This window comes from Scaptodrosophila lebanonensis, unplaced genomic scaffold, assembly GCF_003285725.1.
Source record: "Scaptodrosophila lebanonensis strain 11010-0011.00,11010-0021.00 unplaced genomic scaffold, SlebRS2 tig00000053-arrow-pilon, whole genome shotgun sequence".
NCBI classification, from domain to species: domain Eukaryota; kingdom Metazoa; phylum Arthropoda; class Insecta; order Diptera; family Drosophilidae; genus Scaptodrosophila; species Scaptodrosophila lebanonensis.
This window is the reverse complement of record NW_022060548.1, coordinates 6,917,374-7,061,552: the sequence shown is the minus strand read 5'-3', so window position 1 is coordinate 7,061,552 and position 144,179 is coordinate 6,917,374. Positions and strand designations below refer to the sequence as shown.

Below are 144,179 nucleotides of genomic sequence, written 5' to 3'. Positions count from 1 at the left end.
TGACTTCCTGCCTACAACTGATTTATTAATGTTTATAATAATAAAAAGTAATTTTCTCTTAGCGCAAATGCAACCCTTATGAATGGATGCCCATTAAAAGAAAATTAAACAACCCAGTTGTACTTATTTATTTATTTATTTATTTTATTTTATCGACAAACAGTGCTGTCAAGCGAAAAGGAAAATAATATAGATAAAACTAAAGAAAAGCAAAGAATATAGAAATAACAAAAATATCTAAAAATACCTTAAAATATTTAAATAACACTCTAAGTGTTAAAGGGTACTTATATTAATTCTGAGTTATTTTAACGAAATTTTGACAATAAAGCTTGTTTTTGAAAATCCATTAAGTGCATCAACGTTGTGTCGCAAATGAAACTCAATTGAAATATGCACTTTTGAATCACGTTTCTAAAAACTTTCCCATTAACGCACAACTCTCCCAAAAGCTTTGAATAGTTTATCAACTGTTGGCCATTTCTTGTTCATACATATGTATAATTAATTTTTCGAACAAAACACAACTATGAATTGTATGTTGAATGCTGTTTTTGAAATATTTTGTACAAATTATTCGCCCCAACGTTTTATTAAAAGAAAACTGTGTAAAGTCGGAATGAGGTCAAATTTTATGAACGTGCCATGAAGAGAGAAGAGCGCGTACTAATTATTTCGCACAATAGTTATAAACTTCATTTTAATTTGCATTATCTGCCGCACTTCCAGTTGCCAAATAAAAATATTATTGCAGTCCTTTGGTGCGCCGCTCGTGAAATGAATTGCCAAAATGGCGCTATGGCTTGAAAAAATGTCGGAAAGATAAAATGAGTGAGAGCATGAAGTGAAATGAAAAATGTAAAAGTGAGAATATGAAGCAAAAAATGGAAAACAAACTCGAAGAAACGAAAGATGAAAAAATAACCAAGGGCAGAAAAAGTGAAGCACAGTATGGGAGTGGGTGTAGGTGTGGGTGTGGGTGAGGAGCAGAGTTCATGAAATTGTTAAAATGTTAAATAAATAAAGTGACGCCAGCAAATGAGCGAACAAAGCGGCATAATAAAGATGGGAAACTATTAAAGCATTTCCATCAACAAAAGCAAAAGAGAGCAACTGGAGTCAAAGGACACGCAGAAGGAATCGGCATGGAACGGATGCAGACAGTGCGAATAAATTACCAGGCAAAGGAGGCACGTTCCTGTAATAATGGCTGGTCAATTTTAATGAGAATACGTAAAATTACGCATACACCCATTTACACAGTCGACATCTTCAAGCAGAGTCCTTTACGCCCTGCCACGTCCTGCCACTCAACTGTCCCTACCCGCCAATTTCGACCCCAACCCTTGCGTTGGCTCCATCGCCCTCTCGTTCACGGCTGATAAGTCTATTGCGAAGAGTAACGGAGTCTGAGGTCAGAGTCTGTCAGTAACTGCTTGTCGTCCTGCTTGCGTGTATCCTTCGCATGTGCGTGAGAGCCCGACTGCCTGCCTGCCTGCCTGCCTGCCAGCCAGTCTCTGTGTTGCAGAAGAAAAATGTTGCGGTAATTACATTAACTGCACACAGTAAGGAAATGTTGTTTATTGAAGCAGGCAAAAATGAAACTATTTTCATTAAGATTGAAATATGTTTATTATGGTTAAGGGAGTCCTCCCCTTTCCCCCTTTCCGCTCTGCGCTCTGCGTGCGAATTCCAGGACCCAACAACATCCGACTGCTGTGTGCGTTTGATAAAGAAGCACATCAATAAAATACGTTTTTATCAAAATAAGTTAATGCATTGTATATCATAGCCACATTATCGATAGCCAAGCGCAAATGGACCAGCAATGGTTTATATAAATGGCTGGGAAACAATTTTGTCGGTATATAATTAATATATATATACAAATTTGTTTGCTTAACTTAATAGAATCCATATTATGTAGATAATGAGTATAGTACTTTAAAATAAAGTGTTAATTTACATTTTTGTAAACTTTTCGCTACAAGTAAAATTTATATTTTACAAATGAAATATAAAAGATTAAAATTGTGTTCAATCAAATAATTTCTAATGAGAAGACAGTAATGTGTCTAATATGAAAACCGGCTTGGAAGAAAAAAATCTTGATTATTTCTCATCTTTATTTTAAAACAAAAGTGAAAGTAGTATTTGTAAGCATTTTCTTTAGGTTAACAGATTTTGAAGCAAGTAACCATATTTAAGAATAAAAAATTTGTTTTTGGCAACAATAAAATTAACCAAGAGATTTATAATTTATAGTTGAATAAGAAATATTAACAAGAAACCGAAATATAATTTAAGATAATTTTTTAACAAATATCTGAACAATTTTCTTCATTTAATTTCAATGCTATAATAAGTATATTATAAATGGGATCTTTTAATAGTTTTTTTATTATTTTATTAAAATGAGCAACATTAAATGCACTCCCTAAAATGTATCCAACTTTTTGAAGGAAGTTCTCTTAAACAAGTCCTTCCAGTGTCCCACCATCACACTGCTGAAAAGGATACTTACTAGCATATGCAAATGTAGGCGTGTTTGTTTCTCCATTTATCCTCACATAACCTCTTCTTTGGATGGTCTGTGATAATGGTGTGGGTAGGGGTTGGAAGGAAGGGAAATAGAGATGGGGACGGGGATGGGGATGGGGCCAGCAACATCAACGGATATCGACGCACAAGTGTGTTTAATGTTTCAAACGAAAAGGCTAGTCAGCTTGCTGACCGGCTGGCAATAAACTACAGCCCCGGGAAATGTTTTATGGCTTCAAGACAAGCTATAGCTGTAGCTGGTATGTGCGTGCTTTATCCCATGCTGCCTATTTGACCAGCGACTTTTTAAACTTGGCTTTACGGTCTGCGTCCATAAACAGAAACAGAGAAAGTCATAAACGACTTTTGTCGGATGCATGATAGCTGGCTCTTAAAATTTCTGTTTAACGGCTTTTAATTAAATTTTATTGAATTATTGTCAAATTTTTCCCGTACTTTAATTGCGTTGCGTGCTCGCAATTAGGAATGTACTTGAGGCTTGTACGATGTCCTAGCCATGCGATGTCCCGAGGCCCCCACCTCAACTGGCTCCAATGGTGCAGCGAGCAGGAAAAAATGTTATCAGAAAATCATTAAAGCGACAATTACGACATTTTTAATTGCTTTCAAGCTGTACGAGTATATTGTTGTATTGCTTCGAGTAAGTATACGAGTATTGCTGACATGTCGCGTCGTGTCGCGTCCCATTGTCCTTGCGCGCACACGCCAGCAATTCAAAGCTCGAAAAGGGGTAATTAAAAACGCTCTATGATACCGAATGGGGATACTCGTAGCTGTGAATTCCAGGAGTGGGACGACAGCCACTCACTAACGGTAATGTTGTAATGAAGAGGCGTTGAGACTCGTTCGTGGTGCACAATGAGGAAACATTTACACAGACGAGGACTATAGTAGCGTGTCCTCTTCAACTACTTAAATTCTACTCTGAGTTGAATATACGCTCACAAGAAATATTAATAACCCATTACTCATAAGTTTATAAAACTAGAGCAATTAACAGCCACTTTTGATAAGAAATACATTAAGTAGGGATATATTAATAATTGTGTGTCAGTTTAGTTTAAAATAAATGCGATTCAATGAAAATTATTCTTTTTATTAAACGCAGAGCACGATGGATGTTTATAAGCCTGCCATTAAAAGTGAAGTGCAGTGTTGACAAATGTGAAAATATCGTGTGTTCAAAGGGATGGGATCATTATTTAAAGCACTTTTTTCCGTCTTAGTTCTTTTCATTAAGCACTACGTAATTCCACATTTACTTACAACTGATGGATTATTTTCATGTGAAACTCCAACTTTTTTAATGGAGCTCTCTCTCTCCCTTGCTCCTTCTCTCTCTAGACTTAATGTAAATGTCAGTTGAAAACGTCAATATCATTGGACAGTCATGTGAAAGGAGAAGAATGGCCAAGTTTTGCGCAGAGCTTCATTGAGCAAGCGCTGCATAGCTGGGGAGCCATCATGAGATACTTAGTTTGTAATTGCCTGACAACTTAGTAGCAACGAAAAGAACGTGAAGCAAAAAAGTGCGAAAACATAAGCAAATGTTGTTGCTGAAAGTTGGTGGAAATTTCATTAAATTTTCATTTCTAATTTTCCAAATGGATTAACGCTAAAAGATGCAGAAATCTTTCATCATAATTAGCACGCGGCGCTGAGCTGGACTAACACGCACACACACACTAGCTGACCATGAGGACAGCCTAAGTGGAATGAGTGTAGAGAGTCGTCCTTGCCCACGCATCTCACACACACACACCCACACACACACCCACACACACATAGCCGCACACATACATATTTATGAGCTCGGTAGGATATTGGGTGGCAGGCGGGGTGGCACGGAGTGGCGATGCCTTCGCTGGCATTTCTGAAACGCGCGCGTTTCTCCCGCTTCCATGGCTCTTTCCTCTTCATTTTATATATATATCTCTTCTTTTTTTGTCCATTTTGCTTACTCTGTGCTATCGTTTTTACTTTAGCTGCCTTGTGCCCGAACGCTTGGCCTTGGGCCTGTTTGACTAACTCATTTTCCACAATTTGTGCGCCTTCGTTGGACGCTAGTTCTTTAATTATGCTCGCAGATAAAATACTGTTAAAGATGCTTCAATCTTTTAAAAGGACAGCATAATGTAATCACACAAGTAAGAACGAAAGGACGAGAAGGCCGGTCAGGGCAGGACCAGGCATTTACTGTCAAGTGCATGGGTGTCAATTGAATTAGAAGGAACCATTTTAGTGCCTTTGCTAATTTAAATACTTCTTGAATGTGCAAGCAGGCTAAGGAAGGTCCTTTATGAGTATTATTCTAGCAAAATACTGTACCAAAAAGTTGAACTTTAATTGTCTAGCATTTGCACTCCCTACTTGACATCTCAGATATTTTTACAATTTTATTTTACAAATATATAAAAAACAAGTAAAAAAGCTAAAGTCGGGTGTCCCGACTTTGAAATACTCTGTACATATGTTTACAATAATTATAGAAAATAAAAAAATTAAGAAAATAAAAAAAAAAAATTGATCGATTTTACCTCTCTCTCACGTAAAGGGTGTATAATTGCACATTTACATAGCAATTGCGTCTGTGTGAGTGTATGTATGCCTATGCGCATCTATTCGTGTCTGTGTAAGCATTTTCGCAGTCAACCAAACAGCAACATCAACAACAGCCGCGGGCAGCGCTTGAGCAGCGCTGCATCAGCAAATATATTTATGGCTATAACTTCTTGTTAAATCGGTCTATCATAATGAAATTTGGTATACGGACACATAATAACCAACTGGGGGTATTTCCAATTTTAGTTCGAAATTCCAAGAATTACGGGAGTTACGATTTGCGGGGTAGAGGGGGGAGGGAGGGGAATTCCAAAATACACATTTTCTGCGTATTCACATAAGGCACCTGGGACTAAAATTTGGTGTTCCTAGGTCTTATAGTCTCCGAGATATAGGCGATTATACGAATGGAAAATCGGGAAAACCCCCATAGGGGGGAAGTGGGGGGGAAAATCAAAAAAATAAAACAAACTCGTATAGAATACACACATAACGCATCTTTGTGCAAAATTTGGTGTCTCTATCTCTTATAGTCTCTGAGATCCAGGTGTTCATACGGACGGACAGACGGACAGACGGACAGACAGACAGACAGGGCTAGATCGACTCGTATCGTCATGCTGATCAAGAATATATATACTTTGTGGGGTCTGCCACGCCTCCTTCTGCCTGTTACATTTTCAGCTCCCGCAAACCTAATATACTCTTGTACATTTCATGTACAGAGTATAAAAAGTGCAAATAAGTCGTCAGTAAAATGTCTTTCTTTGTAAGTGTATACCAAATATTGTTTTTTTGCTTCAAATTCATATTCTAATGCTCTACTTATTTAATTGTCCCTATTGTAGAACACAAGCTTTTAATAAGCAAACACTTTTTACGAAATAATTGCATAGACTGATTAAGATGCATAATCTTTAGTTGTATTCGCCTGAATATGAAAGCAGTTTAATTTTAAAAGTAATGTAAATATGAATTTGCTTTGCAAAAGTTCAAAAATCTGAATCAATTATTTATCAAAATATACAAACATTGTTGACTTCTGAGACCACTATTTCCAATAAAAAGTAATAATATTTCTACAAAATAAAAAGCATTTAAAATATAAATGAACTGCATAAAATTATGCTTAAGCTTGATATTCACGCAAAGCCATTTCGTCTCTCCTTAAATTCAAGAATATCCCGCAAGGCTTTTACTGTCTGGTACAATTATATTTAATTTGAACAGGCGATTAATGCAGGGTTTTGCAAACACATCACATTTGACATCATCGGAAATGCTGTTTCAGCAAAATCATTAAAAATTGATTGATGAAAGTTCTTCCATTCGTAATAATCGAATATTATATTTATCTCTTATATAATTATAAATTAAATGTATTTTTTTCACGCTTGAATAAAGTATTTACTTTTGTTTGTTTAAATTTTCTCAATACGCTGAATGTTAAGAACTTACAAGAAGTTGATATACTTGTATAATATTTAAGAAACCTTTAGGGCATCGTTTACATAAATTTAATTGCAATCGCATACTTCAAGATAATCTTAAATATAATTTGTTTCTAAGCTTCAATAACAAAAACATTTCATTCCGCATCCGAATCCAATTTAATTGAAAAGAGCTCTTACCACGGTCACAGAGTGCAGCCAGGACCCGCACTCGCACTCGTACTTTACTTTGAAAATCCATTTGTGTTGCTGTCGGAAACTAGAAAATACAAAGAGCTTTTTCTTAAGTCCCAAGATGTGCGAGCAAAAAGTGCATTTCCTCAGACGAAACTCGAAATGAACTCATTTCGTTCTTCGTGTTGACACCGTCGTCAGATTCAACTTGGACGCCGGAGATGGAGCGACGAGGAGGCGGAGGGGCAAGCATGAAGTCAGTCGCTGTGGCACGCAAAATTACAAAATATTGTCACGTATGCTGCTTTTTGGAATATTGCGCCAAACTAAGCGCCAAGACAAGCGCCAAGTATGCTAAAGAAAACATCAACAGCCAACATCCAACATTCAACAAACCGACAAACCAACACCAACAGCAGCAACAGCAGCAACAACAGCAACAACAACAGCAGCCAACATAAATTTAGGTCAAAAACTTTAATTTAAACGAGTGGGTCGCTTTTTGCTTTTCTTTGCAGGCAGTCGGCAAAAACACGTATACGCACTGTAACACAAAATACAAATAAATTAGATGCACTTATGTACAACCACACTGTACATGCGCAGACATACATATATAGCAAGTCTATATACCGACATGCAAAGTAGTGAGGCCGAGAAGCGAACGAATGCAGGAAATTTACTAATTTCAAAGTTTTGTACGCATTAACCTCGAAAATCTGCACACATATGTATGTTTGTATGTGTATGTGCGAGCGAATATCTAGAAGACGAAGAGGCACTCGCCTTGGAGACACTTGCAGATACAAATACAGATACAGATACAGATACAGTTGCAACTTGCAGCTGCTAAATGGAGGAGAGGAAAAAAGTATAAGGAGGACGAGAAGGCAGACAAACATCCAAAAGACACACACACACACATGCTCACTTGACTCTTCATGTTGTATTTGTGTAAATAATTTGGGTCACGAACTGTGCCGACTGGCGGCTCTGTGCTCTAGGGATATATGCGAGTATTGGTTGGCCAGGCGACGCGCCGCCAACATATCCAGCCATGATGATGACGATGACGATGGCGATGGCGATGAGGCTGGGCTAACACGGCGTATGCGTAACCCCTCAATGTCGCACACGGGCATGGGGTTAAAAACGTCTAAAGACAATAAAGACGTGGGAGTGCAGCAAGTTGAGTTGAACTATTGTCAAGTTTTAACCTCGATATGCAACGATGTAGGATTAGGCGAGGCACACCAACACACACACACACTGCAATTGCAGGCAGACAAGCAAGCAAACGCCAAGCTGCTCCTTTTTGTTGGTGGCGGGCACTTGGAATCCAGCGCCGTTGGGCAAAAACACAAAAATAAGTAGCAAATGCCACACGAGCTGAGCTGAGCTGAGCAGCACGGAACAGCGCGGAGCAACGCGTGCTGTCATGGCAACGTGAAGGCGGCATGTAATCATACAACGGCAACAACAACAACAATAACAGCGACAACAACAACTGCGAAGTCGACCCTTGGGTGCATTACAACAATTGAAATTGCGAGGCTGGGGACACAGCGTACTTCGGAGGCACACAAACGGTGGGCAATAAATCTACCAGCACCATCCAAAACTATGCATAAATATAAAATGAAATATGTAACGTTTTCTCTTTTTTTTTTCACTTTTCAATGAAATAAATTTCCTAGTGGGTGCATAAATTCGAAAGTTAAATAAAGAGCAAAATAAAAGGAGAGCTTCAGAATGCTAGTTAGAAATTTGCCTAGTCTTGGCAGAATATCAAGAGATTATTATTTCCATTTAATTGTTTTTATTTACATATTTGTTTAGCTATGTTAAAATGAAATAAAATAAAAGTATCATAAATTCTTTCCACTTAAACAACTTAGGCAATAATTTTAGTAACTAAAAAGTACTTTTTTTATTTCAATAAAAATGATTAGACAAAAACTAAAAAGGAATTGTCAAAGTATTCAGAACCACACAAAAAATTCTTCCTCAGAAATTTTAAATATTTTTGTATTTTTTTATTATTATTATTTGTATTATTAGTTTAATTGAAATTTTAATTCAAAATGCAATAAATTACACAACAACAATTCAAATAATTGTAACCAAAAGCATCAATAATTAGTTCCACTTATGTTCAAATTTAATTATTATTTTTCAAAGTTATCTTTTAATGCTATTAGGGAGTCTCCATTCAATTTCACTTCGATCACAATTTACTAAGAGGCTAGTCCATACTAATCTCACTTAAATACAGCCTCAATTGGAGAGCTCTGAATCCCTTTGAATGCCATCGTATCTGCCTGCAACAAATGAGGTTGAGGCTGTTGCAACTTGGGTAGCCGGGCGGACTGTGAGGCAAGGCCCTTCTGCTCAGGCAGCCAGGCAGGCTTTGTGAGGGCATGCATGTTCGTACGTTTGCTAAAGATATAGTCGGTTAGGTATTTGGATGTCAGGTCCAACCGGCGTCGCCCCATCTGCCACACAAGTTCAAAATCAAGTCTTGTTGGTTGCCTTTTTGGGCCAAGTTGGTCCAGGACATTACAGGACAAGACAGGAAAGGGCGCTCGCACTTGCATTCTCGGATAAGCAAAATAGTTTTCTTAACATGTATGTTAAGAAATTGTATGCATTATTCTCCCTGCTCGCTGGCTGGCTGGCTGGCTGACTCACATGGCCAAAGAAAAGCAGCGATGTGTGTGCATTTCCAGCCACAATCTCAACGTCCTCTCTCCCCTTTTTAGTGATGCCAAGCACCGATGTATCATGTGCCCAGGGAACATCCTCGCCAGCCCACATCCTTCTCCAACGCCTCGTCCTCCTGCTGCTGCCGTCGAAAGCGAATTTTCGTTGGCGGTACACAGAAATTCATAAGATATTTTTAGACTTTCGAGTGAATGCATTTGAATGGCAGCTGCACGAAGCAAACATGATAAATGTAAGCAAAAATTCAAAATGCAAGCACAATAAATTCGCACAACAATGCGCACTAAAAATATTAAAGACGCACACAGACATTAGAAAGTCTTTGCCAAAATATTCACCGACTGCAACTTAAAAAGCTACTCGTACATGTGAATTATTTCGAAGCTAATATGCATACTTTATACAAAGACTACATTCAGTAATTTAATGTATTGTGAGCACATTTTAGCCTGCTGTGGCCTAAATAATTCCTAGAAGAAAAGAAATATAGTCTTTAAAATGGCATTCTTATTATGAGCAATTGTTTCATATGCCATTAAATATGTAGATTCTGCCAGAGACTTAAAGCAGTGCATTCATTCTACAGTTTAAGATTTGCTCACTAATTTCATTTATTTGTTAATATCTAGAACTCTGTTTTAATTCGCAAGCCTGAATCAAAACTGACTAAAGAGATCTAAAAGTATAGCAGATCTGCAAAGATTTATGAAAAAATGCTCAAAAAGAACTTCATTTTGTAACAATTGTAGTTGAAATTCTTAATCTCATAATGGATAATGCTAATAAATTTGCTCGTTTCCCATTTATTATACTCTGTACATGAAATGTACAAGAGTATATTAGGTTTGCGGGAGCTGAAAAATGTAACAGGCAGAAGGAGGCGTGGCAGACCCCACAAAGTATATATATTCTTGATCAGCATGACGAGACGAGTCGATCTAGCCCTGTCTGTCTGTCTGTCCGTCTGTCAGTCTGTCCGTCTGTCCGTCCGTATGAACCCCTGGATCTCAGAGACTATAAGAGATAGAGACACCAAATTTTGCACAAAGATGCGTTATGTGTGTATTCTATACGAGTTTGTTTTATTTTTTTGATTTTCCCCCCCACTTCCCCCCTATGGGGGTTTTCCCGATTTTCCATTCGTATAATCGCCTATATCTCGGAGACTATATGACCTAGGAACACCAAACTTTAGTCCCAGATGCCTTATGTGAATACGCAGAAAATGTATATTTTGGAATTCCCCTCCCTCCCCCCTCTACCCCGCAAATCGTAACTCCCGTAATTCTTGGAATTTCGAACTAAAATTGGAAATACCCCCAGTTGGTTATTATGTGTCCGTATGCCAAATTTCATTATGGTAGACCGATTTAACAAGAAGTTATAGCCATAAATATATTTGCTGATGCAGCGCTGCTGCAGCGCTGCTCAAGCGCTGCCCGCGGCTGTTGTTGATGTTGCTGTTTGGTTGACTGCGAAAATGCTTACACAGACACGAATAGATGCGCATACGCATACATACACTCACACAGACGCAATTGCTATGTAAATGTGCAATTATAAACCCTTTACGTGAGTTCAAATACCGATCAAATTTTTTTTTTATTTTCTTAATTTTTTTATTTTCTATAATTATTGTAAACATATGTACAGAGTATTTCAAAGTCGGGACACCCGACTTTAGCTTTTTTACTTGTTTCATGTAAAAGCTGTGAAGTAATTCTAGTTCTGAGCCATGAATTGCCCGTCGACTCGGGGACACTTATTAGATATTATTTTAATTAGAATCAGTAATTCCTATGGACGCTTGTCACCAGCGGAATACAATGGCGATTGATAGTCACTTGGAATATCGACAAAATACTTGCCCTCCGAGTGTGTAAGTTATAGCGCCTCCTATCAGTCCTCATATAGTAACGAAAGTAACGATTTCTGTCGCCATGCTGATTAAGAATGTATGCACTTTATAAAGTCAAAGATATTTCTTTCTCCCTGTTATATACTTTCCACAGTCTTTTCACCCTTTGCGTAAAGGATATGAAAAGATAATGAAGGAATCTTGAGCAATTGAATCTTTTCTTATTACTATTATCAGTTATTAGACACTCGGCTCAACTATGATGTACTCATGAATACACAAAATTATAATTGCTGCTCTTCAATTCGGAAATACAAAGCCATTTACCGAAAATGTTTTAAAAATTTCTTTAAAAATATCAATTCCTTCGACTTTAATGTCCACTTTGTTTAAAGCGGAAGAAATAAAGTTTCGGCAAACAAACCCACTAGCTTCAAATTTTCTCTTCCAATAAAAATTTAAATAGAATTTCAGTGAGCGAAAACGTTGTTAAACCCAGCAGTTAACTGTAAATAAACTAATGACCTCATTTGCTGCTCAAAAATAAAAATAAATAAACACGAAAATATAGACGAACTAACTTTGCCGTTCCGGCCGAATACGATACACAAAAAAAGTTGAAATAAACTCTGCCGAACAACACTCTACTCGTAATGAAGTTTCAATATACAAATCAATAAGGCCCTCTAACTACAGTATAGTTGAAAAATAAAAAGGAGGAAGAAAATTGCGTTTTCTGTGTAGTGCGGTGAGTGGCTGGGTGGGGCAGGGCAGGGCAGGGCGGGGGGTGGTGTACGGTTGGAGGTTGGAGGTTGGAAGAGCCACAGACTACATGCATGGCCGACTGCCTACGGTTAGTGGCGGTGCGAAAACTTTTTAGACACTTTATTTTTACTGATTTGTGCAGCAACCCGCCAGGGCTTCGTTGTGGTTGGCACGACGAAGAAAGTGGAAAACCATAAAATATCCAAACTGAACCACATTGCCAAGGAAAAGTTAATGATGTCACTTCCACTACTACTTGCCCCAGGACAAGCTGTTCCTGCAGCCACCACAATACAGAACCGCATGTGGAGGGCATGGCCAGAGCCCAAGGAGTGCTATCTGCATTGGAATCAGAATCAGAATCGGCATCGACATCGACAGAGATAGGGATGAAGAATAGCAACAGCAACAGCAACAACAACAACTATCAACCAATCCAGCCACTTTCGCTTCCGAGCAAGCTCCGGGCTGAGCAACCCACAGGGGCGTGGCACGAGGGCGAGATAGAAATACAAAAGTATTAAATTATTGCACACAAATGACCGCAACCGAGCACATGATTTTGCTCAGCCAGAGAGTATCGGCCAGGAATGGCTCGATATCGGTCCTTAGTCATGGCACTCCCCATCCCCCTCCCCCGTCCGTATTGTGGTCATCAATTTGTTGAACTTTCATTTAGAGTTGTTTGACTTTTTGTAGCTCTGCGGTCTGAGGGAGTGGCGGCGAATTGAAAATTTCAATTTACCATTTAAATTGGCACGTAGTCCAATGAAGTGCTAAGACCTCCAACCGCCGAACACACATTTATGTATGTATTAGTTCTGCCAACATAGTGCATATCTAATATGGTTTGTCCTAGATTACAGATTTATTGGTACATTTATCAGCGCGCAAGAAAACTACGGAAGCAAAAGACTGGAAGTTTGTCCATAAACAGTTTTTTTATGATGCAACGAATAATTTCAATAGTGATCTGATATTCATTGCCAAAATGCAAAAGAACATCATTACAAATGGATGACCCATTACCAAAACCGTTGGTCAGCATGAGTTCTATGCTTATAGTACTACATTTTATTCTATTTTAATTTATTAATAAGTTTATTTATTTTTTAAAAGCTCCTATGCGATCTAAAATCGACATGCGAACAGTGAGAAAGCTCTAGCTCGTTGGCTTTCAGTTATTAATAATTAATAAATTAAAATAACCAAATGAAATATTAAACTCTAGTTGAATAAAATTGTTGTTGTTTTCGTATGGAAAACAAAAAGAGAAAAACTAATAATTTAAGAGTATTTTCACGTCACAGAGAGTTCGTTAAAAAGAACAAAAACTTTCTATGCAAGACCAGTAACCTTAAAAGCTCGTTACCTGCTCTCTCCAATGCTCTTCCGATGCGACGGCAAATAAGCAAAAATGCCGTTATTTAATATTTTTCCTATGTTCGTTAATATTTGTTTGCTAGACGCAGAAGCTTTGGGACCATCAGCAATAAATTAAATGCACATGCACATGTTTAGATGTAGTTGTATGTATGAATGAATTTCAAAACTCACCCACTTTTAGACTGCGATAAAAGTGCTTCCACTAGCGGCTGGGCTGAAAAATTTGGCATTTACTTAATTACATAACTATTAAAAACACTTGAAAAAAATTAGACTGCGATGAAAGCGCTTTCACTAGATGCAGGGCTGAACAATTTTGCATTTATTTAATCACACAACTATTAAAAACACTTTAAAAAAATTTAAAAAAAAAAACTCGCACACTTCACTATGAAGAGGAAAGGAAAAAAAATTAAATATATAGTTGCGGACCGACATGCATTTAGGCGATTCGCCGGCACGATCGCTGCATTAGAACTAATTTGTGTTTCAAGTGACGCTGCGCTTAAAGCTCTCCTTGAGGGTGCAATGTCCACCACTGTTATGTACAAAGCAAAAAAGCAAAAAGCAAGCAATTGTTAGTGTCTTACTCTTCGCCAATTTGCCGTTGAATTTCTTTCATAAACATACATACATATGTATGTACGTACATAGCAACAGGCAATTGTGCGTTGGCTTTGTGTATTTTTCAAGCGATTCTCGAGCTTGCCCTTTCTCTTTGTTAGCTCAGTGGCTTGTTAGCGACTCTCTTGCACTTATCGGCGCTGCGCTTTCTCTGCTGCGTTAACCATTGTTTTGCATTGTTTGTCGAACTGTGTTCTGCTAGCGCTGGCGTCGCTGTAAAGCACTCGACGTAATTAGACTGCGCTGTCGGCGTTTTATGGCCACTAACACACGCACCTTTGTGGTGTTCGCTGCCAATTGATCGAAGCTTGGATATGCGCTTGCTAAATGAACAGTGCCGGTGAACTATATTAGGCACACATGTGGAGTTGAGCGCGAATTTGTATGCAACCGACTTAAACACGATCACAACTGTTATATGTGTAATTGAACTATATTTGACATTTGTTTACCATTACTAAAGATTTGAAAAAATATATATGTATGTATAAGTCATCTAAGCAAGACAATAGCAAAGAATTACAAGTATATTGTTATTATTAGATGTTCATAGATCTAAATAATATTGAATTAGAAAAAGCCTGTGCGTCAAAACAAAGGCGTTGCTAATGAGCAGAGGTAGACGGGCAAAGGTTCACACCATTTATTCAGAGTTCGATTTTTAACCGACTTAAAAAAAAGGAGGAGTAGGGCCTCAATTCGACTGTATTTTGTTTGTGTTTGTTAGAAAATTATCTTCAACATACCTCTTTTAGTCGAAATAGCTGAAAATTCGATTCCTGAACAAGATGCTGTTACTTTAAAAACATACTCGAAACGTTATGTCACTTTAAATGACAACAAAGCAATATTACTTGGATCAGTTAATCAAGGTGATTTACGATTAAATTTAGCTCGAGGTAAGCAATGCACTGGAAAAGCAGAATTCCCTGTATTAGATCCGAAGTCGATTTTATTTTTGTTACTTGTTATATGTTGTTGTATTGTAATGTATTTAGCTCAGAAATATCTGCAAACTACAGCAGGTTTCCCAGTACTTCTTTCTGATTTAATTTTCTTAAGGCAGAGTTATAAAATCGCTTAAAAGTCGTAAAAAATCTTCCCACTCCATTTTTAATGACCTATAATGATAAGAGAAGTGTTTACCGCGGGATTACATTTCCCTAAGCCTTTGTGGCTTTTAAAATGGCAGTCACTAATCAATTTGTGGCAACCACAGAATTGACAACCGACATTAGACTAAGGAGACTAATCCGAAAACAATTACATTACTCAAACAAGCAGCTTGCGAGCCTGATAAGCGAAAAGGGAAAAGAAATCTTAAGCAATTAAATCTTTAAGTCGCGTTAAAAAGCCAATCTTTTTCAGCTCTTTTTGCGGGCCAGCGGACTAATTATAAAACGGATGCGGCGAGCCTCGTTGTCCAGCCAAGTATGGGACACTTTTTCAAAAGCTGGTGCGCCAGTCTGCGCCAAGAACAACAGTATTTTGCATAATTGTTGACCCAGAAAGACGCGGGAAAGCAGAGGGAAAAACAAAAACAACAACAGCAGCTGCAATAATCAGAAGGGCCGAAGAAGAAGATCCAAACAAAGAGTAGCAAAGAATTTAATTTCTTTTTTTTCACTCGCCTTCGTTGTTTTATTTCATTTTTTGTTGTTGTTTTTTGTTGTTGTTGTTGTTGCTCGACACGGAAATTTTGCTCATTTTTTTGCGCGTTGCCACTGATTTGTAATTAGGAAGCGACCGCCAACTGTCGCCGTCGCTTTAGCCCGTTCGGGTCGCAGGGCGGCCGGCAGATGCGGCCACGCCCCATTTGCACCGCCACGGCCGGACATTAGCGAGCGTTAAATACCCAAGTGCCATCTGGTGGCTCCGAGTGGCGCCAGCGCTGCTTTGAGTGGCTGCGGACTCCAAAAAAGGAAAAAAAAAAGGGAAAGGAAGTTGGGCCAAATTAAATGAATGAAAAGTGCTAGAAGAAAAGTGCAAAGCAATGACGCCTCATTCCCAGCGGGTATTTAAGCCTGGCAGTGAAATGCGAGCGAGCAAGCCCAGCTTGTGGTTTCAGCTCCTTTTTTCGTCCTGTTTCTACTGGCCAGTGGCCGCTCTTAGCTGACTGGCCCATTGTAACTTTCCCGCAACAACGTGGCCAAGAACTGTAGTTGGAGAAAGTTGAGGCGAGCTGGCGAGGTGGCTTGCAAAAGTTTATTAAAAATTTAAATTCAGTTTTAATATTTCTTTGCATCGCTCTGCTTCTTGGCCCAATCTGTGCGCAAGGAAATGCGCAAAATTGAAATTATTTCATGTCCGGTGTCACCATTTTGTGCTTCCGGTCGGCACCCTTTTTATAGGCCAAAACTTTAATCCCTTACCCATTGATGCACAACTTTTCGGCTCGTTGCCAGCCTCTCCACGGATATTTATCATTCGGCTCCTGCCCTGTTTATTCTTCGTTATGGTCGGGGCGGACTTGCATGTTTCCGTCATTTGACATTTTTGTTTTTGCTGTTGTTGTTATTGTTGTTGCGTGTTTTATTTCACACAAGGCCAAGGAGAGGGACCAGAAACACTTTTGGCCTTATTCCTGAATTCTAACTTCGTTTAGGATTCGTTGTTTTATAAATGGGAAAAATATTTAAATTATTTTCTTTGGGGAATCGACAAAAGTTTTGCGGCGCTTTCATTAACTCGCATACATATGTCAAATGCTATAAGAATGGGTTATTTTTAATACCGACAGATGCCAACAAAAAATCAATATTAGAAACTTTGCGAAAAATATTTCTACTACAGACATGTGAAAAAGGTTTTTAATAAATTTTATTAAGAAATAGAGCAGCCTTTTTGCAGTCAAACTAAGGTCAATATAATGGCTTCTTTAGACTGCTTCAGGGAGCCATATTGCCCCTAGTAGTTATAAGAAATGTATGCAAAAAGTTCTCGTTTTACAATTAGCTCGATGGCCAATTTTTCAAAACAAATATGATGCATAGGTTGGCCTTAAAATGTTGAAAAGTTGTAAAATTTGAAAAGTTGCTTTTGAATAAATTTTATTAAGAAATAGGGGTTCCTTTTTGCAGTCAAACTAAGGCTTCTTTAGACTGCTTTATTGCCTCGTAATTCCAAAAAATGCCTGCAGAAAGGATGCACCATAAAGCTTCCCTTTCAGAACATAGATACATATAGCATATGATGCATAGGTTAACCTTAAAGAGTCAAGACAATTTCTAAAATTGGAAAAGTTGGTTTTAAATAAATTTTTAATTAAGAAAGAGGGCTTCCTTTTTGCTGTCAAACTAAGGTCAATATAATGGCTTCTTTAGACTGCTTTAAGGAGTCGTATTCCCTCTAGTAGTTGAAAAAAAATGTATGCAGAATTATGCTGTACAAAGTTCCCTTTTCACAATTAGCTTGATAACGAATTTTACGGGACAGATACATATAGTATATACCTTATACAGAAACCTTAGAAGTTGACCATTTCTAAAATTGTTGCTCATTTTATTCGCAAGTTATTCTCTTCTTGAGCAATTCTCCCTTTGTCAATGCTTCAGTAGTCATATATTATTACGACTTCTTTTGACTTCTTTACTTGTAAAAACACCGCTCGGGCATATATTATTTTTGATATCGTTAAGCTAAAAAAGGTTGTTTGTTGGCTTATTGCATTTGGGTGCAGTAATAAGACACATGCCAACACGATTTGTAAGAAAGCCTATTAGAATTAATTTGTTGCTTTGGCGCAGACTCTGAGCAAACAAGGGAGACGCGAAAAGTGACCAACAAGTGAACTGAAACTGAAAAGAAATCCTTGTCGGTCATAGAATCGCTTTTGGCAGAGTTTACACTAAATCCTTTGGAAACGCAAATCTCTTTCAACCGCACGGCTTTGATTCAAAAGCCCAACTAACACTAGTGCCAAAAACTTTTGCGCAGCCACACAAAAACACTCGCACACACACACGAATCGTTTTTGTTGTGTGGCACAAACCTCTGTGCCTCTCTGCCGCAGGGTCGCATTTCGGACTTGGCCTGCCCCGCACACCACACACACACACACACACACACTCCACATTTGAATGCACCTCACCTTGCAGAAAGGGGACGGAGCAGAGCGGCTATAATAGGCGTCATAGAATGCAAACACTCACTCACACATTCACACACACACTTATGTTTGCACTTACCAGTTAGCCAGGACGAGGGCCAAAGTGTATGCGAGACGCTCGAGGCGGGCACGTTGCACTCGGAAGTCAGACTTTTTTTGAACGCGGCGCACAGAAAATGGCAATAATGAAATCAAAAATGTGAATGCGAATGCACTTTGCGTTTCCTTGTTAGTTTGACCCTGTTACGAGCACAAATCCTTCGCTCAGTCCCACCTTTGCTCTCACATTCATGCACCAAGCTCACAGAAACGTCAGACGTCTGTCCGTCAGACAGTCAGTCAGAGGCAGTCAGAGTGAGTTGGTCAGAGCCAGCGCCAGCGCGTAATATTCTTTGGCATTCTTGCTGGCTTCCTTCCTTCCTTCCTCCTTGCCTTTGAATGTGCACTCATTAGTTCGCATTTAGAAAATTATGCGGCTTCTGTGGCCACATTTTTGCATCTAAATGCAGCAGAGTTGAGCACAATTCGTCAGCGTGTGGCTCGTGTTAGCTGTAAACAAGTCCGTCGTCTCAGGCCAAATTGCTGGGACTTCTGGGATTGCTTACAAATGCAATGTCCACACAAGACTTTCAACTTTCATGAGAAGTGTAGATTAATTTTCCCTTTTCAATCGCTTGTGTATGTTCGTCTCTTGAATGTTGGCAGAATTTTATGCAATCTACAGTGTATGGCTCTTTCAAAATCATGTCAAATAAATCGAAAACTTCCTCAAGCTGACAAATTTTTTTGTGTGCAAATAAAAAGTTTTAGCAAAAGTCCAAACAAATAGAGCTATAACAATATGCAATGGAGAATCTTAAACTACAAGTATTTTATTCATTACTTCATTATTTTTCGATATATTATCCAATACACCTCTCCGAATGAATCATTAGAATCATGTCGAAAATCAAATACTCTCTTCTTCTTGAGCTTACGAATCGATTCGATTGACACTTATCGAACGATTCAAGGCCCTGCCAACCCGCTATTAATTATCGATTATTATCAGTAGGAAAGAGGCAAAGGGCTTTTCGTTTTGTATTTGATTACACAACTAAGTATATGCTCGTTGATCTCAAAATTATTGTCAATTTCAAACTAACACGAAAATATAAAAATACAACCCTCATTCGTCCTAAATGTTTTCTTTTCCACCGTAATGTACCTGTTTTTCGACGCAACGAATGATTTCAATGAAGTTGGCATCTCATCCGCATTATCCCAATAGATAACTTCGAGTGGAGATTTTCGATGGAGGATTTCACTCCAATCAGCGATTTCATAGATAATGTTCTCATTGAGCTCCGCATAATGGAGGTAAATGGTTTTCAAGCGTTGACATTGTCGTAATATATTCAAGAGGAATGGACTCGGCATTATGTCGCACGACTGCACCTGCAATACTTCAACCGTATGTGGTAAGAATATAACTGGTTCCTGGGCACTGTAAGTAAATCCGAAATATGTTAGATTGTAACACTCCGAGAGGTCGATATGGCTGTCTTTAAGTATGGATAAAAACATCCATGTAATGGCATTGGACTTCCTCGATACAATCGTCGCGATATTGCCTTTAACCATAGAGGCACGATTTCCGCTTAGATATAGAAGGTCCAGCCTGATTAACTTTAAAATGTATTTGGCAGCGTTTTGAAATAGCTCGCATCCAAGTAATATTTTTCTAAGCTTGTGACAATGTAAAACGTCTACCCATGGACATGTAAACCCGCCCATTTTTTTCACCGTCAAGACTTCAAGCTCGGTGCATTCCTGAAAGATTTTCTGCAACTCTCTACTGTGGATATCGTCGAGCTGTAGATCTCTGAGATATCTAAAGCTAGAGATGCCACATAAGCGTTTCGGTTGCGGGCATTTATGATAATACGCAAAAGTGTTTATGTTCGGAAACAATTGAGGAAACTGAGCCAACGCCTCGTTATATTTGTCTGTGACTTCTCCCCGATCCGCTACTATAATCACAGTTGTTATATTTTTCATTTCACGTAATCCTGCGTCCTGAAACAGCTTCACCTCCTGCTCAAGTTGAAAGAACTCAATGCTACTGAAGCATTCCTTTACTTGCTTCAGATAATATATCTGGTTTTCAAGGGATTTGAAAGATGTCAGCATGCTGGGACAGTACGTTGGTAAATTGGCAGCGATGAGGGTTTTACCAAAAGGAACGGTTTTATGCCATATATCGTGACAGAATTTACGAACTTCAATATGTGATGTATTTCTGGCTATTTCGACCTGCCCTTCCAATTCCATTTCCAATAAAACGAGCTGAAGATATGCACTCAAATGCATATGGCTGTGCTCCTTGCTCTGCGCCATGTGTTCTAATCAAATAATAATAACGAAATGATATTCCAAGTGTTGCAAGCCACATACCTATACTCTGCGCACTATCCATAATACCGGTTCTCAAACAAGAATTTCTCTACGCTTAAAATCAAAATTTTGCTGCTTAAATTTAGATCGAAAGGCCAACTGAAATGAGAAAAAAATTATTTCAACTGAGTGGAATGGATTAAGATTTTTGCTTACACACTACTATATGCCTGGTTAATAATGTTGGACAATTTTTAATCCAACTTGAACGAATTCAGTAGTTGTTAAAGGTTTTATAATTCAGCTAAGCATTAAATGGCTGATAAACTTTTAAAAGCTCAGAATATTGGTATGTAAAAATTCGAGAAAAATGATTAATAAAGCATTTTGGATACCATATCCACTTATTAGAATTTAGATATCTGTTATCTTCTTTAAAAAATAGAGTTGTTGAAAATTGCTGAGTATCCGTTTTTTTCGAATCAAGTACAAGTACAAGAATTCGATATTTTCAAGGAAACAGTTGATTTGTTTTACTAAATTAATCGCTTTCAGATATCAAGAAAGTTACAACAATAATGTCATGTTCCAAAAAATTAATAATTGCCCGGATTAACTTAATGATTATTTTTGAAAATACCGATAGCCCCACAACAACAGTAGCGTTGTGGCAGTCAGTGGAAACAACAACAGCTGATGCGTCTCAGCATATCGATAACAGAGAGCCAGCGATAAATCGTATTGTAAACCATTACTAGTTTTTGCAATCGCTCTGAAGTTCCGCACCAGTATTTTCCTTTCTTTAGCGGAAAACGACGTTGCTTGTGAAAATGAATAATAACGATGTTGTGAAGACCACAGAAAATCAGCAGGGATTCACATTTACTGAACTACTTAACCTCGATTCTAAAACGCAGGAGGTCATTTATAACTCGGCTGTAGCCGCAAAAACAGTAAGAGAGAAGAGCTGTGCCTCCACTTAACGTCGACGACATTACGCGGAAATTGCTGCAAGCTGCTTCGGATAACACTCAGACTCAAAGAGTCAGACATTGAGGAGACTATGCGGATCAGATCAGATCTGTATCAGATCTTCGTACAACAATTTGCCGGTGATATGGCAGGGGCATAGGTCGCTTAGTACCTGCATTGACAATTAACACATACACTGGCCAGGTGCAGGCCTACGCCGTCGGCCAATACGAAACCCAATCCCTGCTCCCCTCGCAGCAGCCGACAAACAAGACTCTACGCCAAGTGATCAAAGGATTCGCCACGAACGATAGCACCCGTGACGCTTTATGCAAATGCATTACGAAGTCGCTGAAAACTGTGAATTTGGTTGAGGAATAAATGGGATCTACGTGATGGGAACCGCAACAGGACACAGAACTTTTGGCATAAACATAAGAAACGATTTCAACTAAGCATTTATTAAATCAAGTTAATAATTGATAATACAAATTACATATTTTTTGTTTTTTGCTAGCTTTTTCCAAAGAGCAAATGAATCTATTGGCTGCTTGTCTGCAATCGATGCCGCCGATTTGTTCATATATGAAGTAGTTGCTAAATGTTGTTACAGTTAATAATTGAAAAAGGTATATGATTATGTCTCTGGATGAATTTTTCAATTAATTCCAATTACTTGTGACCAGCTATCAGTTATTAATCGCAGTCAATACTTACTAATCGTACTTCTTAATCAAGAAATGCAGCTCATTGTAAACTATTTTCAGCAAAAGTTTTGTTTTGTTTTGCAACTACAACAAAATAAATAAAATAAGTTATTTAATAATAATAAATCATGTATGAGAAAAAACTGGCACTCAACAGCAGTTCTTCCAACGCAGCACAACCATTTGCTTGTAGTCCAACTTGTTTTTTTTTTTTTTTTTTGCATTTCAAAGGAGCTATCCATGAAAATGTTTTGACAATTTGGAAATAAGAAACCACTTGAACCGCACTTTTGATTAAAACACTCCAGAGAGATAAATAGTTATTTAATTCATTATTTATTTAATGCAATAAATTTCTCAGTTAAAGTTTCACATAGTTTGGTTTTGTCGTTTATAAGTATTTTGTTTTTAGATGGTACTTAACATAATTTCGCTATATGTTTACACCGTAATTGTTTTTAAAAATGTATTTTTTTTTTTCGTCTTGTGGTTTGATTTTAATCTGCATATAATATATGTACGTATGTATTTACAAGTAGTTGTGCATTAACAAAATGCACGATTCAACTTTTCTATGCATTCCATGTTTTAATTACATTACATTTTAAATGTCTAGCTTCATGTTTTGCGACACATCTAATTATTCGTATGTATTCCCTTCGGTATGTAAACACTTAGAGCTTAGAAATGTATTTTGATTTCGTTTTGTTTGAAGTACAATATTTTAATTGCCATACTGGCATGAGACTTATACCTAAGACTTTATTGTTTAACATTTTGTTTCTGCTGGGTAACTACATACAAGTATGTAGGTAGTATGTAGGAGTAGTTGGTTATTTCAACGGTACGGGAAATTTGTTTAATATCCGACTAATTATAGGTGTTCAGCTTGGGGGGAAGCAGAGAATGAAAAGTGGTTCGCATACGGGCTCTTAACCGCAATGTATTTAAACCGCAAGCGCTTCATACGTGTTAATTTCCACACCGACTACTGGCCAACAAACATTTCCTGCACCGTCCTCCTCCCCATCAGGCTCTTTTACATTCATCCTGTCAGCCTTCGGAGCATTTGTGTTGTTTAAAGCAGAGAAGGAAAAAAAAAAAACTGCGACCGCACTTTTCCACCCATTTGAGTAGTGTTTGCTCGCACGTTGCGGTTAATTTTATTAATCACTCAAACGTCGGGGCAGGGCAAATGTTGCGCATACGCACAGTGTGGCATCCGGTGAACTGCTCGAACAGAGCAACAACCACTGCCCAGTTGCGTTTTAATGCAAACTTAATTACAATTTCATCTTTGCAGGAAACGAAAGCCAATTACACTTATAGGCATTAACTCTTTTATTTTTGCACTTTTTTTAAATTTTAATTTGAAGGCAAAGTGTGTTTGGGCTGAAGAATTGAAGACCAATTTAAAGCCTTGTTGTGAAAAATAACTTTTCATTGACATCTCTAATTATTACATTCATGAAGTGTTTAAATCTTTCTTAGTTTCAAAACGAAAGAGCAGTTTTAGCTGGAACTTCATTTCACTTTCAGCCTTAAATATACATTTTTTGCAGAGTTGTGAAATATTTCCAAACTAAAGAAAATAAGCCTTGTATCCTGCTTTAGCTTTGAACAAGGACTCACATCGTTTTAAATCTCTTTCGACAGACGATCAATTTATTATAACAGCTTGTTTTTAAACTCTCTGCAAGGCTTTGTAATTCAAATTTTCCCGATTGCTAAAAAACTGTGTGAGATTGTGTCTGTAAGTTGTGTAATGTTTAATTTCCATTTGCAATTAAGCTGCTGGCTTTAAGCACGGCAGGTGCAAGGGCAACTCACGCTGACTGCATTTTTAATTAATTTGCACAATTTTTATTTAAAATCATTATGAATCGTTTGCATTAAGTAAAAAGGCAGCGCTTGTACAAATATTTCATCTTTTTCTGCCCAAATCAGTTGTATAATTAAAATGAGGTTCGCCGAGTAAATAAATAAAAGCATGTGCCTTACATATAACGGTTGCTGTTGCTTTGCTTTCTGCATTAATTGTATAAATACATAGCCACATACACACATACATAAGTATTTGGATCGGGGAGTGTATACATGTATATGAATGTGTTTTGCATATATATATATATATTTTCTTTTTTCCAGTTTAAATGCAATTTATTTGTATTGGTATCTGTATAGTTTTTATATTTACTGGCTGTTGTTTGCAATTTTTTTATTTTGGAAATTATTTTCTTGCTTCACTATTTATTTACCTTCATATGAAATTAATTTACATATATGATTAACATTTTATAATAGAATTATGTACAGTTGCAAGTTACATATACATACAAGTACATGTTAGTCTCTCAATCAATATATCTTCTACGACTATCAAATTTATGTGTGTTCGTGTTATGGTTGTTGTTGTTGTTCTCGTATGACAATATTCTTTTGCATTTATGCGGACATCTGATTTAATAAATGGAAATGGGTTGCAATTCTCTCTACTCGCATGCTGCGTTTTGTGACTGTTTGAAATTTTTTTGTTGAACGCATCTGATTGGATGCAATTCAATTAAGTTTTGAAAATACGGACACAAGAATTGTCTTTTATATTGGGTTTTCATTTTGTCAGCAATGTTTTTAATTCCATTGCTTGTTTTCACTTTTCACATTCAAGTCACCCCACCCGCATAGATGTGACATTGGCAAGTGGAAAAATGGCTTTAATGTTGTTCTCCTTTAATTGAATTCCGCTTCTACCTCAATTCGCAGGTGCCACAGAAATCTCAAATAGTTGCTTGGAAGGCTCACCATTTTATTTTTTTTTTTATACCCTGTACCCGTAGGGTAAAAAGGGTATATTAGGTTTGTGCAAAGTATGTAACATGCAGAAGGAAGCATCTCCGACCCCATAAAGTATATATATTCTGAATCAGCATGACGAGAGAAATCGATCTAGACATGTCCGTCCGTCTGTCTGTCCGTCCGTCTGGCTGAACGCAAGGATCTCAGAAACTATAAAAGCTAGAATAACCAAAGTTGGTATCCAGATTCTCCTAGGTCCGAGAAAGGACGAGTTTATTTTACTTTTTTTTGCTCGACTGTAGCGTTCTCTCTTGTCTTTTTTTGAAAAGACCAAGTGATGGAAATGAGAAATTCTAATGCAATTTTACTATAATTCAAATATTATTAATGGAAGCATAAAAATCTCTGTTTAAACTCTATTTTAAAATACTTTCTTTTGAAAGACTCGCATGCAAACGCTGTAGAGATTTCCGGACACATGTAACATTTTTATTTTCCAGATGAACAAATACTTTTAAATGACTCTTCTACTCGTTTTGTTGATTGCTTAAGACCTCTCGGAAATACTTTGAATTTACACAATTCGAGCTATTTTTCCAACCAAAGACTACTGTTCAATTTTTGAGCAAAAAAATGTTTAAAAGTGTGAGATTTTCAGAGTTTTAAAGAATAAACAGGCATTTGAAAGAAAACTGCCAAAAAAACTTCATTTTTTCTGGCAAAGGAATCAAAAGAGAAAGCTTCGTTTGGTCAAGAGCAAAATGAAATGGAAAGTGATTTATGCTGGGCTTGAATATGCAAATGAGCATTCGATGGCATTTCATTTGAGGGTATTGTTATATAGTGATTCAGTTAAGAATATGAGAACTTTTCAGCTTAGATATTACGTTTTATTACTAGTTGCTTAGAGCTGGTTTAACTTAAGATTACTTGAATGTAGTTCGTTTGAATATTTTTTTGAATGGAAAACAGCAGTTTGTTCCATTTATATCATATTTTGAATGGCAGAAATGCATATTTGTTCCTGTATCTATGCAGAGCTTTTTGAATTCCCATTTAATAGATAAAATCACGCAGCTTACAACATGCATTGGATTATTCTGTCTGTGGTATTTATCTTATAATTGTTGCTATGAATTTATTTATATAATTTTTACTTTTGTTGGCAGAGTATTCGCTTACCGATGCCAATTATCTGGCTTCCATATCCTTCCAGTGCAGCTGCTTACAAATTCCGAACAAGCGGCTTGCCAGTCACATGTCATGTTCGATGTCCACCTCCGATTATTAGAACGCTCAACAGCAGCGCTACGATGCACACAGTATATGCCCGGGTGATGGGTGCCGATGAGGTTACCGCCGATGCCGATGATTCACCTAAAATTAGCAACTTCGTTATAAATAATGTAAGCCGAGTGAGATTTTCTGAGACCGATTTTCTAAAAGGGTTTTCAATAAACATTTCAAAGAAAAAGCTGTTTAAATCTGCTAGTTATTGAGAACTCTCTTAAAAATAGATAATAAGTACCCGATGATTCACCTAAAATTAGCAAATTCATTATAAATAATGTAAGCCAAGTGAGATTTTCTCGGTATTTGAGAGACCGAAATTCTTAAAGGATGTTTTCAATTAACATTTCAAAGGAAAAGCCTTTTAAATCTACTAGTATTTTAGATCTCTCTTAAAAGTAGATAATAAGTACCCGATAATTCACATAAAATTACCAAATTCATTTTAAATAATGTAAACCGAGTGAGATTTTCTGGGTATTTAAGCGACCGATTTTAAATTTACTAGTTTTTATATCCCTCTTAAAAATAGATAATTAGGGACCTCTGTATTTAAACCTGCATAATAGGCTATCTATCTTTTTATTATCTTTTTTTTCCACATACTTAAATTGATTTTATTCTTGAATGTAGCTTGGATTTTATTGCACGCCTCAGCCAGCTTATCAACTTAATTAATTCAATTCAATTCAAATTTTTATAAAATAATATTTGAGAATATCTTTAATACTACTATTGTATTGTAAACGAGCTTCTCGTTATTTTTGTATACCAAAAATTATAAGAATGTTGTCTTTTTCGTATATGAATTGTTTCATAAATGACAAGTGCATATAAAAAGAAGGATTTGGGAACCTCGGTTCATTTTAGTTAAATTGTGGGGCCTAACTAATATTCTTTAATAAATAAAAAACAAACTAATAAAATGCTAAAGAAAACTAATTAACAAATTGGACAAAATATTTATAATCCAAATATTTATTGAATATTGTATTTAATTATTTATTAACTCAACAAATGTGAAAATATATTATAATATTATAAATTAAACTAAAGATATGTAATAATATTATTATTAAGATTTGAACTTAAAAGGGAAGGGAGCCTAAGAAAAAACTGTAAAAAAATTAATTAATTATCTAATTAATTTTATTTGCCATATGGCCTGCCATGTGTGTTAAAAGATATTATAGATTGCAAAAGACCTTTGCCTTTGCGAATACAAAGCTTTATATTATGAATATCTAATAACTGGTCCTAATCTTTTGTTCTTTTTTATGGTTAGTCTAAAATCGAAAATTATAAAAGTTACTGTTACTAAACTAGGAAAACACATTTCATTTATATTTATGTTCAACTTCTGCTTATTTTAAATATTTATTTTATTTATTTTAAAGTTAACTTCGATATCAAATAGTTCTCATACCATAGAAAAAAATCTGGCAAAACTACCGTAAAATCTAAACAAAAAACTTATAGTATGAAATAAACAAAGATTAAGAGACTGTTACATTTGTTGAGGTCAAAAGTAAAAGCTCCCCAAATGTTAAAGCTTGTATAATAATAATAATGAGAGATATCGCTTTCAGACAATATTTTTAAAACATGAATATTTGAAAAATGATTTAAAGCCTGTGCACCATATACGAGTGCATGGTGGAGAATAAATCAAATTTGGAAGCACACAATGGCTTGTAAAATCTGTTCCTTTCGTAGGCTACACTTACCATTTATAATGTTGAGCGTTACGGTCGCACTGGGGCTGTTCGACGGGCTGCATGTGTAATTGCCAGTATCACGTTTCTTGGCCGACTCGATGATTAATGAGCCGATCTGCAGTTGTCGGCATTTACCGAGTCAACAAAATCAGCGTAGAACGAGAAAACGAAGAAGAAACTTTTAAAATGTCATTCGTGTGTGTGTGTGTGTGTGTGCAAGTTTTATGCAAATTGCCAGAAGCACAAGTTTCGTGTACAAACTAATGAGCAACAAGACGAAAACGAAAAGTTGAAACATAAAGAGCCCCTTGCAGGGAAAGAGAAGTGAGGAGTGCGGAAGGGGGGATGGGGGGAGGGGCGTTTAGATTTGTCAGAGACAGAAATTAGCACACGTGTGTGTGTGTGTGTGTGTGTGTGTGATAATGTCACGTTGCATGTGCCACAGAGCTAATTTAGAGATAGTCTGAAATTGTGGGGCATGGCAGCACGTGTGGCGGCACATAAAGAGAGATATGAAACCTACTTATATTGTGAGCCAATTATGAACGCAGGAATATAAAAATAAAAACGAAACTTTTACCATGCACATATTTTAATTTCGTCTCCGAAAACGGGACAGACAGACAGGCACGGTCACGTGGCAGTGTCAAGAAGCCATTTGCAATTGAGTGAAATTAAATTAAAATCAACAAGGGAGCCATTGTGCAAAGAAGCTGCCGAGCATTGGGGCTGATTATGAGGCTGAGTAAGAGTGCGGGGGATGAGAGGAATGTGCTTCTTACCGTGCTCTGGCCATCGCCATTGGCCTCGGGTAGATTTGGATCTAGTTGCGTGCGATGGCGTCGCGAGTCGGCGGCCAGTTGCTCAGCGCCATGATACCACATTATAAATGTGGGTGGCTCCAGAGCGCCCCGAACTATGCAACGCAGAACGACATTGCTGCCAGCCTTGACGTAGCGATCCGGCTCACCAAGTATTTCGGTGCGAGGAACTGCAAAGATAGATAGAGAGAGAGAGAGAGATGGGGAAGGGAAGTCTTAGTAAGCGAAAGCAAATATGATGAAAACTAAATGGAAATTGCCCTCCCGAGCACTGTCTGTGTCTGTGTCTGTGAAATTGTGACATTCGCGCTAATCTATTAAATTAACAGCTCGGAGTCACGTCGCACACGTAAATCTACACACCTTTTGGGGTCGACACAGGCACGGCAGACACTAAAGAAAATCCACTTTTCAATTTTTCACTTACATGATTCCACCAACGCTTGGGTGCTTCTATTTGCACCCACAGACACGACCCTACTGGCGCCGCAGACACGCACAAGCCCACCTGTACCTGTATCTGCACCTGCTCGGCTAAAACTATGCCTTAGCAAGTTCAGTTAGAAGTTGTGCCAAAATAATATATACTATATATATGTATGTACAGACAGAAAAAATTAGATATTACTTCCGACAATCGACTGCAATCGATGCACTAAGAAAAAAAGTTATCACGGTTATGGTGAAAATGAAATAATATTTACAAATATTGTGAACAAATTTTCTAGCGCGAATAAAAGTTTGTTATTTCTCAAATCAAATGGTTAATTATTATTTAATACTTTAATCACTTTTAAAATAATAAATTAACTGCTGCTGCAACTGCTTTATTTCATAAAAATAATTTGTTATGTTGCCAAAATAATAAATATAAATTAGAATTTAAGGAAATAATAAGTAAGCAAAAGAGCGTTAATTTCAAAAGAACAAAATAATGCGATTCATATTGCATTTAAAAAGGAGTTCTTAGTTTATTTCTGAACTTTGCGAAATTAATGAGCTTTGAAGAAAACCTCATTCAGATTGATACTTATCAAAAAAAAAACCTTAAATATTATAAAAGTATTCAAGCATTTAATAAAAATTGCTTTTAGAATGTGAATTATTTCCAATATTTTTCTAAATAATCCCTAAACTTAAATAGCCTGAAGTGAAGAACTTAATGTTTTCAAAACAAGCAAGTATAATAAAATCTTAAAACTTTTGATAAAAAGAATTTTTCAAAATATGAAACAATGAAAATTTGAACTCTTTCGAGATCTATTTATTATTTTTGAACATTCTTTCAGTTCGTTCGAAACTTTTCCTAAGTGTATGTACTACTCGTGTATGTTTTAAAAATAAACGAAAGAAGTTAGAAATGCTCGCGCATACTATATATATATGTATATGTGTGCATATGTATATATTTTAGTTTTCCATGGCATTTCAACCCCAACCCCAACCCCACTGCCACTTCATTTCCTTTGGCTACGTGCGCTTTGAATTTCGACAAAATCACGTATACGCCATGTTTTCACTGCTTCCACTGCTCGTACACAAAAATGTGCAAAATAAGTGTGTGCTACGAATTTGCACAAAATGGCGGGCAACTACTACGTGTATCTGTGTGTGTATGTGTGTGGGTATGTGTGTGGACGGATGAGTGCGCAGCAGTTGCTTCGGCTTGACACCGAACTGTGTCAGCTTGTCAAAATCGTCATGTTGCGCGTGTTAGTTTTTCAGCTGCTTGACTAGAGATGTGCACGACAGCATAAAACGGCACGGCGGCAATGGTATTAGCACACACACAAACACACCCACCGACACCCATACACATACTTACACTCACGTCCGCTATGTGTGCGTCAACAAAATATTTTACTAAACTACCAAATGAAAGTTGTTGCAAATACTAGTTTTGAGCTTTTCATGCAGAAGGCACCTAATTTGGAATCTGTTGGATAAGTGCCTCAAATGTTGTCATGCATAAGGAATGCAACAAATTGAGAAGTTTTGAAAAATATATTTACATATAAAAACATATATACATATATTTTCATATATTTAAATAGTTCATAAAAGCAGCAAGTAGTTTTTCCTCAACATTTAATGCAACTCCATTTGTGCCCGTTTATGCATTGATGGAATTATTTCTGTGCGGTTATAGATCGTATACATCGTTGTATATTGAATTGAATAGCTTCGATTTGGATTTTGTGCAAGGTTGGAAAATCGTTAAGACAAATGCTTTACTCCAAATGTAAAGTTTTTTTTTACATAGCATTTGCGAAATTGAAACGTTTCAGACTCAACGGTGCATCTAAATTGTGGAAATTTATTTGCCTATCTTGAAAATATTTGAACTCTCGCAATTTTTTCACAACGAAAATTGAAATCAAAATTTAAATGACAGCTAAGAATGGTCTACAACTTTTAAATATAATAATAATAAGTTATAAGTAACAATAATAAGTAAGCCCTTGTAAGAATAGTTAAAATGTGATCAGCATTCATTCTACTTTTAACCACACTTGCCGAGAAAAACGCTCGACTGTTTTCGAAGCTTCAGAAGTAGTTGAAAAGACATATTAAGAAATGAATCATTTAGAGCTTTAATCTTGTGAAATGTTGCCTTGAATTAATCCCCTAACATGGACTTAGCATAGAAACAGCAAGAGATACATTAGGAAAGAGAGACTTGATACGCATAAGCAGTTCATTCTTTTACAACAACTACTTTCATTAAAATGTGTGAAACTCTTATCTTTATCTCAATCTATATCAACCTCACCAGAACAAATTCCGCATCCACAAGCGACAATAATTTGCACTGTCAATCGAAGCTATGCTTTTGTCGCTTCTACGTTCAAAGGACTCTGTCTCCCTTTACAGTTGACAGCCGTTAAATTGAAATTCGGACACAAATTTTCTGGTGGAAAATCAAACTATATGTAGAACAGAAAAGAGGGACGAAACTTTCAACAAAAGCCACAGTTCTAGTCGAAAATGCTTTGACAAGCAAAGGGCGGTCGAGGGCCGAAACTAAAACCGAACCGAAAGCGTGTGCGGTGAGAAACAAATTGCAGCAACTTATTCAATTAATTGAGTTTATGGCGAAATGCTTTTAGGGAAATTAGTTCAATTTCAAATGGGCAGACAGAACGCAGAAGCTTATAAATGGTAGCATAAAAACTGTCACTTCTGATAGCGGGATACTTTTGAAATCGCCCGCAGGCTGCAGGCTATAGCTCCTGCTACTCCTGCTGCTGCTGCTGCTGGTGCCGAAAAATTGGCTTCACCATACGAGATTAGCAGCAAATTAACTAAGCAGAAGAAAGCAACGAAATCCTGTAAATGAATGAATATAAAAAGCCAAACAAAACGAGACGAACAGAAAGGAAATCTCATAAAAACAAATCTAGTTTGTCGTTCAATGATGCAGAAAGAAAATTTATTCATTCGTTCCTTCATTTTGTGCAGTGCCAGTGTGTGTGTGTGTGTGTGTGCGTGTGTGTGTGTGTGTGTGTGTGTGTGTGTGTGTGAAGCCTGTGCCTGTGAGTTTCAATTCCATGCGTCGCACAGTGAGGCAATTTTTGACTCAGTTATTACGAACGAAAATAATGTAACTCCTTTTTATGTTCAGAATTTTCTAAAACTTCCACTGAAGTATCCGAAAAATTCCAAAAATCACTTCAACTGTTTTGAACCGATATGTACAATTAAAATTAGTTGTGTTTTTTAACAACCAGACGAAACGAATTGTCAACTTTTAAAAATTCGCTTGTCAGAAACTTTAACATTATTTTAAATATATTTTTTCAAGATATTTCGTTCTTCGAAAGAATTTCTTTCTTTTATTTGAAAAGATTTTTAATATAATAAGAGACAATGAAAATTACTGAAACTCTATTCAAATGTGGAATTAATAAACATACCGGTAATTATTAATTATTAATTTTAATTTTTGATTATTGGCATCTCTGAAGAAAACTGTTCTCCAAAAAAGCTAGCGGCTATTAAATGTTAAAGTGAAAGAAAGAAAACTTTCCCATCTACCACGGTGCATTGTCCTTCAGTTGTTTGTGCTTTCTGTGCTAAGTGTGAAAATGTGGCTGAACGCTTTTGCCATTGCTTTTGCAGCTCTGTTGCCAAACTCCTGAGTAAATGAGCCAAAACCAAACAAACTGACATTTTAGGCAGCAACAAGGATCACAAATACCAGCAAAAAGACCCACCAAAGACCAAAGCAATACACTAACACCAAACACATACATATAAAATCGTAGGCAGTGGCATGACAAATTGACCGAAAACTACGAGCCTATTACCATTACCCCAAAGAGAGATTTTTGGCCATGGATGGTCGTGTAACAGAAATCAAAAAGCAGGAAGGACGTATCAAATGAAATACGGTGGCAAGAAGCGAGCCAAAAGGATACACATGCACATCCCTTTACGCACACATACACGTACATGCGTAAACACATACACTTAAAGAAATAACGTATTCGAAACATTGAAACTGAGCGTTATTCTAAATGGGCCGCATTCAAAAATTTATTGCAATTTTCGAAGACTTTTTGTTTCAATTATTTAATTTGAAAGCGTTTCTAATTGGAATTTATGTTCTATTATTATTATTATTATTATTATTGGTTATATATTATTATATTATTTCTATTTATTATTATTTACATTATTAATAATAGATTAAAAAAAAGAAAATAACATTCCGTCTGATATTTAGAATACAAAATATGTTCAGATGCAAGCAAAATTTTCTTGCATTGAATGCTCAAAGAGGTTTACAAAAAGTTAAGTAATTTGTCATTTATAAGAGTAGATTTAAAGGATAACTTATATATATTTATTTATATTTATATATATATATATATTTATTTGTTATTAATTTCAAACTTAATAAATACAACAAATGGTTATTTTATTTCCAACATTTTCGAAAATAATTTGACTCGATGTTTATAAGTAAATTTAGAATTATTGAAAAAATAAATTTAATGTTAAGTTGCTAAGATCGTTAACGATTATTTTTCTGTGTGTAAATATGTACATATGTATATGTGAGCCACATGCAAAGAGAATTTTAGCCGTTTGCACAGACAAAACGATGCAATAAATACAAATTACATCATGGCTGGGCACATGATTCGCAGTTGATGAGGAGAGCGCGAGAAAAAGTGAAAAGCAAATCAAATAGACCAAGAGGCGACAACAACAACAACACGACAAGAGCAGCAACATTAGCTGCTTCTAGCAAAAGAAGGAGAGAAGGTGCTGCCGATAATGGTTATAGCCATGAGCCAACCAACGACCAAACACATTCATCCACAAGCGAACAAAAGGCAGATTGGACAACGAGGTGGCGGCGCATTGCCAAATGACTGCAAATAATGGTTGTGCTGTTCATAGCAAAAATGGCTGACACACACACACACACACATACACACAAGCACGCAAGCACTCCCAACACACACACACACACATGAATGCAGAGACTCTGAAGAGAAGAAGATAGCCATGAGAGAAAAAATCCAAATCTATTGTAGGTCTCGCACAAAGCCCAAACATCCATGTCAATGTTGGCCATGAGTGTGTGTGTGTGTGTGTGTGTGCGTCTGAATCGCATGAATAGAAATCCTTTATGCTTTAACTTGTCGTTAGATTAACGCAAATGTGGCCGCGCATACATAATTCCTTGCCTGTCTTGCCGTCTTCGAGGCAGTCAAGAGTTTGGCACGAGTTCCGCATTTGGTTTGTGGAACTCCGGATACCTGTTGGGTGCCTTAGCGATCCCAACGCGACAATGGTGTCCCGTTGAGTGTGTTGTCGTATGGCTCTTTAAAAAAAGAAGAAGAAGAAAAAAACAGACACACACACACACACCCATTCTTCTGTGTATGTTTAGCATACAAATTAGCTCAACCGGAAATGCGAAAATCACTTTTGGCAGCGCATTATGTCTTCCCTTTCTCCTTTCGCAGCAACGACAGCTTTTACCACATGCTGTGTTTTTTTTGCTCGTTCCCTTTGCATAAGTACACAAATACTACATACATACATGCACACTTATACATATAAAAGCAAAGTGTTAGTTGCTCTCGGCTTGGATAAAAGAAAATTCAATTTGTTACCGAAAATGTAAATGACTTCTAGTTTTCCTTTTCCTTTTACTGCCTCTACCCAATCGCCTCTGCCAACCCAAAAGTGCTACCAAATTGGAGGCTATGCTTAAGATGTTGTAATATGAGGTCATTTAAGGCGAGATTCAGAGTGAAAATCGTCGGGTAAACGCAAATGAAATTTACAACTTGCCAAATTAACTGCACATCAACACTCATGCGCCCACGCCTGCCTCTCTCACCAACAGACAATAAACGAGATTGGAAAGCTGATTACGTTCGGTAGATGGTAACTAAATTGTCGATTATTTCTTGGCCCAACGGCCGAATTTTTAAGTCACACATGCAAATAAAATCAAACCTGCAAAGGCAATAAGGTTTAATGGCAAATGAATTTATTTTAAGATATCTCAGAGCTCGTTTCTTTGTTTCAATAAATTGAATTGGTTGCCGTCTAAATTTAACTTGCCGTATTTAATACTATCGTATAGAGTATAAATTATAGAAAAGTGTATTAAATATTTATAAAAGTACGTGGAACACCGTAGTTGCTTGTTTGAGGACAACTGTGTTTGCGAGTGATTATGTGGAAAAAGCTAACTACTCCAGTTTGTAAAAAGATTTGCAGCATTTAATTGGATTTTTGGAGCAATTGACATTAGTGTTGAGAGTTTAGGGATCCGTTTAACTATAAGCAGATCCTTTAACAGATACACTTCCCATCAGATGTCGCAACTTTTCAATTATTCCTTCGAGCTAAAATTTATTTCAAAATTGAAATGAAAGTATTCATAAACATTTTCTTGTCAGCTAAGGCTACTTTTATTGAAATTACATCTGTTTGGAGGATAACCAAAAACAGAGCAGAATATGCTCCTGCAAAACTATAGAGTATTTGTAAATTTCTTTAACAAAAAGGTATATTGTTTGTAGCAAATGGAATCATAGAAAACGAATTAAAGCTCGTATTCAAAGCAATAAAATTAATTCAAGAGCCCACCAACTACGTTCTATTCTCTTCAGCTCAAGTATATTTCTGCTCACTATTTATGAGACAAAAGCAAATTTGTGATAAGAAAGTAGAGCTAGAGTTGATTTAATAAAAGCACGAATTATCAAAACAAAACAAAAAAAAAAACAAAAAAAAAACCATTTGACAAAATTTAAGAAAAAACACAACTAAAGGACCTTTTTTAGATTTAAGATTAAAATTAATATAAAACATAGTACAAATGTAGAAAAAGAGAGGAACTTAATATTATTTGAAACATCATTTTGGTAACTACATTTTGTTCATTATAGTAATTGTATTTGTTAACAGATTTTTGACCGTAATAGAGTAGATTGAAATAAAAATACTAAAACCCTCAGAAAGACTGGCTGCTTGGCTTATAAATTAAAATGTATAAATTAGCTAGATGAAGGCTTTATAGTTTGCTGTTATAAATCAAAAAACGGTTGTTGCTAGAATTCTGTTGTTCATGGCCTTTTTGTCAAGTCCTGTGACCCAAATAGATGGCTCCACCACTTCTATGTGGCTTTAAACATTTAATATTTTACTTTCCTGAGCTCATATACATTGCACACACACAAACACACACACACACAAACACACATATTCAAGTACTGCAATATATAGTAGGTAGATCAATGTCATGTCGTTCGGCCTGCAAGCGAATTTTCTTCTAAATCACAAATAGGAATATTCATGGGTCGTTCGTTCGGCCGTTGCAGTGGCATGCTCTGGGTTTTTTTTTTATTCATATCAATTAAGAGGGGGACTCCCCTGCCCCACCACCCACCACTCACCCCTGTGGCAGTTATCTTGGCCATTGCGCCCAATGCCGTGCAAGTTTCATGTGCACTTTTTTTTGCCTCCTGCAATTGTGCTTATACAAACACACACATGTGCATGTGCATGTGTGTGGGTGGGTGTGTGTGTGTGTATGTGTGTGTGGATGTGTGTGTGGATGTGTGCTGCTGTACGCAAACACGAAATTTAATTAACTTTTTTCCCTTTCGCTTGGCGTTGAAGCAAGTAGCGAGCGAGAGTGATTTAACAAGCCGCACGCTAAAGTTTTCTCGTTAAAAAACTTGCGAATGCAGTAAAAATTTCTTTGTCGTGGTCAAAGAGAGTTTTCAGTTTTTCAATGGAAATGCAGTGCCCACAATCTGAATGCAATTTAGTGAGTAATTTCAAATGCAGCAACCGCATGTAAGATGCAAAGATCTCTTTCGGCATACAACTGTTTGTTAAGCTTCTCCCCCCCACCCCCTAACTCAACGGACACAAAGGTCCAGATCCATGCATGGCATGGCCATGGCATTTAAATTCACGAGAGTAGCCCCCAACAACTTTTTTCATTTGCCGCTTGACCTTTGGCTTTGCGCCTTCATTTTAATTGCATTCGCACTACGCCCAGGGTCTGGGTCTTGGTCCGAGTCTTATGTAAGTACTATATATATACGAGTATATGACACTCACCAACAACTTGGAGCTGCACACGGGCGCTCACTTTCGGCTCTGTGGAGACCTGGCACTCGTAGGCGCCAGCATCGCGCGCCTGCACATATTTGATTTGCAGGGTCCAGTATTTGTCTGGCTGCTTGAGCGCCAGAAATCGCTGGTCGGCTATGAAGACAGCTCTGCAAAAGAAACAGAGAACATTTGGTAAAAGGTTAATAAAATAGAAAGCAATAATTGTTAATGGAAAATGGGATAGGCTGGTAATTGGTTCACACTATTTCTAAACTGCATCTTTAACATTAGTCATAAAATGTTTTTTTCATGTATATATTCGTATTGGTTATTTGTAATTTTAAATCGTATATATTTAATATATACGTGCTTGAAAAATTGATTCAAATGGTGTAGAGAATACTTCGTAATGCCTGTAACATGGTCAGCAGACCATTTGTCCCTGGGCTCCATTTTATAGCAAACAAAATATACAATTTTTGTATTAAAATATGTCAAAACAAACTAATATTTTAGAATAAAAAGGACTACAGAGCCTAAGATCAGAATAAGTCATCATTTCCTTCGTATTATGTTTCGTCAGAAATAAAATAAATAAATACCTAAACTGTTTCAATTCGGCACATATAGTAGAACCCATCACACGTCTACCCTAACTCTAACTATATATCTTTTTGCTTTGAACACAAACTTTGAAGAATTTTGCAAGCTTAAATAACTTTTAAGAATAAAATATTTGTTTCGTTTTGCTTCAGCGCCGACGCTTTGTAGTATGCATCGATCGCCGAAGGGCGGTGGGGTGGAGGAGAGATCTAGGATGAACAAAACAGTCAGCCCACTTAAGCCGCTGCTAATGGCCACTCAAAAGACACTCAAAGTTATTTAGTTGCGGCATTTAAACTGTTCCCTAACGTCACTAAGTCGGCAACAAAGTTGTGCATGATGACTGCAACAACAAGTTGTACAACGAAAACAACAACAACAGCAACGCTTGGGCCGACATGCAAATGTCGCACGGGGCGTATGAGCACTAAAATAAGTTGCATTTAATGTCATTGTTGCAATATTTTTGCTGCGTCCCCCCCCCCCCCCCCCCCGCCCCCTTCCGCCAAGCCCCCAACACCCCGGCGACAACAAATATGCCCCAGCACTTTGCCTAAAGTGCAAAAATGTTTCCGTCTCCATGTTTGAAAATGTTGAGAATGCGCCTTCCACTCACATGTGCACTGCTGCTTAAGCACACTGCGCCGACTTTTGACTTTTCCAGCACTATTTTCCCACCCCTACTCCCACGCCCTCATGCCCCCCTTACACCGCCGTGCAAGGACATTGCTGCACTAACAAGTTTTGATACTAAACCCAGATTAGACCCTTGCGTTTTGCACTCATAAAACTCGACATTTTATGACTTTTGCCATTTCCTATGTGCCCCTCTTTTTGCTCGCTTGCTGGAGAAAAAAGAAGGGAGGGAGAGGCAGAGGGACGGAAGTATAGAAGTATAGCACAGCTCGTAGGGTAACTCCAACCTGATTGTCCGTGTTTTTCTTATCAAGATTTTGTAGTTACTTTATAATTTTCGTTTCGTTTAAAAGTTTCCACTTTCTACTTTTTCTCCCACATTATTTGCCATATTTTTAGATCATTTTCCCAACGCTTTGTTGGCTTTGCTGTTTGCCCGGTTTTCTTCGCATTTTCTTACTCAAGTGCTACGAAGTGACCCGTTACGGCATAAGTTTCCGCCTGCAATTTATTGCCGGCCAACAACAACAACAACAACCACAACAAAAATGTGTGCGGGCCACATAAAAAGTTTCGTCATGTATGGCCAATGCACATGTAAAAATATGTTTGATATCCGTAGAAGAAGAGGCATAAAAACTTGTTAATAAAACAGTCAAATACACATACATTCATACAAGTATATATGTACGAATATTATGGCAGCAGATTTGAAAAGTTTGGCGTAGGTTAAGTGACATTTGTAAACTTTAATTTTGTGGCATTGCCCCGATGGGAATGCAAGCACAGCATGTCGCTGGAAAATGCCGCTTTCTGTGGCAGAGGCGTGTAGTGAAAAGGCACTTGGCCAACATTTGAAGCCAGAAAAACAGCCAAGCAGTTCCTCTTTTGCCCCAAAAAATTTCTTGCACTTCACTCCATAGAATTATAATCTCTTGTCGGCACAATATAGCTCCTTTATTGCAATCTGTTCGCTTTTATAAGTATATTTGAGGCTACAATTTCAATATATACTATATTTCGAAAAAGGTTAAAGATAATTCTTCAAGACTTGCGGAAGATGAAGGTACACGTGATCAACCGATTTGAGAAATCAAAAATTTCAAACTATAGTAAATCTTGAAATAAATAAACTAGTAGATTAATTAGTTTACTTTTTCGGAATACAAATAGTTTACGTATAAATTGTGTCATTTATATGTAGATTGCATCGAAAGTTAAAGATTTATCAAACTCGCAGTAGGTGTAAAAATAATAATATAACATCGACATGTAAAGTAAATAATCTGAAAAAAAATAAATATAAATCATATCTCAAACGTCCTGAAAAAAGTGGAAAATCTTCAAAATTAAAGTTTCATTTTATTTTACAGCTAAATATTGGTTTCTGAGTAAGAAATCTATAATAAACAAATGAAAATCTAAGTCGGACGCCTTCACTTTGAAATAGCATTTGCATACTTATATACCAAAAATGGCATGGACCTTGACGGACAAAGCAACAACCGGTCACATGACAGGCGTCCTGATGATTAGCTTGCAAACAGGATAATTGAGTGGTCAATGGCATGCATGTCAGCAAGCAACACACGCCAGCAGTCTTAAGCATGTGCAGGACTTGCACTCTTTTCTCAAAGGAGTGTCCTGCGCTACAATGGCGACATCGGCAAAATATTCAATCTAAATTTGTAGGCACGTCCATGAATATCCCTCACTGATGACATGCAACAAACCCATGCAGCTAATGACAAGAACAAAGGACATGTTAGGAAGTGGCAGCGGCCATAGGAGCAACAATATTGCAGGCGAAAAGGGCAGCAGCTGCTATTCCTGCTGCCAACTACAAGATAAGGACATTTGTGTGAAAGCTGAAAACAGAGGCAATCGACTCTGGCTAATCCTAAATTCGAGTACATAACGAGTTTCTAATTAAAACAGCAATTTAGGTTCTGCAAGAATTTAAACATGCAATTTCATTTAAAGTCTTATTGTCACTTGTTTAGATGTGAGTTTTAAAATTGGAGAATTTAATTTATTTTTAATTCTAATAAGTACAACCTTGATGTAATGAACGAATAAAGATTTGCAGAGATATTATTTGAAACACTAATTACACTCATAATCGCATAAAACATATTCTTTAATCTATTCCCATTGCAATGTATACCGTATTCCATTCCCCAATCTGTCTCTCTAGGAGTTCTTTATCTTATTTATTCATACTGACTGACAGATGGACAACAATCTCTTCGGCTTTTCATGGTGATCAAGAATATACTATATATACTTTGTATTACATTTTTCACTTTGCTCAAGCCTCTTCTACACTTCAGATACGGAATATAAGTATGAGCCTCATTGCCACACAGCAAGGAGTTGCCCACATAAGTATGCAACGTTTTAATCTGTTGGCCCATTAGGTAGATCTTGTAAAATTCTTGTAAAATTGCAGTAAGCCCTCAAGCTACACAACACATCACTCGAAAGGCACACTTGAACTCTGGCTTATCGGACTACATACTACGAGTACTTCCGTGAGAGTGTCAAAATAAATATTTGCTTATGCAGGAGACGTGAGTCGCTCCGTAGTGTCATTACCAGTACGGCTGTCAGGCTTGCAATAAATTACGCCAGTAGAAAGGAGGTTCAGGTAACAGCTGCCGTAATTACCCACGGATAGCAGAGGAGAGCTGCACACAGACCGGCGGTCGACAGAGACCGGCGCTTCAAACCAAGTGCAAACAGAAATAATCTATTGCTGGTCTGTAAGTTCTAAAGCATGCGTCCATCGGTGCAACAAAAGCGAAATGCACATGACATTTATATGATAGTGTAAACACATCATTTGCGCTATTATATAAACATACACACACACACACACACATTTATCTCACATGGAATGGGGCAGAGCGAGCTAAAAGTTTTTGAAACCTATTCCCATTATGTTTGATATGCCGAGGAGCAGATACAACCAGGCAGCCAGATGGTTTTCTTTGAAACGCACAAAAACGAAGAAAACTTTCTAGATAAATGTGACATAAGACATTGGAGCAGGAAGCACATAAAGTACTCACAAACACACACACACACACACACAGATACAGACACTACTTCATAGCCATGCACAGAACCAACTGACAGCGGAAGTAGGAATGCAGGAAGGCTGTCTGGTTGACTGGTCGGCAAACAGAGAGCAATGGACACTAAAAAAAAACACCATTATTTTCTTAATTCGAAAACTATATAAATTCTCTCATCAATTATAATTATGTCTTCATTTAAAAATTAACTCAATCAGTCATTAAATTCAATTTATTAACAAAATACTTTCATTTCAAATGGCATCGACGTTCGTGAAAACTTTTTATAACTATCTTACTGTTATAAATTGTAAAAAAAATATATATATATATTTTGATTGGCAAATAAAAGTAATGATAATAATTCGTTGCTCCTTTAAAGTACTTTATTTTTATGGCAGAGGTGAGGAACAATTACATCGTAACCTATAGCTAATGGATAATTGTTTACATTTTTATGGTGAAAATAAAATAATTTGATTTCATTCATTTCACAATAAAAAAAAAAAAATAATAAAAAAATAAAATGGCATCATAAATTGGTGTGTATCTATAATTAGTTAATAATAACTTATCAACTTAAATATATACTATAAAGTGTGTTTCAGAGTGAACGGACAGTTTCTAATATATAAAAAAAAGGCGGGGGAAAAATTCATAAATTCAAAAATTAATCAAAAACCCATGAGTAGTTTACTTATATCGAAGACTGTTTTAATTAAATTTTTTGAGACAACTAAGACATAAATGTCTTTTCATCATGTAATAGAAAAAAAATTACCAAAAAAAAGCAACTGCCCAGCGAAATCAAATTTAAATGGATTTTTGGAAGAATAGTTTATATTTATGCAAAATTAATTTTATTGAAATCTTTACTTATTAAATTTATTAATTCATATATTATTTTTCTGAGTGTGCTGCCCTGCACTCGACTGCTGTAGGAAGCAATCAGTAGGAACAGTGTCTCGGTTAAATTTCTATGGCCATGTGCTTGCTGGTAGAAGACCAGTTGCAAGTCATTCATTCCTGCCAGCCAGCCATTCAACTGTTTGCCACTCTTCGCAGACAAACACATGTGAAGGAGAGGAAGAAGGACAAGAAGAGGAGCAAGAGGAAGAAGAAAAACAAAAACAAATATAAGTGCAAACATGCTGCTGCCACCTTATCTAATGTGAAAGCTTCATTGGTTTTACTTTTCTATCAAAGTAATAAGCTGGAGATGTTTGTTGGCCCACACCCAAAAGGCAAACGTTGCTAAAACAGGAAAACATAGAAGAAAAAAGAAAGAAAACCAAATGGTGGACAACCCAAGGGAAATGCTAGTACCATGGAGACACAATTTCAAGTGAAGTTTAGCTGGATTTAGAAAAATGCAATGCAATTGCACACTTTCGTTTCCGCTTCGTCTGTCATACGTTCAGATACATATATGCGTATATATGTAAGTAAGTCGAGACAAGGATTTCGAATGTAAGCACACACACTCACATATGTATGTGCTTAGAAGCCCTCATCGTTCTGCAATATCATTGATGGGACACCAAAGTGGGTTGCTTGTTATTTGAAACGCAGACTGCCGCACAGTGTGTTGCAACTTCCACTGCAACTTATTTAGTGCATCAAGCTGTGCTTTTAATTCATCTTGTTGTTGCAAATCGTTTTCAATTTACTCGGATTCACAAAGTGCCCCAGCATGGACGTAAACTTTTCGGGCAGGAATAAATTATGATTCTGTGCATTTTATGGAATGTTTTTGAATTTTGCCAACAATATTATGCAGTAGTTGGGACTAAACGAAGGCCACATTTTACATATTTAAGTCGGGGGACCAACAGAAAATGAAATTCCATTTTCAATTTAATGTTGTTTAGAATGCGAAACTGACTTTTCTGTGATTTCTTCGACAAAGTTGGGAAGTTGGTTGCAGCTGGAAAATAGGCAACTAATTCAATGTGTATATATCCTTATTTAAAGAATATGAATATAGGAGAGAAGAAAGCCAAATAAATTCAATGAAATATCATTTCTAGCTACTTAAATATTTTATAGACAATTCAATTAATTTAAACGTATAACTGTCATTCACTGATTTTGGTTTTTTTATATTCTCATTTAAAGAATATAAATATAGCAGAGAAGAAAGCCAAATAATTTTAATGAAATATAATTGTCTCATTTTTCATTTCTACATATCATTCACTTATTTTGGTTTTGTTAGTTACAAAAGTTGATTAAATATATTAAGAAATAAAACTAACTTATTGCAATGGATGACTTTAATAGCTCGTTAATGTCACATTAATAAATTTTATTTAAATTGAACCAATAGTATAAACAAATTTCTATCGAAAAATGAATATTCACATGGAAACTGTCCATAGACTATGTACTTCAAATAAAATTCAATTGCTTACAATAAATTCGAACTCGAATTTGTAAACAATTATTTAATAATTAATTGTGCATGAAAAATACAATTAATTTGCGTATTTTTCGGGTAAAAAAAAAACATGTATTTCTGTGTTGTAAACCAGTTCATTATTATGGAAACTTAAAACTATAAGCGCATTATTAAATATCCCTCCACTTTAACATCAAAATTTATTTGAAAATATTTTCAACAATGAAGGAAATTAATGAATATGTTTTCAAAACAGCAATTCTAATTGAATTGGAAACTTAAGCCGAATGGCATAATAATTATTTAAACTTCACTTCGCATACATTTTATTTTAAACTCTCACAAAAAGGAATGCTGGCAGCGTGTTAACTAACAGCAATGCCATTCATACAACGGTCGACTAAAATTAACACCATTTATTATTTAGCCTTAAGATGATTGTAAAATTGCTTTCGGCCTAAGCTGAATTCACTCTGCGAAGAGCTTTAAGTGGCTTCTGTTTTGCACTTGTATAATAATTACATATATGAGCATACCTAGAGTTTGGTCAGTTCGCATTGCAAAGGGCAAAAGGGATAATAAATACTGAGAAGCCTGCCATGCTGAAATGCGCTTACCAAAATTGTCAGCACAGATTTCGAGGCATTAATTATCAATTGCAATTTGGAAGATATTCGTATTCGTGTACGAGTATAAAATATATATTTGCTCACACTTGCGAACTCGACAAATGCAGTTCAGCTGGCCAATACATAAACTGGCTGCAGGAGAAAATTGAATATATACGTACATGATTCTAAATAAATAGTGTATTAAATCGGATTGTATGTGTGCTTGTGTGTTATTTCTTGAATAACACATTCAGCATCAATTAAAGCAAATAATAATACACATGTGGACTGCCAGGCTGTGTGTCCTTGTTGTGTCATATCAACTGGCACTCAAAACACGTACAAATAAACAGCAGCCTTGATTTAATTTTAGTTCGCATGTCTAACTGAATTATTTGCAATTTTCACCTTATCGCACTCTGAACAGAAAAATGGAGACGCATTCAATAATTCTTAGATAATTCCTCAAACTAATCAACTTAAAAATAATTGAGGAGACAGGAGGATGAGTTCATTAATTACCTGTCAACAGTTAATATGTGACCATCGCGCAGTCGGATCCAGGACACAGATTTGTTGCCAAGTTGTTTCACCTGCAAGAGAGACACAAACAATGATAGCAAATTAGAGTGATGGCAGTAAAGCAAACAAACACACAAACAACAAACAGGAAAAAATGCTCAAAAATGAAAGATGAAACAGGCAATATGTCCACCTGAGTTAGGATGTCAGCTACTATCGATAAATAAATTAGTGAAGCACATTGCACGTGTCCTATGCATGTGTCTCCTTTTACACATGTTGGCACATAAGCTCAATGCCACCAAACAAGTGGCCAAGGACATTGACAGACCGATATGTAAGCATAGTTACCATACAGGTCTGGCCAACCCCACCCAACACACAATACACACATTCGTCGACGCCAAAATACTCTTCACAATCTGTTCTTTTCCCTTTCCTTTATCCCCATTATCTTAGTCGGAATCGGTTAATTGACATTGTTAAAGCGATTTGAACTGAAAACGATTGCGATTCGTTTTTCACATTTTTTTTTAAATTATTTCAATCAAGTATTTTCAAGAAAGTCATTAAAATTTATACTATTTACAAATTAACTTTCCTTAGAAGGACATCTTCCATTTATACAAATTTATTTACAAATTAACTTTCCTTAGAAGGACTTCCTCCATTTTTAGGAATTTTATTTAAATTAATTTGTATTCAACTATTAACTTTATGTAATCAATGTAGCTTTTTGGTTATTTTAATTAACATTAATCAGGGTAAACTTTTATTTAATAATTTGTTATTCCGCATTTATATTAAATTATAAAGAAAATAATTAAATTTTGAAAATTAAATTTAATGATTTTAATATAAATTTATTCATTTTTTAAAAAATTATATTCGTTTCTCGTCTTTGGAGGATTTTGAAAATATTTCATTCTAATTGTCAACGAAATTCATTTATTTACCTATTTTTAGACATTTTAAAAAATATAATAACTTGTATAATTTTGTATTGTATTGTTCTCTCAAAATGTGTGCAAAATAATTCTCCATCATATATCCTGACTTTTTTTTAAATTTTCTTCAACTATGATTCCTAAACTACATAATCCCATACTAGTCTTCAGATAAATCTTAATGCAACCCTTTAACGAAATACGATGTTTTGAAAAAATATTCTTTCTAATTTTGTATAATTGTTCTCCCCATATTTGTGCGAAAAAATTCTCCATCATATATACTGACTTTGGTTTCGTATTTTCTTCACTGAAGAATCCCATACTTTTTTTCAGATAAATCCCAATGCAACCCTTTAACGAAAGACGATGTTTTGAAAAATGATTCTTTCTAATTTTGTATAATTGTTCTCCCCATATTTGTGTGAAAAAATTCTCCATCACTTTGGTTTCAAATTTTCTTCACCTAAGATTTCTAAACTACAGAATCCCATACTAGTCTTCAGATAAATCCCAATGCAACCCTGTCAGTACTGTACTTTAACGAAAGACAAATGTTTTGAAAAATGATTCTTTCTAATTTTGTATAATTGTTCTCCCCATATTTGTGCGAAAAAATTCTCCATCATATACCCTGACTTTGGTTTCATATTTTCTTCACCTAAGAATCCCATACTTGTCTTCAGATAAATCCCAATACAGCCCTGCCAATGCTGTACTTTTACGAATTACAGTTGAGCTCGCCTCTTCCTTAACTTTCTTCCACGGTTGCTAAGCGTTACGAGCTTTCATGAGCCAGCGCATGTAACACTTTTGGAAGGGTATGGTAACTGCCACTTGACCTGCCACACGCAAGACTCGTTCTTGCATCACACGGTGAAGCGTTTCCAAAGAAGCAGAAGCAGCAGCACCAGTGTCGTCAGTATACGAGCATGGGGAAGCAGTCGCCTCCCACTTATCCCCTGACTTGTAAGCCCAAGCCTTTATGAGCTTGACGTTTATTAGAAGCTCCCTTCAAGCGACAGCTCTGATTAAATTTGGCACGGTGTTGTGTTCACCCCCTCAGCTTTCTTTTCACTCATCACCAGCTTCAATTGGCACAAGGAGCTCGAGCTGTGGATGTAACAGCTGCCTGCCGGATTTACAAACATATCCTGCATGTTAATGAACTTTTGTGTACATACTATGTATGTATATGTACATATCTACTCGTATAGGTACATTTACATGCACATTCATAAGGACATACGAGTTTACTATCGTGTGCATGCATGTATTCGTATTGGCGCTATTGACCTGAGAGCTTGGGCTGCTGTTGTTGCCATGTCCAATTAGTGTCCTAAACCTATTAAGAGCCTAGTCCCAGGTACTGGCAGCTAAAGAGAAGGAAAATGTTGATTGAGCATTCTTTTTAAGCTTTAAAACAGATTTTGTTGTACTATTAAGTATGATGTGAGTTCCCTTTTTTTCAAAAACTTCAATCCACCATCGAACGTATCAGTCCGAGCTGCGAACAAACACGATAATTAATACTAGAAAACATTAATTTTTCATGAAAAATTTAACATAATGCAAGAGTTCTTGAAAGGCATATTATTATATTTTACTTTATTTAAATTGCTTTCGAAAACACTCCATGTCGCATTATTGATGATTATATAAGTAAAAAATCCTTTTTCAAAACTATCTTTTTCGCGTAACGTGATTTTTTTGTTTTTATCGAACGTTCCTTAAGGCAGTTGGCAGCTCTGGTATTGGGAAACTGGAAACTGAAATTAAAGCAATCGATAGTTACTTATCCCATTGTGGGGATGCACAAAAAAATCGATGCATCGATGTTTTCCGATGGTTTTTTGCTAATAATACATCGTCGATCCATCGATGTTTGTCCAAACATCGAACATTATTCATGTTTGTTCGGTGGTTTACCGAAGAAGGTATATTTGTATTATAAATTATTTGATGTTTTAAGTAAATTTTAGATTGTTAAGCAGTTGATCTTCATATTTCATTTATAATGTTACTCTTAATATGCTTAAAAGATGTAGATGCTACGCGTCGTTATTTTTAAAGCTGCATATAATCAATTTTTTAAAGTAGGCCATACAAGTTCATCAAAAGTCAAATTTACGCGTACTTTTTGATTAACAACATTAAGTAAAATACTAGGACAGCCTCTCTTGATGTATAAACATTTTTTATTTCAAGCATCTCTGTTGATTTTCTCCCTAATATTTGCTTTTGTTTCTATGGAAAGCTAAATTTGTAAAACATTGATGCCTCGACCATGCATCGATTTTTTATAAAGCGACATCGATGTACATCAACATCGATGTTTTGCCTTCGACTTACATCCCTATTCCATTGTATATTAATGTGGTTCCCACCTCTAAATAATAATCAATGTGCACAGCAACCTTTGCACGTCCGAAATTTGTTATTGTCATTTGTGAATCTAAAGTTTAGTGCGAAGAATGAGTCTTATGCCGTTTTTGGATGCCAAACGTAAGAGACGGGAGGCGTTTGTGAGGGATCAGAGAAAGTGCCTGAGCCGGATTCCAAATAATATAATGCAGGAAATTTTGCGTATGCGCGCTTTGGAGGGCTCGGGCGATGAAATAGACGTGGAAATGCCGATTCGGATAATGCGATGGCTTCAACGGTGGTGGAATAATATGGAGGATCAGCGTCGACGACCGGAACAAGAGCGTTTCTACCGCAAAAGTAAGTTGCATGTCATGGGAAGTCGTATCGTAAATATCAACAAAATAATACCAATACTGTCACGACAGAATCGTGGACTCTCATGAGAGCTGCCGACCCAGGAAGTATGCCCATAAAAATGAACGGTCATTTCCGCGCCTTGCACGGATACAACAACGTCAACAAGAAAAAGATCTGTAACATTCTGAGAATTATTGACCACAACGTGGAAGCTCGCACCTTTTGGGAGCAAAAAGTGAAAACCAGGGCTCTTAGCGTGTACTTTTTCGTGCCCGATGACAAAAAGCAACGCATACAGGCCCAGAATTGGCATAAGAAGCTTCTGTATAATAGGTCGGTGGGAATTGCCACTGCGGTGTGTCGTGAACGATACTCCCTCTATTTGATGCCAATGGAACCAGGAAAATGGTATAGCCATGCCCTAAGATGTGTAAACACCTCGGGACCGCGTCGTTTTCGCGTCCTAAAGAAATGCCTTGCATTGGTGATGTTCCTTAAAACACTAACACATGTTCAATAAAAAATTTAAATTTAAGAAAGTGTTTTATTTTTTAGGCCGATGTTACTGCAACTTTTCGTCAACAGGCTGCTCCATTTTCGTTTACAATCCAAAATTAGCATAGAGTTACTCTCTAAGGGAAAAATAGTAATGCGCTCTAAATTAAATTACGATTTCAAATGCCATCAGGAATCTGAACGAAATTCCAGCTCGATGCGCTTCCTTCTGTGTGTAACAAATATCTGCGAAATCGGACTCGTAGCATACCCCTACATATGTGTATATAGAGTATTTGTGGCACCAAAAACCCATTAACTACTAAAGCAGATGGTCTATTCGATTGCACAAGAGGAACACAACTTCACAAGATATACGCTCCATTAAGCCGACGACATCGAACAGCTCTGAGTGTTTGGTGATATCAACAAGTGGATGATGCCATAGGTTAGAGTACTAGGCCGGGTAGGGGCACGTCGATGCCAAAGTTGCCGCAGATGAACCAAGAGTAGATTACTGCGCCAAAATGTGTGCAATGCTTTATAAACAAAACGCTCAACAGCCACAGCAACTACATTGAAATGTAATTAAATACCGAAATGAACATGAAACTTACCAGGCAGACCGCATTACCCGCCCACCTTCCCTTTCTATTCGATATCATTGAAATGTGTCGTAGTTAGTAAATTTCAAATGCATTTGCCACACACACACACACATATGGGTGTCTCATACCTATGCCACCCATGGTGGTGCAGTCGCTTTGCTATTTACAACAAAATTATTTAGCCTATTCAACACTTTGCATCTGATTTTCACATGGAATGCAAATCCATTAAATGTTCAGGCATGTCGTCGCTCTGTAATTCAGTTGTAATAGGTGGCATCGGCTCATTAGACTGCCTCAATTGGATGTGTGTGGGAAGTGTATTTGAGGACAGGACAGTTGCTGCTTAGTCGCATTCTAATTGCATTCGTAATCTATATATCTAATATCACTGCTATACTTAGTTTGCATTACTAAACAATGGGAGGTCGTAACTTTTCGAACTTCTAGCCAGCTTTGATCAAGCGCACCAATTCATGTCAGTTGACAAGTGGGCTTTGAAATGAAATAACTCTATAGATTTCTTATTGATTTAAATTGATGCAACATCTCAGTTATAGCATCAACTGTACACCATTTGTCAAGCTTGCTTGTCTGACTAAAGATTTCTTGTAAAAGGCCTGCTTCTATGTGGAGCATAAACCTTAATTTTACGAAATAGTGCAAGCACTTTAAAGTCTCAAATGAAGTCGGCTCAAATATTTAAAGCAAGCTCAGTCTACAGCTACAAGCTATTCGTGAAGGACGTTTTAAAAACATTTCTAACCAATTTCTTTTCCGGAACTATATTTGCTTTAAGAACAGAACATTTTTAAAATATTTCTGATATTTTAAAAACTTTTCTAACTAAATCAGGTATATTATTAAGGTCTTTTTTCGGAACTAAAAACAACAAATTTACTTTAGAGATAATTTTTTTAATATTTCTGACATTTTAGGAACATTTCTAACTAAATTGGTGATATTATTAAGCTCTTTTCCAGAACTATAAGCAACAAATTTACCTTAGGAAGAGAACATTTTAAAAATATTTCTGACATTTTAAAAACATTACTAACCAAATCGGTGAAATAGTATTTTTAAGCTTTTTTCCGGAACTATAAGAAACATATTTACCTTAGGAAAAGATCATTTTAAAAATATTTCTGATGTTTTAAAAACTTTTCTAACTAAATCAGGTATATTATTATGGTCTTTTCCGGAACTAAAAACAAGAAATTTACTTTAGGAAGAGATAATTTTTTTTAATATTTCTGACATTTTAGGAACATTTCTAACTAAATCGGTGAAATAGTATTTTTAAGTTTTTTTCCGGAACTATAAGAAACATATTTACCTTAGGAAAAGAACATTTTTAAAATATTTCTGATATTTTGAAAACTTTTCTAACTAAATCAGAGATGTTATTAAGTTTTTTTTCTGCAACTACTTTACTTAAATCGCGAAGACAGATCACCCTATAGCTTTTTTCTAGACAGCATCTTTAAATTGCAAGGAGAGGCCACCTCGCATTTGATAAAAACTCTAAAGATTTCCCGTTTTAAATTGGTTTTCTTCGGCTCAAGCGACATATGTAAGCAGCTAAAATGCAGCTCAGCGATTAGAAAACAAAACAGCTTCTGTAAATATTTAGCCTGACCCAATTGCTTCGTGTTGTGTCCTTCACCTGACGTCAAAAAGGGAAGCCAATTTGCAAAAGGCTCGGCGCGACACAGCCTGGCTCAAACAAGAAGTCACTCAACTGTGGCACTAAATGCTGGATTTGAACAAAGAACGGGCTGAATGGGGGCGGCATGCAGATACTACGGATGACCATGAGGGGGCCGAAATGGTGGGCGTGGGCTGAGAGGCGTAAAGTGTAAAGCGAACGAGTAATTGAAGAAAATTGAGATGCCAGCTTCTCGCTTTTATTTGGAATATGGACGCATGAGCTGTGCCGGCTGTCTAGGCTGTGCGGTCGCCTTTGTTGCTTAAGTTTGTGAGAAAGCACTTAATTGACCATGACAACGAAAAATTAACATTGTTCTGGTGGAAAATTACAACACAACACAACAACGAGGATGACATCCATTAAATGTTTCTCCCACTTCGTCTGGCCAGTTGCCCTCCACCTGCCCCAGACGCACGATTAATGTCCATTTTGTGGAAATGTGTGTGTGTGTGTGTGCGTGTTTGGGGAGCGAACTCAGGAATTTAAATTTCATTTTGGCTGCGAGCGAAATTCATTTTACACAGCCAAGCAACTTTCTCTGAATGCCGTTATTTATGTCGGTCGCTTGGAAAAGGCCTGGAAAGCGAATGCCAACGGCTCTTTGTCGTGGAACGCGTCTTAAGTGGCGTTCAAATTCCACTCGACCATAATAATTGGCTTTGAAGTGGTCGCCGTGTCGCGCCAATTATTTGTTTTGATTGCCTTTCCAGATCAAAGAAGATAAACAACCGCTCAATGGCGGCAATCACAATTATCGGCTAAAAACTAAATAATTCCATGGAAGCAGCAACAGCTGCCTGTTTTGTCTTTTTGGAGCTTCTCTAGGATTAAACAATTAATGTGTTTTGGTATTCACTAGACGACAAGGAATAAGGAATCACAAATTGCTAAATAATTGACTTTTAAACGTTATTTTAAATTTCTTTACTACGCAAGGTGACGCTGTTATAGCTCATGAGTTTGATTTTTCCTTGATATTATAAGCATTATACCAAAGAATAGTAGAAAGTTCGAGATTTGTAAAGTTATAAACAAAATAGTTGTAAACAAAAGTTAGTAAGTTATAAACAAAATAGTTCCCGGAATAGCTTCTTGATTTTTTATATTTTAGATATTTTACAGCTTATTTATTACAGCTTGACAAAATTATTTATTTAGGCACTTATTTGACTTAAATTAGCTCCCACATCATAAGCCTACAGTTTCTTTTTTTAAACAATTTTTTCTACAAACTATAAGCAGTTTTTTAAAGTATTTCAACACGTTAGGAGCTTTAGAAGTTTTCACATTAGGCGGAACTTTTGCGACTCAGTTGTAGAGTTGTAGATTTCGTTATATTGGCAATTATGTTCACAAGAAAACTATATATAATGAATTAAATGGTAAGCCTTTTTATATACAAGTATATTCAAGCACCACAAAAATAGCATAACTTTTCAACTTTCAAATTCAAAACTTTCCCAAATTGTCGTTTCCCCAGTCTAACCCCTAACATTTTTTAGAATAAGAATTCAGCAACAAATATGTTACAGCTGTAGGAAATATAATAGACCCCTTGCCCTCTCTTATTTTGCCTTTGGCGACTACACTCATAATAAATGAAATTCCTTTCCGTGGCTTTCGTCACTATTATGTGCTGCTTTTCCCCGTTGTATTTTTAAATTTATGTATTTTTAAATGCAAACACTCCAAATATAATAAACACATCACGAAATGTGTTCATTTTTTATTACAGAACAACAACAACAACAACAAAAAGTAAAAGCAAACTGTTTAGTCATGCAAGTGGGCTGATTTCCCAGTCCCAGATCAGCTCCGACCCACCCCTGGCCGACCTCAAAAGCGGGCCACGTGCCAGGAAAATGTCGTGAAACTAATTTGTTTAAATTTAATTTTTGTTTTAGACACGCCCCAATAAAATATTTACAACTTCTAAGCAAACACTTCGCACGGCTGACAGAAAAAAATCCACAGAGGACGCCCACACAGGACGAGGCAGTCTCATAAACACCTGCGCAAACAGACCCACGGCCCCAAACACGTCTGAGAACATAAATTGGTCGAATTTGCCTTTCAGCTTTCTGTTAAATACACGAAGCTGTCACACAGCTCCTCCTCCTCCTCGACCAACAAATATTTGTACAATAAAATTTAATGTGCTTCCTATTAAGCAAACCAAAAGCGCTAAGAAGGCCGTTAGGAAAAGGACAATAAGGAGAGGGAATTAAATTGCTCAAATTAGTAATCAAAAGAAGCAAACACGCAATCGAGGTGTTCAAAAATAACTATCCCCAAAAAAACACAACATGGATTATAAAGGATTCGCACAAGCTACTGAATCGGGACGATCTGAACTTACCCGACACGGCAGATAGGCGTGTGTGCCAATTTGTGTTGTCACATTGGACGTGGCATAGCCATCCAGATAGGGTTCGACCAGAGTGGCTGTCGCCGACAGTGCAGCGGCCTCTGGGAGCAGGGAGGACGGCGACAACACTTGACCTGCGGTGGAGTATGCATCGACCGATGATGTGTCCACTGCGTCGTTTTCAATGTCCTTGTCGCTGACGCTGCTAAACTGTGCTCTTCCATCGTAATTGCTGGTGGCTGCGACTGTCGTCTGTGGATGTGATGCTGAAATTGATTTGGGAAAGAAGAAAAAAGCGGTTTGCTGTTAATCGAAATGAAAATTTCGGTTTCGTTTATGCAGAGCACATATTATGAGCTTACAGAGCCAGACGTTCATACTTGTAGGCGTCTGCATGGCATAAATTAAAAGATATTGATTTCCCAGCCCAACCCAATGTATCAGTCAGCTTCTCATTTGAGGAAATATGCAATACTATTCTAACACTCGTGTGGAGTAATCCAATTATTGTGAAACGCAAATAGAAACCACTCTTGTGATTAATTCTAAGAACAAGCAGACGAATATGAAAATTGAGTTTACAATTCTTGGAATTAATATTTTGAATTTATTTGCCTGTAAACATTTGCACACAAATTCATCTAATTTTCGAAGCTGGTCAGCAGATTTGAAAACGTCTTTACTTGCAGCAGAAAATTTTACAATTTTTATATAATTGGATATATGTACAGTTTATGCTTTAAATAACTTTACAGACAGCTCTCTATTTGTCATCCAAATTATATAACATGCTGAATCCGATAAAATATTAGAATTTTTGCAACAGCTTAAATGCTCAGCACATTTTAAAACGTCTTTAATTGCAGCAGAAAATTGTACAATTTGTATATAATTGGATACACAGTTTATTTATTTATTTGAAAATTATGCTTTATATAACTTTACAGACAGTTTTTAATTTGTCATCTTACGTGTATTAATATAACATGCTTTCTATTAATCCAAGGAAAAGTAGGAATTTTTGCCACAGCTTAAATGATTCATTCCCTCCACGCTGCAGCTCATAATTGCTCATTATTTAAAATATAATCATCTTTGAAAGACTCAACAAGCTCAGCCTTCAATATTTTTAAATAAGAAATGGCTATGAATTTCTTTTTTAAAAATGATTATCTTGATATAGTTGCCGTTGTTTCCTACTATCAATATGAATTGGATAATAATTGTATTTAATTGCAATAAACTATTTCAAAAACTAAAATATATTAAGACAAATTAGCGAAGCAATTGGGTGTCTACTCTACATTTATAAAGAGATTATAATTACAGACGTATTGAACCCATAATTTCTTTTCATTAAAGTGTAGTAAGTTATTAACCAATATTCGCAAATTTTCGAACTCATTCCGACTCATTGAATCGGACGATTCCACTATTTGTACATTCTAAAAAGTAATTCCTGCAGTAATTGGTTAGCTTAAAAGAAAAAATAATTTATTCAAGATTTTTATGAAATCATAGCTTAATTCCTTTTTCTTGCTTTTTGAATATTTCGTCTTGAAACTATTAATTATATCAGTGCAGAAATGAAAACTACTTTACGAATTCACAAAAGAATTCGCCTGACTTTTAGCATCTTCATTAACAGTAAATTTTATCAATATGAAGAATAACATTTAATCATTAATATTTAATATGATTTTCAAAACGTTTGCATTAACAATTAATACATACAAGTAGTAGGTTTTACACATTCTTCTACCTGTAGCTTGGAAGTTCTAGTCTTAAAATCAATTCTAGTGCTCTTTTTTCTCAAAACTTGGCATTAACAGTTCAATTTATTCGCCAACCAATTTAAATTATACCATTTAAGCGACTAATAATTCACAAAACCATCTGTGTATTTTGAAAAACTGAGCACTGTGGCTGACAGATTGTAAAAAAAAACTATTAGAATCCAGCGTCAGGGACAGCCGCAGCATTAATTAACAATGTGGCGAATTACCGTGCATACGAAATTTTTCTAACTCCAAACCATCCAGGCACACAGCCACTCACACATCGCCTGAAACTGCGAATATAGACACGGATATGCGATGAGATGAGACAGGCTGCCGCCCTAGGAAGCACCTGGAAGCGACAGCCAGCGAGCCTCGCATTAATGTGTGGCCATCCACATACAGCAAATGTATGTATATTTAGCCCTAAAATGGGGAAATGGTTAGCACACACACACATTCTTCAGCCCTCATTCCGCGTCATGTCGATTTGTTTGGTGGCAAATGTCAGTTTTCGGTTTCGAATTAATCAACGCTATTTAAGTGGCTTCAACGCGTCGTCGCCAGCGCCACCCTTTGACTTCCCCAGCACCACCACCACCGCCGCCACCACTCTGTGTGGGAGAGGCACGCAAGTGGAGCACCATGATTTTCGCGCTTCAAAGTTTTTTAATGAATGGCGTTCATTAAAATTGATTGTTGTTTGCGGCGTCACCAGCAACATGGCTGCCCAGACCCCCGCCTGCGCCAGGAGCCGATGATGACTTGGCAGAACTCGCAGTCGCACGCACACGCACCAAACAGCACACAGACCGCCAATCACCGTCACCCCACTCACCACTCCCCCCCCCCCCCCACTCACTTCCCACGCAGGGCAGCCAGCATGTTTGTGGGAAGATTGTTGGGGAGGGGGGAGGAGGGGCGCGGTAGCTAAAACGCATGATATTTGCTGAATTGCCAATTAACTGGCAATTCCTCGAAATGAAATGGCTTTCCACTAAAATGATCTGCCGCCAGCGAGCCGCTGCTCCACTTTCGCGCCCAACTCCCCCCCAGGGGGTGGTTGCATTGCCCATTCCCATTGATTTTTGTGCTCGGGCTCGTGCATTTGGCGGCGTCGCTCTGTTTGTTCAGATATCTCTGGCTGACTTTATTTTTGCCCAATGACTGCGCAAAAAGTTTCAAAAGCACTTTTCGGTATAAATTAATTGTTGTAATGCGACGAATACGTCGTGTGCGCCACCCCTGGTGGCCAGAGGACGAGAGTGGTGCTCGCAAATTGGGTATCGGATATGGGGGGAGTGGTGCGGGTGCGGGGTGCCGGGTGCAGGGTGTTGTTGTGCCAACTTTGACTTTGACATAATTGCGACTGGCACTGACAGTTTGATTTGCTTGAATTTTAGAATGAAAGTTTATAAAAACGCGCACAGATCGATGGATATGGATGAGCGAATGATTGCGTGGGTGGCTGTACAAGTATGGTTGCTTGATTGGTTTCTCCTGCCGCAATGGGAATTTTGACAGGTTGCTCTTGCCCTGACCCTAATATTAGCTGAACTGGAAACAGTATTTTGCGATGGCAAGACCAACACAAAGGAATTCCCTATCAGAATACAAATATACTGATATTTGAGTGCATCAGACGTTTAGCAATTGATGTTATCTATAGCGAGTAAATTATAAAAGGAATTTATGGTTCATATACTTGTATATCGGAATGCACCAATTAAAAAGCATTTTGTGTTTCACGATATGTGAAGTATATTTCCATACATTTAAATGCAATTTGAAGAGAGAAGAAAGTTTAAGAAATTGTTATTTCTTTTTTGTAGCATTGCACTGTTAATAGAGACTGGAAATTAAATAAGTTTTTTTGCTTAAGTAGCAAAACAAAGTAAAACGAAAATTGTATATGTAGTATTATCTATTTAACTAAATAATTATGATTTCAATTATTACAAGCAATTGATCAGAAATTACTTTATTTACTGAATTAATTGAGAACGATTTTTTGTGAAAGTTTAGCTGCAATTTCTACACTGGAATTGAGAAAATTAAGAGATTAATAATGATCTTTTTTCAACGTGCTTCTTCATTTTTTAACAAACACACATGAGCTGCTATTTCCAACATTTCCTTTAAGCTTTTTACACATAGAAGCATGTCTTGGAAGTCTGGAAAAATGTCAGAAAAATGTAAAATCGCGACCTGCTTTTTTCAAAAGCCTTCACTTGAAAAAACGTTGAGAAAAGTTAAGAGAAAGCCCAAAAGCGATAGTCAGAAAAACTGGCCACATTTAGAGAAGTTCTTAAACCAAAAAAACAGAACCGATATCAACAGCTTCAATGATATTTCTTGGAACTTTTTCGAGTGCCATTATCGATTGTCTTCACAAACAGAAGAAAGAAGAAATGTCGTGAACGGGTGTGTTCTCAATATTCTTTAAAGAAAATGAATCGTATTTAGTTAAAAAATACCCTTTATCTAAAAGACACAAAGACAGCGTTTCCAGCCTTAGAGACTATAAATATTATACAGTATATTTCAAAATTGTTATCCTTTCCCTACAATCCACAAATTTAAAGCTACCTTTACTGAACAAACAAAAATTTCTACGCTTATTTTTATTTATTTATTTCATTTAAATCAGGTTGTGAAAACTTTTCCGTAAATTAATTTGACTCCAAGCTGTGGCGGAAGTTTTTCTTTTGGGTACAGGGTATTTCACTGTCCGGAGTGCTCGGCTGTGGCAATCCATCCTGTTTTATGAAACACATTTGGGACAGAAAGATCAACGAATCCGGCGAACATTTAGTGTTGATTTTAGAGAGCTTTTCAACTTGTTGTCGCTGTATAGATTGAGGCTATTCGAGAACAAGTTTTTAGTGGTCGCCCTGGCTAAACAACTGTGTGGAAACATTTTGTATTTATTTTTAAAAGTCAACAACAACTGTGCTGGGAACATGGAACACACTATACACCTACACACTATACATCGGTCAAAAGTATGCAATTAAAAGTGACATTTCGAGCCCAACCATGGGCAATCATAGCAGTAGCCGTAGCCGTAGCCGCAGCCGTAACCACTGTACAGTCGGAGATGTGAACACGTGAAAGGCATACACGAGAAACAAACATGAGAAACAAACAGAGAGACAAACACGAAACAATTACAACATACAGAGGCGGCACAGGCGGTGGACAAACGCTTTGAGCTGAATTTGTGCTCCAATTAAAACGACGATTGTACCGTAAAATGATTTCGAGTTTGACAAGTCGTATGTCGATTTAATTGGTACGAGCTTTTGATGGTACTGCTGGCTAGCTCTGTACTCGTGGCTGTAATCAAAGCAAGGGCCCAGGCGGAAGCGGATGTGGAAGTTGAAGCTGGAGCTGGAGCTGGAGCTGGAGCTAGGAGCAGGCCGCACACACAATTGCTATGCATATACATGTGTACATATATGTATAGTATGTATAGCTGAAATGATTTAATTTTTCTGCAATGCAACTCTGGTTGACATCACGAACAACAACAGCTCGGGCCGTAATTGACAAAAGGTTTCAGCTTCAGGTCCATCGTCTATTGCGTCTGCCACGCAGATAAATACACGCACGAGTGCAGCCTCATGTGACAAGAACCAACCCACACCACCACCCTCTCCCCCCCTAACCCTTCCAACCAGCGAAGCCCGCAGCTCAGCACAACGTAAGACACAATCGACACGCAAAAATTGGAGGCACGCTGAAAAGATCAAAGCCATTCCAATTGACAGTGAAGCCAGCTTCAGTATATATGTATAAATGGTAGCATTGGGGAGGGATATTGCTGGGTATAGGTTCAGTTGCTCGTGATTTGTCAAAGCAACACGTCATTTGCTGCCTTTGTAGCTGCACTCTGGCTTGGCATCCGCATCCAGGCATTGAAAGAAACCGGATTGAAAAATTCGCTTAGTTTGCAGTTGCACATGAAACGTTTGATTATGAAATCGAAATGTGGTGCAGCAATGGGCCTCGGTTTTTCCTTTCCATACTAAGGCACAGGAATTCAATTCGTTGTATTCCTTTTTTTTTAGGTGAAGCCAAATAGGTGTAGGTGTATAGCGACAAATCGCAGCTGTCTAGACTGCGACAACCAAATTATTGCTACTGGCTTTATTTTTAAAGCTAGACAGTAGGCAACGCTTTGGAACCATACGTATACACCATTATAAATATTGCGAAGCACAGGATATGCTTTAAATATTACTTGAAATAGCAAGAAGAGGCCATCATTTTAATTATTTACAATATGGCATTAATGCTATAGAATTTTGTCAAATCCTTATTAATTTTAGATTTGCTTTAATTGCGCTTCAATCAGCTATTACTCTACCTATCTTTGTTTCTTGTTACAGTTATTATTTTAGTTACAAAAAATATATACAGTGAAATCTCTTTTGGCCAGACACTCGCCGTCGACCAACTTATATATATATTGATATTTTTTTCAGTTTTTGCATAATTTATTTATTTATTTATTTATTATTTATTTATTCAATATAAATAATATGTGAGTACTAACATGTAAAAATCAAAAATAAAAATGAAGATCCAAATTCATAAAATAGCTTTAAATTAATTAAGTAAATAAAGAGCGGAAGTCATAGGTTATAGTTATAGTTTATAAAAATGTAGTTGTAGTAGATCACATGGGTAGAAATAAATAATTATAAAACAAATATGAATAAAATGGATGATCAATGTTAATGAAGATTATCATTTAAATTATTTTGCATCCATTTGAAACCTCCGTTATTTTCTTTATAATTTGATGTGTCTATCCTTGTCAGGGTACCTTAAAACGGGGTTCGCGTCCAGCCGAGAGAGGCTTTAGTTCGAATTTCTCGATTAATAGTGTCAAGAGAGTCGAACTTGCTTTAAAAAGTACACCAAAATGAATGTTCTACAAAAAGTGTCCGCCTAAAAGAGGTGTCCATTAAGGGAGTTTTCACTGTAGTATGTGTAGTTAACACAAATTTAAATATGTGTCTATTTTCCAAAATGATTTTTGAAGTCATTGTGAACATACAAGTATTTATGAAACATTTTAAGAAAGCTATCGTGTTGCCTTTCGCATTTCGGTCATCATGTCAGTCGGCTAGTTAGTCTAAAACTTATTTCCTTGGAACACGTACACATGCACACACACAAATTGTAAAAATAAAATAAATTCCGAGATTCTCTAACGGGTTCGAGGTAAGTGCAGATACCAATAATAGCATTCGAATCAATCGCGGGACATAACTAAACAGCCATCGTGCATTGTGGCGTTAAGAGTCTTGAATTGAATTGAATTGAATTCAAGACGCAGGCCATAGTTAAAGAGACGGACTGGGCATGATTTCTCAGACATCTCTTTGTATTGTTTCGCGCTTAGTGTTTAGATGAGCGTTTCGACATGAGAAATCAGTGGGAAGCAAAGCTCATCGCGGTATGGGGGGCGTTTGTTTCTGAGAAAGGCAGTTTAGTTGATATTTTCAGAAATATTTTACTTAAACGCCTTCTTGCAGTAGACTGTAACGGATCAAAGATGTGCAGCCCGTGCTGTGGTGGATGCTGTGGACCCTGTTGTAGCCCATGCTGTGACTGTTGCGGACCATGTTGTGCCCCATGTTGCTCGCCCTGTTGTAGCCCGTGTTGCTCGCCCTGTTGTAGCCCGTGTTGCAGCCCATGCTGTTCCCCATGCAAGCAATGTTGTTGTTCATGCTGCGGACCATGCGGCGGCGGGAAATGTGGGCCGTGCTGTGGACCATGCTGCGGACCCTGCTGCGGACCCTGTTGTGGTTCATGCTGTGGACCTTGTTGTTCGCCATGTTGCGGACCCTGCTGTGGACCATGCTGTGGGCCCTGTTGCGGTCCCTGTTGTGGACCTTGTTGTGGTCCATGCGGACCCAAATGCAAATAGACGGCCCGACACTCAACCTGGACTCAGATGAACTGGACGCAGCTAAAGAGGGAGTGCATAAACAACACCAAAAATTCGTTGAAACCCGTTAGAGAAAAATAAATCTCAAACCTAATACAAACTGAAATCTGAAAAAATTAAAAATTTATCAATGCGAACTCTACAGTTGTCGTTAGAGTTTCATTTCAAAAGTTGACAGCTGATGCCTAGATTTGATTTTAGGAATTTCCTAGACATAAAACAAAATAAAATTCCGATCGAACGAAATTGAATTGGAAAACTTGCTGCACTGCTCTATATTCATGGCACCTTTCCAACACTACAAAAGCAAGATGGCGGCTAGCATAGCCGAAGGATGACAACTGGTCTCAAGCTCTCTTGAAAACCCTTTGCAATATTCATCAGAATTAAAGGAAAATAAATATGAGGCATAATAACAAAGCTTAGAGGTCATTTGCTGAAATGTCGGTAATAAGACCTCCTTTGTAATGTTATTAGACCGTCAAAAGGACAGTGTCACTGGCAGCTTCATGCTGTGCCAACTAAAAACCTAGAATCAATTATGCAAACTACCATCAAAAATGCAACATGAATGCCAGTCTTTCGTACTCAACATGCAAGTTATTTGAGCCTTATATACATGAACTCTTATATAATGTAGTCTGCCATTTGTTTACTCAAGTCTGTCCCCCACAGAGCACAGAGCAGAGTGTTTGCGAGTGAAAGATAAAATAGTCAGACATCTCTTGCTTTGAGTCGCAGCAGGTGAAATTTAAAGTAACCCACTCACTTACAAGTTTGTGTGCGGAAAATTAATTAAAATATCAATTTCAGCAACTTTCAGAATACAGGATGCAAAGATAGATGCAGGACAAGTAAGAAAATGTAAAGGAGTATCGTTGAGACATAACCGGAAGTTATTTACTGTTTGTGCAGTGACAGCACTGCCAACTGCCAGGCAACTCCATGAGCTTTAATTATGCATTTTACTGGCGACAGATGGCAGGAAGTTGAAGCTCACAAGTCCTGGTTAAGTGTCGCAATCGTCGAAGCATCAGCGCAGGAAGATTGTGGCGGTTGCTTGGTAATTTGAGAGGAAATGCTTAAACAGCCCAAGGCAATTGCTTCGTCCACTTCTTGCTCTCCACCACGTTTCACGTTTCAGGCGATCCTTTCAACTACAGGCATACATATGTATGTATGTACATACCTAGCACCGTGCTCGACCAATGCGAACTTAATTAAGGTTAATTAATGCTAGAAAAACACACCCATAAACCCACGGCCATAGACGCATGGACTGAAGACAAATTGGCACATATTCACAGAAACTGAACTACGACTCCTACAAGCCGTTCGCTCAGCGACAGGAAATGAGTTTTCAAAAGCCGGAAGGCAGCAATTATGTGAGTGCCATTGTGTGCCATGCGCCGTGCGCCGTGCATGCCGTTCTAGCACTAACGCTTTAACGTACAAGTGTGTACAGACTACACTCAAAGAATAAAAATGCACGAAATGAATGCCGCAATTACGAGAATCTACAAAAAATAGTTCAAGTTTCAGTTTAAAAAAACAATCTTTTATCATTTGTGATAATGGCTTGGCCTAACTGATTCGAAAGTGCTTCCACATTTCATAAAATATGTAAGCCACGTATTTTTCCGAGTGTATATATGTTGTACATGATGCATGTCTATGCCTGTTAATTGCTCTGGGAATCGACGTTTTACGATACGAGTATAGTACACCTACATAGGTAGTATAGTATTTCATGGGGGCGCCATTTCACATTTTATGGCGCTGTTAATTGAAAGCAGATGAATTTTTAGTTGCATTTTAAAGAGGCAGCCAATGACGAGGCTACCCATAGCCTTGAATTTTATTTGCATATCATCAGACCTTTCAGCAAACACCATTAGCAATTCTCTTTCGTTGCCTGCTGCTGCGGCGTTGCTCGCTTCGCCGAAAGTCTCTGTTCCGAGCAGACGGCAACAATGTAACACAAATCTGTGGCAGGCAGCGACATGTTTGTGTACTTTGCGTATGTTTACGTCGTGTAACGTGCCAAATCCAATTTTGCCGCCAGGCTGACAGCGCCCACCAAAACACCCCCCCACACCAATTTATCAACACACCCCCACAACGCCCAACCCCCAACGCCCATCGCCCAACGCCCATCGCCCAACCCTCCAGCATTGCCAAAGACGATGTCGTCGCTGACTCTGACTCTGACGCTGACGATGACGATGTGCATTCAACGTATGGCCTTCAACGTCAACGAATTTGGCAGCAGGCCCGCACTGGGCGTGGACGGGCGACTTGCGGGAGCGGCCTCCATCCAAATCGTTAAAGGTCGTTGCGTACAAATCGAAGCACAGCTCTTCAAATACAGCAGCGTCGTTCGATTTTTCCGCTTTTTCCTTCGTTTCTTTTTCATTTCAGCAGACAACAATTGCTTTGGAAAATTTGTCGATCTGGCTAATGAAAAAATGCAATGCACTTCCACTTTTCAGCATCCGACATAAAGTGTTATAGATGGTATTGCGGCAATTATTAAACAAGGCCAGAGGAATTTCGATTGAATGGAGCGAAAGAAAAGTTGCAGTTTCGAAAAACTACAGATGCTGCTAAGCGGAAGAATTAGTGAGCTATTTAGTTAGCGGAGCACTTCTGTTCTATAAAAGCTTGTTCGACATTAAAGAAAATAAGGAAAAAATCAAAGTTAAATAGAAAAGGAATACATTTTTTTTGGCTCATACATGCTTCAACAAACTTCTGTTTAGACCCATGTTTATTTATTTGATTTCAATTAAAGTGTTTCGCTTCAAATTGCATTCAATAAGGTTGAAGTTCCTTTAAAGGCAGCTTAAGCGCTGAAGTATTCATTGAGTTCCCAGGCGGAACTTGGCTGTGAATGTGAGCTTGACACTACAGCCAGCATCTTGGACAACTCCCCGGAGAAGCGGAGGCATTCCTCATTGTTGTGCAGTTGTCGTTGTCGCCGTCACAGTTGGCTTTGTAATCGAAAAAAGTGTACGATTTGGAGTGCTAGTACTTATAGCTACCAACTCTACTTGAACATGAGCCTGCACTCTGCAATCAGTACATCTCATAAATTTCTCAACAACTAATCAAAATTAATTCTCAAAAATACTACAACCAGTATATACATACTGTGCTTATAAGAGCGTATTACATTTTGTATGAGTATAGAGATTTAAAAAAGTTTCGCTGATTCTAACGCATCATCCTTCAATTTAGAGCTATCAAAAAAGAGGCCACCTTCTGTGACATTCATTAAACTTTTAACTCCTGACCCTCATCATCACAACCTCACCTTCAACGTTAAAAAAAAGCCCTCATAAAAATATATTTTTTACAGCTATCATTTCAATAATGATCCCACAGGTGACACACTTATAAAAAATAATATTTTTCCCCATTTTCTTTTGGAATGAGAAAACAGTAAGAGGTGTTCATTCTTTTTCAGTTCATTGCTAAAATCTTTAAAAGAAGTTTTTTATCTTATTTTTCCAAGTTCGCATCCAAATTTTTAATTGGCTATTGGCATTGTTTTTAATACGATTGCGTTTTCTAATGCTATTATTATTAAATAAATTGCATAAAATATTATCCTTGCATTTTTTCCCAACCTAAATACTCGGCATGTTTTTCGATTTTCATTTATCATCGGAAGTGGCTTGCAAATTATCTCATTTTCGATTTAAATTAATTTATGCCAAATCATAAAAACACACTCCATACTTATGCAAGCTTATTTGACATTTGAGCGCGTTTTTCTCTGTCGGTGCATTCTGTCGCATTTTCAGTTCAAGTGCATATAAATGTTTAATTTCAAATGCAAAAAAAAACACACACACACACACAAACACACTGCATACATCATTCAGTGCGGCGCTTTTAATTATGGTTTAAATAAATGCGGTGAACAGTGTTTGGGTTTTTATTACAAAAACATTTTGTCAGCCTGATTTTGACTCGATATTCTCGTTTTAATGCATAAATAAATATTTGCGCTAAAACGATAAACCACAAACGCTTCTACATACATATGTACGCGTGTTTGAGTGTGAGTGTCATGTCAAAAACAGGATTTTAGTGACTGCTATTGCAACAAAACGACAAGAAATGACAGTAACAGCCATTAGGTGACGTTTAATAAACCCAAATAGTTTGTGGTTGCGCGCCATATGCGTCAGTTGGCGTTTCCCGGGCGCGGCATATCCCCCACAAAAATGCGATTTCTGCTTTTGTTTACTTATGAAAAATTGATATTATTCTATTTGTCCATCAATTATGCATAGAATGTTGTTTTAACAAAATCGTATCGCAACAATGCATGAAAACATAGAAAATAAAAATAAAATATATAATTACATAGAAACAACAAAAAATAATGGGTTTTTTTTTGGGCAAAAAATATGAAAATATTGCAATGGAAAAACATAAGCATATTTCTTCAATTATTTTTCAAATATGCATATTGAATAATAACAAGTGAAGGTCGAAATTATCAATTGCTTTGCCACTCTTGCATTTTAACAAACAGGAACAGTTCACACTTTGAATTAAATAAATGTTGGTATGTTCTAACAATTAATCTGCCATTATTCTTTGTTTATTCAAATTAAAGGAATATAATTAAGCGGAAAACTTATCGCTATTAACCCTTTTATCCAAATATAGTAGTGGAATATATCTCCAGAATATAATGTCGAAAACAAAACTTAGACCTGAATATTGTACACCAACTGTTTTTACTGGCAATTCCCTAAGCCTGTTCAACCATTCAATAAGGAAACGATAATCTGGCCATTATCTACTTATTTTGTATAGATATATACGTTTCTTTGTCCTACAGTTTAATTGTTTGTATTAAAAATGTGTGAATTAATTATTACACATGTTTAAGTTAAGCCTGTAATGCAGGATAATGTAGATTGCATATGGATTCATAGTAATACACGAGCACTTTTTATTTTATGCACAATTGCCTAAGCTATAATAATTGACTTTATAACTAAGCTGGGCTTGTGTGTGTGTGTATTAAAAAATGTGTTATTAGCGCGTGGGCGCTGCCGCAAAATATTTATAAATTGGGCACGTTGCCAACATTATTTTTCAATTTGTAAAACGATAACTAATTTTTCGTAATGCATTCCAAATTTATTTTTTGCAAGTATTTAGGCAAATTACATATTTAAGCGCGCATACACACACAGTAAACTACCACTAATTAAAGCTGTCAGAAATTAAAAATACGGACCAAAAAATTGAAATGAAGCCCAATATTCCTCAGTAAGCCTTTATGGAAAATTTCACTTTAACTTTTATTTGCATGCTTTCACATTTTCTTAACATTTTTAATATACCTTTCTTCCTATCTATTATTTTTTGTTTTTAATTTTGATAAAACTTTAATTTTACTGTTATTATAGCTTGTGAAATGAGAAGAGATAGGAAGAGTTAACAAAAAATGTAGCATACTTTTCGGCTGCCTTTTAGATTGGGTCGGAAAGAAAAGGTCAGGAAATGGACAAAAAAGACAATCAATTATTATTTTTAAAATATAGATTTGTTTACACATCGAACCTTTTGAAATAAAGAAACACTCGTAAATATTGTTTGTGATTAATCACAAATCGTGCATTAATCAAAATGCACATCAATACATTTAGTATACAGCCTAAACTTAAAGAGTATTCAAAGCTTTACTAATAAAGTAAATCATTGTGCTCGCGTCGACAGCGTTACTGTAAAATATTTAAAAATATTTTGACCAGCCTTTACTTGGGCTTAATTCAAAAGCACTCTTAAATATTTAAATATTCCATTGTATAGATTTAAGTGTGTTTTATAGATATATAATATGGAGAATTTCTGTATTCCCTTTAATTTTTACTCGGACTTAATTCAAAAGCACTCTTAAATATTTAAATATTCCTTTGCATAGATTTAAGTATGTCCTATAGATATAAAATATGCACAATTTCTGTATTCCCTTTCATTTTTAACTAATTAAAAAAAGCTGCCATATTGGTAGCAGAATACTAGTTTAATAAATTGTAAATAATTTTTTATAAAAAAAAACTCTTAAATATTTAGCGCATCATTGTTTATTTTTGGAATTTGTTTGCCGCATATATTGATTTATTTATTTATTGTGAGTAATTTGGAATATTTTTTTTAGTTTTCTAACGTGCACTGTATTTTTTATTCGATTTATTTTTATAACCCAAATTTGTTGCCCATTGCAATGTTATAATTAAGGAAAGACTCGACATGCAGCAAAGAGTCCATTAAATGTAAAATATCATTAAATGGGGGAAAAAATACAAAAATGAGGCCAGCAGGCAATAGGCGTTAAGTGTGGCAGATATAAACATCGTACGTGGCACACACCAACACACACACCAACACACACACATACACTCACACACACTCACAAGCAGGCACATAAAATGCACAACTCTGCGAGCGTTCGTATGGCTACATTCATCCATCATTAGTTGAACACAAAACGAGCATTATTTGAAGAAAAAGGATTTTATGATGTGGTAATGACGGCATAAAAGCACGCACCTCAAACACACACATACACATACACACACTGTGTTTTTATGGCCACTGCATGAGTATATATGTGTGTTGTGTACGTACTTTTTGATGTTTTATGGTTTTTGAGCTAACAAGTTGGTATATTTTTTAGCTAAGCGCGTGCAGACACACACACAAATATATATGCATGTACATGTACATAAATATATAAATATCTATATAAGTGTATGGGTGTGTGTGCGTGTATATGTAAACTGCCGAGACGCCTTTTCACACACGCTTAACCCGGCCACAACTTCCGCAACGTGTCATTCATGCCGCTCGCGTAGTCAGCCAGCATATGACTATATAGAGCGAGGATACTCGTACACACACATCATTATAGTGCGGCCTCCCCCCACTCCCCACTCCCATCTCATTGCAAGTTATCCTCCGGCAAGCAGCTACGTGGCTGTGTGCGGCTGTGTGTATTCACGCGTGCGGCGGCAGCCACGTCAAAATACACGTAGTAGTCGTTTTGGCCGTAACTCTTCACTCCGCCGCATAACTTAGTTTTCACGCTTAATACAGTTTTACAGTTCTACCGCACAGGCGCTACACAGCATCCTGCCGCACACCGAGCGCCGGTGCCAACGTCAATGATGGTTGCAACGGCAAATACTTTAAAGCGCATAAAAATTCTAGCACGTTGCTGCCACTGCCACATCCTTAACCCTCCCTCGAACAGCTCACCAACAGTCAGCAATCAACGGTAGACACACACCTACACACACCTACAGCCACACCTGATTTTCGCCCCACACTAGTCGCCATTTTTACTGCAAGTCATGCACACCAAGTGAGAGAAGTTGCTGATGTTCTGGTTATTGTTGGTGTTGTTGTTGTTGTTGGCACCGCAATATCCGCCACTGCTGCTGTAGCTGTTGTTGTTGCTGTTGATTTTGTTTCAAGCCCAGGCATCTTGTCTATTTCACTGCCGTTAACTTGCTTGTAAGTAGCACAATTTGTTGATAGCTGTTGAAATTACATTTGAGCATAGTTTATATTTTTCATGCCATCTAATGATGCAGCCAGGGCTCCCAGTTCAGCTGCACTGCAACACTTCAGACAGATGCAACGGTAAATACATGTGGCAGTTGGCACGCCCTTAGCACGTTTTCTAATATAATTAACGTAATTATTTTTTATGTCAATTATCAACGCTGCCTATTGCAGCACTTCTTGCGCGTAAAATAAAACTTACACAGATTCTAGTTTTCAGATGAATTTTCATTAGAGTTTCAACTAAACACTAATGCCTACAGATTGACATACAGGGCGGATGAGTAACAACATTTAGGTAATTTTGTTTAAACAAATTTGAAATAAAATTGGAACTCGAATAAAATAAATAACTTTAAGCAGAACAATAATCTTAACTGCATCCTAACTCAGTCAAGATTAAATGTATAGTTATAGTAATATTAATATAATTAATAGTACTTTTCAGTAGTGCCAACTGATTCTAGTAGATAATTCTTATGACGAACAAGTCCTCCCCCTACTACAAATCCAAGCAAAATTAGAAGCAATCAGAATGTTATACTGAACCAAACTGATCCATCTACCTGGCCGAACTGCTAGGCTTCCTCGACTTTAAACAGTACGATCCAAATACCTTAAACCGTTAACTAACGAAATAACTTCACCTATCAGGTTTCAACAAATAATTGTATTCCATAGTTGTATAATAGTTGTATTGCAACCTTTCTCAGACTTAAAATAAAATCTAATCACATTTAAAAAATATACCTCATAAGTTTCAGTCCCTTGGTGCTATAGCTTAATTACTTTAAATAGCTCATAATTTGTAATTGTGTGCTTACACTTTTATAATAATAATAGTTTGTTTTTACTGCAATCGGATTACAAAAATAATTTGTACATATTGAAGCTATTGTAAGACTTTTCATTTTCATTATCTTGCCTTTCAGCAACAAACTAAACTAAAAATTACTTCAAAAGATACCGAATTCCCCAAGTCTTGATAGTATAAAAAAAGGAGAAAAGTTTTATTGTTGTGTACAAAAAGAAAACTATATCTTGTGTACGCAGCTTTGAAACACGTGCGCGTAATATAAGCCTGAGACCTTATATCAGAGCGATTGTGTGTCCTATTCTATGTCAGCTCTGAGAATTCTTGGAAATGCTGTAGTAAGTTCGGCGAATACAGACCTGATTGATTGAAGTTTCTGGAACTTGTGAAAGAGTAGACAATCATTTATGTTTTCACAAAAAATGCATGAATATTGGACGCATGATTTACTGAACAATTTAGGAAGTTTATTAATTTGATCATTTTATTACTTAAGTCTGCAATCATTTTTGTAACTTCCATTTCATTTTAGAAGAAAAATATATGTATTTTCAATGCATTTTGAATTATATTTGCTTTGTGTCAACAATAAAAAAAAAAGTAATATGTAGATATAAAAACAGATTATTGCTTTTTTCTAATGCAAATCAAAAAGTAATTTCGGCATTTTCAATGAAAATAAAAAGCTTTGTATTTTAAATGAAATCTTGAAACTGCTTCTCAAACCATTTTAATTATAAATTTTAATAGATAGCTTACAAGTATTTTTCTATTTCATTGATGCCTGATGTGGTATGGCACAAATATTTTAATATCAACTATATTGTCACCAATCGACAAAGAAGCATATAACCTCAAATATTCAATTAAACTAAATTAATAGCAAGTCGACAAATATGCAGAATAAATACAAGTATTTCAAATGCAATCATTTATGTATTTATGCCAGATACTGTAAACATTAGCTTTTATCAAAAAGTTGCTCGAAAAGAGTAATTTAAATAACCAAACGAGCCATCAGATGAGAAAAGTTGTTGTTAGTGGCAATGCCATCGGCCGGAATGTGCCGACATTAATATCACTTCACCTCAATCTGTCCAATTTACCAATAAAACTCCTGAATCTCTGCTGAAAGTTCTTTAAACTCGAATGGCAAATTAATAGCGCTATGGCTCGATGCTGTGTCATGTCTGTGTGGCTGTGTTGGTGTGAATATTTTTCTATATGTGTGTGTATGTGTGCTTATATGAGTGGTTGGTGCTGCTGCAACAAAACTGCCTTTTAACTTTTGCATAAAAACAACGCAGCAGGCAGTTGTTAGAGGGCAGGCAAGGATGCAACTTTCAGTTGCTAAACGAAAATATAAAACACTTAACTCGACTTCAGTCGCCGACTCACTTTTCAGACTGCAAGAGCGATACGTGCCAGACGCACAAACAACCAACCAACCGAATACACACACATAAACATACAAATATATATGGTATATACACGTATATATATATATATATATATATATATATATATATATAGGTTTGTATGCATACATCAAGTGCAAAGCAGCCAACATCGGTCTGCCGTTTTCGTCTGCCAGCGGCAACAATTTTATGCCACTGTGTGGCGCGCTGGTTGGCATACAAATAAGAGTCCCTCGGACTGACTGTAAATTTGGGTCACTTTTTGGCAGCAGACAGTTGTCCAACTCCTGCTATCTAAGCCGAGCAACCATGGGACTACACTACCTTAAAAAGAAATGCCCAATAGGAATTATATATGCGTATGAAAAATATTTTCATTGTGGTCTAAAATAACTTTCCATGTTTTTTAAAAATTTTAAAATACAAAAAGTATTTTTTGTTTTCACATTTTTATAAAAACATATTTTGTAAATAGAAAATATTTCATAAACATTTTGTAGCAGCATTCCTACATAACAAGAGATGATTTCCCAAATAAATAGATAAATATACCACTTTTTAAAGAAAGATTGCCGAATAAATTTAAAGAACAAATAAGCAACCAGTGAAGCAGATTTTCTGTGTGCACAAATCGCAAGTGAATTTTTTGGTTATTTGTGAAAATAGCAACCGATTTGAAAGTAGGGAAGGATCATCAATTAAAGAAGATTTTAATTAAGATATTGGCATCACTGTCAATTAAATTAATTAAGTAATTAACTTAGTTTGACATTTACAATTGATTCCTATCTAATTATCCCATTCGAAGTTCTTTGAATAAAAAAGATATCGTAAATCAAATAAATTTGTTTGAGGCGATTAATAATAGGACACTATTGATAAATATATTTATATTTCAATAAAAACGTTCATATTTAAGCAATTTTGTAAGCAATGCCTTTTTTAATTTCAATACCTGCAGGAGAGTCTTTTTTTTGTTCTTAGGATTTTTGGTTGGGAGAAAAGAGAGATTATTAGTATTTGCAAAAATTAAATTGTGATCTAAATAACTTTTCAGTTATATATATTATAATATTCTATTGATAAGAATGTGATGAATTAATATTTAAAAATTTTAATTTTGCATGGGGGTTATTGAAACATTCAATCATTTCTAGAGAAAGAGATAGAAAGGAAGGAATCTATTTACCTCATTTGATGATAGATGATAGATTATAAAAATAAAGGTTTTATCTGCTGATTACATAGCTGGGTTCTATTACGTGTTAATAAGTATTTTATTCGAAAAGACTTTGATGTCAATTATATTTGATAATTACCATCCATTTGTAGCATATTTTCTGTCTTACTTACAAGTATTTTGAAAAATTTAAAACCGTATTATGGTTTTTATTTTACACATGTAATGCAAAATCGGCTTATTACTTTAAAGTGTTTTGGTTCCACAGTGCACAGTTTCTCGTTTTTGCGCCTGTGAATAGCAAGCGTGGCTTATAATGACGGCCCAAAGCTGCGGGACTTGGCGCGGCTTTAATAAATAACAGCTGAAGTTTAAATTGCCGTTAGCAAGAATTATGAGTAGAAGTAGAATTTCGGCTACCCGCTGCTTCTACTTCTATTTCTGGCTCTGGCTCTGGCTCGGGTTCTATTTCTGCTTTTGCTTTTGTTCGACTAGCAGTCAAAGGCACTGGGCTCATTGCACTTTGGTCGCCATCTTTTGGCAAAAAGCTTGCATTGCCATTTTGGAAACATCAACAGCGCAACTTAGTGGAACCACTCGCGGCTTCGCGCCACGGAAACGTCTCTCGACTCATAAAGCATTTCCGGCACTCATGCAAGACGACTGTTTTCCATGTACGATTTGTTCATAGCTGGAGTTTGCATTTTGCGTGCCTTTAGAAATGGCGCTGGCTGCTACTTCCTGCTACCCGGTCGCCGTTTCCACTTACATTGCAAGCTGCGGGCTACAATCGCATAGCATTTACCTATAGCTGGCAAATAAAGGGACTCCAGCCAGCCAGCCAGCTATGGTGGCTATATCCGCTATTTCATTGCATGCTTGCGTATTATTTTAAGAACCACAAGAATCCCACATTGTGTGCCATTGAATAAAAGAATGCTGCTGGTATATTTCTTACAAGCTCGTATGTACGCCTCGTTGTTTGTTTGTTTACTTATGCGGTTGTTTGTGTGTGTGTGGGTTTGCACACAGTTTGCGAGCCCGCCAGGCTCCAGCGCCACCAGCTTTGTGGACGCCACGTGGGCGCCTTGGTACTGACATTTTTGTGTGCATACCTTTCGGTCTGGCTGCTGCCTGTTATCTGACGGATGGCCATTATTTAAGTGATGAAATGGATAAATAAATTTGCTTAAAAACTCTCGAGAAACTCGATTTTTAAATTCATCTCAGAAACTTATATTTCTATTAACACTTCATATAATAATAATAAGCTAAAAGTTAATTAAAATTCGATCAAGTAATGCTTTCAATTAATTTGTGCACGTTCCTAATATATTACAATTAATAATCTTATCCTTGAAATTGAAGAGAAAGAAAAAAGTATCCTATTTGATTATCGTTCTGCATCATTTATTTTTGTGACAAATAGTAAATAAAATAGGAAAATATAGTTATGAAGATAATATATTACAATTAATAATCTTATCCTTGAAATTGAAGAGAAAGAAAAAAGTATCCTATTTGATTATCGTTCTGCATCATTTATTTTTGTGACAAATAGTAAATAAAATAGGAAAATATAGTTATGAAGATAATATATTACAATTAATAATCTTATCCTTGAAATTGAAGAGAAAGAAAAAGGTATCCTATTTGATTATCGTTCTGCATCATTTATTTTTGTGACAAATAGTAAATACTTGTAAAATAGGAAAATATTGTTAAATATGATGATTACTCTAATGATTTTATACAAAATTTATCCACTTCTCCTTTAATTTGAAGTACAGAGAAAATGTTTAAAATTTGTGCCTATTTCCATAGTTAATTTATTTCGTTAATGAATCGATATATAATTTTGGATTAAAAAACATTTTGATGTTTTAAAAAACTCATGCGACCAATAGAAAGCAAAATTTAGAACGTGATCTATCCAGCAATGAATTAATGTTAGTTTAAAAAAAGGCACAGGAGGTACATATCAAAAGATGTTGCGGTTTAAATGGACATACTATTGTAAAATATTTACTGTGTACTTTGAATAGACTGCTTTGGTTCATAAAACTCAAGTAGAGAACACTTTTTCCTATGGATACTACGAAAGACAGTCTTGTAGTTGGAAGGTTCGTGCTCCTTCGCAGCTAAAACGAATATGTGTAAAAATATCACATTTATGAATTTTAACTCTTATCTTAAAATTCATAAATGTGATAGATTTTATATGTATATAATTATATATAAGATATATGTACAATAATATCTCTTAGCCCAGAAACTAAAACTTGACTTTTTAAATGCAATGAGAAATGTACAGTGTAGCTTTATGAATTAAATAGCTGGAATTTCCTTGGAATTTTTTTAAGTTCTGCTCTCTTACATTCTTGTCAGTGGAAAGCTATTTATACAAGTTCCGTTGACTCTTCTGCTCGCAGCGTTAAGTTTTTCTAAATGAGCCACACTATTTGGCTTATTCGAACCCAACTAATTTCAGTTTTAATCTGCTTGGCGAATCTAGAGCAAGAGAAACTTCGGCCTCTCTGCCTTGGTTTTGTCAACTCTTTGGCACTTTAATGCGCTACACTTAGGGTGTCATTTGCATTTAAAATGTGCGATTTTTTGGTGCTAAAATGCACGGAAAACGAAATTTTCCCCCACGACTTGTGCACAGCAATGTCGTGTGGTGGGTGTGGGGGTATGGGGGTGGGAGTGGGGGAAGGGGAAGGGGGGTGCAGTGTTTGTGTGCGGATTGTAGCTAACTAAAAGCCGTAGCTGGCAGCAAATGCACCAGAGAATTTTGTGGCAGCTGCAACGTGCGGCCAAAAGAACAGCCGGAAAGAGCGACAGACAACCAACCATATATGCAAATTACGCGCAATGCTCCGTCATGAATTGTCACCCATTTTCCAACTGAGATGCTTCGACACGCGCGACTCTGCCGCTGTGGTCTCGGTCTCTGCACAATACCGATGCTGCGCTCGGGCCGGGGCTGGGGCTGGGATTGGGGCTGGGATTGGGCCTGTGCCTGGGCCGGGACGAGTCGAGTCGGCCCGTTGCTAAGCGCGCATTGACAGCGACAGCAGTGACAACAACATCCACCCCTGTCCTATCCTGTCCTGTTCTGCTCTGCAGAGCCCTTGCATTTGAAACTAAACCACAAACACAGACATAGATAGATGCAGAGGCAGAGGCAGAAGCACAGGCCTGTGCACAGCACTCGTGGTGTGTTGCTTTAGCACTCATACGCCATGTGTGCCACTGGCTGGGCTCACTGACTTTCTGACTGGTTGCTCGGCTGTTCGGCAGCTTGGCGGCAGTGCGCGCATTCGACATGAATATATCTGCTGCTAATAATGCCTCCAAATTGGTTGGAATTGCTAATTTTATCAGCACGTGTGCAAAATTTCGACATTGCCTCCATATCCTCACTCATTTTATTTTATTTTTTTTGCGGATAGCGCAGTATAGGAGTTGGTTAGCGACATCCCTCTGTCGCTCTGTTGAGTGTCCTATCTGTTCGATTACCCACATGGCACGTCTGATGTGCGGTCCCCGCATTTCCTGCACATAGTTCGAACATTGCTATAGTAGTGCTTAGCTTAATCTGTTTATGTGGGCCATCCTCAGTTCAATATTACTTGGTCAGTGTTTGGAACATATTTATTCAACATTGCATTACATTGCATTACATCTTGTATGGTCAATAATTTTCAAATTTTTGCAACTTGTAAAATACTAGATAGTGCTTTAAGTGAAGTAAAGAACACTAGGCGTATTTATTAAACTAGTTGCAGTTTAAGACGATTAAAAACTCACTTAAACTCATTTCAAAGACATACATCGCCAAATTCATGCGTGTTTTTCAGGAATGATGATATTCAATATAATATAAATAAATATTAAAAGGAAGTATTTAAAACAATTTTAAATCCCTTCATCTTGTATAAAGTTATTTTCAACAAGAATTTAAATAATAGTTTTAAATAAGTATCCATAATAATAGACAAAATTATTTGCATATATTGTTGTGTTATTAAAACAAAAGTTGAAAATTTTAAATAAAAAAATTGTAATAATATAATTTTACATTTTGTTTTTAATGCACAGTTTAATTAAACTTTATTCTAGTAAATATTACCTATTTTTTGGGGGTAAAGTTTATTACACATTATTGTTGAAACATCGAGCTCAAATAATAATTACTTTTCGTATTTGAAGAAATCATTTTTAAATAAAATTTCAAACAATTACAAGTATATAATCGCTCATCAAGTAAACTAGTTGATTAGACTAAATCCCACACAACTATCCTTTATCAGCATCGTTCAATTGTTTGACTAAAAATTATTATCTACTGTTGTATAGTTATTTAATTGTCTTGATAGACGACATCAAGACGATTAAAAGTTCTTAACTAGTCTTCAATATATTTGTAAATTATGGCAAACAAATTTATAATCGCTGATCAAGTAAACTAGTTGATTAGACTAAATCCCACACAACTATCCTTTATCTGCATTGTTCAATTGTTTGACTAGAAATTATTATCAACTCTACTTTAGTTATTTAATTGTCTTCATAACAAGCTGTAGAGAGTGAAGTATATTCCAATAGGGAGTTGCTCAGGTGTCACAATGGATCTGGCGATCGGCACAAGACTCTAGCATTCTAACTTACTGGTTACAGTGTACCTTTATGTACATACAATATACATAAATACCTATGTAAGGATAAACATATGTACGGCATGCACATTTCATTTTATTACGACCATTTATGCTGAACATAAAGATTGATAATTATGCCATGCTAATAATATGCGCCATAAAAATTTATATGAAAGGCGAAAATATTTTATGGCAAGCATTTGAGTTTTTTTTTTTTTTTTTTTGCTTAACCCGGCGCACATAAAACGTTAATAACAATGGCGTAGTGGCAGAATCCAATGCACATAAATAGCTAAAGCTACAGCAACAACAACAATTTCAAAACATAATGGTTAAACGAAATCCCGTTACAACGAGGTGGCGACGTCCACAGCTATGGCTCCTACGGCCTGATATCAGAGACTGTTATTGTCATCGACTGGCGTGCGCGACGCGACTCTCCGTCTGCAACGACTTAATCGAAATAATGGAAATGTCTTTTTTATTAGAGATTTTCATTTGTATTTGCCGTTTCAATTGTTATATTTTCCGCCTTGTTCTTGTCCTGCCACTCTGCCACTCTGCTACTCTGACAATGACACGGCACGTCGCAGGCATCGCTAACGCCGTCGCCTCCGGTTCCGAATGGAATTGTGGATGTCGATGATTACGACTATGGCCGCCCAACCACAACCACTGGAGTGAGGCGACACAAACAATTTTGAGATTTGCATTATTCGTTACATGAACACATTTCGCTTCTTCTTCTTCTTTTTTTTCGATGTATGTGTGTGTGTGTGTGTGTTTGTTTGTCGCAACCAAATCTCGGTCAAAATATAAAATGTTCAGTTCGTATTAATTCAAGTGTTTTTGCTGCCGGTTTCATTTCGTCTGACACCATTTGATACAAATCGCAAGTCAAATGAATCGTTCCCAAAAAAACACTATTATTTTACGAAAGCTTTGGCATTTGTCATTGGACTTTTTAGGTCGTTTCCTAAAACAAAGTGCTGTAGCAAGAATGAGAACATTTTTTGTGAAAATTCGTTCGTAATAAAAACGACCATTAAAGAGAATGCCAACTATAGCTAGTTATACTTCATTTGTTAATTAATACTTGGCAATGTGAAATGAAAATATGCAGGAAATTTGAAGAAAGAGTCCAAGTAGTCTATCGATAAGAAGGTTGCACGCAGCTTCGACTTTCGCCATTATGCTCCAAACTGTGAACACGTTGTGACTATTTGTAAAATATTTTTAAATAGATATAAATATACCGAAATAAAAAATCACTTAGAGAAGAACTGGTATTCAAGTATATGTATAAACTAACATTTAACAAAGTGCAGAAATAAATTGCAATTCCAAAAATGTTATTGTTTTATTTTGATTTTTTGTTTCTCTCAAATCGAGAGCTATGTTTGTCGATAAAATTAAATGAAATTAAAAAGTATTTCCTAATTCTCCCATAGGGTTTTGTTTTTTATTCAACAAATATTTATAATTTCTTTAAAGCTATTACAAATACAAATAAACATTTCCCCAATTTTTATTCAGAAATTAACAATATTTAGTTTTCTTTAATCAGTTTTTGTTTCATAGCCTTATTTGTTAATGTTAATTATTACTAAACGATAAAAAAAGGCTCCTTTTGAACCAATCTTAATGTTCTTCTTCATTAAATACACCATGGCTTCCATTGAGAACCGATGCTTCGAAAAGTGTAAACAGTATTGAATTCTTTTAATATTCAGTTTAATCCAACTTTATTATTCTAAGCTTCCTGCATTACATGAAATATGAAGCAAACTTCAATTCACCCAATTCTTAAGAAATTGTGTATTTAATTTTTAAATTCTCATTGACTTTCCATTCATCCTCTTTTCTTACTTACAATTAAAAGTCTTAGTAACGGCTCTATAATTGCAGAATCATTTTCAAATTTATTTTCACCCACGATTTCCTCTGCAACTCAGGCTCTCTAGGTTGGATCTAAAATGTAAAGGATTTAATTTATAGAAATAAACTTCATTGCGAACTGTGGCTTAGTTCAAGTCATTGACTTATTTGTGCCGCAGCTTCTAAACAAATGTCGGAATTTGTGAATAGTAGAATGCGACGTCAGTGCCGGTTGCACATTTTTAGTCGCGTCTCCAAATATATGGCTGGCATTATTTAAAAAAACCGTGGCAGCACCAGCAGTGGAAAGGCAAACAAAAGACACACAACAAATGGCAAACAACTTGAACATTCAGCAGGACACGTAAATAAACAACGCACTCATAGTTGGGAAACGCCCTCAACCAAACGCTAACCCGTAACAGAATCCAATGTACCTACTACCGGATCGGAGTGGAGCAGCGAGTGGAGTTAGCGACAAAAACAATGCGGCTGGCAGCACAATTTGTATGCAGAACGGGCAGAATGGGCAGAACGGGGGGCCCCAGCTCCCCACTTCCGGGCCCGAATTGTGCAGCATGCGCCAATGCACTTGCACTCCATCGAGTTTATCTTTATTCTTCATGTTTTTTGTGCACTTATTGCATTTGCCTCGATTCGTTTCGTTTCGTTTCGTTTTGTTTCGCTTCTTTTCCTTTTTCGCTGCGCACGAAAACAAATTGCCGGAAGTATGCAAATGTATGACGAAGCTTATCAGATATTGTTTGAGAGCTGGCATTCGTTGTCTGACATTTTTGTTTGTGTGTGGGGTTTGGGTTGAGTTCTGGGTTGGGTTGAGATGAGATGTGTGGGCGTGGCATTTGGCACTCTCATTTGGCTTGCAAAGCCGCTCCTCCCCCCCTTGGAACGCTGTAAACAAAAGTAAGGCGACAGCACAGACACTTGTACGGAATTGAAATGTCAGCTGCAGTTGGCGCCGTGCCTGCACCGTCCCTGGCAACCCTGGCACCCCTGGCAGCAGCATTCAGTTCCGACCGTGGGCCGTGGAAATTGAATTAAATTTTCACTTTATGCTAAAGAGGCGACCGACGCGTCGGCAGACAACAGAGCGCAGATAAAAATTAATTAAAAACTTTTGTTTTGGCCACGGCTCAAAAATGTTGACGCTTTGCTGTCCATCTTGTTTGACTAGCCATTTGAAATGGATCTTTGCCTCAGTTCCAATATCTGTAAGTGGCCCAAAAGCCATTATCTTTATGTGCTTTTGTATGGTAGTCCAAATATTTGGGCAGCGTTTGACGTTTAAGTGGACAGCAGTGCCGGCTATGAGCCGGCGAAGAGGGTCAAGTAAATCACACAAAAGATAAAGCGAAATAATTGCGAGAAAGTAGTAGAGATGGCATATTTAAGTAGAACTATGGATCTGAAATATGCATTTGTGTTTGTTGTGAAACATTTGATCTCTTCTGGCTGCATTTAATTTGTAAGAAATACTGATGTTAAGATTGAAAAAAAGGTTTAGTTGCTTATATCTCTCCATTTATATTTACTTCACTAATAATAACAAACTTTGATTTATTTCCATTTAAAGTTCATAGCTGAAGAAACCTACTATATTGGTAGCTAATTTGCTTACATGATAATAAATAAATGAACATTTTTTACTTTTTAAATTCCTGTTTGAAAATATACATAAAGAACGTGCTCTGTTGATCATAACTAGATTTGTGTATACATTTCAATCTTGATTAAATGCGAATTAAAAATGCATGAAGAAATAAAAACTGTGCATAAATATTATGCAGTTGAATTTTCAATAAATTGAAATGAGAATTTAAATGAAACCAAACACGTGGAGAGATAAATGTGTTTAATTAATGTCTGTTCGCTTTATTAAACATCATTTTTTTTTTAGTCACACACACATATGTTTTTAAATTCAGTTAAATATTTGCAAACGCAGATGGATAATTTAACTTTAATGGTATTCTGTTAATAACTTAAAGCCGGGCCGTATTAAGGTTGCGATTAAATTCAAATTGAAGTAATTTGATAATTGTTGTTTACACAAAAAATGATTAACAGTTTATTATGAATTCAGCGCTTCTACTATAGGCTTTGTCCTTTTCAGCATAGCTTAGTGTCTATGTTGAATGATTTCTTGCTCATACTTTTTGTGCGTTTTCTGAAGACTGTTCTAGGGTGGGATGGAAGGTGTCAATGGCAGCTAACTCGCCATTTGGTCGCTTTTATCTGCTGCCTTTTGTCGCCCTGCCAATCGAACTCTTGAGGTCCTTTTTTTTGGTCGGAGGCCACTCTGCCAGGGTGACTGTTCTTTGGAAAATTACTCCATTGGCGAGTGGCGCCTCGTGTCATTTATCATCGCCCGAACTTTTTGACATTTATGTCGGATGACAGCAGCGACGCTGGACAGCTTGGAGTTTGGGCTCGGACCTGGGCTTCGGCCTGGGTATAGTTGTAAGGTTGGAAAAGTTTTTGGCCCAGTTGACATACATATTTTCTTTGGCGCTCATACACGATTACTTCACATTTCCATACTTTTTGCACAAAGCTTATACCAGACTTGACTGCTCTGTGTTTATCTCGCTGCATTGTCCCAGTCCTGGTAGTCCTGCTAGTCCTGTTAGTCCTGCTGTCTGTCAACTTGCTCCCGGGCAAGCAGAGGCGCTCCATGCGAAACTTATTGATAAATGATTGTGATGGATTTTTATTGCCAGACCTGTCAATAAGCTTGTCTCCTGCTGCTGTTGTTGGCCAGGAAGGTTCCTGGACTGTCTGTTTGCTTGAGCCACACGTAGGACATGGGCTGGCCTGCTTATCAACAGTTTAGCGGCTTGTGTGTGTGTGACAGGTGAATAAAAGCAGCTGTCAACACTATTCCCACACATGCACCCACAGACATATGCTCGTGTGGGTTGGATGTACCAAGGAGTTGCAACTCCATTAATAATGATATAACTTCTATTGATTTTATGTAATTCTCTATTCGTTAAGCTTGGTGTCTTGTTTTGACAATAACTTATGGCAGCACCTCCCCTTTTGGATGAAACGGATAACTTTCCTATTAAGGATGTGGGCCACAGCTCTATGCATGGTGTTTTTGACAGCTGTCTGTAACTGAAATTCAATTGACAAAACTAGCTGGACTTCTATGGGAAATAAACTATGCTTAGGCGTGACAAAACCAGAATTACAATTTTATCCAATTAATTGCTAAAATATTTGCCGAGCGCTAGGAAAAGCTTACCAAACGGAAATCTACTTAACGTAAAAATATGCGATGTTAAGAATACTTGTAAGTATCCTAACATAACAATAGTTTTTATGAAGTTTCAATCAAGCTTCTTTTTTTTAGAAAATATTGAAATTGAAAATATTTTTGAATCAATGCTTTTTTCTGTGCTTACAAATTTAAGAGCAAATTTTATGCAAGAATAATATTCTATCCATAATACGGATTTTGGTCTCATTTTAGAGAAATCGGGACCAAAATCAAATCAGGCACAAAAGCTTTAATAAATTAATTTTATGTTTAATTTTTAGCCATATTTTGAGTTTTAAATTTTTGTATTACATATTTGAGATGGCGCCGAACATCATTTCTCTTTAATTATTTAATGCTAGCTTAAAGTTAAAACTTAATGAAAGAGTATGTACAAGTAAATAAAAATGAAACAGAATATGTGTATTGAGCTCAAGTGTAATTAAAAACTTTAAAGACATTGAAACTGGTAAATGAAAAATGTATTTTCCAAATATATCTATTGAAATCCGTTAGATTAAGGCAACTATTATTACTTGATATTTGGTCACACTTGTTTTGTCATTATGCTTTGTGCTATGTATCTATAACAAGTTAGTTCTCATCAATCGTTTGCTAAGGAAAGAACTCGCGCATAAGCGTATAATAAAATATGTATAACCTCTAAAACTTTAAAGCAACTGCGTCTCACTTCTTCCTCCAACTGCTCTAAAATTATAGCCACCAAAGGTTATAATTTCCAACAGGTTATGGGCCCAGAGCTATAGAGGAAGTGAGAAGTGTCTTTATGGATTACTGTGTGTGATCGCGAAAGTATAAAGACAAATAGAAGTGCTTCGTGGATTACTGTGTGTGACCGCGAAGAAGTAAAGCAGACAGAAGTGTTTTGTGGATTACTGTGTGTAATCGGGAAAAGGCAAACATGAGTGCGCAGGGGTTATATTCCATCGAAAAGTTGGATGGTGAAAATTATGCGGTGTGGTCGGTGCACATGAAAAGTGTGTTGGTACAGTACGACCTATGGCCAATCGTGTGTGGTAGATCGGTAAAAAATGAGTCCGATACGGCTGAGCAAAAGGCTGAGTTTGATACGCGCGACGAAAAGGCATTAGCAAACATTTTACTAGGTGTAAAAGCGTCGGAAATTAATTTCATAAAGAACTGTAATTCGGCAAAAGAAGCTTGGGATAAGCTTGCAGCTGTATATCAGCCGCGTGGGCCTGCAAGAAAAATTTCATTGTTTAAAAGATTGCTTCGGTTACGCTTGTCAGAGGGTTCAGATGTAAAAAACTATATAAGTGAGTTTTCTGACGTTGTGGACAAGCTCAAGGAAATAGGCATGGATATTTCTGAAGACATTCTAACAATTGTGTTGCTGTCGGGGCTAAGTAAGCCGTTTGAAAACTTTGTGGTAGCTGTCGAGACACGCGAGCAGTTGCCGTCATTGTCTGATCTCAAGGTTAAAGTGTTAGAAGAGGGAGACAGACAACGCGTGAACACCGAAGAGGTGGATAGCAGTGTACAGCAAGTCTTAGTGACGCGTGCCCAAAACAGAGGCAAAAGGAACTCGCAAAATGAGAACGGCGCGAAGCATAGCAGAAAATGTTACAGGTGCGGACGTGAGGGGCATTTTATTGCTCAGTGCAAGCAAAATGTAAAAAGTGGCGAGAACAAGAAGGACAGTGATAGAGCGCTTGCAATCGTAGCGAATGTGCAAAAGAATAACTGTTTATCAAAAGCAACTTGGTGCCTAGATAGCGGCGCCACTGAACACATGTGTTGTGACAAATCGTGGTTTGACGATTTAAGAGAGCATAAAGAGAAAATCTTACTTGCTGGAGAGAGTTTCATATATGCCGATGGCATTGGTACTGTGTGTGTGAACTATGAGAACTCTACCATTAAAATGGAAAACGTATTATTCGTCAAAGAGTTGCAAACAAACTTTATATCGGTCTCCAGAGCGGTCGAAAAGGGTTATAAAGTGATTTTTGATAAACAAAGCGCGATAATAAAGGACAAGCAAAACGAGAATATTCTACATGCAAACAAGTGTAATGATTTGTTCATTGCTGATATTCACAAAAAGAAGTGCATGTATACAAACGCTAGTAGTGATGAACTGTGGAAATGGCATTGTCGGTTGGGTCATTTGAATATGAAAAGTATTAAGAAAATGGCATGTGACGAAATGGTCTATGGGTTAAAAGCGATTAACAATAAAGTGAACTTAGAAAACGTCCTATGTGAGACATGTGCGAAAAGCAAAATTTGCGTAAAGGCATTCCCAAAGGAGGCAGAGAATCGCGCAACAGAGTTACTGAGCTTAATTCATACAGACATTTGTGGGCCGATAAGCAAGGCGTCTGCCGGTGGCGCTCGATATTTCGCAACATTTATCGATGATTACTCACGCTATACTTTTGTGTATATGTTGAAAACGCGTGATCAAGTTTTTGCGGCATTTAAAGACTTTGTGGTGTTTGCCGAAAAACAATGTGGTAAAAGGGTAAAAGCTGTTCGAAGCGATAACGGTCGTGAATACGTTAGTCGTGAATTTGGAAAATATTTGTCGGAAAACGGAATACAGAGACAGCTAAGTGTACCGTATACCCCACAGCAAAACGGGGTGGCTGAGCGAGCGAATCGCACACTTGTAGAAATGGCTAGGAGTATGTTGGTATATTCGTGCGTAAATGAAAGTTTGTGGGGCGAGGCAGTGCAGACTGCAGCCTATATACGCAATAGGTCAGTAACAAGAAGTTTAGCCAACAAAACGCCGTATGAGGCATGGACTGGTAAAAAACCAAGTGTGGCGCATTTAAAGGTATTCGGCTCGAAAGCAGTGGCACTAAATAAAGCGCATAAAAAGAAATTTGGTGCAAAAGGCAAGGAGTACTTAATGGTAGGGTACTCATGGACTTCTAAAGCATATCGACTGTTTTGTCCAAAGTCGCAGACGGTTATAGAAAGCCGTGATGTTATTTTCATGGAAAGTAATGATGGCGAACGCAAAATGGGCGTAGGGGACACAACATTGTTCGACGAATGTGTGCCATCAAGTAACATGGGTCAATCAGCGGGTGCAGAGGTGATCTGCAATGAAAGTCTTGTGTGTGAGCAAGATGCTGGTGACATTGAAGTATCCGAAGAGGGTAGCACATCCGATGGCAGCGATGAATTCGAGAGCGCAAATAGCGATGAGGCGATGTCGCCTGCAAGAAGTGAAGTCCGTGGGCCAGGGCGGCCCAAAATCGTCAGAACAGGTCAACCAGGTAGACCTCGTAAGCAATACAATATGGTAAATGTATTGAGAGTGGAAGACGTGCCGATTCCAACAACTGTAAGAGAGGCCATGAAGTCAGAAATGTGTCAGCAATGGTCAGAATCGATTCAGAAGGAGATTGATTCTCTTGAAGCCAACAAAACGTGGGAGCTGACAGATTTGCCAGTGGGCAAGAAACCGATAGGCTGCAAATGGGTCTTCGGAGTAAAGGCTGACAAGGATGGCAACGTAGAGCGCTTCAAGTCAAGATTAGTTGCAAAAGGGTGCGCGCAACTATTTGGAGTCGACTACTTCGAAACGTTCTCACCGGTGGTGAGATATTCATCCGTCAGGATGATCATAGCGCTGGCAGTGGAGAAAAAGTTGTTCCTGCACCAAATGGATGTGTCGTCTGCTTATTTACACAGCGAGTTATCTGAAGAGGTTTACATGAAGCAGCCAGATGGGTTTGTAAACGCTAAACATCCAGGCAAGGTGCTGAGGCTGAAGAAATCTCTCTACGGGCTGAAGCAAAGCGGTAGAGAGTGGAATGCCAGGCTAAATGATGTGCTGAAAAAGCTGGGCTTTGTGCCATGTGTGAGCGAGCCGTGTGTCTATATACGCAATAGACAAGGTAATATGAATATAATTGCTGTATATGTAGACGATCTTTTAATTGCTAGCTCGACGAAAGATGACCTGGAAGACATAAAATCATCAGTTGGCGATGAGTTTGATGTAGTTGATGGCGGCCAGCTAAACCACTTCTTGGGCATAGAAGTAGAACGCGAAGGTGAAACTGGCGGCATAACTATTGGTCACAAGCAGTACGTGGAAAACCTGCTGCATGCGTGGGGCATGTCAACGTGTAAGCCTGTTGCTACACCCCTAGAAGCCGGTCATCAAGTAAAGTGTGATGACAGTGGCTGCACACCCGTTGATGTAAAGAGTTATCAGTCGTTGATAGGCTCTTTGATGTATTTGGCAATAACGACAAGGCCAGATATTTTGCATTCCGTCGTAAAGTTGGCACAACGAAATGCAAACCCCCATAAGGAACACGAAGTTGCAGCAAAGCGTGTGCTAAGGTATCTAAAAGGCACAGCTGATCTGAAACTTCATTACAACGCTACGGGAAAACCGATCCATGGGTACGTCGACGCAGACTGGGCGAATGATACCACGGATCGTAAGTCGTATAGTGGATACGTCTTCATTGGAGCAGGCGGTGCTATCTCATGGGAGTCCAAGAAGCAAAGTCTGGTGGCGTTGAGCAGCACTGAAGCGGAGTACGTCGCTTTGTCTACAGGAGCACGAGAGGCAGCGTACTTGAAAAAATTGTTAGTTGAAATGGGTTTCAACGATGTCAATTGCATAAAATTGTATTGTGACAATCAGAGTGCGCAATGTTTAACTAAAAACCCAACATTGCACAACCGTAGTAAGCATATTGACATCAAATACCACCATGTTCGAGAAATGTATACTAACAATGAAATAGATGTCGAATACATATGTACTAACGATATGATTTCAGATGTTTTAACTAAGAATTTGCAAAGAAACAAACATGTGAAATGTATCAATGAGATGAATTGTTATTAGTACTATGTAAATCAAGTAAATAATGGTTGAGAAGGAGTATTGAAATCCGTTAGATTAAGGCAACTATTATTACTTGATATTTGGTCACACTTGTTTTGTCATTATGCTTTGTGCTATGTATCTATAACAAGTTAGTTCTCATCAATCGTTTGCTAAGGAAAGAACTCGCGCATAAGCGTATAATAAAATATGTATAACCTCTAAAACTTTAAAGCAACTGCGTCTCACTTCTTCCTCCAACTGCTCTAAAATTATAGCCACCAAAGGTTATAATTTCCAACAGTATCAAAACCCAAGTTATACAAAAAGTTCCGTATTAAATGCCTTTAAATAGACGCAATACACTTGTCAATGGCATTATTAGCATAATCTGCGCACGTTTTGACCTTCTCAGGCATAATGTGAATGAGGCTGTCTATGATTCCATTAGGACGCCTCTCAGATAAGCTCGAGCTTAAAATCAGATTGCAAATCATGGCGAACACAGACAAAAGATGGTATTATGACAGGCAAATTGAGCAACAACTCGAATGGCAATTGGCAAACCCAAAAGCATTTTATGGGCGCCATGAGCAAATACACATTCCTCCAATGTCATAAACAAATTCAATGGAGCACTGCGGCACAAATGCCAGATCCGCCAGAGAATGATGATGGACTGGCCGAGGAATGAGGGCTGGCATGTATTTGGCTGGTTGATGCATTTTTTTTGTTAACTTTTTAAAATACAATTTTATGTATAATTTATTGATACACTCTGCTTGCGATAAAAATTGATGGCGAAAACACATTTACACACACAGACACACGCACACACATACAGATAGAAGTAGCAGGCGAGGGAGCTTCTGCCTCATGCACATAATAAAAAGGCGTGGTATTTGTTCGGAGTGGCGGCAGCTATAATTTTTCATTGCATTGTTTCCAGCCGTGGGAAAATAGAGCGAGGGATAAACCGACACAAAAAACAAGCGCAAGGAGCGGCCCATTTCTTTTCTATGTTGCATGGACAGAATTCATGGAAAATGGCAGACGGAACTGCAAGTGAATATTTTTTTTTATCTCTTTCTTTCTTTTTTGTGTGTGTGTTATATTTATTTCGGCAAAAAAATATGCGAATTCCGCAAAAGAGGGGAGCCAGCTGAAAGCTGCAATAAAATCCAACACACAGACACACACACACACACACACATGAGCGCTCTTACAGCGCAACGGAAATGAAAGCAGAGAAATAATGTCGCCTGGCAAGGGAGAAAGCAAAAGTTTTTAAGAAATTCAATGCTGCTGCTAAGCAGACGCTGGCATTATTGTTCGTATTGTTGTAAAGCAAAACCAACTAAAACTGAAACGTAGCATTGTTTATTTTATTTTTATTGCTATAATTTATATACGCAGCGCATGGCGTGCGTGTCCTAGCTATGATGATGGCGGCCACGGGGCGTATACATAACGCAGCTCTTCTCGCTGCAGTCGCAGCACAAAATATTCATATAATGTGCGCTTTTATAGTACTTAAGTGGCAGCGCTTGCGGCCATATATACGCACATTTATTTACTGAATACATACACGCCCTAACACTTAGCATTTGATTTGAGGCATTGATTGGACTCTGCCTGGACCCGACAGCATTTTGTCTATTTTAGGCCCGGCGTTTCACACTTGAAATTGATTTTTATTTTCAATGCGATGCGACAAGCTTATCGCTGGTGTGCTGCCACGCTGGCTGGCTGCCACTTTTTGACAGTTGAAAGAATGGGCGAGAGAGTAACTGAAAGCCACAGCAAATCATTTTTTAAATGCTTACAAATTTCTCTCAATTTATTTGCGCTGCCCCGCACAATAATTTACAATGAGGCCAAAGCGGAAAAAGTTATGAGAAATGTGCGGAAAAAAAAAGGAAAATACGAAAGGAGAACAAGCAACGAAATGGCAAATAAATCAATCTTACACCAGTTTGCCAGGCACAAAAGGCAACTGAATGAAAGGGGGTGGGGGAAGGGGTGCACAAAAACTTCGAACTGGCATGCCCTGAGAAATGCCACGCGTTCAAATACGTACACACACGGCCGAAACGTTGAAAAACATAAAATAAAAAAGTGCAAAGTATATGGCAAAGAGAAAATCAATACAGTTTAAAACCGGCAAAAATATGTTAGCATACTCGTACTTTTCAGGCGAGGCGAGACATAATGCCAGCGGCGCGGCGAAGGTGCATTCGGTTCCTGCTATTCAAGCATAACATCTTAGAGATGGGCGCGTGACATTTAAGTGATTTTGCAGTCACGCAAGTTCACAACTGAATTCAAGTTTCTTAATTTATTTATTTAATTATAGTTAACAAAGAACTGCTAACATTGCAAGAAAAGAACAATATTAATATAAAATCATAATAATGGGAAATCAAAAACAAAAACTTATGAATATACAAAAGAATTAAATATATTGAATAGTAGAACATTAAAAATAAAATTAAAATAAGTGGATGAAGTAGAAGAGTAAGATAGGATTAGAGATTATCAGAATCAAGTTGCAAGTAAATTAATGATGAAATAGTCTGAATGGAGTGTTCGAAGGATATGTTGTGAGAAAAATGATTGTAATTGGAACACAACACACGAAAGGTTTCATGTGAAGCAAAGTTAGATCTACAAATAGGCAATCGAAGGGTACGAAATGCACGAGTAAATCCTAAGGGAACAGCCAAGTCTACGAGGCTAAGAAGGAAAGGGGAATCTATATTACCAGAAAGAAGTTTGTGAAGGAGGGTTACTCCTGAACAAATTCTACGGTGATGTAACGATGGTAAGTCTATTAGCTTTAACCTGGATCTATAAGGAGGCAATCGGCTGTGCGGGTCCCAATTTGGACTCCGAAGAGCAAACAGTAAGAATTGTTTTTGGACAGATTCAATTAACATTTGTTGTTCATTGTAGAGCAATATTCCAAGATAGGGCAAACTAAGGATATGTACAATGACTTCGTAGTGTACAGATCGTCAAACTCTTTCGACCAACCTTTTATAAAAGCAAGAAGTCCTCTTGCTTTCGTAACAATAACTGAAATATGGCTATTAAAACATAATTTATTATCGAAAAGTACACCAAGATCATTAACTGTGAATATTCGATTTAAAGAAGAATTCCCAAGAGTATAGGAAACAAAATGGGCATCACGGCGGTGGAAGGTCATAGTGTGGCATTTGGCAAGGTTAAGCGACAGAGAGTTAATAGAACACCATAAATGCACTTCATTTAAGTCAGCTTGAAGATTCAGATGAGATGATAGGTCAGAGTACGGCAAACAAATTTTTACATCGTCGGCATACATCATCATACAGCATTTATCTCAGCTTTAACTTATATAGATTATAGCCGTACATTAATTTATAGCTCCATCTGATTTATTTTTGCAGTTCTATCTCAGCAGGAAGCTTAAAAAAAATTCTGAGTTAAAAACCTTTAAAAATTTTCCAACAATCAGACACGAGTGCCTGCTCCTCTCCATATCTGGTGCCATGTGTAGGGTTCTTTAAAAATGTTGGAGGTTGCAGGTTGGAGCATGTATGTATGGCAAAGTTTTACTTTAGAAATTCCCAAGATGTACATAAAATTCAACAGAATTCTTAATGGCTTCACTTGCATCACCAAACTCGTACGTACATATTTCTTTCAACGCCCAGTGTTTTGCGCCTTCATACCTCTCCCCTTTATATGAATTTCAAAATCTTTGTATGCTCATTTGCGTCGCCAGCTGTACGAGTATTTGCCTATTGCCTTTCTCTCGACCACACCCACCACCTGCCAGATAATTTACAATTCAACATTTACCGACGCTCGCGCTGCCTTGGGCTCATGAATTATGTTTTCATGTTTGCTTTTACATTTTTCCTTTTCTTCCACTTACGCTCTTTTAAAGTCCATTTTCCGCAGTAACGGCAGCTGGAGCAATAGAAAAAAGTACGCTAATAGCGTCTTATTACAGCAAAGAGGCAAAATCATAAACAAAATTCTATTTTAATTCCACGACTGGGTTGGTTGCTTGGCTGGTTGGTTGGCTGGATGGTTGGTTTCGAGCAAACTTTTTTATAAGCCTTTCGTGCATGTATGGCTTACAACTTTAGTTTCGGAGCGGTTTTGGCATTACTCGTAATGCGATTACCATGGCATGCGAATTGATGCGATTGCAGCTTCTGCCACAATATGCATAAAACCAAAAAAAAGTGCAAATACTTGTATAAAGCACATATAAACTTAAATTGGTAGAGTAGAATAGCTGCAAAGCAAAAGTCAAATATTAAAGATTACAAATCTTAAAACTTGGGCTGTTTGCCAACATTTAGATCGTCAGTTAATTAGATTAATTAATTCAGACAATTTAAAATGATTTCATCTGTCATATTTATTAATTAGCAGCTGCTATGTATAACAAGTTCTCAGATATCTAAAGTGTATTCGTAACGGGAATTGTTTGCGTCCTGCTTCATCTAAACTAGCATCTAATTAACTAAATAAATAAATAAAATTGTAGAGCTGTTAACTTTTAAAATAAAGTCATGGAGTCTGAATCGATTACAGGGTTTCTTTTATATTACAGTTAAGATCAATTACGTTTATAAGACAAATAAAAATTGCTCCGTTGAAAATAAAATTTGTGAACAAAATAAATACTGAGATAAAAAGTACCCTTCAGACAATGCCAATTTTTGATAAAAAAAAAATTAGCGTATATTTGCTAAATGAAATATAAATTACCTAATCCAGTTAAGACCAGTTTCTGAAGAAAGTAAGTCATAGATTCTAGGAAATAAATTTTAACAAATCAAGCAAGAAGCAAGTTTCAATCAAAGATAAATATTTTCTTTATTTTTACAATTAATTCAGAAAGGAAATCTGAGAAATTTAATCGTAAATTTCCCAATACCAAGCTTCAATATTAACTTTCAACTTAATATGCTGATGTACGAGATTCTTGGGCAAGCCGACAAAATTGGTTTTTAATACGGTGCAGGGCTCTCATATTTTCTCAACAGCGCTGTGCTGCACTTGTTTTGCAATTTAAATATGCTGGGCGTCTCGTTCCCGTCAGGAGCCAGTGTCCTTCGTTGCCATCGTTGTCGGACGCAGGTGGCCAGACATCAATTGTATTCATTCGCCAATGGTAATGCAATTTGCGTGTCAGAGTTTGTCCTGGCTGTGCAGGACCAGCTGACGAATACAGCGAAATGACGGACACAGTCGACTTTGCCCAACTGTAGTCAATTTAAATGGTTGGAGAAAATTTAATTCAAAGTCATAAAATATTCACACACAAATTGGCTGATGAAGGGGCCGAAACGGCAAATAGGGATGTGAGGGTTAACTGAGTGAACTGTTTTGACATCGAGTGCACTTTCGACAAATTTAACAATTGAAACAAATCGCTTGTGGGGTTGGGCACACTGGACGTATACGTGTTAACAAACCACTTTATTCAGTCAACTGCTGCCACTGCCACTGCAACGGCAGCTGCTTCTGCTACTGGCATTGTAGTTGTTGTTGTTGTTGTTATTGGCCTGATTTTTGTTTTTGTCAGAGCAATTAACACGAAAATGCACACACACACCATATGCGAAGCGATTATAATTGTTGTCGAGGCTGCAGCAGCTGAAGAGCGACACTAACAATCGTAAATTTGTAAATTGCGCCATTCACAATTCCATATATGCCTTCGTCTGTGTGTGTGTGTGTGTCTGTGTGTGTGCATTTGTGTGAGTGCGACAAATTGTGCATCAATGATGGCAATGGCAACGACTGACGCCCTGGTTCGAGGCTCAGGCTGAGGTCCCACTTGCCTCCCATCAGCCAAACAGGCAGCAACCATCAATTCATTTTTCATGCACTTGTGCCGGCGTGTGGGCTGCCTTTGGTTTCGTTGCAACTTGAGGGCAAGTGTCATGCACTTTTATGACTTGTAGTACACCCTCAAAGCCCTAGCAAACACACACACGGACACACTCACATACACAGCATTGACATTGCCTTCCCGACTTGACTAAAGACTTGTAGGCCGTTTACTCTAATAATCGATGGCATACATCGAAATCGTCCTTGACTATAGGAAATAATTTATTATGCATCAATTACACAAAGTTCCATGAATAAATTAAGCACCTGAGTTCTGGTAACAGCGCACAACAACTCTTAACAAGTCTTATGCAACAGTGTTTTACTTAAAAGGGCTAAAAAGGACATGCTGAGTAGTAAAAATCCGATTTACGAGAAGGCCACATAATATAAGCCGAGTGCTTGTATATAATCGATTAGTTCGAGCAACGCTTTCGGAAGAAAATTCATATTTTTACTATGACTACTTTTTTTTAGCAAAAATTATGAAATGAAATATAGACATGTATGTACTTGTATATTTAATCATTTTTAAGTGAAATTGGATTAAGAAAGTTTAAGAACTGTTTAATCTTAATTTTAAATAAATTTTGAAAACCTCTTCGACAAATTTATTAAATTTTTAACTTAAGTCTTGACGAAAAGCTCAAAAGTAATGCTTGACTATATTAATTAAAAGTATGGCCGTTTGGCCTTAAGGAAGAAATATTACCAACATCCCTTTTTTATGTCCTACATTTTTTTAAACTTGATCAGAATTTTTTTATTATATAAACCAGTCTATTCGAAAAACAGAACTTTGTTCAACTGCTTAACAATTTATTGTTCTCATTAACATTTAAATGAAACTACTATATAATAAAAATATCTGAAGAGCTGGATGGAAAGTTGGGGAATAATTACGATGCATGACGCATCCATTGAGAAAGTTATGAAATTTAATAAATAATAGTCTTAAATCCGACAAATAGTTAAGGGAGCATATTAATTATCACAATTGCTTTATTGTATAAAATAATCTATTCGAAAAACAAATAGACTTTGTTCAACTGCTTAAAAATGTATTATTCTCATTAACATTTAAATGATACTACTGTATATTAAATACATGATTGGAAATGATTGGAAAAATAATAATACGATGCATGACTCATCCACTGAGAAAGTTATGAAATTTAATAACTAATAGTTTTAAATCAGACAAATAGCGACAATATAAAAACTAAACCGGACATTGAATTAATTTCTAGTGGATTACCCAGAAATATTGTTTGCTATTACCTCATTAATTTAATTTTATAACTACCTACCTACTTTATTTAATTCAGTTTATATGGACTGAAGAACAATGTATTGCGAACAGAAATACCTCTAATAGCGTATTCTCTAAATTATTCATATAAGTAAACAGAGTTAATCATTTTAAAAATATTAAAAAATGGCTGCTTGCTCTATTGTTCTACTTGTATTTATTTAAGAGCAGGCTTCAAAGAAATGGTTAAATGGTTACTTCATTAAACAAAACTATAGTTCTTTTTATGCTGACTGAAGAACAATGTATTTCGAACAGATATAGCGTATTCTCACAATTGCTCATATAAGTAAACAAAGTTAATCATTTTAAAATATTAAAAAATGGCAGCTTGCTCTATTACTCTATTTAATTAAAAGCAGGCTGTATAGAAAATGAATCTGTTTTGATTGCCACTCACACCTAGTCCGCTATATTATGCCAACAATATAAACACTTTTTTTTTTCCATTCGCAAACTATATAGTTCTGTTGTCGTATTTGTAATAAACATCTTATTTGACAATGCTTTTAGCCACAGATCTGTCGTCGAACTTACCGATTGTTATGTAGAAAACGGCAAAAAGGATGAATTGTGTCATCATTTGTGAGCACATGGCGCTCGCTGGGAGCGTGATGCCCATTTTGGCAATTCGCATTTTGGTTCGATTCTTCCACAAGCGCATGCTGTGCTGTTGGTTTTGGTGTCTTTGCACTTCCTGTTTTTCTTGCTGCTGCTGTTGTTGTTGTTGTTGTTTTCGTTGTTCGTGTGCAATTTTTTGGAGGAAAATGTTCACTTAGGCAGAAATACTGCAAACTGTGGCACTTTCACTTGAATGTGCAGAGCACACACACAGTCAACACCTTTTCATATTGTTTTTGCCCAAATAGCTGAAAGTGCACAATTCCGGCGGCACACAGTGCGTATGAGCAACGCACAGCCTGACGCTGAGGATTCTCGCTTTCGTTGAGTTGCGCGACGACGACGGCTTATTCGTTTATGCACAGTAAACAATTTTACTTTCGCTTGAAATATTTTTGCGAAATGGCGTCTGCGTCGACGGCGTCACGCGGTCCTTATGACACTTTGTCAAATAAAAGTTTTATATCGCTGGTGTTTCGTTGTAATCGGCGTTTTTTTCTTCGTATTTCTGCTTTGTTTTCTCCAAAGGACGGCGTTGCTTTTTATTGCCAATTTTATCGCGTAAACTTTTCACAGTTGGTGCGTTGCCTCAAACCAAATCTATCGTGAGTATATATAAATATATATATATATATATATATATGTTTGTTTGTCTGAGCAACTGTTCAATGAGGCAACTCATAATTTTTGCATACTTTTCGTTTATTTATTTATTGTTTATTTTAGTTTTTCATTCGAATTTATTATGCATTTGTTTGTAGGGCTCGTCTCGGCCTCTCTTTTTATGTTCTTGTTTAATGCTTTTTATGTTAATATATGTTGTCGAGGCTTACTTATAAATAACCTTTGGCTATTTGCTCGCGTTATCCCCTTTGCTACTTATTTATGGTGTCAATGTTTCCACACTGTGCCTGGTCGGTCTGCCTTGGGCAGCTAAAATAACAACGTCTGCCAGTTCAGCGAGTTTCGAGTTGCTCTTTTATTTTCCCATTCGGTTTGTTTGGGCAGCGCATTTATCTGAAATTGAACAAAAGGCAATAAAGGTTTTAATGTTGCGTTAATAGGGAATCGATTTATTTTAGACTGCTAAATGCCAAGTGATTTACTAAGGACCTTTCTCCATCGCCCACTCATTCTTTCTGCGATTCCATCTGTTTACATTGGAGTGTGGTCAGTAATATCATATGTGAGTGTGTGTGTGTGTGTGTGTGTATTGCTGTGCTTTGTTGTTGTTAGTGTAGATAATTGGTTTTTGCCTATGCTCTTCAAGCAGCGTTTTCGTGTTTAGCTTGCGTTCAATTAATTATCTCAAGTTGCTCCATTTTCATTCTAAGAAGCCTCATTATGAACCCAGCCGTCTGTGGACTCGGCTCATTGCAATTTGTGTTCGAATAAGTTTGCGCTTGTTTCGGATTTCAATTGAGCTCTTGAAATCAAATACAATGTGGCCATCACTCTTCTGTTCATTGCGATTAAATCAGATAAGTTTGCCTATTTATATGTGATTGTTTAAATGATTTCCTCAAAGGAGAGTTCTTAAAAGGAGAGTTAGGTTTTTTTTGAAAGTTGGTGGGCAAATGGAAATTATAGCTGCTATACAAGACTTCCTTACAGACAAACTTTATATGGCGAGTCTTGATTAATTCCATTCAAATTTTTATTTAATTAATTATTTTTTAATCATCATTTCGCATTTTATTCAAAGAAAATTTTAAAAAATCAAACTCTGTTGGTTCAGAGATTCTAAATTTCTCGTCTTCCATAATTTATTTACCTTTACGGACAGTTTAAAAAATGAATTATTATTTAACGATTAGCCCATCGATTTCTATGAGATTTAAGATTATGGTATTCAGTTTTTCTACTTTACTGTGCTATATTTTAATCATGTATTTCATTTAAAAAAATCTTATTTCTATTCATACTATTTCTTTAAAATATATATCCTTTATGTATTTCTTACTGGTATGTATCTTTCTTACGTTGTCATGTTAAATTTTACTTGCAAAATGCACTGAGCTCACTTAAATTAAAACATAATTATAACATATTAAATTAACATATTTATTTTAATTACCACCATTGCCCTACATTCATAAATATGTATGGTGAATGAACCAAATTTGTAAGCTCAAATAATAATATAAATAAAATAAAACAACATTTAATAACGCCATTAGTTTGCCTGATTTAAATAAGTGTTGATTACATCAAATATTTTTAAACTTATAAAATAAAAACTGATTAGAAACATAAATAAATTACTGTGCTCATGCAAGTAAATAGAGCTTTATTTCTCTCCCCAAAAAAGCATAAGTTATTCATTTTATAGTTATTTGTGATGCAAAGCTGTCAACTATTTAGGAGCTAAACACTCGTTTCATATGAACCATTTGACCTCAGCTCCTAATAAGTAGTTTTATAGGCTTGGTACGCATATACATATGTATGTGCGTAGGTATTTAGTTAGATTTACGACTACGGATAATTTCTCACGGCATTTGTGTTGTCGACAGCAGCTGCTGCCAAGTGGCATGCCAGTCGACTCGACTGTCGCTTTCTACGCTCACTTTTTATGTGACGAAAAAGACAAACAGAAATTTATCTTCATAAATTTCCACACGTTGCCAGCAACTCATCTGCATAAACACGCACACGCAAGCACACACACACACACGGACACACACTCGCACTCATACAGACACACACGCCCCAGCGGCAACTAGAACTAGTGCCGTACTTTGTGTAACTTTAATCTCTCATCTAAGTATGTGAGAAGCGCAACATAATTCCAAGCTAAGCTAAAAGCTCTCCTGCAAATTTCAAGGGAAAATTAAAACGGTAAAGGAAAGTACTAATTGGTGTAATAGAACAAGGCTGGTCTGGCCAACCAAAAGAAAGACTAAGCTTGTAGAACTAAATACGATTGAAGCTGCCACCTATAAACCACTGTCCGGTAGACAGACTTGGCATCTCATTCAATGAATTCTGCAGAAACTATAGAGGTGCGGCACTGAGCAGGCGGAGGTATATTGGTCGAGGATCATACCTTCTAAACGATCCCATGGAGATACCAAAATTCAGTATTGTCTAAAGAGCAAAGCTTATATTTGTTGATTTACTAAATAAATAAAAATAAAAAGAAAAATAAGGAATACTGGGAGGTTAAAAGCAGACTAATGGATCTCTAAGGCACAGCACTCAGCATTCTGCACCTTAGCTAATCTAACCAATAATTTTATTTTATTTATAGTAAAAAGTTGTAATATATTTTGATACATTCTAATAAAATTTCTTGATCGAATTTCTCATCCATTATGGTACAAATTATAAATATTTCTGACATTATAATTAATTTATATTGATCATAAATAACTTATTTTATTTATAGTAATCAGTTGTAATATATTTGATACATTCTAATAAAATTTCTTGATCGAATTTCTCATCCATTGTGGTACAAATTATAAATATTTCTGACATTTTAATTAATGTATAATGATAATGAAAATTAGAATTACATTATTTTTATTATTTTTATCACAATAAATTGTTTATATTACAAGTATTTTCATGAAGTCCCCAAAAGCTTTATTCTTGATCTAATTTCTGTTCCATTGTGGTACAAATTATAAATATTTGACATTTTAATTAATTTATAATGATCATGAAAATTAGATTTACATTATTTTTATTATTTCTATTATTTTTATTACAATGAATTAATTATTTTCCAAAATTTTATTGTAGACACGTTCCAGTAGTTAATACATTCTCATTTAAAACTGAAAGTTCTTGCTTTTCGAAAGCATATACAAGTATTGTATATAATTTAATTGCAAATAAATACTATAAGATAAATTATTTTATTCAAATAAAACAATGCAATTAATTGAAAACATTTCTTAAAAAACGACAGAATTGGAGTAACCAGTTCAAAGCAACAATAGTCAGTTTTCAAGCCATAGTGGCACACAGCACACACATTTTATGTATGTATGTATATACCTATGTATGTATGTATGTGCATTTGTGTTGGTGTGCTTGTATACAGCCATGTGTGTCCTGCTGTCTGCAGCGCTGCAAAATGTCAGCGAAAGTGAAAGACGGTGGCAGTAATGCTAAAAGCGCACTTCAGCCATCATATAGAGTGGGCGTGGCACATGGTAGGCGGCCGCATCCACAGTAATATTCAGCAAAGAGAGGAGCAACGATGACGTTGGCAATGGCGCCAGCGAGTCACTTTCTCCAGTGCAGAAAGTAGGCCACTGGCAAAATGTTGACTTTAATGTTGCCGTCGCTTAAAATTTATGCAGCTGACGGCCACTCACAGCCTGTTCTCCTGTTCCCCTCCCGCTCCGCGTTTGTCTCCGTGTACCACACGCTGCCAACATAGCTCAGCATTTTATGAGCAAAATGCGAAAGTTGTCCAAAAGGCGCAGGCAAAACGCGTCAAAATGGCTGCCTGAGTGACAAGGGCACCAGCAATGACCGTGGAGGAGGAGGAGGAGGACGATGAGGATGAGGAGCAGAGTGGAGAGCTAGAGGAGACGGAGTCACTCGTGCGTGCATTTTTTACGAACAAAATTCGAGAGACGCTCCGGTCGAAAACTAAATTCAAGCCCAGTTGCAGATTTATGCGGGTCGCCCCATAACTCACACACACACACATATAGGTGGGTTGGGGACCTCACAACGGAAGGATGAAGCTGCGCGAATGTAATTAAAAAGTTCGTCTAAACAATTCTCTAATTAAATATTATTTGAGGGCTCACCACATTGAACTGTCGAAATAAAGGCAAACAACTTCCACAACATGCCAGAAGGCACTATCAAAACCCACACATGGGTGTATGGTTGTGTGTGTGTGTGTGTGTGTGTATGTGTGTGAATATTAATGACTTGGCAATGTGGGCTATGAAATTTGGTGTATAACTTTTCAACAGTTTTGCAAATGTTACGCCACAAATGTTGCCCAATTTTGTCATGTGCCAACAAGTTTTCATTTTCGGTTACACCATCATTGCGCCCCCCGAATCCCCATTCCCTTCGGCTCCTGTTTCCTGCCACGCCACACTGACTTTGATTTGCACGTGTCGTTGGTTATGTGGAGAGGCTATTAAGGCAAAACATCCCACCGTAAGCGGTTCAAATCACAAAACCACCAAGTACGAGCGGTAGTTGAGCGAGCAAATTGAAAAGCCGTCACTTCTTCGAAATGCTTATGTTTGCCGGACAAAGTTCACAAAATATAACTTAAATACTTGTACTTGAGTGTGTGTGTGTGTGAACCACACATACACACACATATATATATATTTATTGGTTTGTCAACTTTTATACGCCTAACTTAATATACTCGACTAAGCCCCAGATGCCTTACCATGCCTGATTCCGACTCATCACCCAGACGTATGGTAAGTAAATGTCGGAAACACACGACATGCGAATTCGTTTGCATTCCAATTACATGTACTGGGCCCATGGGGCGGTTACTGAATATATGATTCGATGACCTCAGGGCTTACAGACAAATTCGTAACATAACTTTTTCAATTAATTTTGTTAATTGTGCGTAGAATGCACTTACTTTATTTTTCCCCATTTTTAAATTATTTTTTCTTACTTATTATATCGTCAATAAATTGTTGAAGATTTTATTTATGTTTTTTGTGACACATTTAAAAAAGATTAATTTGGCTTTACACAGCTGTCACCATTTGATATATTTTGTTTGTAAATATTTGTAGTTATTTAATTGTCATGCAAGTACTTCTATGAAGATTTTGTCATGCTTTCTGATTGCTTGATTTACAAAAAAATCTGATTGTTGTGGACTTAATATTCTTCAGCACTTTTTCTGTGCTTGTTTTTACCTTTTTTAATATTTAATATTTTTAAAGTTATGTTGTCATAATGAACTTGTAATTATTTACTTGTGTCATGCCCTAAACCATTATTTCTGTTATTTTTCCGAAACTTAAAAAGTTGCTTGATTTTTCAATATATTCAGATCGAAGTTCGGCATAACATCTTGGCCATTAACCTGCTGAACGACAATGAAGACATTTAAAGATGCTCTATTCCATTGAAACTAACCTTCACTTCTCACATTGCTTGTATAAATTTTTAAATTATCCACAAATCATTTATTTAAAAACTTTAATTTATATAAACATAATATTTAAGTAATACATAATGTAAAATATGACCAAAGAGTGCTTGCCTGCAACTTGTTCGACTTGAATTGAAATTGTCTTCAGTCAAAATTTAATGGACTTGTTAAGCAATCCACAGGGAATTCGCTTTATTTGCTTGATTATGTGCTGTTTATTCTAATTATTGTGCTCATTGCCGCACCATCAATTTGCATATTAAAAACGGCCATTGAAATGTTAAGGCTCAACTCGCACGGGGCTCTCTCTGGCAATTGCACGCCTTACTTAATTGGTATTCAAATTATCAAATTCTACGCACACAATTACCTCGAAATTAAACAGATATCAATAAGATTCAAGCTTGCACAAAAAGAGCAAAAGTAAAAGTAAATACAAGTATGTTTAGGGTTGGTACTTGGTTGGAAAATGCAAATATAAATTAGAAATATCAGAAATAGCTTGGCTTTGGAGTTATGGAAAGTAAATAAATTGTGTTCAATACAAAAACTGTTCAAATGGATTTTAAAAATGGAAAACATTTATACTTTCTAAACTTTAAATTTCAAAACAATGGCAACATTTCATTATTAAGGTTTAAAGATCAGAAGCAAAAATTAAACTTAAACATCAATTCAATATTGTAGAATTTAATAGAAATAATGCAGTTCCTAGCAAACGTTTTCAAAACTTAAAATATTGGTTTAACTACAAGTATATAATTATTTCATTTGGCGTAGGAAATCTTTTATACATAAAGGAGCACATTTTGAAAATTCATATACTTCTTTAAAAAACTAAACTAAAATTGTTAATTAGAAACATTTTTATTTAATTACAGTTTATTTTTAGGACTTAAAATACTATTAACTTTAAAGCTGAATAACAGAGTCATGATTTTTTACATTTTTTTATTGGTTATTTATGTGTTTCTTTTAATGATGTCTCAGCTGCTGAAACAAACTTTTGTGAATATTTTTGTTTAGTGTGTAAGCACAGGTAGGCATATTTATTAAAAATACTCAACTGAGCATCAGTTAAGTGGCATTCCACTTAAGAATTCAATTCGAGCAGGAATGATGACAGCAAAAAGTCACCGAGGTCCTGAGCAGTAACAAGAAGTTGTTCGCCAACATTTCACTCTCAGTCGCTAAAGGGAATTGAATCGCTGGCATGTGACGGAGAACACTTGAGGAACGTTGCGGTAAAAACTTGGAAGGTAAATTAATAACTTATGCAAATTGATAAGTACGGCAAGTAACTGCAGTAATGATGAAATTAAGAGAAAAGAATGCTCATGAAATTCAAATTATATGCCCACTTTGGAAAGGAATTGTGAATGGTGGCATGGATTGGGGAAAGGAAGCGAAGGCTGACAGGACAAGATTGAAAGTTGTTTACACAATTTTAGCGCTAACTGTGTACAAACTACATTTGCTTCGCAATCGCACTTGTTGTTATTGTTGCTGCTCTGCTTGTTGTTGTGTTAGCATCATCATCGTTTCCAGACCATGCAATACAACTTACAGTTGTTGCTGTTGTTGTCTGTGTTGTTGGTGCTGCCGACTCTCAGGGGAAATTTATCTAAATGTTGTTTCAAAACTTTAACTTGTGAGTATGCCACAGTTCTCTGCTCCTCCTATACTCATACATATTTTTTTCGCACTCACTCGAAATCACTTTTTGCCTTTGCCACTAGCTTCCCATCATCATTGTAGTTGTTGTTGTCGTCGTTGTTGTTGTTGTTGCTACTGTTACTAGTTGTTGCCCTATGGAGTGCACAGTGGAATGGAAAGTCGAAATTCAGCTGAATTATTTTTTCTGTGATTGGCATTTCGAGACTACAAATGAATTTTCATATTAAAGTCTTTGACTGGGTGAACCGGTTTTGATGTTTATTTTTCCATTTAATGCCGGTGCTTTCGGAGTTTTCCTATTTCATGTTTTGGACCAGTTCTGATAGTGGCATCCATGGGAAAACTACCTTAAACATGCCTCATTTAGTCCAAATACCTGCAAATTATTTTAATTACTGTTACTTGAAAATCCTACTCAAAACATTAAGTCACTTTAATTGACAAAAAAAAATATCATTTACTGCACAAGACTTGAAGTCCGTTTTGATTTTGTTTTTTTAACTTGTACTTCTTTGATTACCACAATTTTTTGTTGAAATTGTTTTATATCTGTTTTTAAATTAAATGCTGCCCGAAGTTCTGCTTTTAATATGAAAAATTTAACTTTAATTAAAAAAGCCCCCCTTAATGTATATCTATTCAGAATTCTTGCGATAGAAACCAACTCAAAAACTAATTAAACAATCCTATTAAATATATATAATTGTAAAGAATCATAAAAATGTTTAATGCTATAACTAAAATTAATAATATGAAAATAACCTAATAAAAAGCTTAATATAATTAAAACTGAAATGACTAGCGTAATAATTTAAAAGTAACCTGATACTTGTAACGCTAGGATAAGGTTAATAAATAAATAAAACGGGAACATGGGCTGCTTGGTAATGAATTTTCAACCAATACTAAAATTCGCATAACTTCTATTAAACTTATTTATATTCACTATTCATATACATAGATCATTTGAAACCAATGAGATTTGTATACATTGTTGTATTTGTGGTTTCTTAATTATTAATAACTATTATCTATATAAAAAATTAAAGTAAAAATTGAACATCCAATTTTACAGAGGTATGCCGATGAATGTTTTAGTGAAAGACAAGCAACTAAAGTAAGAAAAGAAGCTATGTATATTGGCAGTAACATTATGAACAATCAATTTCACATGTGATATTGAATTGTCGATATCGCAGCATGATCGTGTCAAACCAATATATGTGAAATACACGAGTATTTTTTTAGAAACCCCTTTAACAAAATCTGATGTCGATAGCTCCTGTACTCAGATAATTTGCAGAAGTACTCAAAAATAAATTCCAATATGAAGAAGTGAATTTAAATTCAATACGAATTCTTCTCAAATATCGTCATCATTTGCCACACTGTGGTTCATTGTTTTGCCGTTGCTGTGCCCTTTTTTTTGTTTTTGGCTCTACACACAACGAAGTTGACACAACTAAAGACATTACACAACAGATTACGTGTAGCTGCTATATTTATGTATGTGTGCGTGCGTGCGTGTGTGTGTGTGTGTGTGTAGTAGTACCATTAAATTGTGCCCCTCTTGCACGCATAAACTACTAAGCAGATTTACAACAACAAATTTTTATGTCCTTCCATCCCCGCCACCAGCACTCATTCCATTTCATTGGCTCTCATAACGTTCGCTGTGGTGTTGTTGTTTTATAGTTGTTTGTGTGTGCGTGCTATTTAGTCGTAGAGCCATAGGGGGGTGCGATGTTAAAGCAACTCTGTTATAGGCAAAGTGATAACCTCGCGTCCCGTCCCGTCCCGCCCCGACCCAACAGCTGCTCCATAAGAATGAGTTAATGTTTGTGGCCCTCCACACACGAGTACTCGTATAGGCAGCATGTAGCGCCATAACTTGGCCTCAGATGTGTATCTTTACATCTGTGTGGATGTAAAACACGCCACCACCCCCGTGCACGCATATTTCAGTATTTTCCAAACAAATTTTTGGCAAACATCTGCACTCGTGTCCAACTTCTCCATAGAATGTGTCGCTGGATACATCAATGTGGAAATCCTCATTGCTCAGCATACGAATACGAGTACGTACATACATATGCATGTCTATTCGCAATAACAACAATAGCAACAAATACAACAACAACAACAACTGCTATGATAGCAGTCTGCCATCATGTCGAGCTTTTCTCTCAGTGCTTACTACACAGGCTTTGCAAAAGTGTTCTACACTTTCAGTTTGGCGCAAATTTCATTGCAAATATTTTGTTAGTTGCTTCACTTTTTCTCTATTTGTTTTTTTTTTTTCGTCGAAATTTCTCTGCTCTTATTGAGTTTCTAAAATGGTGGAGAACGGGGGAATAGAAAAGTGGGAGAGTGCTTCACTATTTGCCGTATTTTTTTCTTTTCTGCTGTACTTTAACTTTTCGGCTAATGTTGAGTTCCGACTACTGTTGATTGAATTGAAGTTTTTATTGTTTCAAGTTTTTTTTTCATTTCTAGGAACAAGACAACATTGTCCAGTTTTTCAATACCTTTGAAAGCTTATAAGCATGAATTCAAGTAATAACAGAAAACTTTACAAAAGCGATGCAAACTTTATTATTTTTGAAAAATATTAACAATAACATAAAGTTTAGTTTGAATAAGAAGTTTGCATTGAAGCATTAACAGAGGAAGTAGCTTAAAAATATATTCGAACGATTGAAGCTTGGCTTGAAGAAACAAGCCATTTCCAATTTTTATGAATTATATTCAATTATTAATCAAGAGCAGACAAAATACTTGTATATGCTGAAGCATTAGCTGTATACAAGTACCTTAAAGAAACAAGACATTTTCAATTTTTATAAATTATATTCAATTATTAATCAATAGCAGACTACTAAGTATATGCTGAAAAGTTCATTCGAAGTAATAGCTGAATAAGAGTATTTATTATTGTAATTTCGATAAAATATTATTAGAGCCTTAGTGAGCATACATTTCTATTCTGTAGTCATAGCAGAAAGAATTAACGTATTTCATTTGTACGAATCACAAATAAAAAACAAAAATAAAAATCAAATATTGTATATTTTCAAAACTTAAGCGAAAGTGATAAGCTTAGGGGAAAGATATATCGACCAATTCCAATCAAAATAGCTTAATTTGTATGTGCACGTATATAGTATGTAACACCTCTTTATGTTTCGTAATAAATCAATAAATCAACAACTTTTCTATTCAACAATCGATGTCAACACTGGTCGTCATTTTAGATAAATAAATAATACACCTGTGTACACTAAATAGTCAGTTGGGCAGTATATTAAGAGCCTCACAATAACTGGAGGCCCACGAATAGCAAGAATATATGACCTTCCATTATTTGTCTTCATTTTATCTCAAATATTTCCCTAATAATCCAAATAGAGTCAAGTGAAGTTGCACTGAACGCACATATTCACAAACTTACTGGCGCTCCCATTCCCCAACAACCCATCCACACACACACAGATACACTCCCACACAGATACACTCACACACACGTGCCCATATTCACACATCAACTGTAATTTTTTCTTTGTTTTTGGTTGAAATATGTTTGAAGGGTCACTTGCTCAGTCAAACATGCACTGAAACACATGCGAAAAGGAGCAGGCGGTGGGAAACGGGCCAAACCGGAAAATGCCATAACAGCGGCAGAAACAGCAAGGAATATAAAAGCAACAACAACAACAAGAACAACACTCCAAAAAACGCTATAAAGGCAATGTAGCACCACTGACGGCTACAGTTACGGCTATGGCTACGGCTACGGCTCCGACTGCCTACCCAACAGGGCCGAGAGTTCAGTTATAACCTTGCCGGCGAATAGCCATACAAAAGCAACAACAACGAAAAAAGCGGCATCATCCCAACTGACAGCAACAACAAACAACGGAAAATAAAGTCGACTATAAAATCACAGGTTTATATGTATTTCTCCTCTTTTTTTTGGGCCACGCGCTCTCTTTATGCCGCCCGCGCTTATCGTCGGGCGAGTGGGCCGATTGTTTGCCGGCATCAGAGTTCAAAGTTGATTCGTGCAATCTTTGCAGCACTTTAATACGCCGAACCTTCGGAACGGAACTGAGGAGGCAGTGGCAGCCTGCCACAAGTGTTCAAATATTGGCCGCCTTCTGTCCATTTTTCGCATCTCCGCCCCCTCCCCCTTTGAAACTTTTCAACTTCTGACTTTGGCCATTTAATGCCGAACGACTGGCAGCACTGCCGGCGATTACGTTGGCCAAGTTAGCTGTCCGATATTGTATATTTGTATATAAGTATATTTGTATATAAGTATATTTGTATTTATCGTAAAACATTCTGGCGCCTTCTTGTCTCTCCTATGCTGGCCGCATACATTACGTTTCGGCTACTCTATTGCGTAGTTGCACAGTGGACGAAATGGCATTCCATGTGGACATAATTAAAAATACGCCTGCCTATTTTGTAAGTATAAAGTATTTAAGAGTTTTAATGAATGTTTTAAAGAGAGAGAGAGAGAGAGGGTTTTACTTAAAATGTGAAATAAATCATCAGGTAACCATTTTTATGATTTAATTACGTTTAATCAATGTTTAGAGGCGTCATTATTTTAAATTCATTCTAATGAATGAGAATTTGAAAAAAATAACACAATTTAACTTAAAGCTAAAAGTCAGTGTAATAGAAGAATTAAAATATTGTGATTTAATTACAAATTAAAAAGAGAAAATCATTTATAAGGAACTCATTAAGACAATTATATGAAAATCGTATTATTTTTCAACAAAAATATTTCGAACAAAATTGGATGACACACATTAAGGCTATCATTTATTTTATGTATATATATATATATATATATATATATATATATATATATATATATATATATATATATACTTATATATATATATATAAGTATATATATATATATATATATACTTATATATATATCTGAGGCGGATTTCTTTAAGGGGAACAATAAATACTTTTCCAAAAAACTCAAATTTGCCCTTTTCTATTGAACAGACCATGTACAAGTATTTTATTGCATTTAAAAATATAATACTACAATAATTTTTTTTAAAAATGTAGTCAACATCCAAAATGAACAGTAAAAATATTTTATTTTAATGTTAATTGTTTAACCAATTACTATGTATTAATCGATATGAAATTCAAACAGTGTAATATATTTTTAGCAACATTATTATATTCTTTTCCGAAAATTGGAAATAATTATTGCTTTGAAGAAAACCAAAAAAAAATTGAGGAGTACGAATATTGAATCTATGAAAAAAGCCATTACAAAGCGTACATAAACAGTAATGAAAGATATTAACGTCGCAACGATTCAATATTATTTTTTTTTTTAATGAAGCAATGTTTCTTTTTTAAATCATGCCTTAATTTATGCGTCAAAGTTTGTAAGCGGGAATATTTAATCGATCTTCCCTAACTAGTCCTTCATCCTCCTCCATATCCTCTCTTCATCAAAAGTTACACATGCAGTATTTCATTTTTATTATTTCATAGAGAGCAGCCACAAAACTTCAGCTTTGATATTTAATTTTTGTGCCTTCGGATGAAATATTTGATACGGTTTATCTTATGAGTAGATTGTCTTCTACTGTATCTTCAGACTTTTAGTTGGGCTGATGAACCGTTATAAATCACAGCACACACACATACATATATACTCGTACCAGTTTGATCTGTTAATAAATTGCGAACACTTAATCATTTCAGGTGAGAGGTGAAAAGTTTTGGCAAGAAATTTATTTCTATGCATATGCAATCGTGTATGAAAAATATCATATACATATACATATAGTAGTATGCCAATCTGCAGAAGACAACGGCAGCAACTTTGGGCAGTGTCGCAAGAAATATTACTTGAATCAACTAAAAATTTAATTTATTACACAAACACATACACACACACACACATAGTTGAGTGGTAGGGAGATTACGCATACGACCCGTTGACTCGCCTCTTGGTTGAGTGCCATTTTTGCGCCACTTCCTGAGCGCATAATGGCAAGTGTACACTTGTTTAGGGCAGCCCAAAAGCCCAAACGCAATTAACCTACACACACACACACACACACAGATAAGTGCTTGCATATACGAGTATAGTATAGTATATGTATTTATTTAAATGTGTGCGTGTGTGTGTGTGTGTGAGCAATTTAGTTGCCAATATATAGTTGCAGCAGCTGAAAAAGTCTAGCAGCAGCAGCTGAATTTTAAGCCCCATTGCCACGTCTCTCCCACCTCGCACCTCGCCATCTCCCTCCCGCCCACTGTGATGATCAGGCTTGCGACAAAGGACCAGTTACACGTTGTCCTTGTCTACTTAAATGCAGCATAATTGCGTTGCCTGCTTTCTAAACAAGTGTGCAAAGTAGCTCACTGCTGGAGCTCATGGTGCGGGCTGCAAATTAAGTAAATTTATCAGTGCATATAGAGCATTATCTGTGCGTATGTGTGTGTGTGTGTTTAAGCGTTTACTGCATACATTTGCATTTTGTATTTTGGCACATTTTCGCATGCGAAAATTTTCATTAATTTTATGGAATTTCAGCCACCGCCACCACTCTGGTCGGCCACTTTACTTCACTTTGCTCATTTGTGTACTTGTTGGGTGCGGGTCTGTGCAGCACGGAACCGACTCTGCTGTTTGTCCAGATGCAGCTTAAGCTTTATTTGTCTGTTTACCACAAGAGCAACAACAACAACAATAACAACGGCAAAGCAATTGCAAAAACAAATAGAGTCCGCAACTGCAAGAAAAACAAGCAACCACGACGACAATGTGTGCTGATGCTGCAAATTTTCGCATTAATAAATCTCTTGTTTGCTAATAAATTTCGGAGCAGTTACGCTTGTCTAGCTGTACACCCGAGTGTGTGTGTGTGCGTACATGTGTGTGTGTGTGGATATTTATTTATGTCTTTGCTCTACCTTCGCAATCAGCTCTTAAATTTCTTTGCTCAGTTCCTCACCGCAAAACTCAATGTTTCCTGATTTTCCCAATTGTTTGGGTCTGTTTTTTATTGGTTTCCTTTTAGCATCAACATTCAGCAAGCGATGGAAAGTAAACCTCTCTCACAAATTACTATTTTTCCAAACCACTTTCTTTTTTTTAGGTTTTTAAAATTAACAATTTTTTAACAATAAAGATATGAATGCTGAGATTAATTGCGTTTTTTTTATAAGAATAATTCCATTGCTTTACCAACTGCTTTTTGGAAATCTACTTTTTACTATAAATCTTACGATTTAGAAACATTAACTTTTAATCAAAATTCAGAAGAAAACTAAAATCGAGTTAGTAGTGTTTCCAAAAACCGTCCCTTGCGAATTGGGTGAAGAATTCGTACTGGAAAACCTCAAATGGTGTAGCACAACGAAATATTCATAAATATTAAAGGAAAAATAAAAATATTTAATTTAATGTGTATTGCAGTTCTACAAGCATCCCAATTATTAATTAAATCACAGTCAGAGCTGCTACTGTGATAAGAAAATTTAGATTTTGTTATCTTATTAATAGGAAAGTCTTTCGTCCACTCACCATACTATACAACTTAACTCCCATCTGCAATATATTTTAACATTTACGACTTATTAGTTTAAAATAACACATTCTATTCAGAAACAAAGCACCAAGATCTAAAAATATAATTGAATATTTCACAAAAGAATATAGAATATAAAGTTATCGTTTTTTTTTTTTGCTTAAAACACAACGTTTATTAAAATATCAAATAATATTGTTTATTTTAACAAAATAAATATAAATTAAAGAATTGAATTAAAATAGCACCCACACAGTTGACGATTTTTGTATTGGCCATGAACACAGTAAGAAAATTGTTTATTTTAACAAAATAAATGTAAATTAAAGAATTGAATTAAAATAGCACCCACACAGTTGACGATTTTTGTATTGGCCAGGAACACAGTAAGAAAATTATTTATTTTAACATAATAAATATAAATTAAAGAATTAAATTAAAATAGCACCCACACAGTTGACGATTTTTGTATTGGCCATGAACACAGTAAGAAAATTGTTTATTTTAACAAAATAAATATAAATTAAAGAATTGAATTAAAATAAAAATATTTAAAAGAAAAAACAAGAGATTAAAATTAAATAGCAAGAACCGAACACACGGAGCTGTGAAATGATAATGAGCTCCGCCATTCATTGCCGAAATAAATATAGTTTGCTAGCAATGGGAAGTGTTGGAAAAAATCGAGAAAAAATTAGTCTTGCAAAATCGTGTAAAAACGAGGTAAAATAATTTTTGTTAAAAATAAAAATTAAGTTTACGAATAATTCAGTAGAATTGAACAGAAGAAAATTTGTTTATAGATAAAATTTTTATATATTGACAAATTAAATTAATTACTACATATTGAAAAAAAATTGCTAATTTCGCAATTTTCAACATACTATAAATATAGTTTGACAGTATTGTAAAATTATGTTGACCAGCCTGCTTTGATAGTCTGTATCGATGATTGTTTGTCGTTAAATGAAATGTTTTTTAGAATTCTATTTCTCACGCCTAGGCAAACTATTTATGGCTGTAGGATATTGAATAGATTATATATTCGCTGAAAAGGGAAGGGCTCAGTAGGAGTAAAGTAAAAGACAATAGTCGCGGACCGCCGTGCGTCTGTTCGCTTTAGAGTTTTATTGGAGACTGACACTTTTGCTATACATATTCTTTATGCTTACATTCGTATGCAACAGTGACAGATAACTTGTAGATAACATAAGATTATTATCTGCTTATATTAACATGCGTGCATTGGTACTTATGTTTGTATTGATTTTCAACACCCTTCCTCAATGCAAACATGTTTTACAAAAATTTTCAAATCAAATTTAACAGCTTTGTAAAATGAACATGCTTCGCTTTAGGGAGATTTTTCGTTAAAATATCAGCTATCATTTCATTGGTTGATGTATACTGTAAAACAATTTGTTCTTCGTTTACAACCTGTCTTGCAAAATGATATCTAATATCAATATGCTTTGTTCTTTCATGGTGTACAGGATTCTTAGCTAATTGTTGAGCACTTAAATTATCGCCATGAAGAATAGTTGGAGTACTCGAGTCACCGCAGCCAATCTCCACTATAAGACGCCGTAGGTATATGGCCTCCTTACACGCAGTTGAAAGAGCCATATACTCCGCCTCCGTGCTGCTAAGTGCCACGCTGCGTTGCTTTTCAGATCGCCAGGATATGGGTCCTCCAGCCAAGTAGTATACATAGCCAGTATACGACTTGCGATCGATGCGGTCGCCACCCCAGTCTGCATCCACATAGCCGGTAAGGGGTTGTCCACACTCTTTGTAGTGCAACTTCAGGTCCACAGTTGACGCCAGGTATCGAAGCACATGTTTTACACCCACTAGGTGCTCTGCATGCGGATCTTGATTCCGTTGAGCTAACTTGGCAACGGAATGCAATATGTCTGGCCTTGTTGTAAGCGCCAGCCACATTAACTCGCCAATTGAAGACTGGTAGGATGCAATGTCAACCTTTTGACAATGCTCGCTGGTACATATCACTTGGAAACCAGCATCCAGTGGGGTCGCTGTAGGTCTACAGGTCTCGCATCCATGTTCACGCAATATGTCTTTGATGTATTGCGAATTGCTTAGCGAAATTTCGCCAAGCTCACCGTCGCGCTGCACTTCCATGCCAAGGAACAAATGCAGCTCTCCCTTGTCAACACATTCAAACGATGTTGTAATGGCTGACTTGATGTTGGCCAAGTCCTCTTTTGATCGGCATGCTATAATTATATCATCAACATAAACAAGGATTAATGATAAGTCACCTCTTCCGTTCCTTTTGTAAAGACACGGTTCATTTTCACATGCTACAAAATCTATGCCTTGTAGTACACAATCGAGCTTGGAGTTCCACTCGCGCCCCGACTGCTTCAATCCATATATTGCCTTTTTAAGCAATAAAGCCTTACTTGGATTATTGGGATCTGTGTATCCCTGTGGCTGCTTCATATAAACAGTTTCATGCAGGTCGCTATTCAAATAGGCGGTACACACATCTATCTGGTGAAGGTACAGCTTCAATTCCGCTGCTAACGCCAAAATAAACCGCACGGTTTCCAATCTGCAAACGGGTGAGAACGTCTCTACATAGTTCACGCCATACTTCTGGGAGCACCCTTTAGCAACGAGTCGTGCCTTGAAACGTTCGACTTTTCCATCAGAGTCACGTTTCAGGCTGTATACCCACTTGCAACCAACTGCTCGCTGATCTTTTGGTAAATCAGCCATCTGCCAGGTTTCGTTTGATTGTAGTGCCTGATATTCCTTTTGCATCGCCTCTTGCCAGAATACTGCATGTGTGCTACCAACGGCCTGATCATAGGATGTCGGAACCATTACGTCACTAGCAACCAATGCTCCAAGCACATTGTATTGCTTTCTTGGACGACCAGGTTTACCATTTCGAACAATTTTAGGCCGGCCTGGCCCAATCTTCACAGTATCCTCGTCAGAGTCTTCTTTTTCGACTGCACTCTCATATGCGTTGGAGCTGCTGTCGTCAGAACTGTGCTCACTGTCATCGTCGTCGATGCTTCTGTCACCATCCGTGTGAGTGACATGCTCTTGAACCTCGCATGCAGGAAAATCTACCGTAACGGTATCTTCATTGGTATGACCACCACAACGCTCATCAAATAGAATGTCTCGTTTTTCGACAATCGTCCTCGTCTCTGGGTCGTATAACCGATAGCCTTTGGCTGCTACCGAATACCCAACCATACGGTACTCATGCCCTTTGGGTTTGAATTTGCCTTTACGGGGACCCTTTGCAAGTGCAACTGCAATGGAACCAAAAACTTTTAGATGGCTAACACAGGGTTTCTTACCTGTCCACGCTTCCATTGGAGTCAGGTTGTTCAGTGCACTGGTAGGTGATCTGTTTCTTATGTATACTGCTGTGTTGACTGCTTCGGCCCACAAAGACTCGCCTAGGCCCGACTGCACCAATAAGCATCTGGACATCTCCGTTAATGTCCGGTTTGCTCTTTCCGCCACGCCGTTCTGCTGCGGAGTATAAGCCACGGTCAATTGCCTTGCAATACCATGGTGTTTCAGGAAACCGTTGAATGTTGTGTTGACAAACTCGCCTCCATTGTCGGTTCGAATACATTTGAGCTTTTTATCTGTTTGCCGTTCAACCAAGTTTTTAAATTCGACGAACTTACTGAACACTTCATCTTTCTTCCGCAAAAAATAAACAAATATACGCCTGGACTTGTCATCGATGAAGGTCAGAAAGTATTTGGATCCAGCAAGTGACTTCGTGTCGAATGGGCCGCATACATCAGCATGAACCAGTTCCAACAGCTCTTCGGCACGGTTAGTGCTTACCTTTGGGAATGGCTGTACATGTATTTTGCTTAGCATACACGTTTTGCAATTCAAGTTGTCTGGGAAAACAACCTTTCCAATACCACGCACTAGCTCTTTGCTGATCACTTCCTTCAGACTGGTAAAATTTAAATGGCCATAACGCTTATGCCACAATGTACCATCTGATTCAGTTGCGGAATAACACCTATTTTGTTTGCCTTGAAACATATAAAGGTTCCCAACTTTATTCGCTTTCAGTATACACTCGCCGTTTTGTATAACTTTAGCAAAATGTGGCCCAAAATGTATAACATTGTTCTTTTGCACTGACCGGCTGACGGACATAAAGTTGCCATTCATTTTCGGTACATACAGTACATCTGACAACACCAAGGTACAAAGTTCTGTCTGTAACTTCACCTCTCCTCTGCCTTCGGCCTTCAGGAAACCAGCGTCAGCTAAACCGATCATTTCAGTGTGCGCAATAAATTTTGAAAATAACGTCTTATCGCAACACATATGGCTTGTTGCTCCGCTGTCCAGACACCACATGTTGTTCTCTATCTTTCCAACGTCCAACGCATTTAACAAGCTGCTCTGCTTTTCCATCTCTTTCTTTGTCGATTGCTTTTTCCCTTCACCGCGAATTTTCTCACGCTTGCACTGTGCCTTGTAGTGCCCTTTTTCGCCGCAGTTGTAGCAAACGACGATTTTTGAATTCCTTTTTGAATTCGCTTTGGAATGCGCGACGATCTGCTGCGTAGCTATAAATGCTCTTGCATTCTCGCTCTCTCCATCTGCATTGCCTCTGCGCTCTCCCTCTTCCATCAGCTTGATACATAACACATCAAATGACGGTAAATTGTCACGCGTCTCAATGGCGACGACAAAATTTTCGTATGGTTCGGGCAAGCTTGACAACAACACGATTGTTTTTAACTCATCATTTAATTCGATGCCAACTGTACACAAACCATCCAGAATTTCGTTAAATTCGTGTATGTAACTTGAAATGCTTTGGCCTTGAAACATGCGTTTGCCTAGCAATTTCTTGTACAGCGACACTTTCCGTACAGGTCCACTCGGCTGATGAACGTCCTTTAACTTTTTCCATGCCTCGTACGAAGTGTTGCAATTTTTAATGAAGCCCAATTGTGAAGCTTTTACACTTAGCGTTATAATTGCTAATGCCTTTTCATCTTTTGGCCTTGAACTCTCAGTATTACTAGGTTCAGCACCTGATGCCACACTCCACAATTCCGCGTGCACTAAGACAGATCGCATCTGTATGCTCCATGAGTCATAGTTATGCTCTTCCAATTTGTCTATTTGATATAGCGCACTCATTTTTTAAATGTTATATTTCTTGAGTCACCAAACGATTACTATTTCACAATACTTTGAACTTCTCCTATGAGCCTATATGCCCTGGGCCCATAACCTATTGAATAGATTATATATTCGCTGAAAAGGGAAGGGCTCAGTAGGAGTAAAGTAAAAGACAATAGTCGCGGACCGCCGTGCGTCTGTTCGCTTTAGAGTTTTATTGGAGACTGACACTTTTGCTATACATATTCTTTATGCTTACATTCGTATGCAACAGTGACAGATAACTTGTAGATAACATAAGATTATTATCTGCTTATATTAACATGCGTGCATTGGTACTTATGTTTGTATTGATTTTCAACATAGGATTGATGTCACATCTCAATGAATATTTAAAATCAAAACCTGAGAATGAATGGTAGAACTGTTCTTCCAATAGGATGAACAGATGGAACGTAAAGAAGTTAAGTGCGAGTTTCCATTCCCAAGCGATTTGAAAGAGGTACGACTTAATATGATAGAATTTGTTAAGGCGGCTTACAATCTGTTCATGCCAAAGTTATAAACTATGCCGGAACATGATCATATATTTGCCAATCACACAACAGCGACAATTTCGTTCAATCAACACAACAACATCAATAGACGCCATCATGTGTGGGCGCTTAAGGCTAACAGCAATGACTGAGTCTTATGATACAGATGTACTTATACAAACAAACCTGTACAAGATGTGCTGTTGAGTGAAGGGCAAATGAAAGCCGAGTCAAATTTAATCAGTACTATCGCGGAAAGCTCCTAATAAGCGTGTGAACACGTGAAAGCTAGCCCGTGAGATGAGGAAGGCGAAACAGTCCTTCGTTCATGTCCTGCTGTCATATTGTGGGTAAATATAGTGTGTGTGTGAACACATGCTGAGTCAAGAGGCAGCCTGTTTGTCTCTTTTTTTGTCAACTAATTAAGTACAGGTCTGCCAATGTCAATTGGGCCCTTGACCACACATGTAGTGCCAAAGACTCGTGCAATGTTACAACACAACTCATCCCTTTAGCTCAGATTTGTAGCTATGGTTTTTATTTTGCTTGGAGTCAAAAATTCCAAAAATCATTGTGCAATAAATAAATTCATTCAAAATTCCTAACTAAAGTTGCTTAAATTAAATCAATTAAAACTTTGAAATCATAAGATAAATAAAACTTATTATTAAAATTATTTAGAACAAATCTAAGCTGAGCTTATTGATACTTATATTTATATTAATTAATTGGACTTCGAAAATATTAAAAAAGAATATAGTAAAGAAATACAATGTAATATTTGGAAACTCTAAGACAAAGACATATAAATTATTTACATAATCTGGTTAGAATTATAAAGCTTATCAATAATTTTTGTATGCCAACATATTCGAAAATCAAATCTTTTGCTGGTAAGTACTCTATATAGTAAGTATAGTAAAAAAAATTAACTTCATTATTATTTTATTTTTATTTTTTAATAAAAGAAAATCTTTTTTATTCAAGCCAACATTTATGCTAATCAATACTATATGCCTGTAACTCTAAGACAAAGACATATAAATTATTTACATAATCTGGTTAGAATTATAAAGCTTATCAATAATTTTTGTATGCCAACATATTCGAAAATCAAATCTTTTGCTGGTAAGTACTCTATATAGTAAGTATAGTAAAAAAATGAACTTCATTATTATTTTATTTTTATTTTTTAATAAAAGAAAATCTTTTTTATTCAAGCCAACATTTGTGCTAATCAATACTATATAGTATGCCTATAACATAGACTCTGCTACTTAAAATGTATTTTTATTAATTGCACAGCATATCTCAATTGGCATTCACATAATTGGAGTTGATTCTCCAAATTGGTTGCCTTCAGTTCTCAAATACCATTTCATATATTTGTTTACATACAATCGATATTTTCGAAATAATTCTTTCTTTGCCTTTGTTTTTGTTTTCGTTGCTATTTTTTTTTCTCTGAAGCTATCTCTGCCTCACTCTTGTAAGTATACAAGTATATACTCGTATATAAAACCAATATATACTAAACTGTGACCTTCAATGAAATGTCGTTTCGTGCCTGGGCAAAAAACAAATAAATTGACCAGAAAAAGAAACCAAATTCCATTCGACATTTATGTCAATTTTAATATATGTATGTATGTATGTATGTTTGTGGGGACTTGTTTGTTGTGGCGCGACAGAAAGCGTTTTTTTTTTTTTTTTCTTATTCGCACATAAATTTTTTTGCATATTTTATGACAAGCATCTTAAAAGGAATCTTGGTCCCCCCATAGGTGGTAGGTTTGAGAGCACAAAAGGAAAATAAAAATTTAGCTTTTAACACACGCGCTGAGTGAAGGGTTTGGCTGTCAACTCTTTGTGCAAATTATTAAAACATTTTCCCACGGGTGTTGACACATTTCGCAATCGTCAGCTTGGCCATCGGGGAGCTGTCAGCAGGCGGCGTCGACGGCGATGGCAATGGCGACGGCGTCTCTAACCGCAAACAAAATTGGGGACTTTAATATTTAAAGTAACTTGAAAAACGCAAAGGGATAAAGGCACACAGAAGACAAAAAGCTGACGCGAGGCCCGGTTAAGTGTGTGTAATACTACGGATGAGCGAAAAGCGTCAGAGCATGGGCTAAGGGGGCGGTGTGGTGTGGAATATTGGGAGTGTGATGTAGAAAAGCGACGCCAAGCGGATTAGGGCGCGTAATAAAAGTTAAAGGCAAGCAAACAGGCCGGAAGGTCGCTCAACTGTGGCGACACACAACAATTCGTGTGAGTGCCGAATCTGTGGGTGGATGTGTGTGTGTTTGTGTATGTTTGTGGGTGTATTTAGGTCGTCTACAGCCCGGTTGCTGGCAGGATAATGGCCAACGGAGGCAGACAGCTTCATTAAGATAAACCAATAGCTGCTAAATTGTTAACATTAAGCATACATAATGAATTAAAGCTCCCGGCGTAAATTTAAGGCGACCCAGGCGTATCACATAAATATATACACTGACGAAAAGAAAAAAGCTACAGAAAGGACACTATTCTCGTTTTACAATAAATTGCGATTGATTTTATACGCAATTTGTGGCTAATGTGCCAATTACAAACTTTTAACTAAGTTCAGCAAATGGAATAGAGGCTTAAGTTCCGTAAAACGTGAGAACTTTTTTTCTACTTTTGCTTTTTAGTTGTAATTGTAATTTAAAATTGATTTGTGAAGCTTAATCTGGCAAAGGCTGCAGATCCGGAGGAGCCCCAAAAAGTATGCTATACAAATTATATCACTTCTTCATTCAGAGATTTATTTAAATTAGAACGGTTCTTTAAGAAGTGCCATCCGAATGATCTCCCCACAAGATACCTGGTGTAGAATTTCATAAAATATACATCACATTTAAGATTTAAGTGTTTTCTTTAGATGTATACCTATGGACAATATTTGTATTCCATATTAATTTTCAACTAGCAGAATACTAGTTTAATAAATTGTATCGAAATTTAAAAAAAAATAACAAAAAGGAATCGGTTCTACAATCGGTACTTTCCACATAATTACGTTAATAGAATTTAAATATAAATTAAATATCTAAAATTCAATATGTTGTGCATGTGGAACTCGTATTTAGTTGATTATTTTATAAATATATCTCAACACTGTTAAGTTTGTTCAAAACTTTAGTTGCAGAAGTTGAAACCTAATTTGCTATTTTCTAACTGTAGCCGCGCTTATGCGAGCACTCGCTGGCGAAAACATACCTTCCACACTCGCACTAACAGGCTTCACCTTAACCTCAGTAGCCCCAGAATGCGCAGCATCAGCAACAACAACAACCAACCAAAGGCAGCGTCAAACGAGAAAACATAACCTAGAAGATTAGTCAGCGTATGATAGTGGCAGCACAGCTCCCCTACCATGCCACCCCAAGCCCCTCCACCACTACACACTCGCACACCGAACGCTCAGGTCCCAACTGACTCGTACTTCCTTCACTTTGTTGTGCCTTGTATGTGTGTCTGTGTATCTGTGTGTGTGGGGCACAGTAGCTGGCCTATTTGGGGACCCTGTTCAGTCATTCGTTTCGCTTGTTAACAGCCCAAGACAGCGACAGCAGACGCTCGAGCGTTGCTGCCACCTCCGCGTCAAGGTTGAATTGGTTGGTGGCTTGAATGTTTCGCTGCCTCACTAGGTGGTTAGGCTGGCTCGGTGGCTCGATGGCTCGATGGCTCGGTGCCATTGTAGATGACTAGCAAATTCTGTGGCTGTTCATTCCATCCCCGCACGCGTCGTAGTCCTCTTGACTGTTTTCACAGATGTTCGGCATTTGCTGGCTTATGTATTCATAATTTAGAAGCAACTTACGTTTACACGACTCTTTGTGGGATTTCACATAATTTACTTCAATTTGTGTGCGGGGCCGGTGGTAACACTTTAAGAAATTGCATTGTAATGCTTTTGGTGTTTCGATCCTTGATACGAGTATTTGAGGCGGGATTTGTGTAAATTTAGATGTCATTCGAAACAGAGAGCAGACAGCAGAACTCAAAGCATGCCTCCCCTTTTTGCTTTCACATAAAAGATGATGAATCGCATAATTTCTTCATCTCAGTTATTTGTATTCAACATAATAGCTAGGTGGACAGCCAGCAATACAATAAATATAAATAGTTGAGTTTCTTTTAATAAATTGTACATTTTTCATAACAGCGTTTACGAATTGATGTCAAGATCTCAGTCACCTACATACTCTGTTATTTGTCTTTAATTCTAAAATTGTTATCTTAATATACTTAAAGATTAGGGTAATAGCTAAATAGCTTACGATTATATTATTGTTCTCTGTACAATCATGTGTATTTGACTAATAAAACAAATTATTAACAAATTTTAAACAAGATAGAATATACTCGTATTTATGTGCAATTTTTATGCTAGTAGATGAAATTTCTTTTAGGAAGTTACGTCTGTCATTAATGTTGAATAATTTATAATATGTCTACCTTTTCTTATTCTTTCGTTCATTATTTATTTAAATGTATAGTATTATATAGTTATATATAGCAAACCATTTGCGTTTCTATATATAGCTTTAGTTTCAGCTTCCTTTTAATTTGTTTTATCACATTTATACTTCATGTTAGGGTTAAAGTACCTCTTGCCCTCCATTTTCCTTCTAATTTTTCATATTGTTTTATAATCTATGTTTATTCTATTACTATATTATTTATAATTATAGTATATAGTGGGAACTTATAAATATAGGAAATCATTTGCGTTTCTGTTCATAGCTTAAGTTCCAGCTTTCTTTTATCTCAATGTTAGGGTCGTCTTAGAGTTTCTCTTTCCCTCCCTCTCCCTTCTCATCTTTCATATTGTTTTCCAATCTGTGTTGTTGCTTCTATCACTATATTATCCAAATGACTGCACTAATTCTAGGCTCACTCGCTGCTGATAATGACAGCAACACTGTTTTTTGTTTGATCACTAATTTGTTGGCTCGACTGGCCTCTAACTTCGCCAGCAGCAGCCTTGTCGGAGGTCGGAGTTCGTATGCCTCTGCTTTCACTTTTGCTGCGATTCAGGCAACATTCTTTTTTGTTGTTGCTTTTGTTTTGTTGTTGTTGTTGTTGTCTTTTCTATGAGCTTGCCTCGAGTTGCCGTTGACTTTTTACATAATTTTCTCGCATGGTCGCTCTTTGTGTTATCCTCTTTGTTGTTCACTGCTGCTGCTCATTCGCATGACGAGCTTGGACTAGGAGCTCTGCCCGTTGCCCCACAGCCCTGCTCAACGTTGTCCTGGCTTGTCCTGCGCTGTGTGTGGATGTGCTTGCTTGCTTGCTTGTGTTGGTCCCATTGTTACATTTTGACATTTTGTGAATATGTTGAGGACTTTGCTGCTTGTAATTTACTTAAAACCACATAAATGACAAAGTATTCACAAAATATACTGGAACCCATACGAGCTCCAGTGACCTCTTGGGCTCGACTCGAGAGCTTTAGATTGTGTTTATTACATTGCCGGCTCAAAGAATTTTGCACTGCAAACTTAAATAAAGTTTGTTGTGGTCGAGTGGCGTGACCGGCTTGACACAAATCTGTCAGCCATGAAAATTAGTTTGTGAGCCAGCCATACATAGTTGCCAACTATTGCCCAATTTTCCTTATGTTTCAATTGTTCGTTGGCCATGTCTGTGTGTGTCTTGAGTATGCCTAAGCATTTTAATTGGCTGACATACTTGAAGGCATTTTCAAGCAGCAAAGCCGCTTAGAGAGAGCCGACTGCCCAAAGTCTCATCTCTTGCCTATTTCCGTTCCAGCTGCTTAATCAAATTGAAAAGTTCTACGTGCGACTCATACGCCAAGGCTGCCACTTCCTCAGAGCTAACTTTTTCCGGCTCTGTTGTCAGACGAGTTCAGCTTCAAGTCAATGCCATTTGCCACGCCCATCTGTTAAGCTGCCATGCCACCTCACCACCACATGAACACTTGAGTTTAGAGCTTCCTTCGTGTTGCCGACTGGGTAAGTCTTTAATTCTCACAAAATCCCGTGCACGCGTCCCGGCGACGATGATTTCGCCTGATTGCTTCGATTGTTTGCAATTTACTTTGCGCTCCCATGGAAAACGGAGCTGGGGAGCGAAGCAGAGACAAAGTGTTCCTAATTCGTATAAATTCAAACGCCCCAGTATCGAAAAAAAAACACAAAAAAAAAACAAAAAATTGAAAGAAGGAACAAAAAAGGAACAACAACAATGTGCACGCAAACTTTTGAAACAACCGCCCCGCATGTAAAGCCAAAAAGTTAGCCAGTCGACCAACGATACTGGACACTGTCAGTGCTCTTAATTGTCCTTCGCCTTTGGCTGTCACACTTCTGCCTTTTTAATGTAATCGATATTTATGTTCTTGTTGTTGTTGTTGCTGTTGTCCGTGGGCCACAGGTACAAAATTGAATAAAAGCGCTGTATTATTTAAGAAATACTAAAAAAAACGACAAACGTTAAATAAAAGCGAACTTAACGAACGTTGAGAATGTTACGAAGGCTACGTGTGCATTGTCCTTTTGTAAAAGAATGGCGGACACGAACGCTTAAGGCGTCATTAAAGATTCACTCGCTCACAAAGGCGGCTAAATGCCACATAACAACTCATAATGGCGAGTTTGTTAGCATCACTTTGATTTCTTTACGCCATTTCAGCACATCCTTCAAGCAATTTATGCGGTCTATTAAGGCCAAAAAGTTGAGATTCTGAGAGGATTTGCCAAATTACGGAAATAAGTGAGAAGCATCAAATAGAAATTGCTTGAATTTTGTGGCAGATGATGCTCTCAATCCAACGCCATTATCCAGCCCGTACTTGACAATGCAAAACGATGTATAATTTTAATCGCTCATTAGTATTGAGTTGATTCAGCTTTTGAACAATTCAAAGAAATTTTGAAAGCAGTGAAAAGTTGAAATGTGAATAAAGAATTAATAGTAGTTTGAAAAGCTGCATTCATCCAAATGAACATTCAATTTATGCAAAAAACTTTTCAATAAATATTTCTAGCTGAAAAAAGGAATGTACTTATGAGGAGGTACTTGGGTCATCGTTATATTAAATTTGTTAAAGCAATTGGTAAATAAACGCACACTAGTTAGAGCGCCTTCGACAGCTATCGACTGTGCAGTTTATGGCGCACACGGACAATTCATTTAATTTCAAACAGACTTCGCACATGCACGGCCCCGCCATTAAGAACAAAATTTAATTAACTTGGCCGAATTGTAAGAATTAATATAGCGTTGGTGTCGGCATTAGTTGACTGCTTTCCTCAAACTTTTGCGGCACATGCAGTAAGCACTAAGCAAGTAAAAGCCATAATAATAAAAAGCAGCGCATAAGAAAATAAATAAATAAGAGACACTATCAGCACGCATTACGTACACAATTTACTTTATTACATAAACTGATTATAGTTTTAATGCCGCTCGGGCGACCCAGGGACGAACTCGAGTAATGCAGGTTGGTTGGCACGCCAAGTCGAATGCTGGGCGGAGGCGGAGACGAAGGCGGAGACGAAGGCGGGGGCTGATGTCCGCTAGACCAAGCAGGAAAAGTTTAATATCCTGACGTTATTATCATTATTAAACTGCGAATGGCATAATAAAGGCACAGGGTAACCACAGAGTGACTTGCACAAGCACTTGCCGGAGCGCCAACTATGCGGATGCACAGTGGTGAGAAGTGGAAGGAAGTGAAGGGGAAATAAATTCAATATATTCTTTATATTCAACACAAAGCAGGATATGCTCAAATGTACATCCTGTGCGAAAATTATTGAACTATTTCTAAGCTCAAATGTTGCCTTTCTTTAAGTTTTCTACTGCTGGACCGATATGACACGAAAATTATTAATAGCATATATTTTTTATTTTGATTATAACTCCTTTCTATTATTATTTATATATTTTTTGCCCTTTTCTTTCAGTGTACCCAATATTTCAAAGACAAATTGCAAATGGCTTGAGAGGGAGCTTTCAAATCTCAGCGCAGCTTTAGTTCTTCAGTTAATGAGAGAAAAGTTGGCCCACTGTGCGCGACGCTGAGATGTTGGCGTTGAGAATGTGCGATGCTGTTTACTGCCAACTTCCGGTTTATAGCGCGTGCTGCGCATTCCAACATTTTAATGCAACGTCGTCCGCGTCTTATCCTTTGTCACTCGTGTCCTGAGGCTGCTGGTGTCGCAACTTTGCGACGTAATCGATGTTCGCTTTAAAGTTATGAGCGCGTAATAATGTATTGAAATGCATTTTATTGCGCATACGCCACATAGGGCATCAGTTGGCAGCATAGCATGGACATTGTCTTGCGGCCAGGACAATATTCTTTCTTTTTTTTGTTTTTTTTTTTCAACTAAGCACATGTGCAGCTTCAAGCTACGCTGCACTTAACGGGCAGCACGCGCCGCATAAATACGTTGAGTACCTCTGGCTGGACCCACACACACACACACACACTCACTCACCCACCATTGGCCAGCAGCCAGCCAGCAGGAGCTACCGACCATCGGCCACCGGGCAGTCATTGCCGTAATGGAGCGCAGACGTTTATGGCGCATAGCTTAACAGTGCACTCGAGTGCCTTTGGTGGCTGCTGCACGCTAATTTCCACATGCTTGACTGCTTAATACTCTCCGTACACTGCGAGCTTCACCGGTCAAGGATTATGGACATGTAGTTCGCTTTGCGTTCCGCCTCTTCAACTCAGCTGCAGTAAATAGTGTGCTTGTGTTTGTCTACATCGGTGGAAAGTGGGCGGACTGTGGACTGTGGACTGTGGACTGTGTTCGAACAACTTTCCCAACAAAGAGATACGATTGTGTGGAATCGAGCATTTGCTTCATTCATGCTTGCTGGCCCGTTCAACATTTACGCTGTGCGCTAATTAGCCGTTAATGATGCATTTCCATAGATTGCATGTCGCGATTATTTCGTTTCAATTACTTCACGCCATCCAGCCAGTGGCTGGCCTAATCAGATATGTTGACAAACACGCAATATCGAAACCCCGCAAATTCAACGCACCTGTTCTTGTCGGACCCAAAAATACTCAAGTGGCACAAGTACGAGTGTCGTCTGCACGCCATAAGCTTAAGTCGGCTGCGCCATGCATGTTGTATTCTATAGCTTACCTGTAAAGAGAGAAGAAAGAGAGTGGGAGGTTGATTAAAATATTTGCTGCAGGCATTTCAATTCTCATTATTCACATTACACATACGCCCTGTTGGCCAATCTAGGGTCACAGCACAAACATGCGACATTTGTCTGCTCTAATGCCCACTCGACCTGTCGTATTTATTTTGGTTCTACATGCCTACATGCCCTGACATTTACATGTACTTATCTGAGTTAATTTTACAATTTCCTGTGAAATCCAACATACTTGTACTTGTACTCGTATATGTGAACGTACATTAATAATTTACATGAACCGATACGAAATAAATTTAAGCCAACCTCTACTTAGCAAACTCCAAACGACTGGCGATGGTGGCTGTCAAAAGCTAGTAATGGGTATTCATTTGCATTGCTTATGGATGCGTGTTTTTTATTGATCGACTAACAGAATTTCTTGAACAATGTTTATTGCCTTACCTCTTTTTAGTCCCCTTAGAATTGGTTTCTATCTGAACTCTTTACAAATAATCATCCAAGACTTATTTCAACAGACTCTAAAAAGGTATTTAACTTGAAAAATATACCATTTTTTGATTCAAATCCTAGTAACTAAACTCATCCATTTGTTCCGTCTTTTTTCAGAACAAGAATATATTACTTGATAATAATAATCTATGCTTTCATATAAATTTGTTTAATTACTTTAATTTTAAAAGTTTTTTAAAGTTCTTCATTAGTTTTAATCTAAAAGTTTTGAAATGTTTATCCCTCACGAGCCAGGCACATTTCTAATTTGCATGCATCCGTGCACACATTAGCAATAATTTGAATTTCATGCAAAGCCAACAAAAGAGTTATTTTCCAAAGGACGACGCATTACTCAGAATTTTGTCGTTTTTTTTTTTACTTTTGACGATAAGCTGATTAGATACACATAATGGAGAACAAAATATAATTAAGCTGGGAATATGTTATGTGTTCTATAAATATATGCGCACATGTCTGCAAATAATGAACTGGAGAATTAGAAATCAAAAAAAGCATTTCAAAAGGATGGCTTATACATTTCTACATAAATATACTTGTATGGCTGAAAGAATGAAACAAAATTAAAGTGGGCGAATGACATTTGTAGTACTTTTTCATTCTTTGAATTAAACAGCTGGTTTATTTGTGGAAGCATGATAAAGGAAAAGAATGTCAAGTTCCTTACAATTCATGTTTGTAATGTTTTGTATTCATCGCTTTATTTTTAGCATATATGTATTTATATTCAATTGTTATATGTTCCAAAAGTTTAAAAAGAGTTTTCTTCAGAGCAGAAGTAAGTCTAGAAAAGTTGCGGAAAAGACTAAGTATAAAACGTAAGTATTTCTTGCAATTATTTTAAGATGCGTTTCTATTCCATTTAATTATTTTATTCACTTAACCGCAATTAAGTATTATGCAACTATTCGGTCCCAGGTTGCAGACGTGTGCCTCTCATGTATCTTTAATTTTTAAGTACACACACGCACACAATGTTTGCAATATTAATATTTTAGTGCTTTATTCTTCATTAATGAATGACATGGCAGTGACAAACACAGCAGCCGCTTTAGTGAAATCATACACACGCCTTTTTTCATGAGCTGTGAGTGACTTTTGATAAAATCAACATTTTAATTTAATTAAACATGAATTGATTTTGTCGTCGTTGCTTTAACAGTCAGTCCGCCATACGCCATCCGCCACCTGACATCCGCCAGACACGAGTCGTAATCAATTAAAATCTGTTCAGTGAACACGAATGGATTTTACAAACAGTTGCGTCAAGGCAAACAAACCCTAACATATGCCCATATGTCAAGGCAAGTCGACTCGTGCCACCCACAAAATGATTTCCTTATATGCAGATACTGCAGATGTTGAACGAAACTTATCTTTTGTATTTAATGACGGGAAATAGGCATTATGCCGGCCAACCACCGGAAACTGTCCTTACCTATTTCCAAGTGAATGCAATTTATATAAATGCTATTGTTTTCCATATTAATTATCCGATTAATATTTCACAGAAAATATTAGCACGGCAGAAGCTTATGTGTGCTTTGCAAAAAAAAAAATAGGTTTCAAACCATGAAATTATTTCTAATTTTAAGTATAATTTAAATTAATTGCATACTGTAACATAATTAATTAGAACTGACGTTTGAAAAACAATAATAAACGCACATTTAAATAAAATATAAACTACTGAACTTATATTAAATATAAATAATAGAAACGTTGTTAAATTAATTTTTTATAAATTTATAATTTTGAAATATAGAAAACAGCATTCATTACTCTTGAATGCACAAAAGCTGGCAATAATTGTAAAGCTTATATTAAATATAAATAATGGGAACGTTATTAAACCAATTTTTAAATATTTATTATTTGGAAATTTAGGAAACAGCACTCACTTCTCTTGAATGTACAACGCATTTTTTTTGCAAAAATTTCTGAATTTAATAATAAATAAAGGAAACCATATCTTAATTGTAAAATAAATATATTTTTCGCTGCAAATAAATACATTTTATTAACTAAGCTAATTATTTGATATTAAAGATATATACTTGGGGCAGTATGTGAATGTTATTTAAAATTACATTGTATTAATTTTTGTGAAGCGTTAAAATAACAATAAAGCTGCTGGAAAGAAATATAATAAATAATAATAAAAAATTGGTTGAGTTTTCTTTCTTAAAGAATTGCAAGATTTAAAAATTTGATGGCCCGAGTTTGCCGGCTTTGGAAATATTTTAAGGTCGTAAAGAAAAGGTCGAAATTATGGCTCTCATTAGATAACGTGCAAATATTGGAGCCTTTTAATAAATACAAAACAAAATTATTGTACATAATACTCTTAGATCCAGAGATGCAACTTAATAATCTGCATACATATCTACTTAGGTGGATAACTTTATTTTTATTATTATATATTCAAGATTTCGCTTAATTAGGCTTAAAAAGAATAGAGTTTATGCACATGTCAAAATTTTATATAAATTTTCATATAAATCCTCGTTACATCATGAGCTCCGCCTTTCAATGAAAATAAAAATTCTGATTCGGAAAAATAATTTTAATTATAGTTCACAATTAAATGAAGCGGAATTCATTAAAATATTATGCTACATATATTTCTAGACTTAGGCCTTAGCTAAGGACTAAACTAAAATGCCTAAAGCCGAGTGCGAATTTATTTATTAAGGGACCGTCCCATGTGAGTATGTGTGTGTGTGTGTGTGTCTAAAGGATGTGAAGCGTGCGTGAACTGCCAAAATGTAAATGCTTATTAATTAATGGCAGAAACAAAGCGACGGCATGTCGGACAAAGGAGTCGTAGATGGAATGCGTGCTCAGTTTTGTTCTTCCCAAAACGCTTTTAGCTTGAGGTTGGCCCTTGCGGCGGGATGGCTGTATTGTGGAAAAAGGAAAATGTACTAATAATATGTTACACGTGATACATTTAATTCCTTTTTTGTGCACTCTGCGCTTTTGCCAGACTTTTTCTTTTGCTGATGATTTGCTTTAATACCTCTGCCATTCAGGTCTGCTTGTCGGCAGCCCATTTTCTTTTCTTCGACTTTTTTGTTGGCCAATTTTCTATGCACGTAGCGCTTATCCCTCACACGACCCACCCGCCGACCAAACATGGGTCGCACATGTCTCGTTGCCTACGCAAAGACCCGAGGGCCCACAACATGTGGAGGGCGTCGGGCAAGCGCACATCTATTGACGTAGGCAGGTTAACGGAACATAATAGCTCCACTCTCGATGCAGTGTGTGCGAAAACATGTACGATATGTGTACGTGTATGTGTGTGTAAGAGTGTATGTGACAGGTCTTTATGACATGCGACATTGTTTTTATGTGTTGTTCTTGAAGCATTCAACAATGTTCAAACAGGAATATTAAAGAGTGCGCTATAGACTGCGCAAAACTTTTGTCTTGTGCTTTAAATGTTCGGTCGATGTTTCGAAAAAAGGCAAAAGGCTTATGGAGGATATTATTAAGACATGTGAGGAAGAGTTAAGAGCGACGCTCGAAGAAACAAAGGAATATAATGGATGTTGGGAAAAAGGCCAACGGCTTAAAGAGAAAACATTTTAAGCAACTGCAGGAAATTGAAAAACTCTTGCTAACCGGTGCTACTATGGCTGCGTAAACACTAATGAGTAAATCCCTCTCTCGTCGCAATTAAAAAAAAAATGCTCTACAAGTACCTCAACATGTCCCCGAAGCATTAATATTAACAGCATCAGAAAAGGGAAATCTTGGGAAGGTAGGTCTCGAGAGACAGATTGTGAGACGAATTATCGGACTGTGATTTTCAAATACGAATAAGCCATGAGTTGTATAAGCTATATGGCGACACTAATATAGTCTAGAGTATTCAAGTAGAAGGATTGCACTGGCAATGAGGTAATTTATTTTAACAATATTGCTCCAATTATACATTTTTTTATGTTCCTAAATAACATTTAAATGAATCATCTGATTTAAAAGCTTACACTAAGTTATAAAATCTACTAATAATATTAATTAATACGCATTAAGAAATACTTATTCAACAAATAAATGATTATATTTTTAAATTCCTAAAATGTACCCACTACCTATTTTCATTTGTAAGTTAAGAAATAGAAACAAGTATGCTGTTAGAGAAAACCGATCTGCGAGTTTTTTCAAAGATAATTAAAACCCAACACCTTTATCTAGTGTACTCGGATAATTTCATTTATTTTTTAAGCCTGCATGTAAACAACAAACAACTCGTCACAACATTCCCTTTGTTAACTTGTTTCCGTATAAATCAGGAAACCCAGCAATGTTACTTTTAACTATTGATATAGTGTGTCACACAGCCATGAGCTGTCATTCAACTCAACATCGAACGCCGAAGGACATTTGCATAGTCATGGATAGCAGGCAATGTCCTTTTTTAATGTCAAAGCACGTCAACACGAAGGCCTAGCCATTCAACTGCCAAAAGGCGTTAGAATTTTACTGCTACTTTGGCGGTAATTACGCATGCGATTACAAAAGCCATTCAAAAGTGTAGCCGACCAGTAAACGAAAAGAGAGACGCATGAAAGGCTTTCATTTGGTGGTCATTCTCTGCCACTTCATGTTAATTTCGAAATATCGTGCACACTTTAATTACAATTTGTGTTAATTCGAGCGCAAAAGTTAGGCAATAACCACTGTAAATGTTACGAAGGAGCGCACACTTCATCGGTCATTATGGCCAGCCATAAACAAATCAGCCAACAAAGTGGCCCTCCAACTGCCAGTCCGCCAGTCAGCCAGTCGGCCAGTCCGCACTCGAAGCCCAAAGCTTCTCAATAGTGCACATGGAATGCCGGTCTGGCCACAAAATTACATGTTAGGTTGCCGCAAAGCACAATTCGTCAGACCCAGAACCAACTTGGAGCGCAATCGAGCATTCAGCCTGCCCCCAGAAGTAGGCAACACAAAATCAACAGCCACGACAACAAGTGTTGTTGCTCGCATCGAAAAAAAAAGAAAAAACATAGAACAAAGGGATAAAGAAAAGGCTCACAACTACGAAAAAGTGGCGGAAAGGAATGAGAAAATCATTCATTATCATGTCACGTCAATCGCAAAACAATCTAATGACTGCACATGATTTTTATCTCAAATAGAATGACAGCTCGAGCGGAAAGAACTGGAGAAAATACACGCAGAAAAAGTTAAGAATGCGTAACGGCAACAAAACGTTTCAACAACGGCTACGAAAATTGGCCACTACACACACATATGTATATAGATATCGGTCGAGTGAATTAATATGTACTCGTATGTGATGTGGGAAGTGGCGTGAAAGTTTGCGGTAAAACGATTATTATGCATTAGCCATGCTTAAGCGGTTAAATCAACTGTAAATCTCTAGCAGCAAACAATAGGGCCAGTGAAAGGTTGAAAAAGAGTTGGAAAAAAATTGGAAAATCAAGGACAGCCAGCCTGAAGGCAACTCAAATATATTTACATACTTTACGAATGCAAAATTGAGTAAGGTTCGTCTGCCTGTCTGAGCTTTGTATACGTTGCGGCTTATAACGAAAAATAACAGAGCATAATGCTGAAAGTCCTGACATTGAAGATTGCAAATTAAGCTCGGGGTCAATATTGCAAATAACAAAAAGTGTAGCCAATCGAAGACATGGCTCCGCATTCTCTTCAGGCTCGCTAATGTGATTATCAATTCAGTTCTTCTTCTTTGTCAGCCCATTTCTGCTGCTAAATTGTCTGTCTGAGCTGAGACATTAATGTGAACCTAAATCACACATCAAATGAGAATAGCATTAGCCGGCAACTCAACCATCGCTTTATTTTGAATGACGGCCCAAATCGATGTGTAAAACGCCAATGAGAACAATAGTTCGGAAAACTGCTGAGTATTATGTGTCTGGCATATATATTTATTTATTAATAGTGGCGCTAAAAGGCTATAATTACTCAAAGGTGTTCACATAAGTCATTAGCTACACTGCTGGCCTTTTGTTATTAAATTGTATATTTGTTAGCTCTGTTTTCAATAATTATTGGATTTGCTAAGCGTAGTCGAGGTTTCATTGTTTCATAATAGCTGCAAAAGTTTCAGTGACTCAGTAAGTATTTACTTCAATTATTCTAAACTATTTTCTAACTCACTTATTTGTTTATTTATTCAATAAGCAAACCAGCAGTATTGAGGTAAAATAGTGCCATCAAGACAGTTGTGTTATAGATAATTGGATGAATTGATTAGAAATCTAGGGGCAGCTTTTTAAAAGGCAGCTTTTTAAAAGGAAAAATAATACTAGATATACTATACTACCAGAAGAAATGATTTTGTGTAAGAAATTAAACTCCATGAAAATTTATTCGCTGTAAGGCCGTTTAATTCATAGTTGTTCGAACAAACCATTCTGAATGGTTGGTGGAAAGATTCTAAAGTTATTGGCCGGAAGTCTCTAGCACCGAAACGGAGTTTACAGAAATGGTATTGAGAAATATTTTCACCATTTGTGGGCTTGTGTAGAAACACCATACCAGAAACACCATCTTCTAAAATTAGAGAGACGTTAAAGGAGTGAAGCTTTATATTCAGGAAAGGGGCGGTTGAAATTCCAATGCGAAACACCGAATTTGCTTCTTTACTGGCTCTAAATTAATAATCTACTTATGGAGAACAGTAGGATATATAATTTTAAGAAACTCATTCAAAGGAAAGATATCTTTAAGTATTTAGTTATACTTTCATTTTTTTAAACCAACTTTTTAAAACACATTGTCACATTTGTTCAATAGAAATAACTTTAAGATTAATAATAAGCGTAAGATGAATGAGTTAATTTATATTTTAGTGAAATAATTTTAGATTTACATTCTACTATTAAGTACTATATAATTAAATTGTATTAATTAATTAATTAAGGAAATATATAATAAAATAAAAGCAATTTTGTGTGCCAGTACAAAAAATAGTATTAATTAAATATATAATATTAATTATTATAATATTATTAAAAACATTCACATGTAAGGAACCAAGTTAGAACAGTGTCTTCAAATTTTAGGCTCCCACTCAATTCGATTCGAAATTTATTTTTCCAAAATATAAATGCGACGAAAAACGGTTCCATTTGCTAAGCTGGCTTGAACGGCGATCAAAAAAAGAAGGCCCAGTGTAAATATCATCTTTAGAAGGTGGATAAGCACTCGAATGCCATTCATATATACACCCAATTCTGTTTTTACACGGTAGATTGGTTCCAGAAAAAATCGTGTAAAAAAGACATTGATCGTATGTTATTTTAAATCGTGCTTAGTGGAATAATGTCGTGTAACCTTATATAATGTTTTTATTTTCAAACCGTGTTAAATCAAAGCCATGAAAAAAGACCGTGTTAAAACAGAATTAGGTGTATACTTGTATTGCTGCTGGAAGGAGCAACTCATGTTAATCGGCTGCATAATTTCCACTTTTTCTTTTGTCAGCTCTTTATTAATATAAAGTGAATATCACGTTGTTTGTTTTTCTCTCGTTGAATGCAATTTTTTAATTTGAAATTCTTTCCGCGAAGTAATTTACCTAACACGCCAATCATTTGAAAAATGTACTTTGCGTGCAGCAACGACCAGAGCGACGACAACTGAGATGGAAATTTGCGTTGAGTACAAAACGTTAACTGCTGACGTGCTACCGATTTACCAACACACTCGCACCCACACACATACATGAGCGTGTTGGCCAACATGCAGACATACATACCAAACGGTTCGTGCTGGTATTTCAAAAATGCCATAATTAAGGTACCTACTGTACCGGACAATGGGTCGCGGGGATGCACCAGGACTGGCAGTTTTTGTAGTCCTTTTAGTTAGTTTTGTATGGGGAGGAGAGGTGTGCATATTAGAGCGCATTTCGGTTTGTTTGCTGGCCAAATACAATTATGATGCACCGCCATAATGTACTCATAGGTTGGCTTGTATGGCAACCGCCACATGACGAGCGATTTCATTTGTCGGCATATCAAAATATTCGACATTTGCATAAAAAACACGATAGCAGCGGACCCACTTGTGTACAACCCACGCCCACGCCCACGCCCATGCCTACGCCCACAACTGCAAATTAGACGGCTCCCGTCCAAACATGTGAGCGTTTCGGTAGCTACCGATGGCGCTGAGTTAGATATTCCGAGTCAAAAATTCACGGGCCGCCATATCACATACCGCAGGACAAAAAAAAAAGTAAAAAACATTCCATAACAAAATAGTGGTATTTTTCGTTTCTATAGCCGGCAGCGTCGCTGCACAGTGGGTCGAAATTGTCACAATGAAAGCATTTCTTAAAAAAGATAACTGGTAGCAATATAAGTAACTGGTAACTGGTGGAGTAAGTAGGTATTAGTGGCCAGCGAGATACATGGCTCTGAATTAAGAGTTACTAGCTAGCCAGCGTTGAGAAAAGATTTTTTACTCGAATAACACAATCAGGAATTGCAAAACTCGAGAAGAGATCAAACCCTTTCATTAATTTTTATTTCATTTTCATCATAAGTAGGGAAAAAATAATCAAGCAATAATTGGACAAATATTTCAAGCCTTAATTATTATTTTATTTTGATTTTAAATCCTCGAACTTTTTTTCAATTTTTTTTTTTTTCTTGTTGATCTTTCTAACTTTTTGCTGACTTTAATTTTTAAATTTTATATTGTAACTTTCGATTTCCACTTTTGTATTTCCAAAAATAATTTAAGCCTTAATTATTATTTGAGTTCTGTACTTGTATATTCGATTTAAAATTTTCCTAATCGAATTTTTTTCTATCCTTTTTATTTCTTATTAATTTTTCTAACTTTTTTAGAACTTTATTTCCTACATTTAGTTTAAATTGCTATTTATAAATTTTATATTGTAGCTTTCGATTTATACATGTCTTTGTCCAACTTTTTAATTCTCTTAATTTCTAACTAGTTTTTATTGAATTTTCATTTTTAACTTTTTATTTCTGAGTTTTAATTTCTAACTTTTTATTCCTGCGTTTTTAAAACCTAACTTTTATTTCTAACTTTTTTCTATATTTTTTAAACTTTCTTTATAATTTAAAATGCCTAGAAAAAAATATAATTTTAATTTTATTTAAAGGGTTTTTTTGTGTATTAACTTTTGCACCCACTGTACGTTCTGTGTGGCTAACATGGTGGCTGGTGTGCAAATAAGATTTGCATGAAACGCCCGCTAGAAACCCCGGATCAGGAATAGGGGGCAGGAGTTGCCAGGAGTCGACAAAGCCAGCTCACTAAATAAACAAATTCATAAACAAAAAGCAGCAGGAGCAAAAGGCACACACCCACACACACATACACATACACATCCCACACACATACAAAGTTGCTAAGAAGAAAAAAAAAATACGCGGCAAAACGAAGTTTGTTTATCCAACGAATGGGCAAAAATTAGACGCGGCTGCATGCAAATTGGCAATTAGGAAATCCTTTATTTTATGAATTTGACGAAGCGCCGATTTCATTTTCCCCATGCATGTACGCACACACATACTTACATACATATCTACATAGTTGGTTTCAAATGCAAAATAATTGGGTCGTTGGCAACTGCCTGGGAGCCTCGGCCCATTTAGACTTATTTTTATTTTGTTGTTGGCATTCCCGTCTTCTTTTTAGCACACATCCAGCAGGCATTTATTCTTGGAATACATTTAATTTTATCGCCGGCTTCCATTTAATCACGTTTTTATTTATTTTTGTTCGTGGAGTTTTCCAGTTTATGGTTATGTGTGTATTAAATTATTTGGAAAAGGGCCCACGCGGCATTTTAAAATTTTTGGTTAGACCATATTGGAGAACATTTGACACAAAATACCAATAAATAGAATAATAAATAGTTGTCTGCTGATCTCCAACATTTAATCATGTGAAAACTTAGATTTTAAAAAACATTTGTGCACCACAAGAATTTTTCAAGAATTTCCACCAAGCTAGCATTTATAACAGCAAAGTAAGTCAATTAAATTGGAAAATTACACAAATTATTTAGGAACGAATATAATTTATTAAAATTATTAAAATTAATGTTTAAAATTAATTGCTTCTTTGAAAATATTGCAAATAATTGGTGTTATAAAAAGTATTAAAAATTTACGTACACTTTTTATAAATAGACTTTATGATTAAAATTAAAATATAATTTTATGATAAGTTTATATATTATTTAATATATATCCACATCATCCTCAAATTAAAATATAAATAAATAATCATAACTAATCATTCAGACATAAAATGATTAATTTTGGGAATTTTGAGAAATGGACAACACAATTGAGCAAATACTTGTACAAATGTTATTTTTGCGATTTCATGCGGATTTCTAACAAAAAGCGTTTTATCCTTTTACTCCCAATTCAATAATTATCAAGGTATTTTAATTTAAAAATTTATGTTAATCTCCTTCTCTTCTCTTCTAATCTGCCTAATAATAACGATGCCTTATTTTTACGCTAATGAAGTGTAAATGTTTATTTTTCAATAAATAAATGTGTATTGAGACTGCTTTTTAAATTGGTTGTTGAACTGTAAAAATTAACTTTGAATGGGGAATGGGATTATCTAAGTAGTTTACTTCAAAGCCAAAGATTGCAACGAAACAACAAACCAGAAGTACTTATACATTTCTACTTTAGTTTTGAAGGAGTTTACAGTCTAATGTTTATCTTTATTCGAGACTCGCACACAGTTCCACAAAGAACCTTTTCATACCATTTGTTATAAGAAATAACGGGAAAAAAAGAGGAAAAGCAATACAATCTGAAGCAGAAAATAAGATTTATCTGCCTTCAGTCATGTGGCCAGAAATGCACAAAAGTACGAGAAAGAGTCGATATCTTTGGCAAAAAATAAATCGACAAACAATAAATTTGGTACGTTGCTGTTTTGTTTGTATATATATATATGGGTGTGTGTGTGTGTGTGTGTGTGTGTGTGTGTGTGTGTGTGTGTGTGTGTATTGGGATTTTGTGTGAGAGTGTGAGACTTTGAATTGCTTGCATGGCTGGTGGTGGTCGGGAAGTTTCTTGATTCCCGCCTTGCAATTTCGCAGGTGAAAACGAAGCGGAAGGCCAAATGAAGCCAAGCAACAAAAAAAAAAGGAAAAACGAGAAAAAAAAGATGAACAAACAACAATGGCAGTGGGTGGGAATGAACGGAGGAACGCATCCGTCGCGTGAGCTGAAAAGTGAACTGAAAGCGGAACTGAAAGGTACGCAGAAAACAGAGCGAAACAAGAAATCACTGTTAAGATGAAAGATTACATCCTGTCGAGCGGCACGTGGGTGCCGAGTGGGCGTTCGGCTCGAGGGGATTGCATTGCCATGGCGGCCGAAAGGCAGCCTTAAGTAAAAGTCAATTCCCAAATCAACAGACAGACAGACAGACAGACAGACAGATAGATAGGAGACAGAGCAGTTGGATCGGGCATCAGCCAAGTAGCTTATTTCAATCGATGTCGTTAACTTGCGATGCTTAAATTGTGTAAATCCTTTTATTTTAACGCTTCGAACCTTTTCCACTTGCTCAGTAACCCGTTCCCCCGTGCTCCCGTGCCCGCCAACTTGCCATTTTCATTGTCGTTTATTTCGGTTGCCATGTTTTGGCAGTTTTTCCGGCTAGCCTTTGTCAGCCAGTTTCATGCAAGTTTGATTTTCCAAATCAACTGCATATCTGTTCAGGTCCTTTGTTGGGGATCTCTTTAATTTGTCGTTTGTTTCGCCTTTTTGCCTCTCCAACCAACGAATTGTCAAAATAAAAACTTGCTAACCTGTTGCTAAGGGATTGCTCGTGCGTTGAATGCTTGAATGCCATGAGCCTCAGCGCCCACTCTTCGATGGTTGTGCAAAAGTTTTGCTTTGATATTACACCGCAACTAGGTATGTGTGCCATGCCCCCACGCCCCCATGTCACAACAGTCAAAAAATGCAGTCGAATGGAAAAAGGTTTAAATTACTGTGACTTTTTCCCCTTTTCCCGACGCTTTTGGTGCAGAGTTTACTTTTCGGCTTTCGCCATCGTTTTGTTTTGACTTTTAACCGATACCGCTGTGGCTGTGACCCATATATCCTATCCCCACACTGTTTGTGTTTAGGTATCTATGAATAACGTGCTGCCTCGCTGGTGGATTGCAAATTTCAATAGCAAGTTGGCTGCACTTCGACCATATTTGCACAGTTTTCGCGTTCTGCCTTGTTATGGCTTTGCAGGGACATGCGGGCCGTATGTCCTGCCTCGAAATCAGTTTAGAACTTTGTCAGCGACATTTTATGGCACCAATAAATTTTCACTGACAAAGATGTCACCATGCTCACAATGTTCAATATCTACGAGCGCATTCGATTTAAGCGCTCTATATGCTCGCACACATATATTACATTTGTGGTATCTTGCCATCAGTTTAATCTTTTGTGCACGACATTGCTAATCAAATTATTGTTCAATGGAATGTAAGTTAAACCTTTGTGTTCATCCGCGCACATAAAGTATTAAATTATATATTTGCGTGAACCTTTTGTGTTTGCTGTGAATTATTTGATAGTGAAAAAAATCTATAAGCGACATAGGTGCTAGGCTATTTATTTAAGAAGAACATACAAATTTATTTGTAAAATAGCATAACATAAAGAACTCATGGTCCCAAAACTTAAATGCAGAATCCGCTTAAAGTATACTGGAAAGGCTCTTTTTATTTTAAAAAGGGAATATTTTAAATTTTTATAAATTTTAAATAAAAAATAAACAATTATAAAAAAGAAGAGTTGATATATTTGTAAATTTAAGAAACAGTGTTTTTTGCACAAATATGTCCTTTTCTCTGGACATTTATTTTGAATAAATGCGATAGTGTTTTAAAAATTGAAACACATTTGTAAAATCTAACCATTTTCCATTTCAAAATAGCAGTACATGTTTTAGAATGTTTTGTTTTAATTCAAGAGTAATTAAATATAATACATAAAACAGTTTTAAAACAATAACATGAGAGCTCAAGGCCGTTCACATGGAATGTTGCTAATAGCTTGATCTATAGGCAACAATATAATTGTAAATAACAATTGAGGGGGATCCATTAAGGTAGTCCTTTCTATAAATTGTATATAAAGTTTAACATTCTCCCTTTTTTTGGGTCCAAATACATTTTTTTAGCATTTCAGAAAATATTTTGCATAAGAATACTTTTTCATTTAAAGACTGCAAATTTGCAGAAAATAGTTGAATTTTATTCAAAAAAAAAAAAAATGAAGCAGAACGGAAATATATTCTTCATTACTGAAAAGAATGCCTTTTTTCAGCTTCATAGAATTATGAACAACATTAAAAGTTATGAGTTAACCATATATCCATGAAAGAGCTATTTTATGACAAGAGACACAAATGGAAGGGAATTTCCCCCAGTCATCTTTTTATGAACAAACGCACAGCCAGAACTCGTTCCCTTAAAAAGAGAAAAGGCACCACAATTTTTCCTCAATTATGTCGAAAAAAACAGTATTATTTGTTAAAAAAATATCTTTCCAGAGATTTTGCAAATGACTGAACTCAGCTAAGACTTGTCTACATTCTGACTGACTTGCTTCTACCAACTTTCTGTTTTTAGCTCATTGAAAGCATTTACTTATTGTTGTGGAAACAATAAACAATAATATAAGGTATAGCAACAAAAAAAAGTGCATCGATAGCATAGAGATAAGGCTACTTTAACGATCTTTCCTTTTAAAGGCACGCGCAAATATTGCGTATACGCAGCACAATTTGTTAAACATTAGCCGCATGTATCACTTTAATTAATTGATATTCATTCGGTGCATTTTCCATATTTATTATATTGGAATATTTATGTCTGCCAAATGCTTGTGCGTTACCTTTGCCAAAATGTGTACTTATGCTGAGTGCGCGTGTAATAAAGAGGCGTTTTGCAAGGCGACAATTGGAAGGAGGCGACAGTGAGAAGGTATCGCATGACAGCCATTAGGAATATTGATTTCCATATCGGACGCAAGTTGGAAGGCAAACAGCGCATACCAGATAGCAAGCAATGTCAGGCAGACAGTCGCATATGCAAATGTCCTCGCACACATACACACACTGAGACACACACACACACACTTATACAGAAGTATGAAGCTTCCAAACGCGCTGACGTAATGTGAAAATTATGCGTTGTAATTTGCGCCAAAGCAAAAGCGGAAGACGTCGTGCAGATAGAAAGAACGAAACTCAAATATTTAAAAGAGGAAGAGATACATGTACGTACATATGTACACACATACAAGTACATACACACACATATGTATGTATGTAATGGCAAACAGATGTATGAAAAAAATGGAGCACTTCAGAGCAGCTACAGTATTTCCTTCGTTTTTTGTACTTTCACTTTTGTGTTTTTGTCCTTGTTGTCACTTCTCTTTCGCACCTTTTCCACACATTATACGCTGGCGCAAGGGGGGAAGTTGTAAAATAAAACATAACACGTTTGCAAGTCTAAGTGAAAATGAAGAAGGAAGAGGGGGGAGGGCAGACTGGCGAGGCAGAAGAAAAATAACTACATGAAAATTTGCGGCTGCTGAAGAATTCGTGTGCCCCGCTGCTGAGGCAGGATTTGGGAAAAGACGTCAGAGGATGCTTAAATTTGTGGGCACTAAATGTGGCATGCGGCGAATCCTGGCAACAGCAACAGCAAAAACCCCCAAAAAAAACAAAAGCAAAGGCACAAACGGACTCGTCCTTTTGGGCGCTGCAAATGCTTAGAAATAAATTTGCGTTGCTTGCAACAACAGCTGAAAAAGCCCTCATAAATGTTTACACCTTGTCAAGGTACACTTTGAGGCGCCACGACTGAAACAGGCATTTCCACAGGACTCTCAAGCACACAGCACTCGTCCACAGACGAGAGAAGCGTGTCAATGATGCCGTCGCTAAACTGTCGCTGATAACTGCCATTGTTGTAATAACGTTAATGGCTGTCCGTCGCACAGTGACACAAATCGACTGTAAAGTGCATGCATTTTAATGAGCCTTCGCATTCATTTCATAACAAGTGAGAGAAGTTCTTATCTCAACCTATCTACAATGTAATGTAATATAATAATCATTCAATTCATAAATTTGTTAATAAAAAAAAAAGAATTCTAACTCAGCCATTTACAAAATGAATCCATTTCGCTGGCATACACAATCGTACATTAAAATACAAATTTTCAAAGTAATCTTAGTCAGCATTAAACGAAACGATTTTTTCTTCTGATATTTGAAGTTCATGAAAGGCTAATGGAACGTAACTTTATAAAGCCTGTAACGCTTCAAGTCAAGCTTAAAAACAAACTTATTTTAAGTAATTTGTCAATTATTTTTGATTCAATGAATTCAAAATTTCAATAAACAATGACAAATACAATAGGCATAGGAGCTGAACAAAAGAAGAAGCACCAATTACAATTTAAAGTTTGAAACTATCTGTCACGCTTGTATAAAATATTTTTTTATAGAAATAAAATTTTATAAACTTTAATAAACTAAAAAATAAAATTTTAAGCTGCTTTCGTACACTCTATAAATATAGAAATTTATTTATAGCTATCCTTAAGGTTTTTAAAAATGACTTCTAACAAAAAGAGCCCTTCAAACCAAGTACCCTAAAAGTATGCTACTTTTTATTTAATTGCCTTTCATTTAAAACAACCGAAGGACTTTTCTTTGGGCGAAGCCAGCATCATAATTACATGTACTCCAATTTCTTAATTCGTCTCTAACTTTGGATCCAGTGTGCGGCTCTGTCAATTTTTTTATTTTCTTACCGTGTCCCGTTCTGGTTTTGTTATATGAATATTTGCGTGTATGTGTGTGTGTGTGTGTGCCTTTGTCAGCAACTTAAATGACTGTTTAAAATTGTTGTTGAGTACATAATTTGTTTAATGGTGATTTATAGTTGCAGCGAACAACGTCGCTGACGCGTCCTCTAATAAATGGTACAAATGTGTAAATTTTGTGCCACTTCTTCATTTAAACAGTAACAAAAAAAGGACCTTAAATTCTGCATTCATTTTGTTCCTAAATATGCAGATATGCCTACTTTTAGTTGGCCACACGAAACACTTTTGATTTATAGAGTGCCTTGCAGTTTTTGAACATTTGTCTTAAGCGTCAAAAGTCAACCCAAAATTGAAAGGAAATATTAAGAATACTTTCGGCTTTAATTTAGAACTTTAAGGCTAAGGAACTGCTTGCCCAGAAAAGTCCCTATGCTTACTTGACTGGGCTGGTCCGAGCTCCCACCTTAAATATGCAAAGAACTATAAAGCTGCGCCACAAAGCTCTACTTAATCGTAAGAGCATTAGGCATTTATTATTCCAAAATGTGGTGAAGAGTAATTGTATGTCGTTGGCAGAAAAAGGTTTCACATTATTTAAATAGTTTTACTTATTTAATGAGCTTAACTAATTTCACTTTTGTTCGACTCTTGCTGAATATGCTGTCGGTAATCCATAGTAAATTTTTTTTCCATTTATATATTTTTAATTCGTTTCGACGCGAGTTTTGTGGGTTGTTCCGGGCGGTACGGACTCTAATATGAAAAAAAAAAAAAATGGTGCACATGGGCATATTTAAGACTCTTGACCATCAATTACGTTTGTTAGTGTGGAAAATTAAAATGCGCACTGGTATGAAAACAGTTAACACATAGCTTGTGAAAAAAAAACCAATCGAGAAATGAAGCATGCTCGTATGTGTATTTATAATGTTCTGAACATTCAGCTGATTACAGAAATAAGCAATTTATATATATTTTTTTTATCAAAAGATAGTTGTCTGATTGCATGAATTTTGTAATTTTTGAGACATCGCTCGACAGCATTTAATTAAGTTGCAATAAAGCGAACTCTTTGGAGCGATATGAATGGGGGGGGGGGAAGCAGGGAAATATAAATATTTAACTTCTGCTATTTATGTGCGAGTTTTCTTTAATAAAACAGAGCATAAAAAGGACATTCTGCAGTAAACATTTGGAGGTAGTAGTTGCATTGCTGCGTCACTAAAAATGTTTCTCTTTTCATTCCATATTTAGATTCATGACGACTCCCATTGTTGTCTTGTTTTTTAAGACTTAATATGCAAAATGGTGCTCCTCTGAATGCGGCTTAAATTTATATTTAGAAGCTAGTAGGCCACTTATATACCCTTTCTTTCTGAGCATCAGTTGCTGGCTAATTTATTCTCATCTGTTAATTAAAAAGGCAATTGATTTTGTATACTTTTTTCAAATAGATTCTGGAACTGCATGATTTAATTTATAATCACCCAGAAACCCTGACTTTAGCTTAAGCTTTCAATTTCTTACAGTTACATATATTTTTGAAGATTTTTTAGATCCACCTTTGAGGAGCGATTACTTAAATCTAGCTGCGGATAAACAAATATTACCATATCCGTACAGAGTAAGAGTATTTACTTTGCATACACGCTTTGTTGAGAGTGATTTATGCAAAATCTGTCGCATATGAAGCCGTTTCTTGAAACCTCATTTGAATCACTTAGGCAGACAAAAGCTGACACGGATTGCATTCGAGGCGTACGGGAATGAAATTAATTTAAATATTGGCAATGCGTGGACCACGTGGGAGTCGAAAAAGCTGCGGCGCCGCTTCGCTTAATGCAATGGAAAATTTCAACAGATTACAATTGGAGGGCTGATGGACGGATGGACGGATGGGCTGTTGGGTCTTTCTGTTTTTATGTTCCAGAGCGCGGAAAATAAAATTAATATTAAACAATGCGTGACATTTTCCCACACAGCGGTGGCACAACAACAGCAACAAAGCAAAGGGAAGCAGAGACGTGGTGGCGAAACGCTAAAGGGGAAA

The 144,179-nt window shown here is 36.6% G+C and overlaps 3 protein-coding genes and 1 long non-coding RNA gene across 4 annotated transcripts; 2 read left to right on the top strand and 2 right to left on the bottom strand.

The window, feature by feature from the left end:
* Positions 1-19,132: 19,132 nt before the first annotated feature.
* Positions 19,133-20,815, bottom strand: LOC115624187. Its single transcript, XM_030518785.1, has 2 exons — positions 20,651-20,815; positions 19,133-20,598 (listed from the first exon to the last, which is right to left on the bottom strand). Exons 1-2 carry the CDS (start codon positions 20,670-20,672, stop codon positions 19,355-19,357), a joined length of 1,266 nt encoding a protein of 421 aa, XP_030374645.1. The 5' UTR covers positions 20,673-20,815; the 3' UTR covers positions 19,133-19,354.
* Positions 20,816-26,144: 5,329 nt separating this feature from the next.
* Positions 26,145-95,957, bottom strand: LOC115623901 (hemicentin-2). The gene is made up of 7 exons (XM_030518455.1): positions 95,383-95,957; positions 54,193-54,467; positions 45,349-45,419; positions 37,502-37,662; positions 28,856-29,064; positions 28,083-28,188; positions 26,145-26,442 (listed from the first exon to the last, which is right to left on the bottom strand). The coding sequence occupies exons 1-7, from the start codon at positions 95,507-95,509 to the stop codon at positions 26,327-26,329; spliced, it is 1,065 nt and encodes a 354-aa protein (XP_030374315.1). The 5' UTR covers positions 95,510-95,957; the 3' UTR covers positions 26,145-26,326.
* LOC115623608 lies at positions 48,778-49,554 on the top strand. Its single transcript, XM_030518025.1, has 2 exons — positions 48,778-49,019; positions 49,088-49,554. Exons 1-2 carry the CDS (start codon positions 48,779-48,781, stop codon positions 49,537-49,539), a joined length of 693 nt encoding a protein of 230 aa, XP_030373885.1. The 5' UTR covers position 48,778; the 3' UTR covers positions 49,540-49,554.
* LOC115623609 lies at positions 61,118-62,086 on the top strand. Its single transcript, XR_003995421.1, has 2 exons — positions 61,118-61,214; positions 61,529-62,086. It is a non-coding gene; the product is annotated as an uncharacterized LOC115623609 (long non-coding RNA).
* Positions 95,958-144,179: the final 48,222 nt, after the last annotated feature.

Coding starts and splice junctions, on each gene's coding strand:
- LOC115624187 (XM_030518785.1), bottom strand. CDS start 20,672: ATGGATAGTGCGCAGAGTATAG. Junction 20,599..20,650: donor GGATAGTGCGCAGAGTATAG/GTATGTGGCTTG, acceptor TTATTTGATTAG/AACACATGGCGCAGAGCAAG.
- LOC115623608 (XM_030518025.1), top strand. CDS start 48,779: ATGCCGTTTTTGGATGCCAAACGTAAGAGACGGGAGGCGTTTGTGAGG. Junction 49,020..49,087: donor AGAGCGTTTCTACCGCAAAA/GTAAGTTGCATG, acceptor CTGTCACGACAG/AATCGTGGACTCTCATGAGA.
- LOC115623901 (XM_030518455.1), bottom strand. CDS start 95,509: ATGCGCTTGTGGAAGAATCGAACCAAAATGCGAATTGCCAAAATGGGC. Junction 28,189..28,855: donor ATGGCGATGGCCAGAGCACG/GTAAGAAGCACA, acceptor CGACAACTGCAG/ATCGGCTCATTAATCATCGA. Junction 26,443..28,082: donor AACGCTCAACATTATAAATG/GTAAGTGTAGCC, acceptor TGCTAATTTTAG/GTGAATCATCGGCATCGGCG.